This window comes from Chaetodon trifascialis, chromosome 9 (genome assembly GCF_039877785.1).
Source record: "Chaetodon trifascialis isolate fChaTrf1 chromosome 9, fChaTrf1.hap1, whole genome shotgun sequence".
Classification (NCBI taxonomy): Eukaryota; Metazoa; Chordata; class Actinopteri; order Chaetodontiformes; family Chaetodontidae; genus Chaetodon; species Chaetodon trifascialis.
In genome coordinates, this window is record NC_092064.1 from 13,273,832 (window position 1) to 13,418,010 (window position 144,179).

The 144,179-nt window shown below is 41.0% G+C and overlaps 2 protein-coding genes across 2 annotated transcripts; both read right to left on the minus strand.

Annotated features, from left to right (window-relative positions):
• Nucleotides 1–14,321: 14,321 nt before the first annotated feature.
• Nucleotides 14,322–76,867, minus strand: si (sucrase-isomaltase). The gene is made up of 47 exons (XM_070970687.1): nucleotides 76,765–76,867; nucleotides 75,465–75,553; nucleotides 75,113–75,233; nucleotides 73,848–73,957; nucleotides 73,475–73,626; nucleotides 70,684–70,855; nucleotides 69,287–69,386; nucleotides 68,640–68,752; nucleotides 68,384–68,509; nucleotides 65,471–65,602; nucleotides 64,988–65,107; nucleotides 61,924–62,037; nucleotides 61,340–61,424; nucleotides 60,605–60,722; nucleotides 57,517–57,688; nucleotides 55,842–55,958; nucleotides 53,347–53,501; nucleotides 52,943–53,027; nucleotides 48,944–49,000; nucleotides 46,089–46,213; nucleotides 45,363–45,451; nucleotides 44,763–44,812; nucleotides 44,014–44,190; nucleotides 41,496–41,651; nucleotides 41,169–41,378; nucleotides 40,893–41,047; nucleotides 40,052–40,220; nucleotides 37,098–37,194; nucleotides 36,558–36,670; nucleotides 36,135–36,260; nucleotides 34,593–34,721; nucleotides 34,280–34,396; nucleotides 33,687–33,749; nucleotides 33,450–33,566; nucleotides 33,273–33,363; nucleotides 33,010–33,148; nucleotides 32,114–32,247; nucleotides 31,909–31,943; nucleotides 31,222–31,338; nucleotides 25,088–25,236; nucleotides 24,318–24,402; nucleotides 24,113–24,169; nucleotides 23,098–23,222; nucleotides 22,687–22,775; nucleotides 19,704–19,753; nucleotides 17,352–17,519; nucleotides 14,322–14,387 (listed from the first exon to the last, which is right to left on the minus strand). The coding sequence occupies exons 1-47, from the start codon at nucleotides 76,865–76,867 to the stop codon at nucleotides 14,322–14,324; spliced, it is 5,439 nt and encodes a 1,812-aa protein (XP_070826788.1).
• Nucleotides 76,868–101,200: 24,333 nt separating this feature from the next.
• Nucleotides 101,201–107,886, minus strand: slitrk3a (SLIT and NTRK-like family, member 3a). Its single transcript, XM_070970066.1, has 3 exons — nucleotides 106,772–107,886; nucleotides 105,984–106,071; nucleotides 101,201–104,121 (listed from the first exon to the last, which is right to left on the minus strand). Exon 3 carries the CDS (start codon nucleotides 104,061–104,063, stop codon nucleotides 101,349–101,351), a length of 2,715 nt encoding a protein of 904 aa, XP_070826167.1. The 5' UTR covers nucleotides 104,064–104,121; nucleotides 105,984–106,071; nucleotides 106,772–107,886; the 3' UTR covers nucleotides 101,201–101,348.
• Between the last annotated feature and the right edge of the window lie 36,293 nt (nucleotides 107,887–144,179).

The following is a 144,179-nucleotide window of genomic DNA, read 5'->3' on the forward strand; positions in this document are numbered from 1 at the left end:
CAGTGAATGCTCCATAAAGAAACAACACACCATTCACTCAGGCTAAATGATATGAACTGAGTTCACTGGATTCCCATGCTTCATTTGCACTTACAAACATCAAGAACGCTGGGCAGATGGTGAAAACATGATGAGTAATATTAACACCAGACTTGTAAACAAAGGAAAATAGGTTTTGATGTTTTAGATATGATAGATCTGCCAAACTGTGTACCAAAGACACAAATACCCGTTACACTTCCATTATAACACTGTGCCATGTTGTTTGCGCACACAAGGACATAAGAAGGTGACAGAGGAAAGGTGCCAAATTGCTTATGGTTGTCCAGTTTCTATTTTTTAGAAACAATTTTTGCGAAGTATTTTATTTGAAGTTGACTTTTTTTAAGCACTGCTTGCCGTTAGCATAGCAGCAGCCAATGTGGACCAAACCATGAGTAGTTTTCAGACTGCTTTGACCAGCCTGTCTGTCTGTCTGTCTGTCTGTCTGTCTGTCTGTCTGTCTGTCTGTCTGTCTGTCTGTCTGTCTGTCTGTCTGTCTGTCCATTTCCCCCTGTCCTTAACCGCCTAACTGGCTCCCGGCGTTAACACTGAAAAAACTGTTTTGTCATGAAGGCATGAATACTTGTTTGAATAGATTATCACCGGGACCCTTGGAGACAGAGTATTATTCTATAAAGAGCATGAGGAGGAGTTAAATGTGAGCAAGAATAAAAAGTACCATGTAATTTTCTTCTTAAGGTAATTGTCAGAGAATTATATGCTAAAGCTTTATTGTTTAGACAGGGGCTCTGAAGAAGGCTCATACGACTCTCATCCAAATTACTTTGTGTAATATGGTGAGATGTATAATCTCGTCCCCATATGGACAAGATTATATGTTTTGTACCAGTGCGTCTTGTGGACCTTTTAAATCAAAGTCTTCTTTTAATTCAGGATTGTTCCCTTCTCTTTCTCTGTTCCTTTTCACAGAAACTGTTTCTCGCTCCCTCTGTCCATCTCGCTCTGTTTCGTTCTCTCTGTTTCTCATGTCTTCTTTTGCCTCCTTTCTCCTCCTCCCTGGCTGTCTCCAGCATTATGCTAACACATTTAAAGACAGGTTCCTGCTGTGCAGAGTAATCCGTCAGTGAAGCTGCACTCCCTTAATGTATCTGCAGGGCCTGCGATTCCCCCCAAACCGATCTATCTCTGGGATGACACCAGCCCCAAGGTTAAACCATGGACACACACAGGCCGCACGCACACACTTACATTTACATCGAGGAGCACACACACACACACACACACAACTCAGAAATCAGTGTTCAACTCTGATTTCTGAGTTGTGTATTTTCCTACAAACACTAACATAGTGTTTAATTGTAAACTCAGTAAACAGTGACCACACGCACACACACACAACCACATATAGAAACTTAGCCATTTGCCACTTGTGTTACAAATCATGCATGAAATCACATAAACAGACAGAAGCAATCAGCCAACCGTTGATATATAAAAATGTCCTTTGTCAATAAGTCAAATCCACGCAACTCAATAAACTCCATGCAATGTTTGAGCAGTCTGTCACTCATCATCACTGGACTTGTGTTGTAGGATAATTCAGATACTTTGTGACTTTGTTTTTTCAGATTGTAATTAGCTTGGTCTTATAACTGTAATAATGATAAGAGCCTCCTAATAATAGCATATTGACGCTCAAGGTTAGTAATTTAAGGCCATCAGAATCAGTAATTTGATCTGATGAATGCATGATCACTTAAACAAGGTTCACAAAGTTTTTGCTCTAAATTCCCAACTAGCCACTTTGCTGTCCTGTGATGTCATGGCCGCATTTAGGTGGGATTTGCCCATCATCCCCACCATAGTTACTGCGGCTATTACTTTCATCAGGACTTGAGACAGAGGGCGTTTATGTGATGAGGATGTTATTAGACAGCCTGTTGGAGGGAGTGGAGGTGTAGGATAGCAGACCCTGCAGGGGTTCAATTCCAAGAATAGCACTGAAGGCAAAGCTGTCTTATGTAATGTACACACACAGGCCATAAAGAGTGGAAAGGCTACCACAAGCTTGCTAGCACTGATGATTGGTACGATGTGAGAGCCCTCTTGTCGCTGCTATTCTGCTGTTGCTAAGAGCAGCAGAGAGCCACATACTGTATTACTTCCATGACTCATGGCACGTCCCCATCCGCTTTGAGCCAGCAATGAGCTTCACAGGGAGGGCATGATGCAGAAGGTTCCAGTTCATTTTTTTTTACCCATGTTGCAACCCCCACTGTGTAAGTGCCCCTGCCAAGTCACTGTTATAATTACAAGGATGAAAACCCTTGATGGCTCTAACCCATGAACACGCCACATGGAACCCTGTGTTTCTGCCAGTGTTGGGAAAGTTCACTTTCTACATGAACTAGTTCAAAGTTCAGTTCACAAATTTTAGAATGAACTAGTTCATAATTCAAAATTTAGAACTAAGTTCACTGTTCCAAAAATGAACTAGTTCATAGTTCTTTTTCCCATTTGTTACTGCGAGCTATTATTTTTCTAAATTATTGCCACAGCCCATATAGAACCACAGACAGCAATTATTTTAGCAGTTTTAATACTGTAACTATGCAGCAGAACATACCTTGAAAGGCGAGCCGGGTGCTTCAGTCCAATGTGCCGTTTCAGGGTTGCTGTAGATGTGACTGAAGTGCAGATTTTCTTTTTGAAAGCCGGCGGGCAAAGTTTGCACAGAAATGTAAGATTTTTCCCGTCCTCACCGACCTTGTCATAAAACTCGTTAAAATGATCATACGACACCTTGCTGCTTTGTCGCCTCCATGCTGCTTTTTGTTTTGATGACGCATGCGGCGGTGCGACATGGGTGGCTGGTGTTGCCAGATTGGGTATTTTTTCCGCTACATATTAAGGCCTGTTTACGGTGTGTTTTAGCTGGGTTTTCGCCTGGATGGCTGTATAGAAATCTGGCACCCTATTGAACAAAGTTAAAGAAGAAGAAGAAGAAGAAGAAGAAGAAGAAGAAGAAGAAATTCTTTATTAGTCACAATTACATACACAACATGCAGAGTTAGGGGGGGAAACTGCACACGCCATGCATTTGTGAAATTCTTTCTCCGCTTTAACCCATCCTGGTCGTCCTTTCTCTGCGGCAGACCAGGAGCGGTGGGCTGCCAGCCGACCAGCGCCCGGGGACCAGCTCCTTCGTTGTCACCAGTGAGTTCACAGTTACGGTCATCAGGCAGTAATAGAGTACGTTCAGTTCATGTTCACCCAAAATATGAATGAGTTCATGAACTATCGTTCAATGAACACATTCAGGCACAACACTGGTTTCTGCAGTGGTGGAGGAAAACTTTACCACCCTTTTCCTTATATGTTTTTATCTATCAGGCTGCAGTTGGTACACCAGACTGTTTATTAAGTGTCAAATTCACACTGCATGTTGTGGATTGTCTGAAAATGAACTGGCAAATCTGTTAACCATTGTTTCCTTTGAGAGAAGTCTGTTTTTAAAGGACCAGTGTGTAGGATTTAGTGGCATCTGGCTGTGAAATTGCACATAGCAACCACCTAAATACCCCTCGCCTCACCCCTCCCTTTCCAAGTATGTAGGAGAACCTAGGGCACCCACGAAACTTGTGAAAAACACTAATGTGCTCTCTAGAGCCACTGCTTATTTTATCTGTTCCGGGCTACTTATAGAATCATGTTGGTGCAACATAGCAGACCCCATAGAGGAGGACGCACTCCCTTTGTAGATATAAAAAAGCTCATTGTGAGGTTGTGAAAACACAACAATTCATATTTTCAGATGATTATATACTAATGAAAACATACTTGTGAATATTATATTCCATTTACACACATGACTATATTCTATATTTTTCTTACTGGCAACAAATGGCATGAAAAGACCACAACCAATGATGAGTTGATCTTTCTAACATACATTATATATGCAGCCAAAGTCCTGATAAAGCTTATTCCTCTGTTGCACACACCTCTGTTGTTGTCCAAAATGTATTAAAAACACATTAAAGAGCCACACTATTGCACTCTGTGACATGTCCCTTTATTGTAATGAGCACTGGGCACTGTTATACATTTAGAGGCAATCCCTCATAGACCATTCTTCTGCTGTAAGTATTCACGAGCACACTTTGCAGCATTTTGCTTAAAGATACAGTGTGAGAGTGAGTGAGATATATATACTCAATATATAGGTTAGGGTAGTCATGCAGTACTGACAGTCAGACTCAGGCATTTTTAGCTTTGGTATTTGGAATTTGGAGGCAAAAAAAATAAAAAAATCCACCAGCCTTATCCTTTAACTTTCAATCAGTCAGATTCATATAGTTTCAAGTAAAGTGTGTTCCGAAGCCATTGGGGGTTAGTGCGTGTAGCACTGTTTATGAGATTTTAGGTAAACTGAAGGATGAGGGACTTATTGACCTCTCTTGTTGTCAATGGGTTTTCCCTCCCTCGACTTTAAGAGGCCTTGAGAGGCTTTTCAGGAGCATGGAATAATCACCCTCTTCAGTGCAAAGGAACCCTGATTCCAAACCAGCAGTGTGCAGGGGGAATGGCTGCATCCAGCAGAGCTTTTCCATCCATCCATCCATCCATCCATCCATCCATCCATCCATCCATCCATCCATCCATCCATTTTCTACACCGACTATCCCTTTCAGGGTTGCGGGGGGGCTGGAGCCTATCCCAGCTTAGGACTGATTGTGTTAGAGAGACTTCTGTAATTTTGAACACTGAAAATTTCCTCAATTTTGACTCCTTCACAGTGCTTTAGACGGTCAGGGCAGAATGTCTTAAAAAAATCAAGTCATTGGTTTCAAGTTACTCAGTGTTCGTTTGATACAAATAAATGATCTTTCTTGGAGTTTTTGTCCTCCTCCTGCAGACTGAACAGTATTTTATATTTGTTTGTGCTTGCTCAGTCCTTTTTATACAGTGTATACTCATTCACACACAATCATGTGTGTAATTGTGTTTGTGTGATTGAACAATTCTGTTTTGCGCTTTTTATGTTGACATGTGAGATTGAGCATATGTGTGCACAGTGCCTGTGCTCTTTTCATTCGCCATGTGTGCCTCCTGTTAAAGCTCAGTGTGCAATTTTTGAATCAAAGGTAAGCAGGTGTCACTCTGGCTACAGACAGATGGGAGACCTCATGCTGAAACCAGAATCCTATCTTCTCATCTATGTCTCTCTGATCTCTCTCTGTTTGCCACTGTCTCCATTTTTATCCTTGCATCAGTACGGCCTAGCTTTTCTCTCAGGGGGCTTTTACATTGACAATTTCATATCAGTCCAGTGGGGTTTCCTTAAATGCACAAAATTTTAGTATAATAGTATGAATGCTTTTCATCCATGCAAAAGCAATCGAGAAGTTGGTTGCAGTCACACTGTAGGGCAGTTTATGCACATTAAAAACACAATTTGTGTTTCCACTTACAGTAAGTACCATAGCATAGCCTTACAATGCAATAGTCCTGAGGCTGAGTACATGAAGAGGAGACATAAAATGTACATGTATATAAACATTTTAGCGAAACAGACTTAATCCACTCTACATGAATATAAGTACATGTTGCTTTGCTCACATGGCAGAAGTAATACAATATTTTTTTCAGATTCTCGTCCTAAAAAAAGTAAGGTGTACCACACTGTAAAAAAAAAGTCCATTATTTTTGAGCAGCCAGCTCCATCCAAGTTGGAGCTGTGAAGCTAAAAAACAGAGCTGAAAGATTCTCAAATGCCACCTACATGGACCTGCAGTTAACTGTTAGTGGTCTAATCTATAAAACTTGATTAGCTGATCATACATTTGGTATGGAAATGTAGTGGAGACAAAGGTGTAGGTATAAGGTAGTATAAAATACAAGTATCTCAACCTGGCAGGGTAAGGGAGATAGCAGACTGCTGAACTTCCCTCTCTTAGCCTCTTTCTCTTAATCATCTTTCTCTTGGATATGCAAACTTTGAATCTTTACCTTCAACTGTTTCCGTTCATCACTGCTTTTCTTGCCTTTTATAATATTGAATATGTCTTTGTCAGTTATTTAAAAACATTTTCCTCTCTCTTTCAACTGTTTTATAATCTGTGCACCGCTTCTTTTCTCTGTCGTGGTCCAACATTGTATCACATGCAGCATGTGAATATTTCTTTTCCCTTGCAGTCTCACACTTTGTCCTTCGCTTTCCATTTCTTGCATTGAAGATCTGCCTCCCCTGCTCACTTATTCAGCGCATCCCACTCACATTTTGTATGTGTCTGTATGTGTAATTTTTCTTTCTCTCCTCGATATTTCTCTCTCTCTCTCGCTCTCCAAGCACTGTCTCTCCTCTCTCCCTGATGAGGCCAGCCCCTCCATGGTGATGAGACCGACAGAGGGTGATTAAAGTGGAGTCTCATCTGGTGGGAAAACTGACCTCAATCAGAACTATTCTACCAAGAGGACGCTCCCCTCCTCTCTGTTTCCCTCCATCCATCCCTCCTACTCAGTATATTCCTGACTCTCATCCACCATCCTTTATTCTCCCTGACCTGCTCCCTCACCATGTCAGTGCTCCCCATCTCTCATCTTTCCTCTCGTGCTTTCTGCTCTCATTTCTCATCTTCCCCCATCAACTCTCAGTGATCACTCTCAATTTGTCATCATCGACTGTATTGTTCTGTGATGATAATCTGTTCTTCTGGGGAACTCTCAAATTTGCTATCATCAGCTTTGTGCTAGAAATCTTATATTTACAAAAAAAAGTCAACTTTTTAGGAAATGTTTGTTCAAAGTTCTGGATTGTCTTCCACTTGTTTAAGAGAATCAAACTGATATTTTGAAAAAAATGCATTAACTGACAAAGTACACGATGAGGGTCAAACAGTGTACAAGAAAGTGTGCTCTGGTTCTGTTTAATGTGATGGAGTTACAGGTGTGTGGTGCCATCTATATAGATAATTCAGTGTCATTTAAGTCTGGCATGATATGGTGGATGGATACCAAACAATACTGGAATCCACAACAAATTGTTGTCTGTTGCTAAAATGCCATACTACTCCAACAATTCAAAGCTGCTCCAGGAGCAGTTCAGGGAATCAGACAACAGTGTTGTTGCAGCTACAATAATAACATTACTCCCTGTGGACGAGCAGGGCTTAACATAATGCTTTAAAAACATTGTGCTTCCATCAATGTTGTAAGATAACCTTTATACTTTTTTACAGTTAATGGTCAAAAGATGCTGCACGACACTGGAAATCCTGACTTGTTGTCCATTTGCTCCTCAACTTAGCTAACTGACGTGATTGGTTGTGCTTTGTGTTGATCCAAGATGACCCTGCACGAGTGGCAGCTAGTGAGAGCAGCTCCGGCCATTTTTCTTTGTCTTTGTCTGCTTTTTCAATGTCTCCTCGGGGATCAATAAAGAAATTCTGATTCTGATTTCCGTCACTCGTCTCGGTCGATCGTGTGCACTTTTGGATGTACAACTTGTAAGACCAGTGATTTGCTTTTTGCTCTTTTCTGGATTACTTAAAGTTTTTTGCTTTTTTCTGGATTACTTAAAGTTTTTATTCTATATCCTGTATACTTTTTGTATTGAGTGGGATCAATAAAGTTTTATCTTGTCTTATCTTATCTTACTTCAGGGTTAGAAGGCCTGCTGCAAGCTCACCTTTGTCCACCTCCATTTTGCCAGTCAGTGTGCTGTTGTCTTCTAGCAATTGAATTGTGTTTGAAATAGTAGCAGGCAGTGATGTATAGCAGAAGCCATAGGCAGCAATTAGCTCTTTTAGGTAGCCTTACTTTTCTTTTCTTTTTTTGCCACAGGTAATTATAGGTTGGTTATTTTGCTGTAACCTACCATGACCCAACAAATCTGAATTATACTGAATTTGAGGCTGGTTCGCTTGGTCTTGGGAGCTGGTAAGAGATACATTAACACTGTAGTACATTGTCACAGGTGCACATATCAGGTGCTTAACTTTGACTTCCTCAATTTCATTTGTTTTCTTAAATATCAAAGAGTCGTTAAACTTGCTTATGTTGTTGTGTGTGGTTCCTGATCAGTGCCCACACTTACACACTGAGCCTGTCACTGCACTATGCACAAATGGTATTTATATGTTTGTGTACATTGTATGTGTGGACTGAGAAGAACAATCCCAGAGAGTCTTTTTAAAATGCCAGTCAGGCGCAATGTGTGTTGTCATGGCAATGTTTATGCACAAACTAAATAAAACAGTTTCCAGTTTTAGCTCTTCAATTACTACCATACATCATGGCTGTCAGCCTTTGCTGCGTTCTTCGACTTGTGCTGAAAATGTAACATGTATTTTCCACAAACATTCATTAGCCTGAGTCCACACAAGCGTGTGAACGAATCATGTGTGTATCATTTTCTGCCTGTGGCTGTAATCTATCGTGAAACTGGACCCATGTGCGTCAGTCGCACTATGAAAGAAAAAAGAGAGGAGGTAAACCCAAATCTCACCTCCCTCTGTGTGTGCAGAATGAGCGGGGATTATTCATCCATTTATTGGTCGTCTTCTTTTTTCGCCCCCTTTTTATCAGCTGACAGCTACAGGGAGCAGCTGTCACATGTTCTCTCTCATATTCAGATGAGGCAAGCTTAGTCGCAAATTGTAATTCAGGAGTTAAGGGCAGTAAGTTTGACCATTGATACATTTCCTCTGTAATTAGGGTGATGATTATCCTGTTTTAACACTGAAGGGCAGAATGTATTTAGTATAACTGCACATACTCTCAACGAAACTACTGGGAAAGCATGATTTGAATCTTCAATTTGCTGATGATCCCGCATGTGCAGGGTGATTTGTGCCATTATGCATACGATTCGGAGTACTGAATTACTTGGCCACCAGAGGCATTTGACTAGCTCTGCTGAACCGGAAGTGATGCAATCACACTGGCCCCATTTCCAGTGATATTTAAATCCTTTTCTGCGTGGATGGTCTGGCCAATTGGCAAATCGCTTTTCCTCCGTGCGTGCCCTGTTTTTGATTTGATTTGTAAGGAATGTTTGTGTGAGTGTGTAAGTGCGTGGGTGTGCAGTTGTGCCATTTGATGTGATTTGTGGAGATGTGTGCGTGTGGCCATCCTTTGGTGCTTAATCCACAATCTGCCGTCTGCCAGAAAGAAATGTCTTTTTTTCCCTAGAAAAAAATAATCTATCTCACTTTGCACTGACTCATAAGTAGCCTTGCATTTTCAACCGTCTTTGCAGCAGGGCCTAACATGGAAATGTCTGATCCATCATTTTGGTCATTTGACTTCACCTACGGCAGGGGGAGGGAACCTCCGGCCTCTGGGCCGGAAACAGCCCATTTGATCTGATCTGTGAGGTCACTCATAAATACAAGCAATAAAGAAAATAACATAGTATATAGTAGTATTTTAGGAATTTATTTTTTATTTTAGGAATTAGGAAAGAAGTTGTCAGCTTTGTGCGTAACTGGTTGCAAAGTAATTTTAAAGCAAACAGTCAGTCTCTTGTTCAGGTACCAGCCAGAATTGCAAGGTGAACAATAAACGTGAACTTTCTTCTTTTAAATAATTAACTTTCAGCAGGTCAGTCAGGAAAAAAGTATGTTTTTCATAGACTGCTGGATAGAACAAGGTAAAGTCACAGGAAATGCAATGTACTGATGTTAATGTGTCAGTTTCAGACCAGTTTTTCATCCCCAGTGCTGATCAAAATGTACAGCTTTTGTTCTTTTTCCTTTGGTTTGTGAGTCATTTCAGGGAATTTTTGTTTCCAATCCGAATGGGACATTTTAAGAGTGATGACAGTGATGATCATGATGATGATGATTGTCGCAGTTATGATTGCCACGCCACCTGAAGGGGTAGCGTGAGTGCCGACAGATGTGTTTTAATGGCATTTATTAATTACAGTCATTCAGACTAAAATAAAATGGCTGGCTGGTGCTCTCTGCACATTTATGTCCCCCCCCCCCCCCTTTTTTTGCCTTTGAATGAAAAGCAGTTGTCATCGGTATTACTGTCGCACCTTTACACTTTTGTCTTAAAAGATCCTCTCAGATGATTCACTGTCATGTTTTTAATTAACAAAATCTGATGCACATTTCCTCTGCTTGGTTCATCTTTGTTGCTCTTTGTGCAGTCAGTCATGCTGTCAGTTTTGCAATGGTGGAAAGTGACAAAGTACAGTCTCTCAAATAATTTACTTCAGTGCAAATTTGAGGTACTTGTACCTTATGTTAGTGTTTTTCATTGTACATTACTCATCACTGAGAAATATTGTACATTAGTCTGATAGCTGCAGTTACTTTCCAGATTAAGATTTCACAAATAAAACAAGTGTCAATTAATGTAATATGATAGTTGCAGATTAAACTACTTAATATGTCCACAACGATGGCATATAAAATAATTGCAATTTGCTCCACCAGCTGTAACATTAAAATGCTGCCTGTGGGTTAATGCTGAAATTATTCACTATATATGATCTTATACCACTCTGAAAGATGCCATTATGGCCAACTGTTACTTTTGATGATACTTTTAATGCTTTGAGTGCATTTTGTGGAGCATACTGAATGTAAGACTCTTACTTAGTGGTATTGCTACTTCAAGTAAAATATGTGAGTGCTTCTTCTGCCACTGCAGTGTTGTGTTGGGTTGTTAATGTCAGTAATTTATGGATAATAATCCCATCACAACCTGCTAGTGGCATGCCCATGTCTAATATCATTAATCTCAATGTGATTTAACTAGCTTTAAATCACAAAGTGGGGTGAAAAGAGTGCAAAAAAAACAACTAAAAAAACAAAAACAAAAAACTAACATTTCTGTCCAAGTGTAAAACTTTTAGCAAAGAAATATGGCATTTCAACCAGATACTTTTGTGTAATTTTGAAGGAAATGTAGGCAAAAAAGAAAAAAAACATCCTGTTTACTTCAAGGGCACACTGACAAATAAAAGTATGGGATGATAATACCAAGAAATGGCAGATGTGAGTCCGCCAAATGGATGCACAATACAAAAGAAGTTAACAATTTCATACAAGATTTCTGAGAATAGATTTTAATTTTATTTTTTAAATTTTTTTTGCCTAGTGCTCCTTTTACACCTTCAGCTAGTGAAGGAGAGAGAATCTCTTTGTGAATTTCCTCTCCTGAGGTTTCTACTTTTTTTTTTTTTTTCTTTTATCATCACCAAGATTTTCATTTAGTTGTTGGTCAAGGTCGGGAACAACGGATATTCCTTCATTGCTCAGCGGAAACACTAATTAGCATAGTAGGCCCTCAGTGGGCAGAAATGCATGACTTGCCGGTGTACATGACTGCCCTAAATGAGTGGCAGATTAGTGAAGGTGAAGGGAAAATTGCATGGCTGAAGCACCATGTCAAACACGTGAAATCAGTCATGACAAACAGTCGGGATTTTTATACTGTGTGTATGTGTTACTGATAGTGTGGGTGTGCGTCAAATGGTGAAAGTGGCTGTGGGGATCTGGTCAGGTAGGGTGCTATTGGGCTGTCGACAGAGAAGCTGTGCTCACGAAATGACAGGATGACAGAAAAAGGGTGTGCGTGTGTGTGTTAGAGAGAGTATTCGCAAAGAAATGGAGAAGAGTGTGACAAGGACACTTTTATATTCTGTATATGCATGATTTAATTCTCACCTGTATATATGAGAGTGAAATGGAGCTGTTAGGAATACATGAGTGAAGAAAGCTGCCTGATTTAGAAGATTTCTTTTTTTGTCTCTCGTATGATTGATATTGGCAGTACAAGAATCTTGGATTGTGGGATTTATGCAAGTGGCAGCTTCTGCACAATAGATGTTTTTACTATACGGCCGTTACATAAGCCTGCACACAGATGCACTGAACCAATAATCACCCGATGCTTTTAGTATATTTGTTAATATTTGTAACCGATGCACAAGGATGCAACAGTACATCAACAACGGATTAAGTAACACACACATACACACACACACCCGTCACATCTGACAGTCTTTGAAGTTGTCAAAGTGTTTTCCCGCTCTCTCATGATGTTTTATCTTTTTGTTTCCCCCTTCATCTGTGACACACTTGTGTCTGTCAGTCACCACAGCAACAAAGACACATTGTTACTGCAGCTCATTTAAAAGCATGTTGTCTGGTAAGACGGGTTCCCTTTCAGAAAATCAGAGAAAAACACATTGATCTGTGGACAATGAGATAGAAATGAGAGTCTCTGTCAAAACTTCTGGGCCACATTATTTCACTGTGTGCAAAGAACATCTTTTTTTAAAAACATATTAGAACTCTGAAATTGTGTGAAGATCATGCTTGGAGGAAGGCTGTACGCCAACTCTTTGGACACTGTGGATGTCAGCTGTAGCCTGACCCAGACTGAATTCTCAAGTGATCCCCCTCCTCACTCCCATCACGTATGCATAATAAGCCTCTCAGGTGTTCCAAAGTCGCCAGCTTTGTTTTGGAAGTCAAAACTGAGAACTTTTCTCTTCAAAATCACATATTACCTGAAGACAGGGCCTGAAATGAAGCATCATAAATCTAAAATCTAAACACAATAACAGAAACACACAGAGACACGTACCTTCATCCACCATTCAGCAGTAAACCCCCTTTTACACTGCTACCCGTGGTGTGGCGATTTCAGTGGAAATCAATTTGAGGTGCCCATAGCTAAATTGATATCATTACGTTTACTGCAGGTTGAATAATGGATGACTGCATCATTATATGGGGAAGTAATGGGATGAGACGAAGCACAGGTAGACAGCTTGCTGCAGGTAAGAGCTATAATTAGTTGCTAGCTCTTGGCACACCTCCACACGCACCCATACACATACTGATGCGTGCATATGTGCAACTGTGGCATTACAAAGGTGCCCACTCATACTGAAGCATGGTAATGACACAAAATGTGCTTAAAAATGTTAGCTTAATAATTCCACTTCAGTCGTTGTTCCTCTGTTGGTGACGAGTGCTGCAGGGCATTAATCACAGCATCATGCATCTCTTGAATCAGAGCATTTCCAATTATCAAAAGCAGACTTCTTGAGATGTTGCATGTGTTTCCTCCTCTGGTCATTAGTTCTTGCTGTTTATTTTTTTTATTATAAACACCTGTTAACTCATTTTACACAGCAAATGTTTGTCTACTGATGCTCCTGTGTGGTGAAATAAGGGCCAGAACAGTTTCACAAAATTGCTCACTCTGCAGGTAATATGTTGTGCACAGAAATTAGGTAAACACTTCTTTCCTCCATTGTCAAGTGGATAATGTGACAATAACTGAAACTGGGAACAATGAACTCTGTTCATCATTAAAAAAAATATGAGAATGTATTCAAATCTGTTAAGTGCAACATGCAAGCTGTGTACCCAGCCCGTCCTTGCCATGAAAAAGGCCACATAGGTTTTCTGTGCAACTAAGATATTACATGTATTGTCAGGTGGCGACGTGGCCATAGTAATTATGACTGGAGCAAAGGAGGAGTTCAGGTGATTTAGTATCAGGAGCAAGAAAGATGAGGTGGATGGATGGGTTAAACAGACAAGTCAAACTTTCGGTGTCGTATTTATTCATTCATTAAAAAAATATTTTTCCGAAACTGTAATTATTTCAGATAACTGAGTTAATGACAACAGTTAGCCACAGTTAGCAGCGTTTAGCGGTTCGTAAAGCTGTCTGTTCATACATTAATTAGTGCCTGCATTTATTTATTAATATTTGAATTATTTTACTATGTTGAATATTTTAAAGAAAAATAAGGTCAGTCCTATTCACTCCTTTAGGTATGTGTACCATGTCATCTACATCCACGTTCATGGAGTCCTCATGTGCATGCATGAGACAAATAACACAAGGACCCACCCATAAATAAAGGCCCAAACTGTAAACATGGTTTTTATGGAGCACTTTAATGATTTGTTGTTCTGTATTAAAGGTATTGAAACACAATAGTTACCATCCAAAGTCATTTATTGTGAATACATTGTTATGTTAATTGTTAGAAAATTATTTCTGCCTACACTCAATGTGATGTAATGTTGCTGCAGGTTTAATAGTATAGCAATACAGGAAAAAACAAAACAAAAAACAGTTTCAATGATAAATACATTAATAGGTAGGCTCATTGATGAGTGTAGGAGTACATTCACGTGATTTCATGTTGAAAAAACATTGCTTTTATTTTACATTATAATTCATGGCAATGGTCCATTATGTACAGGTGCTGTAGATTAATTATTAACCAGAAAAACACACAAACTGTGCTGTGTTGATCAGATGAAGGTTCACCATGCTATAGTAAAATGCTGATTCACATCAATGGACGCAGAAGTAGCATCTATGATCAGCTCCTGTAGACACAAGAGAGAAATATTTGTTTCTGTAAGTGTGCACCTTGCTTGTGGTAAAACCAGACATATATTTCTTTAAATATTGTAGAGTACAGACATGGAATTCCACCCGAAACATTACACAGAGCTTCCTATAATTTCTTTGAAATCATCATTACAATTAATGCATGATGTCTAATAAATTCTTTGTAATGTCTAATTGCTTCTTTCTTTTCTTCTTCTTATATATATTTTCCCTTTAGTTAACCACAGTTAATCAGCATTTAGTTAATCATATTAGTATGATTATTGTTATCTGATGCGTTCCCGGATTCCTTTGTTCATTTTGTATGTCTTTAATTATCCTTTATTTTCCATGTTTTATAGTTTTCTACTTTATGTTTTATATATTAGCTTATACATATTTTAAGTTACGGCTTGTTGATCTCTGATAATGTCTGTAAAAAATGTAAATGTCCAAGAGATGGAGGTTAACATAAAGAGTTTAGGTAATTTGCGTTTCTGGTTTGATGTGTCTACTGTGGCATGTCCATTGTACTCAGCCGAACCCACACGCTGTGTAACTTTTTAACCTTCAGACATTATGTGAGAAATGTCTGAAAATGTATAGTCCATTCCTCCTGGCCTTATACATATGTTGAGATATTGCATGTGGCAGTATGGAGAGGCCTGTATAGGTTGAGAATAAAGAGACAGAAGTAGCTCGTCCCACCACACTGTATTTAAATGACACAGTGCCAGCTGCTTACGGCCTCTTTCAAGTTGTTACCCTATCAGACAATACTTAAGGAGATGAATGGATTGTCTTGAACTGAAAAACCACTTATTACCATGCGCATACTGTGTCATTCTCATTCCCTCTCTCTCCTTCCTCTCTGCCCTTCTTCCTTCCATCCCATCTTTCACTCTCCCAGTTTTATCTCTTTCACCTCTCTTTTCTTCTCTCCATCTGTTTTCTGTGATGCATGCTCTCTCTCCTCCACGCTCTGTCCTTCCCTCCCTTCCAAAGATGGACTGTCTTTCTGTCTTTTCATTATTCTCTACCCATCCTTGCATCCTCAACACACACACACACACACACACACACACACACACACACACATGCACTTTCAAAAAATCCCTCTGTCATTCTGACTTTCTTCATCTGCAATTCTTGCTGCCTCTTCTTGCTTTTCCCTGTCCGTCTTCTCCAAGAACAGTATAAATCAAAGCCTTCTGGGCTTTTTCACCTCCGATTATTTATGGAGCTGCTGTAGCTATCATTTTCATGCTCCCGATAAGTGCACTGAGTACAGTACACAACCTCGACAGGAATATTTTATCACAGGCTAAATGAGGAGAGGGGATCAACACATGCACTCTTAAACTTGGCCTCGTCTTTACTTTTTCCTCTGCTTCTCACTCTTGTAGTTGTAAGCCTCTGTATCACCAACCTCCACCACAAACGTATATGTTTCATTGTAAGATAGCTGTATACCCTCCCTACCCTCGTCTGCCACGTGATCTATATCCCTCTCTTTTTCAGTTTCTCCTTACATGACCTGAACTCTGCATCCTTACTCCCATTTGCATTTTTACATGTCTCTCTGATCTCTCTTAGTGATGAAAGAAGCTGGATGACCTTAGCTCAAGGCTAAATTCAAAACAGATACAGATACAATAAAATTTGCAAACCATGTCCATCTAGTAATATCCTTAGCCTCGCTCCATCCTCGCTTGTGAGTGACTGAGCCTTTCCAGAAGCCCCTTTCACACCCAATCATGATACTATCACCTGTTACCAATGAACCTGTTTAACTGTGGAATGTTCCAAACAGGTGTTTTTGGAGTCTTTTATTGCTTCTGGCCCAACTTGTTTGAAACATGATGCTGGCATCAAATTCACGATAGGGATATATTTACAAATAGCAATGAAGCTGAAACTTGTATGTACTCTGTTTTACACAGCATCCCAGCTTTTTTGCCATTACAGTTGAGCTTGACCCTCTCCAGAAGACTACAGAGGAGATTCACTCACACATACTGTTGGACTTTCCAAGTGACAGTTTGCCAGTGTTCAGATTTTACAGTGGCCACTGCAAATGAGAGTAACTGTGGTACTGCAAAGGCACTTTGGACAAATGAACAACCACGTACCAAATGCTGCAACAGGCCGTATCTTTTGGCTATGTGTACACAATTCCTCCTGATTCTCCATCACATTTCTGCTCAACCACTGGAGCAGATGATGGAGGGAGGGAGAGGAAGAAGTGACAATCATTTTATATCAGCGGCTTTAAAATTGCTGCCCTGAGTCAAGTCTTCAGCTCTGTGTTCATTACAAAAGAACAGTGTCAGGGGGGGGATGCAGAGGTGATTACACCTATTAGATGACAAAGTGTGGCACAGCAGGGGCTGAGATGTGAACCTGTGTTTTTTGTTATTGTTGTTGTAGCTGTAGTGACAGTTTTTGACTGGCAGGGAATTGCTCAGTCAACTTGAAAGCTGGGGTGTGTGGGGTGGGTATGATATGAATGCACAAAGTGAACTATTAAATGCAGTGACACTGATTGTATGCATGTTAGACAGTGATTAATAAGTTTATTTTGAGGGTATTAGAGCAGAAATTTTGCTGTCTTTGCGGGATGCAGTGAACTATGTGCGCTTGTGTACACTTTAGCTAATATTGTTCCATTACCACTGAAGTTTCCCATCCCTGCAAGCAGATGCCTCCTTCTGTATTTATGATCTTATGAGAATGATACAGTTACAGCCTACCTCGCAGTCTTTCATGAATAGCATTGGCAGGGATGTAAACTCTGTTGTTGGATTGTCATTGTTTTCCTGTTGGCTGAGTTATTTTAAGATAAAGAACTTGCATAATGTTGCTGTCATATAGATGCGTATTTAGGCAACTGCATTTATTATATCAGCACTAAAATTTCTATGGTAACTGAATAGAGAACATCCAAAAAATTGTCTGACCTGAGTCTGATTGTTGTGCTCCAGGGTCAGGTGATGCACTGTTCCAGCCTCGTCCGTCAGGGTCGCATTTGTGGTAGTAACAATGCCTGCACCCCAAACCTTCACCACACCCAGGGTCAAGTCAGCAGGGTCCAGGCCATTGTGGTCAACCTTGTTGGACAGTTTGTTCTGGAAGTGAAAGGGTTGGAGATGAGAGGGTGAAACAAAGAAATGAAGAAGGTTATTAGAATTAATTTTGTATCCACCGTAGAATAATTTTGCTTTGCTTTTAGTGCTTTTAGCAGCCCCTAAAAAACTGAGGAAGACTAAAATGTCCTCACTTTGAAGTAACGGTTTCACTCATATGGAGGTACAAGAACAAACACACACACACACACACACACACACACACACACACACACACACACACACACACACACACACACACACACACACACACGCACACACACACCTATCTACATTTGGATAGCTATCCAAAATGGCATACGATCTGCTAATCTGCCAGGCAGCACTGGCCTCATTGCTGAACTTATCCTCATCTTCTCACATCTGCCCGTTCACACACGCATCCGCACACAGACCCACACACACAAGTACATTCAAATGCAAAAAAACACACACACACTTGCGCTCTCTTTCTTGCTCTCTCTCCCCTTGGCTGTCAGACAGTGTGCCTGTTTTATCGCTGTGTGAAATTGCTTTGGAATGAGCCTGATGGTAGGCAGAGGACAGCCACAGATGTTTGGCCATGGTCGCTTTATGTGTGTATGTGTGTACTGTAGATGTGTGCATATATGAATGTGTATGTGTGTATGTTTGCGATTAAACGTGTGTCTGTGTGTGATTGTGTGCCTTTGCTTGGCTAAGAAGCAAATAGGGCTCGGTTAGTCCCATTAGTCCCAGTGATTAGGGAGTGTCTGTCATGTCGGACTCGAAATGTGATCAAGCTGTGGCCTGGTAAACACTCACTTCTCACTGAACTTGGCCAGAAGACTTTAGCACATGCAACACAAACTCTTAGGGGACTATTTTTGCACAACCATAATGTCAGCAGAGGTGCAAACGAAGGCACAATTATATATCTGCTGTCCTTTATATATTCATTCTTTTTAACAGATTGGCAATGTCACGGCTCCACATAAAAGCACATGTGCCCAGGTCGGTGGGGTGATGCAGCTGTGGTTGTGTTGATGCGGGTCAACAGCACAATTTTGCTACCCATTTTGGCATTAAATTGCACCCTAATTTCTGCTGCTCAGACAAATGCAAGCACACAGAACATTTGTGGCTTTATTTGGCAGACCTTTTAAAGTACAACAGTATGTATTTATTTTGTTGGACATCTTGCAATGTCCTTGTATCAATTAATTAAATGTTATTGAATTAAGGTAAGGTGTTTTAAACTTAGGGTATTCATTAAATTCGAGATATAGATGGAGCGCATATCATTGATGCTTTCTGGATAAATCTTCAGTGTACTGTGAAGAGGAGATGTCTGTGGATTACATTACTGGTGATCAGTAAGTTGTATTTTGATTCACGTTCAAATCTGTATGAGGTGAAGTGCAACATACATTGTTTTTTCTTTTGCCATTCTGGAATCAGTGTATGTGCTTTTTGCCCACAAAATTGCTCTTTGTGCTTGTGTTTGTGATAAGAGGTTGTCTGAGCAGGCAGAAATATAAGTGCAATTCCGGGCCAAAAGTAGTCTCGTAAATGCACTGTAATCTGCATAAACACAACCACAGCTGCTCCACATTCTTTTGGAGATGTGAAAATACTAAACAGGTGTGTGCACAACAAAAGCCTTGCACCTGATGAAAATGACATTGTGACTTCATTAGTGCTGTTGGCATCAAACTAAAGGCTATTGACTCTCGCTGTTACTCTTGGAGCATCTGATATAGGTCTACACATGGACTCGGTTACATCTATCCGACAGTATCTACGTACATCCTTATTCCACCTTCTTAAAAATGTAAAAAACATGTAACCATGACATGCACAAGACTGGTATCTACTGTTAGATTATTCTAATAGTGCTATTATTAAGTGACTCAGAAATGGAAGCATTTGTATGTCATTACTTTGATACCAGTGTCAAAAGAAGAGTTTTTAAAGCGAGAACTTCAAACAAGCAAAAAGGAGTAAAAGCTACATTCAAATCACCACCCCAGTGTCAGACATGAACTCTGTGCTAATGCTTTCCAACAGTTAGCCTTTGACACGCGCCTTCCATAGCCCCATTGCATGTCAAAGTATGGGCTTATTCTCCAGTCCTGCTGCATTAATAACAATAATGACGATAAAGTAAAAAAAGAGATGTGACATGTAGTTGGCTTTTGAACTCACCGGTTCTGCTGTAAAGGAGGTCAGCAGATATTTTTCACTCCCAACTGTGTCTGAGGAGAGAAAATAAGAGTGAATTTCATGCAGAGCGAGACATGGATACAGTGGACAGACAGAGAAAATAAGTGTGTGACCAGCTGAATGAATGACAGAGAGAAGTAAATAAATGAGGGTCCACATGGATAAGTGAGTATTCAAAAATGATCACGGGAGTTCATATTCATGTGATGGACTGGATGAACAATTGAATGAACACCTGATGAAGTGGGTAAATGAGTCATGAAGTGGAGGGTTGCTTCAATGAGTGAATGAAACATTGATGAATAGATTAAAAACTGACAAGCTGAGTGACTTGTTAATATCAGTGGTGGAGGAAGTGTTCAGATCCTTATATAACCTAAAATACTAATACAGCACTGTAAAAATACTCTACAAGTTAAAGTCCTGCATTGAAAGTATTATGTTATAAAACTATTAAATGTCAGAGCACTCGTTGAAGACAATGTCCCCTGCGACTGCGATACTATTATCATTAGATCATTATTACTCATGAATCTGTGTAAAAGCAGGGTTTTATTGTTGTAGCTGGTTGAGGTGGAGCTCATTTTGAACTATGTTTCATATTGTACTACAAACAATGATTATTTTCATTATGGATTAATCTGCTGATTAAATTCATTGTTAGTTTGGTTTGTAAAAATTCTAGTGAGAAATGCTCATCACGATTGCCCAGAGCCCAAAGCAACACCTTCACAGTGCTTGTTTTGTCCAACAAGCAGTCTGAACCTCAAAATTATTAAAAATAAGTGGAAATTATTAAAGTAATTAGAAGGAAAAACTGTCACATTTGTGAAGCTCAAGACATTAAAATTTTTTAATGAAAAATCACTTTCAGTTTTTTAGTTGACTAATCATTTCAGCTGTACTTGTACATCTTCATATATTTTGTGTGCAGAAATATTGATTTGCAAAATAACTAGCAACTAAAGTTGTCCAAATAAATATAGTTGGGTAAAAATGTACAATATTTTCCAAGTAAGTACAAGTAAGTAAAGTACAAAAAACTTAAATTTGTACTTGAGTATATGTACCAGTGGCATTCCACCACAGGTTAGTATAGTACATTACTGATTGATTGATTGATTGATTGATTGATTGATTGATTGATTGATTGATTGATTGATTGATTGATTGATTGATTGATCAACACATTGACACATCACACACTATTACCTCAACTTTTCACTGCTTGATTAAAGCAGAAAATAATAGAGCTGAACATCGGACTGGTTGAATGAATGAGGCAATGACTGATGAGTAACAAATGCACCAATGAGTCAGTCTGACTGACAGCGGAGTGAACAGCTAAACTCTCTGAAGTGAAACTCAAACATGCAGAACTCGAGAAAAGCAGATAGTACAGGTAAGCAGGCGCCATAGCGAGAGGCAAAGCAAACAAGAAAGACACAGGGAGGCTACGCTGCAGACAGACGGGGAGACGCAGAAGAGAGGAGCGAGCGAGCAGATAAAAGAGGAGTGATGGAGAGCATATCTCCAGGCAGCGACACGGGGAATTACTGTAATAGTTTCTGTCACTCCCCTTCTCTGTCATCCCTCGTTCTCTCTTTATCTCCCCCTCTCTTCTTTGTCCCAACACAAACATGCCTTTCACAGAGGAGTGCATCTTCTCACAAAAGCACTTCAGAGATTGATTCTGTTCGTGTGTGTGTGTGTGTGTGTGTGCGTGTGTGTGTGTGCGTGAATGAGTGAGAAAGTGTAGAGAAACCATACTGTAGTTGTGTGCGTCTCTCTGATAAAATCTCAAAGAAATTCATATTCAGTAAAAATAACTCCATATGCTTTCTCCTACTGTACATGAATTTCAGACATACTGGGGTGAAGGCGCTCCTGTGGATCGGCATTTCCTCACTTTAAAAATTCTGCCTGATGCCATTTAAGCCTCAGTGCTGGAATTTTCATCACTAAATCACCTCATGTGACATCTTTTTTGTCCGCTGGAGCTAAACGCCAACATAAGCATGCTTACATGCTCACAATGACAACGCTATCATGCTCATATTAAGCAGGTATGCTAACGTTTGCTGATTAGCAATAAACACAAAGCACGTACAGTTGGGGGTTATCAGGATGTCAACTACTTACCTATTAACACACAAATTAATAGCATATTGGCTTTTTATCAGTCATTATAAAGCATTTATTAATGCCTCATGCTGCATGACCATAATATATACTCGACCATTAAGGGAGTTTTCGCTTAATAACCTCCTAATTACTGCTTATTGATAGTAAATAAAGAAGCTGTTGTACATGAATTATGATCTTAATAACTAACCCTAAACCTTAATAACCCTGAGCCCCAGAATAAGGCATTAATAATGAGAACCAATATGCTACTAATATGCATGTTAATAAGCAACTATTTAATGGTGAATATGTGCACCTTAATATAAAGTGCGACTAAATGTTGACCTGATGATGGCACTACATGAAGGTTAACAAAGTCATTAGAATTCATTAATTGAGGGTGAGCACTAAATGCCAGGGCAATCCATCCAATAGTTTTCCAGATAATCCAGTTTGGACTAAAGTCCCAAGACAGACGGACATCCTCCATAGAGATATGCTGCTAGCGTGGCTGATAAACAAATATGCATTGAAATTGGTGCCCATGACATTCTGTCTGCCATCTATGATTTTTACCCATCTATCCTCCCTAATAGTTTAATGTCTTATCATTAATATATGACCTTTTAGCAGCTAAAGGAAATTACCTGCACTAACTGACAGAAGAATCAGTCCATAAAAACAAATGTAAAAACATTAAAACATTAAATGATGTGCTATTCTGTGTCTCTGTGTGTGTGTGTGTGTGTGTGTGTGTGTGTGTGTGTGTGTATGTGTATGTGTGTGTGTGTGTGTGTGTGTGTGTGTGTGTGTGTTCAAGGGTGACCCTTTGACTTACCTATTCCTTCTCCATCGTCCCAGAAGAGCGATCCTTGAGCCGTGCCCGTGTCGCTAAGGGCAACGATCAGTCCTAAAGGATTCTTCCGACTGAAACAAAAAGTGTAGAGAGGGTTATAGCATATTGCTAAAGGACAACATCTATTTATACCTGCTGCTGAGGACAAACATTAACATTCCTGCTGGGGGCATCCACCTGATCTCACTGCTGGTGGAACACATATCACCCTCCAAGAGTCTCTTTCCTTATTGCTGCCTCTTTCTTGAACACACCAACGATCATAGATGCTATTCCTTTTTTGAGTGTTGCTCATACATGGCAGATACTTTGAAACACTCAAACACTTCACTCTGAACACACACAGTGCTGTGAGCTGCCATGGTGTGTAAGTCATAATGTGTGTGCACTTACCTGTACATTGTGTTATTCTCTGGTTTCTGCCAGGGTAAGATATATCCCCCTCTGACATGAAGGTTGATGTGGTCCAGGGGTGTGTCCATCTCATGATATTGGCCACGCACTCCAATATCTTTAGCCTGATGAAAGCAGCAATGATAACATACTATTAAAGAACTGGAAATACTATGGGTAGTTAAACTTTGATTCATTTTCTCCAATAATTCCTTTGTGGGAAATTGGTATTTGTGCACCATTAAATCACAAAGCATGCAGTAAAATATGTGACATCTATAAAGGTTTCATCTGAACGTATTCAGTAATTTATTACAAGCCAAAAAAAAAAATCATTTTTTTTTTCCACTTTGTCCTTAGTCCATTCTCTAACAGCTTGCCACTCTCTGGTTGTTGAGAGGACAAGTTTAATGAAGGTAACCACTCCTCTTCACCATCTCATGCCCAAATTTATGCTGTTAGTTCTCATATTTTATTTGGCTTTATGATGCTGTCTAACAGATGGGGAGTCCCCTAGCCAGAAAGAGACAGAGCGATAGGATGTTTGTTTTTGTCATCAAGGCGCCTTCTGCAGTTGTTGAGCTGCAACTCCTTAATGATGTTGTCAAAGATGTCTGTTGTTAATACTGTCATTTGGGTTTCTTTTGTAGTTGCGGTTTCAGTCTCTCTTTTTGTCTGTGTCTGACTACATGTTTGCTTTTGTGAAAACCAATTTGCATCTCATAGAGGCAGTACTTTGCGTCTTCAACATAAGATATGATGCACAGATATGAGGAATATTATCAAAATGCTTCCACATCATGCATTCACTAATCAGCCAGTCAGATGTGGTTACCTCTTTCAATAATAGACACTGTAATTATGTTTTGGCATTATGCGCTCCGTTGTTGCACCAGAGGTGTGCTTGACTGTGTAGGTACATTTTCATTGGCAGTATTTCTGCGACGCATTAGACAAAATAGGGGAGGCTTTGGATTCAGTCTTTTTAATTGTTTTCTGATTGTTACAGACTCACCGTGTGGTAGTTGTACCAGCGTGCATCAGGGAAATAGCCCCGCACATGTGTGACTCCCTGTCAATTACAAAGTCAGTTAATTAAAGTACAACCAAATCATACAGAAATAATGGCAAAGGACACAAGTATACCTGAGATGACTGAAAAGCTGAATCTGTGATGTGCTTATTATTGCATAATGACATGAATTAAAACAAAAACATACTGGGTCAAGAGCTGGGGTGATGAGTAGAGCAGGTCCCCAGAGGAATTGCTTGTCGATGCTCCATGTTGTGTTGTCTTTCACAAACCTGGGACACACCAGCACAGATATCATTAAACCTGACTCAAAAATATAAAAAAAAAAACACTTTCCCAACACTCCCTGCCAGCTCCTTAAATACCATCTGTGATATTAGAAGAGTCTCTTAAAATGAATAAATATGTTTTCTTTTTTTCATACAGTTCCACACATCCACATATGGGCGTGGCCAGGTATGGACACGGTCATCTACGGCTGGCCTCAAAACAGTCTCGCTGGAATCAAAGCAGAACGTGCCTAAAGGCATTCTGAATGGCCGCTGTTGTGGCAGGTAAGACACTTGTAATTTTTCTCAGCCTGTCAAGTTATTCAAATGAGCAATAGCTAATAAGGGAGGCTTTTGAGGTGTTTTTGTTTGTTTGTTTGTTTGTTTTTTGACAACTGGTTGAAAATTAGTTGGGCACTGAAACAGACCAAGGATAAAAATGTGGAGGAGCACTTAAATAAAAGCTCTACCTAAATTGTTTTTTAGTCTAGCGACCACCACAGGCGCTATTCTGCATACCAATGACAAACAATGTAGTAGAGAATCAGGGTATATTGGCAACAAATGAGGAGAAATGATCCATCTTAGTACCAACTAAATGATTTGATTATGTGATTGCATGTAATGCTTGAGCCATGACATTGGCAGAAAAGATAAGACCCGTGTGTCTTCTGTGGTCTGTGCTTACTCGTGCAAGAGGGGTCTGATGACTGTGCTTCCTTTGGTGTGAGCCTCATACATCAGTGTGTATAGGTAGGGCAGTAGGGTGTAACGAATGTTCAGGACATCCCGGGATGCGTTAGCGAAGGTGGAATTCCAAGAAACAGGATCTTGTCTCTGATGGAAAAAGAATGTAAAAGTAATAATTAATGACAAGTTAATGAAAAAATAAGAGGAATGAAAAATTCTGATAAATATGTGTTGAAAGAGAGTTTTTGGTTTTTGGCATCGGGAACTCATTGCTTGCATTTTTGCTCATGATTGACCATTTGCAGAGCTCCACCCTCTGGTTACTCTTGCTACAGCTGTCGAGCTTCCTGTTCTCGCACATAACAGTGACAGCGACCGTCAATTTTTCTGTCCAGAATGACACTTGTTGCTGCCAGATTTGATCAGCTTTGCCTCGCAAGCTAATTAAGCGAATGTTAGCTCCTGCTAGCTGGTTAAAAGCTGTAACATGCTTTATCCATCCACAGTTTTGCTCTTTGGTTTAAAACTCTTTAAATACCCCATACACACTGCTGAAAATGAATAGCTGCATGAAGAGTGCCTGACTGCAATACTAGCTAGTTTATAGTATAGTTAGCTAGAATTACTCAAATGGCCTGTGTGCATTCATGCTGATAAATTGTGCCCAAACTATTCTGTCCCACACTGGACTGACATTTACTTCATTGTAATTGGTAACAAATGTCCCCTTAAAAGACAAGGACAGAAAAACAGGACACACTGTACTGTCATTCTGTAAATATGGGCCAATCTAAATGTATTAGCTCATTTTCTGGAATTGTATTGAGGGCAATAATCAGCCTGGACAGGCACACACACACACACACACACACACACGCTCACACACACCCTCACATACTGAGGATCATGAAGATTTTCATCTGAAGCGTGTCATCACCATATGCTCTTCCCTATGATCCCTTGTGTGTGTCTTGGGGTGTGCTACATTAGCAAATGATTGTGTGTGTGTGTGTGTGTGTGTGTGTGTGTGTGTGTGTGTGTGTGTGTGTGTGTGTGTGTGGGTGCATGTGTTTGGGCCCTTTGTTTACTGTGTTACACAGTGAAATGTGAATCTGTGTGTACTGTATGTCTCCTATCTTTCAATTTAAGAAAGGAAAATCACAAGATAGTATCATAGAATTCACCACAGAGACCAATAAAATGACAGACGTTTTCTTCAGCTGCAATTTAGCTGGGTCAGATTTGATAATAGTTATTAACTGTAGCCCAGTGGTTACTAAGTATAGGCCTAACAGCACATGATTGAATACAGAATATTTCCATTAGCTTATGACCTAAGGAGTTTACCAGATTATCATTTAATTTTCTGAGGAAATTTACAAGATTGTAATTATCTGGACCCAGGACTTCTACCTGCCTCCCTTTTTGGTAACTGTCCTTTTGCACCCTAATGCATTACAATCCGATGTGTTCACCGGAAAGTAATTACCGTGGTAAGTTGTGAGAAGGTGTGCATAAGAAAGAGATAGAAAGAGAGAGACTGATCAAATGGATCTGAATTAGGGAGCATAAGATGGCTTTGCTTTCACAAAGACAGAGAAGGTTCTACTGCCCAGCCTGAACCAGATGAGTCCATGTAAAGGATCAGGTTTTGGGTGCAAGTTTCTGGCGGTTTTGTTGCATAAAGCTCAAGGTTTTTTTTAAATGTAATTTATGAAGATATCTATTTTCTTTTCCTCATCTCAATTCCAATTATGTGTGTCATTTCTTGCAAGTACATACGCTATGCCTGGTGGGAAGTAGGACAAGAGACAGAATGTAGCATTGAATTAGCCTGGCCAGCTAGTAATCAGTGCTTCATGGGAAAAAAAAAAAAAAAAGAAACTTGCTCACTGGGAGTTTCTTAGAATCCCAAATTATTTGGTGAAAGACAATGCATTATGGATACATTCTGACCTTGTGAAAACTCAGAAATATGCAGTATAGAGGTTGCAGTGCTATTCTGACATGGCAAGAAAAAACACATTATCTCTACAGAGACCGGGTTGTTTTTGATCAGAAGCAGGTGACCACAGATAAACAAGTGTTGGCAAGCTAGCATCCTGACAGCTACTATGGTAGCTATGGTAAAATTGCAACTGTTGAACAAGTGTATGGATTTCTGTTTGTGATTAACAGGTTTCATTTTCAGTATCCGGCACAGTCTGACTAAGGCTAGCGATGTGGCTATTCTTTCCCATTATGTCACACTAAATCAAGATAATGCTGTACAATCCCAATTCCAGAAAAGCTTGGATGCTGTGTAAAATTCAAATAAAAACAGAACACAATCATTTGCAAATGAACTGTATTCACTGACAGCAGTTTTACAAGGTGCTCTTGAGCCCATGTAGCAATACCCTTTATACAATCATGTGTTCACAAAGTGGTGAACCTTGCTCTTAGAGACCTCTTGCGCCTGGTCTGCAACAACCAGATCTACATATAATACATGCCAGGCGTGCCTGAGATACCACTGAGCTAAAAAACTGTAGCCAATGTTTTAGAACCTTTGTTTGCAGCGAGTTCACAAGCAAAACATATGAATATGTTTTGGCAGCTGACGAAGTCCAACAAAGAACTTACGCTCAGTTTAGCACTGTGTTCCTCACCTGGCATTCAATCAAGGCAGTCTACTCAATTTTGTGAAAACCTGGACAGTCACCAACAGGATAATGTCCCAAAAAACTTGCTTCATACTTTTTAACATTTAGTCTCACAAATCTTGCCTGACTTGACAGTTATACCACTGTCTGTTGGGCCCTCAAGGTAGACTTTTCATCTGCAGAAATCCTGAAGAGGGATTGACGAAGAGATGAGAGCAGGGAGTGCTGAAGACTGAGAAGCAGACAAAGAATCCATCTTATGAATTCACCTAATTTATGGCCACATTTATAGGTGGCAAAAGGCCTTGTGACACACACTGATTGTAGACAGATATGTATGTGCGTGCATGCGCGTGCATACTCACGTGCCTGAAGGAAAAATGAGGTTATCTGGCTGTGTCAGCCCTTCTCATCTTTCCTCTCCTCTACTTGGTCTTTCTCTTCATTTATCTGTCTGGAATCTACTCCCTCACCCCATCTCATAAACCTTTTGAGTTTCTGTTTTGCATTGCAGAGCTCACTTCATAAAAAGAAAATATATTTAGACAAAGAATACGTCCCTTTGGGGTGAATAACAATATACATGACTCGAATATGACTACGCTGCTGAAACAACTATTTGGCGGAGAATATATTTTGTTTAATTAATTTTGCATTGTTCTGATATGTGTGTGGACACTGCAGTGTATTGCTGGTGCAGTGAAAATATCTCAAGGTCAACACTGAAAGTTGTTTGAGGGCAAAGAGACACTAGGCGTGACAGAGCTCTGGGAATGACTCTGCAAAAACTCTCCTCTCTCTTTCTCTCTCCACTGTCTCTGACCTTGTGTACCCTGCGGCCTGGTGTGTGCTGTTAATACTTTGTTGTCAAACGCCTTGTTAAGCAGACTGGAGGTTACAGTCACTAACTGTCTGATGATTGGGGATTTTATATGGCTGACTGGAAAAATAACACAGTTTTTACAGTAGACTACATAAATAGCTGACCTTGATTCCCTTTTTTCCCCGTCTCCAAGACCTGGTGTGTGTATTTTTTTTTTCTCCTCCCACCGAGCACCCCTCCTCTCTCACATCCTTTTTCTGACTTGATCGCAGGTGTTTCAAAATTGGCAAATTGTTTATTCAGCATCATCCCAGTTATCACATCCTTATCACTACCCCGTGTCACCACCATTTAACTTGCTAAATTGCCATCTTGTTTTATTCTCTGCCAATTTGATCCTTCATCATTTCTTCCTCTTTCTCTGTCTCATAGCCTATGAACTTCTCTTGCCCTCCTTGTTCCTTTATCTGTATTTGCTTGTCAATATTTCACTTCCCGATCCCTCTGTTCTTTTTCCTCCTATCTGGGTAGATGCATTTACTGTTCTCCCCCTAATTCTCTCTCTATCCCTCATACCCTTTTCTCTCAGACTGTCACTCTGTGCCACCTATTCTCCTGCCGTGTGTGTTTTTTCTGTCAATTTTCTCCATGTTTAAACACCCATTTGCAAGCCATTATTAAATGATTGGAATCATAGGGTGTGTGTATGTGTGGAGTGGAGGTTAGGTGGTGTGCAGTGGTGCCCAGATCACCTTGAGAATTCAATTATATCCCCATTCCATGCCGTTAAAAAGCACCGACACTGACACACACAACGCCCACAAGCACACACACATCTGTGTCCTGTCTAGTATTGCAGACTCCAGTGCAGGGAAAGTTCGCCCGGTGGGATCGATCTCCGGACGGGTGTTATTGGATTTCTCAGATGTGTTCCAACGCTCTTAAAGGTCACCGCTAGAATGAATGCCACTGACACTACACCACCAAACAGGTCTATCTTTTTGTGTGTTTGTGTATGTCAGCCGCAGATTAAGAGAGAGCCGGGGGAGAGAAAGCAGCATTTTCTTGCAAACAAAAGAAGTGCTGTTAAACCTTTATATATATATATATATATATATTTTTTTTTTTTTTTGTGTGTGTGTGTGTGTATATATATTTTTTTTCTTCCCCATTTTCAGAGCACAAGAACCTGCTAGCTAAAAACAGGTTGTTGGGCACCACCTTGGTATCATTTATGAACATACGAACAGTGAAATCAGCTCTCATACTGTCCTTCCGCAGAGTTATAAAGCAGAGAACTTTAGGTGGCACGGTGGAACGGTGGTAACACTGTCGCCTCACAGCTAGAACGTTCCGGGTTTGAATCCTGCTGTGGGCGCCAGGGGTGTGTCCTCCACCATGCCTTCAGTGCCTGCTGCTCGAGGAAAGGGGCCTTTCTGTGTGGAGTTTGCATGTTCTCCCCGTGTTCAGCTGGGGTATCCTCCGTAACCCCCCCCCCCACTAAGAACATGCAAGAAGATCACCACCTTACCAACGGTGACAGCAGGCAGCACACCGCTCCTGGTCTGCTCAATGATTTTAATCATTCTTAATGCTGAACTATTGTCTTTTTCTGGCTTCTGTTTTTAATTTTCCTTTAAATGTATTTTATTTTATTTTTATTTTTTCTATTCTCTTCTAATTTCTCCCTTTCCTTCCTTCCTTTTTATGCTTCTGTAAAGCACTTTTAATTGCCTGGTGTATGAATTGTGCTATACAAATAAATTTGCCTTGCCTTGTCACAGAGGAAGGACTGACCAGGATGGGTTAAATGCGGAGGAAGCAATTTCACCGAAGCATGGCATGTGCATGTAATGTTCATGTATGCTGCATGCATGTTGTGTTGAGTTATTAATAAAGGAAGGATCTTAATCTTAATCTTACATTTAGAATGCAACAATTCAATTGTGTTGCCTAATTTGATTCTAAAAATGCTTTAACTGAGAATGTAATGTGTCACACTTTTCATGTAAATTTAGTTAAATTGTAAATACAGAATTGTGAATGATTATTGGAAAAACACTTTTCATTCACGTACCATCATCTGGTGATATCCTTTCCAGTTCATTAGATTATTAATAGAACGATTCCACTATCTTGCAACAATATACAGTCATCCATAACCATATCATCTCATCCTCTGTTTTTCAGTAGATTATTCTCACATCATTACTTCCTTTAATATGTCTGAGTAGTTATGTAAAGGGGGAGAATGGCTATTTTGATTTTGACCTGAGGTTATGCGGTGGTGTGGCTCTAAACATCTGAGCATGCAGCCATTTCAGTATGTTGTTTCTGTAGTTTGAGGAACTTCTCGGTGCAACTGCAGATATTTCATCCATGAAATGTGAATAAATTCCCTAAAGATATCACCTCAATTTGCGGCATCGCATTAAACCCTATCCAACATTGGTGGTTGCACAGATTTGACATAATTTTGATGATTTCTTTGAGTTCAAGTCAAGTTAGTTTGAATGCAGATGTAACAGTGGTTGAGTTATGGCTCCCAGTTGGCCATCAGCATGAAACAAAGAACCACAAATAAGAGCAAAAATGAGCAAGAGGCTACATTTGAGTGAGTTTGCAGCCCAGTGCATGTCTATTCGAGTGCTTTTCTCCACTCACCTTATTACCCTTGCCGTTGTGGTTGCGTGAGTATGGATAGAAGGCACCCAGATGCATCCAGCGAAGACACATCTCATACTCAGCATCATTAAAGAACCCACATATGTCTGCCCCGGTCTGAAAAAGACACAAACAGTGACAGCAGTGTCAGTGTAAATGTCTGTGTGTGTGTGAGGGGACAGGAGATGGACAGAGAGATGGGCACTACAGGACCAGGGCTCACGCTACTTTTGTTGCAAGCATCATGTTTTCGAGGTGCCCTTGAGCAAGACACTGCACAGGTGAGGGACGTTCTGTATCTGACCCTGTGGCTCGGCTGGGGGCATGCGAATGATTTACCATACAGGCATTAATAATGTGTCCAATTATAATTATTGTTAGACGCACTGAGGAGGTGAGAGACCACAGAAGGACAGCATGTAAGACAAAGAGACAAGAGACAGAAAGACAAAGATGTGATGGAAAAATTAAGTTTTAACAGTAAGTTTCCATAGGATATGATGGACTAGCACTGGGTCTCTAGGCTTGTAACTTCATGCTTCACATTGTATCTCAAGATGCCCTTTGATCAAATGGTCTAGCAAACAAAATAACATCACTCAGGCTGCTGTAATCTACTTAGAGACGACAAGGTCACATCAATAAGATTACGTCTTGTCAAAACTGAGATCAGATGATGATACTTACGTAAGAGATGCCAAACAGACTGAACTCCATCATGCCTGCAGAACAAAAGGAAATGGCCTGTTATGCCAAATAAAATATCCCTTTTTCTTTAATATGTTGCACCATTGACAAACACGTGTGCAAGACCCTATTATTGTCAGACTAAATATGAGAACCAAGTTTTATCCCAAAGAGAATATTTACAACATACAGTATGTCTATGTACCTATAATGGATTTGTGTAGTTGGTCCCACTGGGCAGAGTTGTCTCCGAGCCAGTGTCCAGCCCATTTTCCACTGGAGGGGTAAGTGGACCTGGTCACCACTATGCCTCTTTTACCAGTCACATTCAGCAGGGCGCTGCACAGAGAAGAGAGAGTTAGAGATTTGTTTGACATGTGAATATAAGACAAAGACATACATAAATTACCAACAAGTAGAATGCAAAAGTGTCTACTCCCCCTTAAAGCACATTCATTTTAGAAGAGAATTAGAAAGTTAATTGTGATTGTTAAATTCAGCTAAGTGCTAAAATACAACAATTCCTGAGCTAAAGCACTTGGGCTTGAGGCCCACTGGTGCCGAGCATCCCTGGGCTTCTCTGTAGCTAATGCTGCAATCTGGCCTTCCTGTGGTGAGAGGAAAATGTCACCACAAGGACCACTATAGTTTCAAATTGGTGATTATTATCATAAAGATTTGATGAGATTGTATTTCTGTGGATAGCTGGAAGCTATCAGTTATGCATCTCCTGCGGCTGCATTTTCTTCCTAAATGTGTTTGCAATGATAGTTCCTGCTCTTCCTGTTCTCTCTTCTCTCTTCTCTCTTTTCTCTTCACCCAAGTAATTTTCCTGTGTTATGTAGGATTTAGATTATTATGATAATTTGTTTACTTCCAAATGTAGTCTGGTCCGGTGAGCAATCACAAATCACAAACAGATTTCTTTGGAATCATTCACATCTGGGAGACAGTGTGTCCTGTTTGCTGTGTTTAAAATAGCACTAAAATACATTAAAACCCGTCATCTTTGCACAACAATAATCTAGAAGTTGACATGCAAAAAGACATGCGTGCACAAAAACATGTAAAACACACAAATATATGGCCATATTCACTTACTCGTAGGTGGGCTTGGTGTGGGACCAGCCATAGAGGCTGTGCACATCGTAGTGTCTGACTCTCTTTCCATCACTGAGTATCTGCTCGCTGTTCATGCACAGAGTCTTATGGTTTAAGCCAAGTTCTTTCGAATCCAGTTCTTTTGGAAGGGTACACACACACACACATAGAATCCTTTGAAGGCATACTCCTGATGTTAACATCATAATTTAATAATCCAATTACAACACGAGGAGAGCAGAATATAGGATTGTGTTTCTTACTTGGCATATAGGGAGGGTACTCTAGATTTTGGTCACCTAAACATTTCCCTCCAACTGTTCCATGGACAAAACTAGCGGGCTCATTCATGTCCTACAGATGAAGACATGAAAAAGAAAGTCAGGCAGAATGAGATAATAACATCACTCTATAAATTGTATTTCTTTCAGGTTACTCACAATCCAGATGCCATCAAACTTTGTGGTGTTCTCATAGAATTCCTTGATTTCTTGTTTCCACCACGATGCTGTTGTATTGCGGAAGAAGTCGGGGAATGCTGCGTACGCCCTGTAGTGCTGGAAATGGGACAGTCAAATGAACAAGAAATGAAAGCAATTTCAGATCCGGTCTGTTGGATGGTATGCTAGAAGATAGGAAGTGGTCTGTCAGTGTGGTGAATTCAGAAAATATTGTACCTCTACTTGGTAATCCCAGTCCATGGAGTCATTTACTGTGACATTGGGGTAATCTGGCCAGACCTGAAAAAAAAAAAAAAAAAAAAAGGAAAGAGAAAGATTAATAATCATACCAACACACGATGCAAAATCCATTATTCTGTCTGTTGGTTTTGATCGCTCTGTGTTATGGATCTCAACCAAAAACCATTAATTTGTTAACCACTGAGAATATTTTTAACCAGTTACACATGTGCTAGTGTGCTAAATGAAGCTAAGTGTGGGAACATTTCCTCCAGAAAGGCAATAAGATCAAATGTAAATTGTGTGATGGTGCTCTTCTGTTTGGTAGCAGCACTAGTACTACGCTGTACCACAGACTGTGGATCAGCTCTCACAAGCAAAAGTTGCGTCACAGTGACCTGTCACTAAATCAGTGCGGACTAGGAGATGCAGTCCAGTGTGCTCCTCAGCACAAAATCAACCAGTTAGTTACCGATTAATGGGTGCCGGGCTATCAAAAGCAAAATGAACTGAAACTGACATCGTCATTCTGTATGAATAAATGCTTGTGTATTTTCCCTCTTTTTGTTTTGCCATTCATTCCCTCTTACCTTCCCCCACACAATTTCATTACTGAGGTTTTTGGGCCATTTGATGAAGACATCCGCTTCCATTCCTCTGTCAAAGGCAGGGTAATAATCTGTCTCATTGCCTGAGATGGCTGGATCCTGCAATTATAACGCACAGCATTCTTAGTATTTAGTAGTAGAAAGTGGATAGTGATTGAGTAATTTAACTTTCAGCTTTCACGTATATAAGGTTTAGACATATTTAATGTCTCTACATAATAATTACAACTGCTCTATGATTGCTGATCTTTGATTGCCCAATCATATGACTGAGTTTAAGACATAAAGGCATTACCAGAATAAAGATGAACCTCATGCCCTCTGCCCTCATGATTGTAACCAGATCAGGCAGTCCTTCAAACTCCGGGTCCAGGACAAAGTCAAGCTGGCGATCCATGTAGTCAATGTCTGCATACTGCACATCCTGCAGAGGACACCAGTCAAGGCTCAAATTAACTGAAGTCAAACAAACTTTGTTTAATTACAAATGTCACAGCCAGACAGGAATAAAGACAACATAGGGCAGCAGTTTAAACAGCAATATCCTCCTGCATTCAATTCAGGTCTCCTATTTTGTGCTACAGGCATGAAGAATTCATCGTAAGAGACTTTAGTCTTTGGGTAACTGTTTGCTGCATATACAGCTGCCAGAACTGTATAGCTGGTAAAAAGAGCTGGTTCACTATGTGAATTTAATTAGTCTGAATTAATGAATGACTGCTGTAAAAAAAAAAAAAAAAAGAACTGCATATTTTGCAACAAATGTTGGGATTCCAACTAATAGATATGAAAAATTCCAAAGCTTGTCTTGACCTATGGTGAGGTATGCTGAGATATGGGAGAAGTGAGGCTTTCGTTTTGTCTCTGGCTGTTATTTCTTACAGTGAGAACACAACTTCCTCTGCTTTGGCTATCTGGCATGTCTCTGGCAGTTTAAGGCTGGTTAGTCTTTAGAGCTAGCTGATGTGTAGCCTTTGTAAGTAGCTGCATTTTCTTTCATTCCAGTTAATGATGCAGGATTCTTTTTGGCTGACATCAGCTCCTTGCAGGTTAGGGCTCTGTGAGAGCATTATCTGGGGATCACTTGATTATCAATGGAAATTTTTATGTTCTGCTCTGCATAGTGAAGAGGATGGGATTCTGGCCTGTTTCCACATGGAGCATCTTGCCGTGGTCAAATACAAAGCTCTCGCAGATTACTTTCACTTTTTTGTTCTGGAGCAAACTTGGTTCCTAACACTGTTTGTCGAAACCGTTATTCAAATGTGAACCTCTGATGTGACTGTCAGAGAGATTTACTGGTTCTGATATTAGCTGGAAATGTCTAGAGGCTGTGAAACCTATAATGCAATGGATCTCAAATGAAATGAGAGGTCATATTGCATTAAGTTGAAGTGGACATGCCCAATGTAATCCACAAAGTCAATGTCTCCGTCCTCCTTCATCCCAATAACTTCTTTTATCTAATTTACTTTTATGCAGTTGTTGTCTGCATACAGTGAATCATATCATAACCTACAGCGGACAAGAAGAAGCTATCAGATCACATTTCTTCAGATGTGGGCAGTAAAATGATTCCTTGTGTTGAGATCAGTTTTTTGGCAAAGGCCAACATGTCTAATGTAATTGAATACGATGTGTGTAGGTCATACACGCATCGCGTTCTGTAATACTCTGTTAATTTAATCACATTTATGAAGTTGTGATGCCTGATTTCTTTTAATACCCGTGTCTTAAACAAATGTTTTTTTTTTTTTATATATATTATTTTTCACCCATGTTGCTGTTCTCATCACGAATCAAGACATCTTAAAAAAAAGAAAGTCTGGGAACTTACATAGGGTATACCCGCTTTCTTCATGCCTACGTATAGATCTTCTATCTCCTTGTTATTGGCGTAACCATAGCGACAGAGCTGGAACCCAAGGGACCAATAAGCAGGTAGAACAGGTCGTCCAATGAGCTGTTAAGAATAAAAACAAACAAGGAAGTCAAAACAGTTCAGCACAGAAAAAGTTTTTTTGCAGGAAATAAGGACAGCGTCCATAAAGTGTTTGTTTGATTGTTTGTGTGTGCGTGTGTTTGTGTGTTTAGATAGGCTAAATGAGAGAGCGCAATGAAGCGAGGAACTCCCAGCTGCTGCAGTCCATCAACAGCGGCCCAGGGCCAGACACACAACACACACACACATAGGTGCATAAGTACACACAAATGCACACAGTTACACACACAAACAGACCAGAAGTCCAAGAAGACTTACTGAAGTGTACGTTTGCACCACGTTTTCAGGCGTAGGTCCCAGGAACATGTAGAAATCCAGGATGCCTCCCACAGTTCGGTAGGTTAAAGATGGAGCAGGCTGGAAAGTCACATCTGGACACAAAGCAAATGAGAAATGTATGTCCTTTTAACATTTTATGTCGAGCGGTGTATATGTACGTGTGTGTATGTGTCTGTGTTCACTTACTATGTGTGGCACATGCATGTTTTAGTACTTTTAGTAGTAAGAGTAAGCAAGCAGTGCAGGAAGGGAGGAAACAAGTAAAGCATTTTATTCTACATCAGTATACATTATGCCTCTTACAAAATTGCTACTTTCTGAAAATATCAAATCTAAAAGTGCTAAGAATACGTAAAGAAAAGTAATATTTCTGTCACTTCTTAATGAAGACACCTGAGTTAGACCAGACCGCTACATGACACACTGTAGGTTGCATCTGGGAATGGCTTACAGCATGTGCAAGCATGCGTGTGCCTTTATGCGCGCGTGTGTGTGTGTGTGTGTGTGTGTGTTTCTCACCCATGGCATTGCTGTTTAGGAGTAGCACACCATGAGCATCAGCGGTGTCCTCAACAGCCATATAGAAGGGATGCACTCCATAGCAATTCTTCTTGTACTGCAGCAGAGAATGAGAATGAAAGAAAAGTATGAGATGGGTGAACGCTGGTTAAAAAATCGGTTTGCTCTGTGGTTTGTACTAATGTTTGCTTGTGCGCCACTTTGATTTTCCTTAAGCATTTTTCTTTATACCTGACAAGGCATTTCTCATTGTATTTATGGGTGTGACAAAAATTCTGCTACACTGGGCTTGCTTCCAGTGCTGTCAACATTCAACAGATTCCCCCAAAAACAGGGCGAAATATTCCCCCAGCTATTCCCCATGCACTTAATGGGCTCTGACGAAAGCACAAATTCAAACATATACTTTCTGTGTTAGTGATAACAGCCATTCCTCTCTGGCCTGAGCTGGAAGACATCAACTGGGATATTATTTTGGGATTTGATTTGCTACTGGGTGCCATAACAAAATGAGGAAGTCCGAAACGTAGCATACAGAAGATTAAAATTAATGACAAGGTTGCAGCTTGGTGGTTAAATAAAGTCAGCTTGGCAAATTATCAAAAAAAGAGCATTCTGTGCTTTTCTTGGAAATAGTTGACAGCACCAACCCCATCTTAAATCAGCTTGTGTGGCTGAAGGCAGCCATTTATCATTGTTTTCCTTAATATCTACCGTTTGCAGATTATCTGGTGCACATGCTGTAGTAGTGTGCTTCAGTAGTTATGCATATGTAACAATATATTGTTGTAGTGGGAATGACTTGAGCTTCAGAGTGGACTTTATGATTCCTTCTGTAACCACTGTGAGGGTCCCACTCTTGTCTTCAGTGTTTAGATGAGGATGGAACAAGACAGTATGTGCTAAGAGGAACAGATAGAAAGGTGGCAAGGGACGGGAGATCTGCCACTTTCAGATGTCACGGTCCTGCAACGAAAACTCATGGGCACGTCACACTCCATCAGTCTCTTGCACTTCTGGTACATAAGAAGTTGTTAAACAGTAATATAACGGCTCTAAGGACTGGCTCTGTGTCAGATTTGCAGGGATGTGTGCATTCTTGCGGTGTGTGTGTGTGTCCTTGTGGCCCTGCTACATGTTGTGATGGCCTGACTGAAGAAGGAGAAAGGTCATTAGCTCATCCACTAACAAAGAATGACAGCCAGGGACAGTTTTCTCTCTGCGTCTCTCTGTCTGCTTTTCTTCGCTTATTCTTGGTACGTTTACATGGGCAAAATATGGACACTGTCAAAATACAACAGGATTTGAATAAAGCAACTTACTTGGGGCTTTGTGAAGCTCCATGTCTGTATTCTCCTGGATGTTCTTATGGCACACAACCCGGTTAATGGCTGGAGATATCTCCTCCACAGTTGACGACAACATCTGAGTTTCCCTCAATTAGCAAGCATTAAGCCTCAAACTACATCTTTCTTTCGTGTTGCTGCAGTTATGTATCCTTGTGGCTACAGTATGTCCAATCAATGTTGTCTGATTTGCATACCGTATGTTAGGTTCACTTTGTGTATTTTTCTGTTCTGTTTGTATCTGTTCTTTTGGAATTATCTCTGTTTCCTGTGTAATTTTTGGTGACTCTGTAAAGCGGTAACCTCAGCCAATGTAACATTTTAGATAAAGGTTAAGATGGTTCTACAGCAAAGCCACACCTTTAAGAAATTGTCCACTCATCATTTTTAAAGAGCAATTTAACACCCTGGTTTTGCTTGAACATGCCCCCTTCACAGATTAAAAAAAACAAAAAAATCAAACCTCTACTCTCCCACTGACACGTTTCAGCTGTTTTTAGCGGTTTTCAGCTGTGTTATGGCCCATAATGAAAGCACTGACAGTGATTTCAATTGCTTGAGTCTCCATGACCACTGACAGAGTCTTAGTGAATAGTGGATATGAATGGGTGCTACAGGAAAACTAATTACCACTGCACTAGGTTAACCTATTAGCAGTAGCTATAGTAGAAGTTGTGATAGTATTACTCAAAGAGATATTCTATATTCCATATCTAACACTCTCAGTTGCACTCTCAATCTCACCGTGTCTTTACAAATTACAAGTCCAGACTGTTCCCATAGTGTGGCGTAGATTTTAAAAATATTTTTTGGGGCCTCTAGAGAAAATTACTGGACTTTCTCTGGACAAAGGGAAATAACTTCTTTAATAACATTATAAAATACTATAAGATCAATTAATAGTGCAATAAAGGGGACTTTACATGTCATTTCCTAACTCAAAAACTCTCTATTATGTAACTAAAATCAGTGCTGTATGTGTTAATTTGACTATGACTCAAATTGAAGTGAATCAAAAAATGTGTTTATGTGGCATATATATATATATATATATATATGTGTGTGTGTGTGTGTGTGTGTGTGTGTGTGTGCAAATTTTCATCCTCTTCCCCTTTTTATTCTTTTTTTTTTATCTAACTCTAATTCCCTTGCTCTCCGAGGGGCCCCATAACATTAGCCTGAACCCTGTGGAGCTGTCTTGACAGCTCAGCAATTAGGCTTGATAATGCTGATGCAGGTGGAAACCTCATCCTGTCTGGCCTTGACACCGGTTGGGAAAACATGATGACACTCTATAACGGCCGTTCTTATCAGCAGCATCACATCAAAGTGACACAAATGTGAGAGAGACAAGTTTACATACTGTGCAGGAAGGTTGTTTACAAGTCACCTCTGTAGTCTCTAGAGGGTGTGATGTTAGTCATGCAGTGCAGGGTGCTCTGTTACATACATGGATTAGTACCAATTCAAAAATTCCTTTAAACAGATGATATGCTAGTAAACTATGCATCAACAGCTGTATGAAATAAAAATGAAACCTGACAAGCACAAGTGCTGTGTGTGAGCTTCTGTGTGAACTAACTGCATGTGCTGTAGTGTGATACTTACACCAGGTGGCTGGTCCTTGGCGAACATACCCCAGGTGTGGTAGTTGAAGTTATGTTTATAGGTGGGATGCTCTGTCTCTCCAAAGCCGTAGACATACTCAGTCGACAGTCGAGTACTTATTTGGATGAACATGTCTGAGAATGTAAAACCTGGCATAGAGGAGTCCCAACTGAGAAAAGTGACAGAGGATTAAATCAGTGTGAGATGGAGGGAGAGAGGGAGAGGGAATTATTGTCAAAGGGAGTTATTCACAATATGTTTGACACAAATAAGCATAAAAATCAGTAGGAGCTGCAGGCAGCCCTTCAACATACTTCATAAATTTTAATTAGCAAAATTTCGGCTGACACTTCTAAAAAACACAGAAGGCTTAACTACAAAATCATGTCACCGTTACTTAAAGATATACTTTGAAAAGACTCTTGGCTGGTTCATGTGACATCATCTCGACTGCCAAACAAAAGGAAACTGCATTACGTGCTGAAACACAGGGCAACTTTCCTGAGCATATCTGATTTTTATAACGGTAGCACACGAGTTGACTCAGCATTGTTAATCTTGTGTGTGTGTGTGTGTGTGTGTGTGTGTGTGTGTGTGTGTGTGTTTGTGTGTGGGGGGGTTCCTTTTTTGAATGCATATTCATTTACCTTATGATGAGGACAGTATGTCATTTATTTAATTATTTAATTGTTGTTGAACCAGAAAATACTCTTGTTCAAGAGTGAATGCAAGTTTGTATTGAACTAATGAAAGATAACCCAAAACATCAGCAATAAACCCAAATCTCATGGAATACAACAACCTCAGGTCACCTGAACAGCTCATACTATCAAACACTCACATTATTCCTCCTGTGCTTTTCCTTCGGACCATGATTCCGAATGGCTCCTTTGTAACTGTGACACTGTAAAGCCTTTTGCTCTCATCAGTCTCAGGAGAAGTCGGAGCTGACAGCGGCACTGGAACCTCATAGCGATCACTGGCTGGGTCCCAGATCTGGACAGGGATGGATGAATGCATTGAAATAAAGAAAAAAACAGTCATAGAAGGACACTTGAAATAGAAGAAATGTGATAGGCAAGAAAATGCATCAGTACTACCATAAACAAACACACACCTTGAACTGCAGCATGTCACTGCTGAGATAACGAATCTCAACTCTGAGATTGGCGATGTTTGGTGACCCTGGAAGACTAAAGCTCCCGTACTTCTCATTCTGAGTGATATTTACTGATATGCCTGTATTCTCATACAAAATATTATCCGGAGCAATGTATCCATAGTCTCTTGGATAGAAGCACCATGGAACACCGTTTGTATGCACTGGCTAAATGGGGGACAGAAAGAAAAGCATATCAGAATTTCGCAGCTGTTTGAAAACAAAAGTTTTATATAATAAAAAATATATGTGCACATTTCAATCCTCATCTGTGTCACCCCTCACCTGCCAGAGGCAGCCCTTGGCCGTGCAGTTAGCCTCATTTGCACCCTCCTCTGGATGGCAGTCAGTGCGCTGGTACAGGATCTCGTTTGTGACCGTTTTCCACTCCACCACATAGGTCTCCCCCAGAGTCAGGGAAAGGCCTTGAAGGGTTAGAACCTGTGTGGGTATGCGGTGAAATGAAAGGGAGGAGAAAAGGTGGGAGAAAGTAGGGAATATTAAATCCAAGGATGCTAGTGTGAGAGCATCCTGCCCAAGTTGTCTCTGAGTGAAGTAAGCCCAGACATGCTTCCTTGAGACAAAATGTGAGCTTGACGTTGCGTGTGTGATCAATTATGACACAGCTGTTAATTTCCTTCGCTGTTTCAACAGCCTCTATCGGGAATTATGAGTCATGCTCACAACAAATCTTAGGGAGGCCCTTTCACTCTAGTCACTGCAGTCATCATGTGATATATCCTCAGCTGGTGAGTAGACTTCCAGGATCTTCATCAGTCTTTTCTGATTGTGTCACTTAATGTTGGAACCATGCGTCAGCAATTCTATTGTGTGAAATGTATTGTGGATCTGTTGTATCTACTGGGCATCAGTAATGGATAGATAGGGACAGCGACTGTAAGGGAAGCGTTTTACACATACACTGAAATATAGCAGGCAGTAGGGCTAAAGTTTGCAGGAAATGGTTTTTAAAAAAGCCTAAGTCAAAAAGCAAGATAAAAACAGGCAGGCGATGTGATTGTACTGTGCTATTTAAGTGTATATGGAACTAATGATGTTTGGCGGCTGTGAGCTATATTCAAGGCCCAGTACGACTAGGCATACAAAGAGGGATGGACGTGACAAGCAGGAGTTTAGGTTTAACAGCACATTTACCCTTCACCTCCAGGAAATGATTACTGCTGAGAGTCATTTGATAAATGCATGCTTGTCTGTGTGACCAGAGAGACCTTGACAATCTACACAAGTATAGCACACAACCGCACACACACGAACACACATGCACACGCAAATGGACAAAGCAGTGGACAAAGCAGAACTTAAAAGTATTACTTAACTGAACCTCTTGACACTTAAACTCATAACTCTGTGGGATCATTGCTCTTAGTCATCTCACTCTTTCGTTGTCTTCCTCACACAGTCAAACACACACATATACACACACATAAAGCTTTTATGATCCTCACGTAGCGTAAATTGTTATCATTTCTTACACTTAGAGGCTAACCTTGAAATGTACAGTAACGGTTTCAATCCTCGGAATATTGAAACAAATGGCAGATACTACACCACTGTAGAACTCATCCACCCTACATCTGTCCTGCATCTGTACGCCTGACAAAGTGGAAATATATGAAAAAATTGTGAAATCTGGCATTCTCAAATGTGATTAACGATGCATATTAAATGCCAGAAATGTAATGAACTACAACTACAAAGAATAAATCAACTGTGGCATTTTTTAAAGCAGGACTAAATGATTCTCCACTTGGAGGCAGCAGAATAAGCTGTAAACACAGCAATGACATATTATCACATTTTAACAGGGCAGTTTTCCACATTGCCTCAGTTCATGTTCAGTTTTCAGCTTGCATTTGTGGATACACAGGCAATAGTTTTTGGAAGTGTTCCTGAGCCCATGCATTGATGTCCACTACAGACTCATGTCTGTTTCCTCTTTTTATACCCACTCATGTTGCTAACCTGTTGCCAGTTAACCTCATTATCTGACATGTTCCACCAGCTGGTTTCTTTTGGCATTTCAACTTTTCCAGTCTTTTGTTGCCACTGTCCCAACGTTTTTGAAACATGTTGCTGGTGTCAAATTCTAAATGAAGATATAATTTTCAAAAAACTATGACATTTCTCAGTTTCCATATTTGACGTCTTGTCTATGTGATATTTTCAATTAAATATGGGATTTCAATGTTCAGTTCGATCCCCGGGCGGGGCCCTTTCTGTGCAAAGTTTGCATGTTCTTCCCGTGCAAGTGTGGGTTCTCTCCGGGTACTCCGGCTTCCTCCCACAGACCAAAAACATGCTCATTAGGTTAATTGATGACTCTGAAATTGCCCCTAGGTGTGAGTGTGAGCGTGAATGGTTGTTTGTGTATATATGTTGCCCTGCGATCGGCTGGCGACCGGTCCAGGGTGTACCCCGCCTCCCGCCCATTGACAGCTGAGATGGGCTCCAGCCCCCCCACGACCCCAAAAGGGATAAGCGTCATCGAAAATGGATGGATGGATGGATGGATGGATGGATGGATGGATGGATGGATGGATTTCAATGTTTGGCACATCATCACATTTTGTTTCCATTTACGTTTCACATAGCGTTCCAACTTTTTTTTGACACTGGCTTATAATAAAGTAATGATTAGTGCAGTCAAATGCCTTCACATATCCACATAGTGTACGAAGACATTTTACATTGCTGTCGTTATCTGTGTTTTCTGTAATTTCCCCTTGCATGGAACAAATAATTTCTTTCTTTATTCTTTTGCATTTGCAACATGTGTGTTTACCTGCTTGTCTATATCGTACTGCATGTTTGCCTCAGGCACAGTTGTGGTGTCTGAATTCGTTCCCCTGACAGAGACAGAGAAGGGTCTAAAAGGGACGCCGAGGATAGTAATGCTGTCAAACGTCGCATTGTTTGGGTCCTTGTAGCCAGTATGGTTCACTTGCATTGTCAGTTTTCCCTAGGGAAAAAAGGCAAAGGACACATAATTATAATGTATGCCTAATTTGAACCCACTGAAGTTACTGCATGCTGTCAAACTTAAAAATTATTGAGAAATTTACTTTCTGCAGCACGTAACATTTTTGGTCTTTTTGACTGTTTTGAATAGACAAAATAGGTCCATAGAATCTATTACAATGTACAGAAGTCACAGCTTATATTACTTCCTGTTCTCATAAACAGCCAGTTTATAAACTCTCAAAACTCAGATCCTTCAGTCAAACAGATTTTCCAATAGATTCCCTGGCTGTAAATCCCAGTCTCAGTGCAATGCTAATGTACAGGAAGAACATCACAATCATACATTAAACATGCAAGGCAGTCCTCAGTGCTCTGCGAAGTACTTGATCCAACAATGCTTCAGCCATGTAACATGGATCAATCATGCTTACTTTTCTGGAATGAGAAAGTCTAAAATCTCTGGCTTTTTTTAATGTTCAACTTGAATTCATATCAGAGGGAATATGTGGATTTAAAAGATGGTGTGTGTGTGTGTGTGTGTGTGTGTGTGTGTGCGTGAGAGAAACTCACAGGGACAGCGGAGAAACTGTAGTGGATGTAGTTGCCATTCTCAACTGTGTCTGCGGACAGAAAAATGAGGACACGTTGTCACAGCAGTTTGACACAACTGAAGCACAATTACACAGTAAAGTAGAACTGAGCTGACAGTGTTTGAACATTCACACAAATTTGGTTTCCATCCAAACAACAAATTCTAATTGAATTTTGAGAAAATCAGCAAAATCCATCAAGTACATGAGTGTCAGTTAAAGAACTCAAACAGTGAGCAAAGCAGTGCAGAAAACAGGATGGAAACATGGCATTTATATTTTCATCTGCTGTCTTCAGTGGACGTTTCAGTCACATGTTTCATATAAGTCATGATTTTTTTTAGGTAAATCTGTCTGTATGGAACATTGTCACGTTTTGATTCTAAGGATACACCAACTTTTCCACCTCAGCCAGTTACAAAAACAGGTGGGTGGAGACCCATCCACTGACTGGTGTGATGCTTTGTACTTGTAAAGAGATAGGAGCTTCAATTTGATGCTCATAAAACAACATAATGAGTGAGAATAACAACACACAGATGATCCTGTCTCACACACACCAGCACATTGCACACTATACCTCTGGACTCTCCATCATCCCAAAATAGCTCCCCAGCTGCCTCTTGGTCGTCATCAAGAGCAATAATCAGACCCATGGGGTTACGACGACTGGAGACATGCACAAAAACACACGATGTAGTACAAACACTATACACACATTCAGGTACAATTAAATGAATCAAACCACGACCAAATACATCTGTGCACATGCAGCAAATATAATAGGATACATATTTTGATATATTTCTGATTATGTGCAACAAGCACTTGTTGATCTATGTACATGCTTCTTTGAATGTGTGCATGATGATGATAATAATAATAAAAATAATAGTAATAATAAACTGAAAATGCTTTATAAGATAGAACTCACATGCACCAAGTGAGTGCTTTACATAGAAAAGACAGAATGGACATAAAAACAGATAAAAAATAATGTTAAGAAAAGATGGAGAGTAAAACCCATGTGATGATAATAATAAGGATGAAAATAAAATGCAATGCATAAAGACAATGCATAAAAATAATAATAATAAAGTATTCAAATCTTGGTCAAAAATAGAGTAGAATAAGGATGAAAATAAAAATAAGGATAAAGCATCAAATCACAAAAAACTATTAAATTTAGGTTGAAATAGATGACACAGAATATGTAAATAACATGTAATTACTGATCGCTTGTGGAAATCTTTTAACATATTTTGAGGTGGTGTGGTACTGAATGTGTGTGTTTGTGTGTGTGTACCTGTAAGTGGTAGTGACGTTAGGTTTCTGCGTAGGGAGGATCGCCCCACCTCTGATGTGTAAACCGAGCTTGTCAGCTGGCAGATGCATATCATAATGCTGTCTGCGGACTTGGAGTCGTTCCATCTGAATGGTACAGTAGGACAACAGAATCTATTAACTCAATTACATTCCCTCATGTGATGCTCTTGGTGCAACACAATCCCCATGCCGTCTATTTCAAGGTTAGGACAGTGTCCACACTTTTGCATAAGCTTAGGCTGGAAAATACTGCTGTTGGGCTTTCATGAAATTGTTGTCTCAGCAATGCAGCTTGACTTTTTCTAAGCATAACATACTGACTTGAGTTACAGCAGCCTAGTTAACCTAAAGATACTGATGATGACTTTTGGCCCCTCAGCTACAAATTCCACTCTTAGAAATAACAGATTCTTGAACCTGATTGCATCAGTTGTTGCGTGAAGATTCCAGGTTTAGTCAAAAAGTAATCAAAAAATACTTTGAAAGATTGGTTTACAAGACAGCTTTTCGAGCCATGCAGATAGTTTTTAGTTATTTGTTTACTCTGGATACTCCATGGACCTCACTGTGGACAGTTTTCATTGGGGGTATTTCTCCTGAAAAAGCTGTCTCTATGATCACAGTGACTTAATTAAGGAGAGTCTTGGAGATTTCTAAATCTAAGTAAATAAAGTCAGACCCATTGACACAGCCATAGCACTGTAAGTGAGCAAATATATTTTTGTGGCTGACCCTTCAAATATAAACCATCAGTTTAATAGGAAAACACTGCATGACCTTGTACAAAATTCTGGGCAATGAGCTTGATGACATGGAAGTTTAGAAAACGCAGTGAACACAATGCCACATGTATTATTTTTGGCATGGTAGTGATAAAATGTGAAATTCAAAGAAGCACTTCTTCAAGATGAGAAGACAATTTCTCTCTCTCTCTCTCTCTCTCTCTCCCCCCCCCCTCTCTCTCCCTCTCTCTCTCTCTCTCTCTGCCTCTCCATTCATTTCTCTGAGGGCCCAGATAGAGCACAGTTAATTTCTGATCCCCTGAGGACCGAATCCTCAGACCAGCCTAAAACAGTTTAAAAGTCTCCTCTCTCCATCTCCTCTCATTCTCCTTTTACCTACATCCTTCTCCACGTCCTTTTATTCTCTCTTGTGTTGCTCTAATTCTTTTTTTATCCCATTTTCCTCTATTCTCATGGAGGTATGCGATTTTGCATGTGTGTATTACTCACACGCAGGCCCCCTCAGTTGCATTGTGGGGCCTTTCTTATTGGACAAAATGCAAGACCCCATAATTTAAACCATTGCATTTTAGGGCAAAGACATGGGTTAGTGTTAGTGTCAGGGTTATGGATTACGTCTCAAGAAAGTCCAAGTCCTGTAAGTCAATGTAATGTCCCCAAAAGTGATGGAAACACAACGATGTGTGTGTGAGTACCATTTTATGCAGTACAGTAGAGTATGGGCGAGTGTGTGGGCTGGAGTTAGTGGAGCGTCTACAAGCAATTTCAGATCTTATCACCCCCTCATTGTCTGCCTTAAGGAGGTCTTCTCTACCCTTGTCCTCTCCTTTCCTCATTGGCCAGTCCTCCCATCATCCCACTCCTCTACAAACTGTAATTGTCACCCCCCCTTTCTTCTTCTCCTCTTCTCTCTCATCTCTGCGTTACCTGACTCTCTCCATGTCATGTTCTGTCCTTCTTTTCCCCACTTTCTCTTTGTTCGACTCTCATTCCGTTTGTTTTCACTCCATCCCTCTGTGTTTCCATTATTTCTTTCTATAACTTGTTTTTCATGGTCATTTTCACTACATCAGCACCCCCACCCTTCCATCCTCCTACCCAGATAATCACAGGGGACCAACCAGAACAAGGGGCCGGCGGCAAGACAGCCAATCTAATCGTTCATCTGATCAGTGGGCGCTTTACATCGCCACAGTGACGCCCAAATAAGGTCCCAGAGGAGCTCAACACCTCTTTTATCTCTCTGTCAGGGAGATAGTCTCTCTCCTCTCTTCCCTGTCCCCTCTTTCACTCTATCTTTGTCCTCACTCTTGCTCTGTTATCACTGGTGTCTCAAACAAAGAACTCGAGGCAAAGACTTTGATGTGATACATGTTTTTTGTGTATTTCCACTAACATAATACTGATGTGGCCCCCATTTGCACCACATGTTTATGTTGCCAATTAATTAGGTCTACCTGCGCAATCCATTGCATTCTAATACAATAACCCTGCATTTAATCCTGTTTAGCCTATTTGTCATCCCATTTTTACTGTTTATCATATTCATGAAACTTGTGATGTTCAGTTTCTTATGACTGTCAGAGAGATGTTGATTCAACTCTGTGGTAATTTTCATGCCTCGCGGTTTGGAATCGGATTGAACTATTTTGGAAGGTGTTTTTAATATTCCTTCTTCTTCATGTATGTAAATTGGTTGGGGGAAAAAACAAAAGAAACACCCACACTGTGCTGTCTAATTCAAACATAAATTGAGTTTTCTCACATTGCCTATTAGGAAGAAATTTATGGCTATCATAACATTGACAAGAATACTATTGATGTTACGTGTGTTTCACCTGGAGAACCATCGCTTTGTTGCAAGTACAGTTCCTTTTTAATCTCTAAAAGAATATATTTAAGCAACAATTTGAAGTGGAAGAGCTGAAGTGTCTTGAATGTCAGCTGTAAGTATATGAAGTATTGTAAAGGTATAACAGCAACAACAACAACAACAGCAACATTATCATAATTACAATTATCGCACTATTTATAATGTCTGTTGTGACAGATCTGAAAAGGAAGCTATTTACAGAGAGCAGAATAGTCTTACCGTCTCATAGTCATACCACACAGCATCTGGGATATATGCAGACACTGTGTCCACACCCTGCAGAAAACACAAACAAAAATTGTTTCTTCATACATGTACATATTAAAATAATGATCAAAATGTTTTAGTGTTTGCATTTAACACATTTTATGCCTCTGATTTGTGCAGAAGGTATCAAAAGATATCAACTCTTTTGTGTGAAAGCATGCCCGTGTTTGATTTGTGTTTGTAGCCAGTAACACCTGCTTTAGCTCACTGCACCAATCGTGACACTTTAATCTTACAAGGCTAAACATGAAGAGAGAAGCTACAATACACCACAAAGGAAGCATGGATATGTCTTGCTGCTATAAATCACTGTGACTTAATAATAAATAAGAAGCAGATAAAACATTTTCATCAAGGAGAGTTATTTTAAAACTGCCTATCATCTGATATAAAGTTTCCACAAAGCCCTTATGACATTTCAGACTACAGTGCTGTGGTGCAACAGATGATGGAAAAGACAGCATCAAGCGACGACAGATAGGTGACACCCTTTGATGGCTTAAGGTGGTGGACAGACAGGAGCAATCAATAGAAAAGCGCCAAGCCTTTGATAGCGTTGTCACTTCCTTGCTCTTTCTGACAGGGCAGAACAGAGGGAGAGAGAAAGATAAACACAGGGAGTGAAAGAGCGAACCACAGGTCCTTCTCAAAACAGACCCAATTGTGAAACACACTATGTCAGCTGTGTAGGGCAGAGCCCTTTGTCAAAGGCACCGATGGCAACAACATTGCACTTCCTTTCTCTCTCTCTCTGTCCCTTCAGCAGCATGTCCTATTTTGTGGCCCTCTGGGGCCCTTTATTAGGAACACTAAAGAGGGGTGACAGGAAGCCAAGACCAAATGAACAAGCAAGAGAGGACAAAAGATAATTAAATAGAAGAGAGCAAAAACATCTAAAAAGTGCATTTGAAAGAAAGAAAGAGTAAAATATGACAGACACATACTGCTACAATGGCCTGCTAACTAAATTAGATACACACATTTGCAGTCTGAAGCAGATCACCTGTCACAACTGCTGCACAGCCTGCGGGATGACAGCCTGGGGAAATTGATGCTCTCCCTATTCCTCGTTTTCTGGTGTCTGATTTGCTCGCGGTGCCTATCACTCACTCCGCTGACAAATGGGAAGGGACTGCAGGACTTAGCATGGCTGCTAACGGTGACTGAGAGGGACAAAGCGTGAGGCCTATATCCTCATTTGGAGTACTGAAGCTCAGTTAGCCATAAGGTAAGATTTGATCAGGTGGGCCAAGGATTCATACTGGCAGAATGATCAGATGGTAGCTGAGGCAGATGAGAGAGGCAGAGAGAGACAGAGAGAGATGGAGGGGCTGGGGGTGGTGTGGGGGGGCGGTGGATGGGATGAAATGAAATGGGATCACAAGTTTGAGTTGACAGCAGCTGATTAAGAGAATGCAGATGAGATAAGGGAGCCAACGTTTGATGAAAGGATGAGCTAAAAAGAAAAGGGAGTAATGGGCAAGAGGAGGGATAGTGGAAGCATGGATCAAGACCAGAGGGGATGACAGAGAGAGAGTGCAGGAGATCTCCCCAGTTTATCACAGAGATCAAGGTTAACGCATTGACTGATCTGAATGTTAGAGCAAGAGCATCATTAGAGAAAGGGAGAAGCAGGCGGACAGCAATAAATAGAAAGAGGCAGAGAGAGAGAGAGATGAGAATAATGAAAAAGGAAAGTGAAGGTAGGATGTGAGGGGTTGTTAAAGATCAGCCTGTGACCTTACACAAGTGGCTGACACTATCTCTTCATGTGGCCCTTCACAGCCTGATGCTTCTGTAACAGATCTGTGTTTTTAATGCCTGCCCTTACCCTGGCTTAAACCACAGCACCACAGCTCAGCAGCACCCTGTCACCACAAAAGATGAATATTCAGCCACATCGGATCTGTCATTTGGAAAGAATCCTTTTCAAGAGGCAGAGCAGAGGTCCGAAATGCTTCTAAAGCCTGCGTCAGTGTGCTACAGCGCGCTGCTATGTTACTTTTGTACGGCAGATTAAGGCTTTCGCATCAAAATGTAACAGGCTATGTGTCGTAGTGTGAAGTTATTTACAGACATCCCGGGAGGAAAAACATAATATGTGAGAGAAGAGGTGAAAATCGCAAATTACAGTTAGTCTCGGTTAGACATGAAGACACAACTTGAAAAAATAATCCTTTCATAAAGTCTTACACACATAGATGGAGGTTATATTATCACCCTGAGGTGTGCAGTACTCGATGTAAATGATTCACATTGCTCAAAACCATCTTGACACTAGTTGTCAGTGGTAAGTTGTCAATTTCTTTTCTTGCTAACTGGTACTTTTTTGGTATTTCTCTGCCCATCATGAACCTCAGTCTGCAGAAGTGGGAGGGGAGGTTCAGTATGGGGTCTTGTCAGCATTGATCAATCAGCATGGTGCATCTTTGGTGTTTTGCTCGGGTTTGGTTTGACCCAAATTCTGGGCACATGAGCAAATGTTTCTCAAAAGCTTACAAACGCTCTTTGCGGGTAATATGTTGGCCAGATTGATTTTAAATTTGAACTCCCTCAAGCAGAGAAAAAAAAAAATTGTGTTTATCATGCCAGTGGTATACTGTACATGTGGCTGTTTTGTGAATGACTGGTTTAAACATAGGGCTGTCAGACTGTGCCACGATGCATAAAGTGAGAGTTGTAGGGCTGAATACATCCTCTGTACATGTCAGGGGTTGGCTTTTAGATGGCCAACTATGACCAAGCTGTCCCTTGCTCTCAGTAGCACTCGAAGAATTCCCATGTGGGGGCAACATGGCAAGCACACATCTGATCGAACTCCTAAATAAGTTTATTGAACGTGCTGTCAGTTCATTCATGGCACTTGCATGCAAGGCCATATTTCTTCTTCTTCATAATTTCTATTGCAGACATTTTTCTCTCTTCAATCATCAGGGCACTTTGATGCAAAGCACATTGCTTTTAAAGGCTGATCATAATTGACTCTGAACACACCCACTGATAATGGATTTCTTTTTATCCTATCCTGTTTCCAATTGCTCTACAGTTGAGCTGTGCCTCTGGCCTTGAAAGGACCCAAATGAGGTGCACTTTTGACAGCTATTTGTTTATTGTGTTTGTCTTTCGGATTCACAAAAATAACAACCTGCATAGTCACCTTATGGCCCTTCATTTTCCCTACCCTGAGGGCCGCTCGAACCCTGAGGCACTGCAAGCATAAACCCTCCACTTCTTCTATTGGAAACTTTTCACACTCATTGAAGTTACTTTATCCCCAGCCCCACTATGAATCCAATTCGCTTTCCACTATTCTGTAATTCACAAGAGGCCATGCTAAATTGCTTATTAATCAGGCCACTTTGACATGACCGCAATCGCTGTATATACACACATACACATGCACGTACAGGCGTGCACATTTACGTGTACACACAGGGGCACACATACACACACACACACACACACACTGAGACAAACATGCACAAACACACACATACACACTTGTATCTACACTTCTAATCTGCTAGTAATGAGGTCAGTGCTCTCATTAGAGCTGAGAGAAAAGAGGGAGGATATGAAAGAGAGAAGAAAGAGGGATGAGAAGAGGGGAGGGCAACAAAGAAAATCCCATGTCATGTTTTCCCAGTGGAGGTCAGAGTGTGTGTGTGTGTGTGTGTGTGTGTGTGTGTGTGTGTGTGTGTGTGTGTGTGTGTGTGTGTGTGTGTGTGTGTGTGTGTGTGTATTTGAGGAACTGATCTACATCATCTGCAAGACACATTTCTCTGTGTACTTCATGTGCATTTCGATACAGTATGTACTGTACGATACTTTCTGTGTCCAGATATGACAACGCAGTACATGCAAGTACATTTTGAATGACCACATGTATTTGAAGGACCAAAGCATGTTCATATATGTATGTGTTGTTTGTTTGTTTGTGTGTTAACTGACCGGGTCGAGTACAGGTGTGATGAGCAGGTGTTTTCCCCAGAGGAACTGACGGTCCACTGTCCAGCTGGTGTTATCAGAGTAGAACCTGAGGAGTGAAGAGTATCATAGATTTTTCATGAAGTGCCTTGCCAGCATTCAGTGGAAATTGCAGCAACCATTTTGCATAGATTCAGGATGGTGGATCACAGTGGCTCTGTAGTAATGGAGATTTAATGCACTTTCACCTAAAACTTATTCAGTGGGAAACAATCATTCTGTTTTGGGGGGGTTGGCTCACAAAGCCTCGAGGAAGCAGCCCTTTCCTCAAATGTAACTGCATAAGCGGTTGTTATAAAGGGTTGATTCCTCGATGCAAGTTTCTCTGACTGAACTGGTATTACTTACAATAATTTTGAATGACTTACTCGTGCATGACAGGACGCATAACAGTCTCCCCAGCGGTGTGGGCTTTGTAGAAGAGTGTGTAAAGGTAAGGCAGAAGTGTATAACGTATGTTCAGGTAGTGTTTAGAGCTCTTCACCACCAATGAGTCCTTGCCGTAAAAAGCTGGATCCTGGGGCTGGAGACAGAGAGATGGATTAAATGGGTGGGGTTGATGAACAAGAGAGAAAAAGGATGGAGAGAAAATCAAGATTTGTCTTTTATCCACAGGGAAAGAAAAGAGGAAAAGATGAGAGGATGACAGAGAGAACTTGGGAGAATGAGGGCAATAGAGAGAGGTGAGAGGAAAGAAAGGTGTGAAGAGGACAGAGAGGAGGGAAGAAAGACAAAGACCATTTTTTTTAAACATTGCTAATTTATTCATGTTTTATAAGTGCACATTAACCTTTTTTTATAATGATTAAAATGGAAATTGACTTTACATAGGACTAATCTAAGACTTGAGTTTGCAAAGAGAGCAAAAAAAAGAACGTGAGAGAAAGAAATAAAGGGGGAAAAAGTGTGTGAGAAAGAAACCAAAGTATGATTTAATTTCTATGATAGTGGAGAGTGAGAGGGTGATTAGCTGCTAACAGGCCATGCTCCTCTCATCTGGCTAATCATTTATGCCCTCAGCACCTCTGAGAGTGTGATGAGAAGTGTGTGTGTGTCTCTGTGTGTGTGTGTGTGTGTGTGTGTGTCTGTGTGTGTGTGTGGTGTGTGTGTTTGGACTGGCCTGCATGGCCATGTGATGAGAGCTATGATTAGGGCAAAGCAAAGGTCACACATTAGCTGTCTCGTTTAGTGGAAATCGTACTTCAAATTCATCATCATCATGTCCCTGTCCTCCAGCAAATACGCCCCCCCCCCAACTTCCTCCTTCCAACACACAGCATTTCTTCCTCAACCCCCTTCATTCCATACCTCAATGCTGTGCTATTTTTGCAGCAGTGATGAGCATGGAAATGTCACACGGAGGATGTTGGGAGAGCAACAATTTTCACGCTATTCAACACTCAAGACTGACTTTTCTCCCAGTATTTGTGTTCATCTACAATAATACTGTAGCTCAGTATGTAACATCAATATAAACACTGTTGTAGGCTCAGCGGGTGCTTTTCCTTTGTATTGCTGTGACATTTGCTCTGATCTGACATGTGACATTTAATTATATAGTGTGCTTGTTACGGATAAACATGAATATCACTCTATCTTTATTATAGTGCAAATTATCGTTATTTGGGTTCAGACTTTGAAGGGGCAAAACCCCATTGTGTTTATGCTGGTTTAACATTATTATTATTTTTCTGCCACTGCAGCTCAAATTGCCATGAACTGCAATGAGCTAGAAACACACAACTCAGGCCAGTAACTGGATATCATGTGCAAGCTTCCCAAGAAATATGAGCCCAATCGGCCAGATGGTGGTGCTGTAATAAAGGCCCAAAATTTAAATTCTGGAAAGGCCACACCCTTCACAGTTCAAGTCCAACTGACTTTAAATTTGACACAGACTCAGCTCAGTGAGCTCTACAAAAAATGCCTAGAACTTTTTGGATTTGACTGTATCAGCACCAAAATGGGTTCTATGGCATTGTAGAACTGAGATTCACATTTGTATTAAAAATGAGCTAGATCGGTTGAAAAACATGGCCACCATTAACTAAAAATTTTGCAAGAGGCGGGACTAAACAGGCAAATGGCCGTAACTCATCAACGACTGGTCCAGTCATCTTGGTACATATCTTCAGGCCATTGACGCATTTGGAGCCAATCTAACAGGTGTAGAAAGGGTATATTTTTCTAATGTTGACTCATCATCACACATTTTGTCGCCCAAAGTAAACACTGGGGAACACATCAAATGCTGGACATACAACCAGACAACACAGCTGGAGTGGAAGAGGTGGTGTAGTGAGTAATGAGCGGAGGTACATAACACTCCCCATTCAAAGGTTAGTTGTGGGTCTGATGCCTGTGGGGCCACTGAAGCTGAAATTGCCTCAATATTTAAAGTTAGCCATGTATCCACCATATGGCACACAATATTATAGTAATTTAACATGATTTAACATTAACGTTATCTTTTAGTAAAATGTAAAATCTCAACCTGTTTGATGAGCATCAGTCTGGCACTAAGCTCCTGTGCTGCGTTTTACTTCAGGCTCAGATGTTCCAGTTCCCAGTGCAGCTATAATGATTTGCAACAGCTTACATCCCCAGTGCTAAACCTAAAATCAGAGGTCCCACTGCTCCTGTTTGATAACACAGATGTACTGCTGCTGGTATGATGACAATCTCCATGGATACTGAAAGACGTTTCTATTTTTAACCACTTGCAGTTCATAACACCTATGCAATGTTATGAAACGAAGGGTATACCCTGCAGCACTTTAGACCAAACAATGGCTGTGTGATACATAAATTTAAAACTGACAGGCTAATATAAGAATTGTGGAACAAAGTGCCTTTACAGTACCCTGTAGCCTTGAGCGTTGTGGTTCCGGCTGAAGGGGTAGAAAGCTCCCACCTGCATCCAGCGACTACATAACTCTTCAGTGGAGTTATCAAAGAATCCACAGATGTCGGCTCCGATCTGGAACGCACAAGGGCACGACAGCTTGACATTTAGCAAGAACCTACAGTATATTTCTCTTATCTTAAATGTTAAATTCAGTGTATCGGAATCCCACAGTTACAATCTCAGAGAGGATGCTGTGGATTCCAATTGAAAATAGTAACGTAGCTCGATGTACAGTGTATTATAAATGTCAGTCCAGGCACCCCCAGAACAAAAACAGATGACTCTGAGGTCCACAAATCTCCTTCAGTGGTAAAAGAAAAGTGGCACTGATGTGATCGCTGGCCTCATATTTGTCTTTTAAAATGTCTTGATGTGGGTTCAATTCAGTCAAGATTTACTGGCAAACAGTAGATGTGGGCAGTGATCTGTATTTACATTAATTGTACAATGGAGTCCAAGAAAGAGACTTCAGTCAAAGGCCAGTCCATGGAGACTGCTTGCTCTCTATTGTTTACCACTGGCCACATTTTACAACAGTCTCAATGGGGGGGATAGATCCGAATCCCATTTCTCCTGCTGTCTCTCTTTCTGTCTGTCTGTCTTTGTTTGTGTGAGCATACGTGAATGTGTGTGTGTGTGTATGTGTTTGTATACTGAATAACCTAAAATCTGCTTCACACAGTCCCACCAGGATGTAGTTGGCATCTATACCACCACCTGACGTGCACAGCTGGAGGAGCGTGTGTGCGTGTGTGTGTGTGTGTGTGTGTGTGTGTTTGCTTGCGTGTGCATTCGACTCCCTGTTGTTTTCTTAGCCTGTTTGGACTCAGTGCACTGCACATGCATGCAAGTACAGAGTGCACTTGGGTACTGACTAGCAGCAGTGTTTTTTCAAGCTTATGTTTTTTGAGTAGCGTTCCTGCAAAGAGAACCAGTGTTCTTCCAGACATTTTAATGGATCTCATTCCAGACACACTTTTTCTTGCCTGCCCCTCTGTCTCTATGCCTACGCCTGAACATAGATCTCAATTAGCAGCTGAATCCTCTTTTAAAAAGGCAAGAGAGAAACTTCTGAGTGCCAGAACTTCATGTTAACTAAACGGAAGCACATAATAAGTGCTGTGACTGCTAACTTTCTGATGTTTTTTTTTTTTTTTTTTTGTATGATACAAGCATTTCACATAACTAATAGCATTTTTGTTTCTTCATTAATGCTATCTGAGTGGAGTCTGAGCCTCAAGTGAGATGTGCCTGTGTTGAAAAAATTAAGCAGGCTGCATGGAGCTCTTGAGTGCCTGGATTTTTTCTTTTTCCCGAATGCATAGGAAAATGAAATGATGAAACAACACGGAGCTTTTTCTTCTGCAAGTGTGCTATGACAGTATGAAAACTGCCAATAACACTTGTCTACATAGGTAAAGAGCCATGAAATGAGGTCCAAATTAAAATGTTAACACTGAATTTTCTGATGTGTGAATCTGCATTCAAGTGAAAAAACTGAGACGATTACTCCTCACAGTCATGTTAAGCCCAGTCATGGCAACCAGGTAGAGCATTTTTCCTGTCAAACACACTTACATTAAGCATTGAGTGAACAGTATTTGCCCTTCTGTGAAGCTTTGCTACTCACATAGGGGACCCCAAAGAGTCCAAACTCTAGCATGCCAGGGATGGCCCATTTTATGTCATTCCAGTTGGCAGCATTGTCTCCCAGCCAGTGACCCGAATATTTTCCCACACCTGGGAAGGAGGAGCGGGTCAACATCAGGGTACGTTTTTTATCAAACACCTGCTTCAGGGCTCTGTGGGATGGATAGGAAGCAGAGGGAAGGAGAAAGAGGTCATTAAGATAAAAAGGACATAGGGACAGAGAGAGAGAAACAGATATCACACACAAATACGCAAATGCATGCAAGCTCACAGGGAAGAGTGAGATAGAGAGATATTAGAAGGGGACAAAGAACTGGTCGTACTTTCTCTTCCCCGTGTACATTATTATTTTGTTTGATGAGGGAAATCGAAGCAGCATTGATTTTCATGACAATACAAAACCCTGATGATGTTTACAGAATGTGTCTCCTGCCAATAATACATTTTAATTAGTGGACAGAGTGGGGGGTGGCTCTAAAACCAAAGGAGTGAGTCAGCAAGTTGACTTATCAGAGCGGCTGTATTTCCTGGTCTCCAGTAAATGTATGTATGTGTCCATGTGTGCATTTTTGTATGTATTATGTTTTCCTTTGTGCATAGACTTCATTTGTATTCTGTGATGTTGTGATATTGTATCAAGGGAGCTACTCTCAGTTTCACTGGTTATCAGTGTGGATGATGGAGGTGCTGGTATTTTGGTGTGTAACCATTGGAGTCCAGCTATTGAGGCCTCCAAATACTGGCCGTTTTCATCTGTCGGTTTGATCATCCATTATTTCAAGTTTACAGTCAGTAAAATTGACTTCTTATTCTTCAACTGCTTTTTATTTGCTTCTGTCATTTCTTTTCAAAACAAACTAAATGCTGGCCCTTTATATGCAAACCAGGCAATCGGAGGTGTGTTTGTAGCCGTTTATAGTAAATTGTGGGGATCGTCAGAGGGCTCATGCACGTGCACACAATTTCAGGATGAGATATATGAGAAAAAAAGCCAGGTAACAGACATATGTGGGGTTTTGTAAAACTTATGAACAGACTGCATGCTTCCTGTTTTGTGCGTCCACAGATTTCTACACCTAGATAAATAATAAAATTTATCTAGGAGTTTCATACAGTTGGCCCCGTGTTGATTCTATCATGGCAGAGATTGTTTCATAATTGTTGGGTTTTAGTGTACTTCTCCATGCATCCCCCATATGCTTCAATAGAGCTGGTACCAAAGTCTGGCACCAAGCAGAGCATTAGAAAGTTGGTAGTATGATGTAATGACCCTTCTTTGTTTTGTAGTTTCCTTGTAGTGAACCAGGCAATGGTATAAGGGAAACAAGCTGCCTTTGTTCTCAGTAGGTTTTCTGCAATTACTAGATGGGCCTCAGTGACAGATCCACCTGGGGAACTTTTAAACTGTTATTTTATTGCTAGTATAGGAGGAACAGAAAGTCCCAACAATGTAAAGTCTGATTCTCGAGACTGCACACATTTTCTGTCGTGCCGATGTGAAATGGCTGTGTATATATCTGACAGCCAAATATGAACATGAAAAGCCTTTCTGCAGGTATACATCCAAGTTGATCAGTAGGATGTCTTGCAGCCAAATGTCATTGCAGCCTTTAAAATGTCACTTAACTATAAAAACAGTGAAAGTGGGACTGCCGTGCCGTCGGAACATTGTGAATGAATCTCTTTGCCTCTGCAGACAATGTGCTAAGCAATGCTGAGGCGATATATATAACCCTTTATAGAAAGCTGAATCCTATCAATACTTTGACAGTTCAGGCACAATCTTTGCCACTTTCTGACATATTATCTCTACATCGAGGGGTGTGCATTGCATGTCTTTAGTTTTATGGAGTGCTACTTTCCATCAGCCAAAAATCCATTAGTGCAGGTGTGTGCCGCTTTCTAATTGATGCAGTTTCCCATACCATCACCATTAGTGCATATTAAAATTCTGCAACTGATGCCAACTTTAGACTTGTGTGAAATGACTCACTGAGGGCTTTGAGACTATAGACATTCCTACCCTAAGATAAATGTGACAGCGGCTGTTATATCTCTGCCACATTTAAGTGGCTTGTGTTTTTGCGCAGCACTTGCTCATGTGCCAGGCTTCCATGAATTTACTCATCTGACTATCATGACTATGCTAGTTTGATAGTCTTCGAAGGGTGAATCTGATGTGCTCTGGTGAGCCTCCTCTGCTACCCTCTTTTCAAATTGCTCTATGCTTGTTTGCAATTTCATGATGGAAACAGAGATTAGCTGCATGGATTTTAGACCCACCACATTCATCACAATATCATTGTTTGTATCACTAGTGCAGTACCCCAACACAGTCGCAGAGGCAAGGCTAACTTTATGTAGCATATTTTATGTCAAGTTTAAGGACTTTTACAACCATTAGCATAACTTGAATATGGGATATACATACACCAGTGTGCATCTGCATGCCCAATGCACATGGCATTATGAACAGACTGACAGGGTTTATGGGTATAATAGGTCAAATGTTTGTACTGAGGCATGTTTGTGTGCAGTCCACTATATCTCACCTAATTATCAAAAAATAAAGCATAGAGCAGGTTAAATAAACTTTATTCTGCTTTATACTTCATTAGTTTCCATGACTCAATGATTATATCCCATGCAGTGCCTCTCTGTATGTCTATGTTTGGGCCCTTAAAATGTTTCAGTGCCAGACCCAGATGAGGAATTCATTCAATCACCCTGGGAGCTGCGCTCATTAAAACATTTCTTGACTCATCACATGGGACCCAGCTAGCAAATGGTCTGCAAGAGTCGCAGGCTATGATTTAGCGGAGGGCAAAATCAGTCACTGCACTGAACTGACAGATTTCTCTGTTGCACTTTTGCATGTCACAGTCCAGGGCCATTTCTCATCTGATTCTACAACACTTGATTTTAAAGAATTTGTGTATTGCACTATTTTGACAATACTGCGCTTTGAGTCTGCCATTGCGTCATTGCTCTGAAAGGGTAGCAGCAAGTTGGCCTCCTTCGCACAAGCTGGCCGAACTCCTTATAATACTGATGATGAATGCACTCACATTTCAGTCGCCAGCACCATAGAGTAGCCATACAGACTGTGGACATCATAGTGGCTCCCCCAGGACTGCTGTGCGTCCATACACAGCGTCTTACTGTACATCAACTTGTCCAGAATGTCTGGGGAGAGAGAAAAGATGAAGGAGGTAAAGAGACTGGGTGGGTAACGTGGAATTCATACAAAATGCAGTGGGGGGGGGGCAGAAAGAACAAGAGACATTGATATATACTGCAATAGGAAGTGGGAACATTGAGGAAATGAGAGAGAGAGAAAGCAATGGAGGAGGAGGATGACTAAGGAGAGGTTGCAATAAAAAGGTGGCATCAGGGGAGCATGCCTTTTCCAGTTATGATCATCCTGTCTGGGACACAGTTGGAATAAAAGACATGGCAGGAGAGTCATTTTCAAAATTCCTCACCGGGGACCCACTTTTCTAGATGAGTTTTTCCTCTGGACCTGAACTTACTTTATGAGCTATTGTGGCAAATTTATCAACTTGTGCACAGCATTTGGGCTAGAAGCTGCAAGCCCATGACATCCTGTATTTCTTTGTAGTACTGCAAACTCAGAGTACTCCGTTCTCATAAACTGTGGATTTCTGTTTTGTAAGCAACGCTGCAGTGACAGTGCTCCACCATGTTTCTTAAGGGACACAGATATTGTGGATATTAAAACTGCATAGGAACTGCGTATTCACGATGAGTTTGAGTCAGAACTGAAAAAAAACATGTCTTACTTGGAGTGTAGGGAGGGTAGTTGAGTGAGTTTTTAGCACAGCCATCTACTGAGCCTTGCTTGAAATTAGCCACCTCATTCATGTCCTGCAAGTACGACAGAGAGCATTGTTAGATAAAGCACTGTCATATGTTTAAACTGATAATTCCAATTATGACAACATGCCAGTGTTATTAATCCAGGATCGTCCCACTCAAGTGATGATAGATTTATTCACATCTAACATTTTTTCCCTGATTAATATCCATAAAGTGACCTGGGTTGAAGGTGTTTGAAATGAAATGTGGACCTGTGTGTTCTGCAGCAAACAGCCTGAGTAATGAGTGAGCCGAATCCAAATTTACAGCCGAGGAATCATTAACAGTATGATATAAATGTAATCTTGTCTTTTTCGTCAGCCTGTGTTTGGCTTCAGTGTTCAACCCACAGTGAAGTAATTGCAATGCAAAATAAAAAAAAAATAAGGCTTACTGCCCCTGTGCACTTGTAATTGGCTGCAGAATAATGACACTTTCAGAATTTTCAGGAAGCATCAGCTAATCAGTGAATGAACACCTTCATTTTGTGTGTTGAAAATTGACTTACAATCCAGAGGGCATCGTGTTTGATTTCCTTATAGAAGGCATCGTACTCATCAGCCCACCACTGGATGCATCCTTCCTTGGTGTAGTCTGGGAATACAGTCTCTCCTGGCCACACCTGAGAGTGAGAGAATGTGAGCTGATATGTGTTTACAAGCACTTTTTGGGATAAAACTCTGAGAGCATTCGTTTGCCATGAGCTTCCCTGCTCGCAGAATCCGCATCATGCCATGTTCTACTTTTTTTGACAGGACTTCATTAAAAACTCTTTTGTTTTAATCCTTGTGTTATTTCAGTTTTAAAGCATCAGGGACATGTCTGTAACTCCTGCACAATAACACGTGCAAACAACATGATGGGCCATGATCAGCTAAGATGGCATAGACGTAGTGCGCTCCACAGAGGCCAAAAAAGCGAGGCCTATAGAAATGTCAGAGGAACAGCTTAGAGATGTGGAAATGACTAAAGAGAAGAAGAGAAAAGAAGTGTGTGTGTGTGTGTGTGTGATGAGGGAGAGAGAGAGATGGCAAAGGAGAGAAGGATAGAGAGACAGACAAGTTGAGGAAGGGAACAGAGGAGAGGAGAAATCGATAATGCAATAGAAATCTCTAGACGTGACTGTGTGTTAGAAGTCGTCCTTAATGACATGTATTGAGAAAAATGATTAATCCACAGAGAAAAGAGAAGATTTTGTGTGTGTGTGTGTGTGTGTGTGTGTGTGTATGTGTGTGTGTTTCTGTGTGTGAATCCTTCTGTAGAGCACAGTAGATATTAAATCTCAACGTTACTCTGCGCTCGCTATCTTTTACCTTTTTACTTCCACTGCCAAGAACTTTACAACCCAGTTTGCAGCAAAGACATGAATCATTCTTATGTCCGCTCACGTGCACACACACACACACACACACACACACACACACACACACACACACACACACACACACACACACACACACACACACATATAGATTTATAGGCAGATGTTTTTGGCAGGTGGTCAGAACTCCAAGGTCAGAGCTTATTGATAGTCCGTCGCAGTCGCCATCTTTCCTTTTAGTCATTTCTTCCAACCTTTAACTCTAGATTTTGTCTTTCTGACGTCTCCAGCTGCTTGCTAATACCGCCACGCCAGTACACACTCTTAACAAATCTGCTGGCATTTGTACGTCTCACTCTATCTTTATGTCTATTTGTCTGTTTTTATGCTCTCCGGTTTGTCAGCTATCTGTCATTACCCGTCTATCTTTTCTTCTACCCGTCTCTCTTTGTCACTCGCTTGCCTCTGTTCCAAAGTGTCTTTCTACTTTCTGTCTTGTCTGTCCTTTTTTGTGTTTACCTGATAATCTGTCTTTTTGTCTCTTGTCTCTCACTGTGGCTGACTTTCTGTGTACATCGCTGTCACTCTACCGCTCAGAAAGACAACCAGTCTGTCTCCCTGTACATTACTCTCTAATCTATTATTTGTGACTGTCTGTCTGCCTGCACCTGCCTTTTTCTCTGCCCATGTTTCTGTCTGTCATCCTTTAAACCCACATATACTCCCTTTTCTCCCCTGCTTTGTTTACTCCCATCCTTTTTTTTTTTTTGCCTCTGCACTCTGAACAGCAATGTTCATCTGTTTGACTGAGGTCATGCTATGATTTTACCCGTGCACTGAAACATATGGGCCACCAGGAAAAGCTTTTATCCTTATCTTTGTGAGCAATTAGCTGTTTTAAAAGCAAAATAAATACCAGCCTGTCGCTGTATCTCCTTTATCACTTCAACAGCTACTGCAAAGGTCATTTGCACAGAACCCACTGTTTTTATATCCAGGACACACACATTCATATGGAAATAAACTGGAATCAATTATAATCACACACATGCGTGCAAAGACATGAAGCACAAACAACCAAGAATAGCCTCTCATTTAGAGAAATGGATACACATAGATGCACACATAGTCTGCTTCTCTCTCTCTCTCTCTCTTCCACATAAACACACACATGCACACCAAATCTGTGATGCGGTGATGCAGAACATTTTAAGATTAAACACTAATGTGGAATCAATGCATATGTTTGACCTGTTATAAACAGCATGAAAAAGCGATTAGCGGAGGGACTGGGCCTAATCGTGTGCGTAATCAAAAGCAACACTATAAAAGCATGGGAGCAACAGACTTTTACCCCCCACCTTCAGCCCTCTCTGCAGGGGAGAGCTTTTTAAACACATGCTCTGTGGGTAAAAGGATCAAAAAATGACGCACTGAAGGCTTGAACCTCCATTAGGGAATATTATGGTTTGATGGAGACTGCGGAAAGCATTTCACACATACACATGCATGCTCACAACAGATGCATGTATTTCTGCTTATGTTGCAAGAGATATCATGTAATGCAAAGGCTCAAACACCTTCAGCAGCTGGATTTCAAGGAGTCATGGAATCATCAGGGTCCTAAATACATTCAAGAGCTATCTGAACATTACAATGTTACTCAGTTCATGCTGATTCCTTGATGGCTTATCCATGCTCCAAACCTCCTCGATTCATCTGGAGTAACTACTTGACACAACCTGGACTTTGAACATTGTACAATACACGCTTAGGACCAAACATGTGACATGAAGCACTTCCTCTAGAGTGTCTGCATACTACTATCACTAACATTTTCATACAAGGACAGTAATAATAAAATTTCCTCTGGCCTTAACCATCCTAACCTTCATCATATTAGATTAGCCAGCTGCCATATACATATGTTGTAGGGAGTACTTCCTGGGAGGATGTTACTGACGACACATGTTTTGCTAAGCACATTATTCCAAGTAAAGTCCATATGCTGTAGAGTATAGAATTGTAAAGAACACTTCTTATTACACTTGACCGGCGCTTTCACAAAATTAACTCTGACCCATGTCAGACATCTTCAACACGTGATGACCTGAATATCACTGTGATGAGCAATTTACACAAGATGTAGACATACATTGGACGGAGGCTTGGTGTTAAAGAGGCATTACTGTCGAGAGGAGGGAAATGTTTGCTTGAATGATACCTAATTATGGGGCCACAAGCCGCTCACCTCTCCTAACAGAGCAGTTTTCCCATCTGATACAGTTACCCAGGCATCCTTCGCAGTCCCACGGTCATAGGAGGCATATGAAGCAGTCTCGTTTCCCTCAACTCTAGCTATTGCAGGATCCTGGGGAGAAAGGAATATACTCATTAGATTGTGAAAGAAGTGTTGGTGCATGTACTACAAACTGCATGGTTGTTTATATTATACAAGTCTTTAAATTGCTGCATTTGAAATTTTCACAGCTTGTTTGCTTGGTGTAGCTGCTTCAAGAAAAATAATAAATAATTAATTAAATAATTAAACAATTTCCGAAATTGGCATCAAACAAGAAATCGTCTAAGTCTAAGAATACTACCACAGAATAAAATAGGATCCCAAAATGCAAGGTAAATTGTTGTTTTTGGTTGCACAGGGATGTGTAATGGTTAGTTTTTTTCTGTTAATGTGTCAAAACCCCACTTCATTCACAATAAAGTACCATCTTACCAGGATGAGGATGTATTTCTGTCCCGCCTTATGAAGGTAGTCAGCAAAGTTAGGCAGGTCCTTGAATTTGACTTTGTCATAAGTGAAATCTCTCTTGTTCTCCATGTAGTCAATGTCAGTATACTGAACATCCTGTATGGGAAGAAGAAAAATGCTTACTGTATGAGTACTTTATTTACATACAATACCTGCAATGCAAAAAAAATAAATAAAAAAACTTCAAATCAAAACTTTTTTTTGTTTCCTTGTTTTGCTTTGAGGTAATCTTTTGTAAGACATCATATGTTATATGAATAACTTGATGAGTTCACTTCAAATAGATGACATGCTATTCGATGTTCAAAGTTTAATTTGAAAGACTAAGATGCTGACTTAGCTTAACAATCATACAGTGTTTGCATCTTACAATGAATGCAATACATTGAAACTGACTGAACTCATACTTCCTCTGTGCATAACGTTCAGTAAGAGACTAATACCACCAAAACTGAGGACTGAACGATACAGGAAATCATTCCTGCCTGTGGCCATTAACCTGTACAACTCCTCCCTCTGAATGGCCCTTGGACTTCACTGTCACTGTCTGGTCTGTTCTGTTGTATATTTTACAATTTCACTTTGCACATCTGATTCCATTTTGCACATTTTTTTGCACATCCAATATACTCAGTATATTACTTATTTTTATTACTGTACATTTCGTTGTGTTGCATATTTTGTGTGTATTTCTTAATTTGTGTTGTATATTTCTTATTTACATATATCTTTAGTATTAATATTCTTTTTCTTAATATTGCCCTTATATATATATTTATTCCTTCTTGTTCTTTCTCTCTTTTTTATTCTAATCTGTAATTCTGTTTTGTGTGGAGCACTGTACAAAAAACAATTTCCCCTTGGGGATCAATAAAGGAATGCTGATTCTGATTCTGATTCTGATTCTGATTCTGATAAAAGCACAGATACTCAAAATTCAGTGACTTCATGATGCATCCTAACACAGTATATTCCCATCTCAGCATGGCTAGTAAACACACTGTTAAGCATTTGCACTGTGAGTCTTGCTGAAAAAAAAAAACACACACACACACACATACACCAACCCCCCCCCCCCCCCCCCCCCCCCCCCAAAAAAAAAAACACACAAAAAAAACCCCAAAACAACCAACAACCAACTTGTTGACCCGCCTTTGCTGGACTTTTGGAGACCTGATGCGAGAACAAACAACTTGCCTAATATGCTGCTAAACCTTGGAAGGACAATGTGAATGTTAACACATTCTTTGTTTTTTTTGTCAGGGTGTGACTTTCTGCTCGCTCTCTGTCTGTCTGTTGTCTGCCAAAATCTACTTCATATCGATAGAGCAGATGGTTTGGAAGGCTCTGCCAGATCCTTCCTCTAATGGTAATCAGCTCCAGACATATTAGGGAGAATGTGATAATGCCCTCTGTGGTCTATCTAATGGTTATCAAATATGTCCCTGAGTACAGCAGGAGAGGAAGCAGCTGCATCCAAATTCTTTGAATAGGAAAGAGATTAAAGATTATCAGAGTGAAATATTGAGATGGGTTAGAAATTTATTTGTTTGATCTTAAAATAAGACAAATTCAAACCACATCTTTGATTGGTGCAGCCATTGCTGAGCTTCATCTGAAGTGTTTTATGGGGGACATGTAAAGATTAGGATTCACAGTTTACATTCATAATTAAGGAACAGAAAGTACGTCAAACATCAGTGCTCTCTGTGAAAGGGATTTCTTATGGTTACTAGTCGCAGGCCCAGACCAAGATAAGCAGCGAGGCATTCCCCAGAAAATGTCAACCAGAACTGGTATTTATCAAGTGTCTCAGAAGGGAAGAGGTGCTGGAGTAGTTTTAACATTCACATCAGGATGAATGAGATAATGCAAGGAACTCGGTCGATTGATCTTTGATCAGCGTTAACATTCAGTGATGCTTGAAAAATAGTTGTCCTGGGATTGAACCTATAGAGCCCAGCAGACTCTCCATTATTTGACAGAAAGCTGGATTACCCCATCCAAGCTAAAGGCCATCGCTATCACTCTGACTGTCCGTCCAGCTCCTGCCTCAACCCTCACATCACGTCTTGCGCACACACACGCGTCCACTACACAGATTGTGTAGTGGTTTTGGTAGGCTTTTGCCTTTGGAGCAGTAGTGCATGAGTGGTTCAGATTTAACAAGGGGTGCACAAGGTGAAGTATTGATACGCCCCCCCCCGCCAAAAGCCATACAGTAGTAGCAGCACATATTATGCATGGTCACAACATAGTTTCAGACAACTGATATTTGAAATAAATATTTTGTCATAAGAGGAGAATCCTGCAACCTCCTTAAAATGTCTCTCACTATTTGGCATCTGATGTCAATTTCAAACACCTGCTTTTGTTTTATCCCCAGTTTGCATTTCTTGCTTAAAGAAAACCAAAGTCTAAAATACACAAAGCAGACCAGTACCAAGAAAGCCACATTGCATGCTTTCATTTCCCAGACTATAGACGATTGATAGTGATCTCAAGCCTCTGATACTTGGGCAGGTTGTTGTTGCTGCTAGTCCTGTTTGTCACAGCGTCAGAGCCGTATGAGTAGAGCAGAAAACGTGCAGCCCCACCTTACACCTCGTCTGATATGAGTTTATTGTCAATTTTTATTGTGATAATAACCCTGTGCACACAAAATGTGACCATGATTTTGCTGCTTGAGCTTTACAACCTAGAGCCTGATATATTGAGTGTGGAGGTGCCAAACATGTGAGGACATTTATGCACCTGAGATCCACTATATGTCATGGATGGTGATACATTTGTGAAATTTGCAAAAACAGTGATTTCACATTTTTGTCACAAGAATATGAATAAAAATTCACAGACTGCAGGGATCCTTAATCTTACATAGGGGAGGTCCACAGCACGGTTCCTCTCCACTGTTTCCTTGACCTCAGCCAGGCTGCCATAGTCCCACCGAGAAAGCTGGAAACCCAGGGACCAGTAGGGAGGAATGACGGGCATGCCAACGAGCTGGACAACACAATTGGACACACTGTTAATGCAATTACTCTGCCAAGGCAACTCACGAACCACTTCTGCACCACAGACTTGCCCAGAAAACCTTCCCCGTATACTGCTATATACAGCATTTGTGCCTCACCACTTGGAACTCGTGCACCACTTGCTCTGGTGTGTCTCCAAAGAGAATGTAGAAGTCAAGGACTCCTCCAATTGTCCTGAAGGTCACAGCAGGAGCGGGCTGCAAAACCACCTCTGAAAAAGAGACACCAGCAATGAAAACACTGCAAACTTAAAACACCATTCTGTATTACAGGTCATACCCCTAAAATGCCCCCTTAAACAACTATGAACAAGCAATACCTCTATTTTCATTCCCTCATCTTTTTTCATGATTCACACTTAAACAAACATCCCTGTTTCAGTAAAGCTCATGCATGAGAGGTGGAAAAAAGCTTTTTACATAAGGAGACCATAGACATGATGAGCAAGAGGAACATGTCAGCGTGCACTCCCACTCCTTTCAGTCATCTCCTTTATGGAATAAAAAGAGCATGCAGTATTCTCTTTGATTTGTCAGTACCATTTCTTAATTGAGGCAACAGTGCAGTACATGCATTTGTGTTAGGAGGATGAGGCATAATTGATGGTTCATGTGCCCTTGAACCATCTTGATATTTTTTTTTTTTTCAGAATGTTTTGAATGCATACATGTACTGTACACGTATTCATGTGCGTCTGTGTGCCAGCATTTGTCTTTGCACGTGTGTGTGTTTTCTTTATCTTCACCCATAGCATTGCTGTTCATGAGAAAGACTCCGAATGACTTTCCACTCTCGTCTTCCAGACAGAGGAAAAAGGGGTAGTGTCCATAGAGGTTATGCTCGCCCTGCAGGGAGAGAAGACACAGAGGGATGAAAGGACATAAAGGGAAGAGGTGTGAGGAAGCAGGAGGAATGTGGGAGACTTATTGGAGCTGAGGGGGTGACTTCAACATTTAATCAGCTTACAAGGTATTCAATTATAAGCCCTTTGGGAAGAGAATACACATGTTGGGAACACATGTAAACATGCCACTCAAACACACGTGTGCGCACACACACACACACACACACACACACACACACACACACACACACACACCCTCGGTAGACATGTCAAGTGTAAGCCTTCGAGGCTTACGATATGATATGTTTGGTACCACAGTAACCCCCCAAAAAAAGGAAAAATACATATAGAGACTGACATATGAATAGAAGCAAATACACTGTATTTATCTCTGAATAGACTCAAGTATGCCTTAAACCACGTGCACAGTCAAGCGTCAGTGCCATTACCATGTCTTGCCGTTTAAGATGTTATACCACTGTGTGTGAGTGAGTGTGAGACCATGTACCACTCACACATGGATAATATGCTGCATATGGACATAATTCCTTCTTCAAAGTAAGTCTGCTGATTTTGTTGAAAAAAAAAAAAGGCTCTATGTTTTAGGCATGTTGAGAAAAGTTTTCCATATTTAAAATTCCCCTCAGCATTTCAATATGCTTTGTTGTGAAGGGTGTACCACTGGCGTTTCAGAGCGTCATTTTCCTCAGAAACTAATGTGTTTTTCTGGTCTAAAGGCTGATTTCTCCTCTGATAAACGGCATGGCATTTAAAGTTCAACCAAATCCAGCAAAGGGTTCACAGGCTCCCTATTAACTAACTGTAAATGCCTACTGTAAATCATCATGGAACTGTATGATCTGTCCATTAAATGTTTCTGAAATTATGAACGGGCTTGATGCACAAAACAACAGGATTTAACTGCCATTTGCTTTTAGTCATGTCTATTTTTCCAGGCAATCAATCAATGAAACTAGGATAATAATAGGCTTATTAATATTTATAGGCGAATAATGTTAGTGTATTATTGCTCATTTTCTGTTTTAGAAGTATTGTCATTCATGTTAGGACAGCTGAAGCCTGACTATTAAGAGTCATGCACACAATCATGTTGTTGTTCTAACTACACACAGACGCACATACATGCACGTGTGGCATTTTTGTAAGTAATCACATGAGTGTATGTATGTACGTGTGTCTTGTCCTTCATGACTTTTTCCAGCCCCGTACCGCATCTGTGTGTGTGTGTGTGTGTGTGTGTGTGTGTGTGTGTGTGTGTGTGTGTGCGTGCTCCTCACCCCGTTAGGGAAGGCATCCCTGGTGAAGATGGGCCAGGTTTTCCAGTTTGTGTCATGGCGATAATGTTTATGCACATGCTCTCCCAGGCCATAAATATTATGGGATGGAAGCTTAGCAGACAGCTGTAGGAACTGGTTTGCAAACACCAGTGGACCCACTGTGGTGTTAAACCTGAATGTGAAGAAAAAAAAAAGGAGACAAAAAAAACAAAACATGGGTCACCACTGGGATGTGAGAGGACAGACTGATGTGGGGAAAAAAGGAGAGTGCAGGTGAGAGAGAAAATGTGAGAGAAGAAGTAAAAAAGAAAGTGTGAGTGAGATGCAGCAAGATGAGGGAGTGGGAGTGAGACAAGGACGAGTGGAGGAGTTGAGTTGTAGAAAGAAAAAACAGGGAGAAGACAGACCATCCCATCAAGCTCTAATAAGCCTTCTGGGTAGCATGTCAAAGAAGACATTCTGCTGGTTGAAATACTAAGCCTGCTATAGCTGTACACATCTGTAAAAATAAAGCTGCAGTATGAAGACAACATGTGCAAGTAAATGCGATATATATGCATTGATACTGAATAGCTTTTGTTATGAAAAGAGCCCACACACCAGCCAGACAGGCCAAAGAGCAGAGCGATTATTCTCCATGTGCACGCAATCACTGGCTCTCCTTATCTATCAATTAAACTTTGGATATTGTTGGAAATGATACCTCCATGAACATTTGATGATGACCAATTTTTATGGTAGGCAAAGTCAGTAGATAAAGCTTTTTATCACTGTATGCACTTTTTAGTGCTCATATACTGCTCATATTAAATGATTATAAAAACATTCATCAGTGAATGCAATATTGCTTTTGATAATAACCCTTGCAAACTCAAAGTCTGACCTATTACTTAAATACACCATACACACATTACATTAAGTGGCCTCATAAAGACATTTAAGAGATCAAAAGTTCAAGCAATATGACTGGTAATTTGCTGCTAATCTTCAGAGCAATCTCACTGCTTCTGGTTGAAGGTCAGGTCACTGTTGAGAAAGACAACAGTGCTACTCTATGTACCAGTAAGTGTTGTAAGTCGGTGACAGAGGTTGTTGTGTTATCTTAGAATATTTCACAATGAAAAAGTATTTCAGTGTGAAATCTCAAGATAGTGTAGATATTTGTCTCTGCAGTAGAGGCGAACCCTGAACTCATAGAATTCCAGTGCATTGAAAGGAAGTAAGTATTGTTGCTGCTAAATGTTTGGTCATGTCTGGACATCTCAGGTATTTTAAAAGAGAAGCTTTGACTTGGCCTTCTCATCTGAGTCATCAAGATTAAAGATAAACATTTGCCTTGCAGGAAAATTTGTCATGCGCAACAAATGGCAGTCAGCTCTGATTCACAACAACAGACCACAGTGATGTGCAAAAGGCCACTTGTGTGTAAAGCTGTGGAATGTACATAAATAATAATGATAACATTTTTTTTTATATATAGCACTTGCATACAAAGTGCTTCACATACAACCCTGATTCCAAAAAGCTGGGACTCAATGTAAAACGTAAATAAAAAGAGATTTGATTTATGAAGTGTTCCCGAGCCCATGAAGTAATATCATTTACTACAAGGGCTTGAGAATCCAAACAAGTTTTGTCGAAGCATTCCATAACTTAGTCTTTTGTTGACCCTGAACCCTGCCCCCGATTCACATAAACGCCTGTTTAAATGCTTGTTTTTTAACGGGCTTTAAAAGATGAAGCTGATTTTGCTAGCCCCAGGCAGAGCGTTCTTGTACACGGGTCCTAATGGAGACAGCACAGTCACACAGTCTTGAGCCTGGACTGAAGGGGCTTGTCTGAGGATCTAAGGCTGTTCCGGCTCATTAAGTGTTAAAAGGTCTGCAGTATAGCCAGTGACTAGACCTTTCTGTACTTAAACATAATTAATACATTCTTAATATCAATTCCAAATCTTACTGGTAGCCAATGCAGATGTAATGCTATCTCTAGTGCCAGTGCCAGTTAAACGTCTAGCTGCAGCATTTTGAGCAAGCTGGAGACATGAGGTTAATTTTTGACTGAGGCAGCGTCCAGTGGTCCCGACAAGATGAAATAACAGCATGAATTACTTTCTTATAATCAGCGCGAGATGAAAGTTAGGAGTTTTGCATCCATGCCAACCCTGTTTGTCACAAAGTGCCATATTCTATATCGCATCGCTGTTAATAATGGTTTAATGCCTTTTGGTGCTTAGATGGAAGTGTGTGAGCTGTGTGGGTACACAGCTCTGAGAGGTAATTGATCACTGCGATGTCACTGAGGGCTCGCCAAGTGGCCTGGATTGACAAGAACATAACTATGTGTTGCTGCGGGAAGCAAACATAAAATGGTTAGGTGTTATATGTCATCATATAGAATGAATGCATAGTAATGAGATTATGTAGCACACACACCACCAGAGTGGATTTCTGACATAATTGCATCAAATTAGCTACAAAGAATCAATGTTGATCTATTGACAATTGTTAATTCTCAATTCTATAGGGTGATTGCGAGAAGACTGTAAAAAAAGAAGTAAGAGATGAGGCTTACAGGTGTACTGATACCTATATGTATAGGTATAGACTTGTAAGTATAAAGCGGTCTTTATTTCTGAATGCACATAATGCTACTTTGTTGAATACACATGGTGTGCATCTGCTGTGTGTCGACATGGCAGTATAACGTGTTATTGTAGTTCTTATAAACAGCCACCTTCCAGTCCAACACACACAACTACACAATGATCATACACATAGTGAGTACTCACAGGGCTTTGGTGCTGCCCTGCCTGTGCACAACGAGGCCAAAGGGTTCGCTCGTGATCTGTAGTATGTCACGGATGGGGCTGGATGAGTCACTTGTGAGGCTTCTGACATGTTCATGGGGGACCTGAAACCTCTCGTTGGAGACATCAGAGATCTGAGGAGAGGAAACAACCACACAGGCCAAGTGAGTGAGGCCTCATATCTCACAGTTGTGTGTTGTGTGTATCACTATTTTTATCCCCTTTTGTTGCGTACAGCATTGGTGTTAAACATGCTTTAATTAAATACTGCTTTTGAAATGAATTTGACTGGACTCTCGCTGAATTTTGTGTGCAAGCAAGAAAAGGTGTTTAATAGAGAGACAACGGTGTGCACCTTAAACCGGAGTCGATTCGCTGACTGCCTTTCCGCGTGAAATGACAGCTCTTGTAATTCTCCCCCAAATAAAGAAGGAGAATCCATTCTCCTCAGATGAGCTTTGATTTCTGCAGAATTAAACACGTGACAATAGAAAGGTGAAGTTATAATACAGAAAAAAAAAAAATTCTTTTAAGAAATATATCCTCCTGAGACCCAGCCTATTCATTTATGTCCTCTGTAGTTGACATTTGGTTTTGGTTGATATCTTTTGACTTATTTGAGCTACCCAACTAAGTCCTGTTGTGCTCTGTAGAGGACATCCTGGCCTTTCCAATGATATCTCATGTGTTTGGGTGGGATGAGGGGAACTTTGTTTTAATGCTGAGACAAAATGGAGACTGCAGCAAAACGCAAATGCCAGGAAAAGAGAAAAGATAAGTCAAATATTGTTAAGATATTGTTTTTTTTTAACTATGGTAATCACATATTTTTTTGTTTATGAACATGTCCTTCAATGATGAATGAATGAACTGCAACAATACAAACAAACTGCAAGAGTCCTCATATTGAGTACTCCACATGACATGCATCAGGTGAAGTAGGACAGGAATCTGTTCACATGAGTATTCCCAGGTTATTCATTTACCAGTGTGATCAAAGGGTGCAATATGCTTACAGAGCACACAGAGTCCTCAGTTGCCTCTGAGGTACATGTGGGTAATTTGCATAGCAGCCTTAAATGATTCCATGGTCGAATGCATGTAAAAATATTTGAAGACTGTTAAACTTATAAAAGAGGGAGTGCTTACATTTGTGTGTGTATAGGTTAAAGTTGCTGCTGAATAACAAGAAAAATTATTGTCTAAGCATTTGCCACTTTTCAATTTAATCACCTTTGTCACACAAAAGAAGCCCGCAAATACATTTTTTATGTTATTTGAACAATGTGAAAATGTTGTAGTTCAGACTTCAAACGTCCAATGTTTCTTCTTTGTGAATAACTGAGTTCACATAAGGCAGTGAAATCAAGCAGAAAATGGAAAAACCTGCATGCTGCAAAGTCAATCATGTTTTCTGATATGCCATCCATGTCATATTTCACAGAAAACCATGCCTCAGGCAAAATAAGTGAAAAAAAAAAAACATCTGAGGAAAACAGATAGACAGATGGAAGGAACGTGGTGCAGTTAGAATTAGAAAATAAGCTAAATAGAAAGCCAAATATTTTGATCAGTCACTGAGCGCAGAGAGAGTTGGAGGGAGGGGGAAAAGGGATTTACCATTATCATTCGCGCGCGTCTCTGATTGCACTGTGTACCCACGGTTAGTTGAGAAGAAACACCAGGGAACATTTGCCTCATTCACTGGGTTCCAGCAGCATCCACGCTGCTCACATAGTTGCTGTTCAAATAAGAGGGTGATGCTGTTATCATCATCTCCATCGTTTTGATAATCATTGCAACAAGGGTGGCAAAAATCATCATCAACAACACTCTTTCAACTGTGACATTACTAAGACTAATAATGGAGTTGTATGAGTTCTAAGGAAAAAAAAAACAGTAGTTATAGAATCTTTTACTCCTTCTTAATGCCCATTTTGTTCAAGGCCTTGGAGGTGATAGTGACTCATACCATTGAGGCTCCAGCATCAGGGAAACAGTCTACTCTTTCATTCTGAGGAATGATGGGACACTGAGGAACGAATACATCGGGAGATGGTTCTTCTTCTTCAGGAAGATGACTTGAAGAATCTCAAAGACAAATTAGATTAGATTCAACTTTATTGTTATCGTCAGAGTGCAACACAGAGACAATGAAATGCAGTTTAGCATCTAACCAGAAGTAGTCATAATATCCCCAAAAAATATACATACATGGAAATAGTGCAAGTGGCATGAGGTATAAACAGTTGAGGTAGGTGCAGGTAGTGCAAGTAATTTCCACCACGAGGTGGTAAGAGGGGGTGTCAGTGTCAATGGGAGGGTGGTGGGAGTTGGAGGGAGGGCTGCCGGATGACAGAGTTCAGCAGGGTAACAGCTCTGGGAAAGAAGCTGTTCCTGTGCCTGCTGGTGCGGGAACAGAGGCTCCTACCAGATGGGAGGGGGGCAAACAATCCCAGTATCTTGAAAATTTATGATAAATTAGTCTGCAGTATATTCATAACTATGCACATGTGAGCATTGAACTGATAGCCCTCACTAACTGAGAAACCTGATAGAATCAGTCTCTTAAGGAAAGCCCTTGTGTTTGACACATTCAAAGTGATACAAAGTTACCCCCCTGTTTTGTTATCTCTGTTCGTACAATATTGTAACATCCATCAGTATGAAGGCTACAAAGCATTAGCTGGTGTCGCTTTGTGTGACAACTTGGAAAAGTCAGTAACTGTAGTAAACTGTCCTTTTTGTCTTGACTGACCTTTTACTATCTCTTAACACAGTGGCACACGTAACAGTTAAAGGCTAACATATTGCCCATTACATTATATGAGTTGTCTGTTGATGATTACCCACAATGTGTAGCAATATGTGTTGTTGCAGTCTTTGTGATGATTGATTGCTATAATCTGAAACCACAGACTGGCCTCCAGTAAAAACAAGTTTAGGTAGCCGTGCTAGAAGGTATGATCAGTCCAAGTTTTCTGGAAAATGTGATCAATTACTGTTGGCTTTGAACTGATGGAAACATGCAATAATTATTACAGTTCTGACACTAAACATAACCAAAGTGTTCCAGGATATATTGGTGGCTAGCTAGCCTACAGAAGATAACTTTGGAATTGCCAGAAGGCACATTTCTCCCCTTTTTGCAGACGCTAGCGAGCCTTAACAGTTTCACAAATAAATACATGGTGAAGGTTTAGGGCTCATGTATTTTAGGTGTGGTTAAGTTTATACATGCATACATGTGTATGTTTAAGTGTTTCACCTACCATTTGTGAAATACAGGACTATGATTGTGATGGCCACTGCAGACATCAATGCAAACAGGACCATCAGGGTCACCTCCAACCCTGTGAACCGCCTTTTCCCCATCTAACACACACAAATACACGTGCACACACACGTACACAGAGAGTGATTACGGCCAACATCATTAATACCCAATAATGACACCAAGTTTACTAAAGGCAAGGTCTTGAAGGTCTCAAAAAACTTCCTTGCTTAATGAGGCCCATTGGCAGGACACACACACAAACACACACACTAAGAAACACACACAAAACAACTGAAATATAGTAAACACAGATCTGACATGCACATTTTTCCTTGCATTAACCTTGGACTCTGTGAAGTTGGGAAATGGCACTAAACTGAAAAAAAAATGTAGCATAAAGAGAAGGAGAACAAAACTTTGAAAAAGAGAAACAAGGGGTTGACAAAACTGTCAGACAGGCTGAGTTTAGTCTTTGCAAAGGAACCCATGACATCACTCAAGCAATTAGGCTTCACTCCAATGTACTCTTGGAGACAAAAACAAGGTGAATGACTGTGTGTGTGTGGGTATGTGTCTATTTGGTTGAATGAGAGGCTTATAGCCATCCTGTTTAATGTGCTGTGAAGAACAGGCGAGGGCACAGAGAGAGACAGAGAGCCAAATGTGTGCATGCCCCCCTCACATCATACAGAAGCACTGAAAACCTCCTAAAAACATGCAATGCATCACAGAGACAGACAGACACACACACGAAAAAGATACATTAACATTCATACAGTACAGACCTTGTAACCTCTTCCACCTCCCAGTTAGCTAAGTGCCTAAAAATAGCTTTCACCCATAACGGCATATCATTTTACCTCTCCCAACACAGACATGCTCTGATACGTGTAGATGCACACACACTTAAAAACAAACAGGGGCACTTTATGGCTGCACTATTGAGGTCCCCATGAGTACAGGCAATTTAAGATAATATCTGATACTTCATTTGAACTTTTACTTAATAGCTTTAGACCACTGGTTACTTTGAGACATATTCTTAAAAGATAATGTCAGCCCAAGTGGAGGTTTGTCACCTGTAATTATATTCAAGACTAGCATTAAAAATATCTGGATCAGTGTTGTGTACATCTGAACAAAATGATCCGTCTGCACATCAGTATTCAAAGCCTTCCATAGACATCTGCTAATCAGGGCTGCACTGCAATTTACAGCGGATTATTTACTCTACTGGCAAAGAGCTACACATAACCAACATTATCATTAACAAACTTGATCACAGTCTGTCCACAGTCATGTGGAGAGGACTGCACAATAGAAACGTGCAAGCTACAAAGAGCAAAAAAAAACAAAAACAAAACCCAAAAAACAGCAATGAGTTGAACAGTAATCTGTTTCATGCAGGTCTGTGTCTATAACAAGGAGGATTTTTGAATGTAATCAGTTGTATTTATTCATTATCATACATTGATGTTGTAGTTATTAAAAATTGATCCCACTTGCATCACAGTAATAATCATCCAACATCAAATTGTAATTGCATGCTTTATCATCAACAAATGCTATAGTCTATATCACGGAGAATGTTTAGCTGCTGTAGAGTATAACAGCTGTAATATAAAATAGAATTAGTTTTTAAGATGAACAGCTAGACAGTCTGCAGCTACAATCTTACCTCAGCTCAGTTCAGTGTTCAGGAGAAAATGCTTCTTAGTTCAGGTGAGATACCTGAGCACCTTATAATACACAGGATGTGTTGTGGTCACAGGGGATCACCACGCCTTTTCTGCCTCCAGTGCATGTGTTTAAGTGTGGATGTGTGTGTCTTTTACAGTCTCAACATGCGGAACCCATAGCCATAAAATGTCAGATAACCATTTACGGTCTGAGAAACAACTGCAGCCTAAAATTCCCATATCAGCTCATAAATAACTCTATCATGTAGATTCCACACTGCACGAATGTGTGTGTGTGTGTGTGTGTGTGTGTGTGTGTGTGTGTGTGTGTGTGTGTGTGTGTGTGTGTGTGTGTGTGTGTATGTGTTTGTGTAGGCGCGTGCTTGTATGTGTAGAATTCACCCAGAGATAACTGTGTATTTGTGTTGTTTTATGTAAGCTGTGACTCAGCACGAGTAATCTTTACCCAACTGTGACCACATCACCACTTCTCTCAGACAGTGACCCACACGTACACACTTGCCAGTATTTAGTTGAGTGGTTGCGGTAGATATAAACAACTTTGAACTCTGATTGTAAAATATTGTATTGTAAAATATCCATCATTTCAATCCGTGCTGTTATATATGGCCATCAGGCATGGTTATATCACATGTTTGATCATATGCAGATGACATGACACCACTAGGCAGCAACAAGATCAACCCCCCCCCCCAAAAAAAAACAAAACAAAACAAAACAAAAACAAAAACAAAAACAAAAAACCCAGCAGTCCGACAAGCATGCCCACTTGAACAGTGGCTGGCCAGTCTGCACTGTTATCCTCATATTTTAGTGAATATTGCAGCTCACTTTAAAGAGTTTTTCGAGCATTTCCAAGTGGTGTTATTGTTGGCACCACCATCACAAACACAAGAAGATTCAGTTTTCCTCAGAGTCCATCAACTACCAACAACACAGGACACAGGCGTTTGTTTGCAGACATCCAAGAAGAAACGATCAGTACCGCTTTGGAAATAAGGCTGTCATAATTTTCTATGGAGTATTTCTTTGAACAAACAAGTAATACAGCATGGATTGGCGTCTGGGTGGAGGGGGAGGCAGAGGAAAACGTGTGTTCGTTCATTTTGTCTATAATGGAGGCATGAAAGGGGCTGCACGGTGGCGCAGCAGGTAGTGCGCGTGCCTCACAGCAAAAAGGTCGCCGGTTCGATTCCCAGGTCGGGCCTTTCTGTGTGAAGTTTGCATGTTCTTCCCGTGCATGCGTGGGTTCTCTCCGGGTACTCCGGCTTCCTCCCAAAAAACATGCTAATTAGGTTGATTGGTGACTGTGAGTGTGAGTGTTAATGGTTGTGTGTTTGTGCCCTGCGATCGGCTGGCGACCGGTCCAGGGTGTACCCCGCCTCCCGCCCGTCGACAGCCGAGATAGGCTCCGGAAAGGGATAAGTCTTAATCCAAAAGGGATAAGCGGCATAGAAAATGGATGGATAGATGGAGGCATGGAAGCAGATAGATACTCTTAAGTTTGTGTGTTCTTGACAAAGAAAGGAACTCAGGACAAAGAACATAGATCTAAAAAAAATCTCACTTGAGTACAAGATTTGGTTTGAATCCAAATACTGGTTTCCCACTGGAGACCCAGCAGGACTCAGGAGAGCCTGTGAAGCTGTGATTTAAATTGTATACAGTTTCTATGGCCAGACATTCTTCCATGCCAATACGCTCAGTAGTTTGGTGATGGCTCAAGTCCATGTCATCCCAATAAACAGAATGGAGAGGATCCACTGAATGAGCTATTCCCTATCTAGAGAGACAATCATCTGCTCTTCCAACACAGAGCTTGATTGCCATGGACTATACAATCGAAGAAGCCAAAATGAGCTCTGGGTGAGTGCGTGTGAGTGGCTCCATGTAGGTGAAAGGGGAGAGCGGGTGGGGGAGTGAGGTTGTAGAAGCTCTTTCATAACCGTCTCCATAATTTGGCTGAGATACCACGTGTGCAGCAAGGACATGTGTATGTGTATGTGTGCATGTGCATGGAGATTTAGGCAGCCAAGTCCTTCTCCGATCATTCTGCTCACTCTTTTCTCTCCTTACAAATCCAATTCCACTCTGCCACTGCCAATTTCAGGTGCTCTCCCTCTGGAATGTAGCGCCAGCCGATTTCAATAGAACAAACTGAAATTGGCAATTCACTCCCCTGTATCGATCCAGTCACTTTAAAACTAGGCACTCAACGGTGAGAGCTGCCAACCAGCCAAGTTTATATATGTGTGTTCATGCGTGAGTGTTTTCTGCTTGTGTGCATGTGGGTATGACAAGGAACCGTGACTAGTACCCGAGAGAGCCACTCCCTCGATTATCTACCTGATACCAGATATGCATATACCAGGAAGTTACTGCAGCTACTTTGGGATGCCTTACCATTATCTGCATAAATATTTCTTTAGTGGTAGCTTTTGGAGTTGGAGCGCATTTGCTGCTTGGGATCTTTTTTCTTCATTTTAAGACTTTAGCAGTGTTTTATCATCTACGTTCTCATTTTGTAACTCATCTCTATAAGCACAATAAAACTCTCAAGGTCTGCAATAAATGCGTTAATACAGATTTATATCTTGGCTCAGCTCTTTGACTGATGTGCCCTCACAATCAATTATTCTCGCCAGTGATAAATGTCAGGTCTATTAAGAATTGATATATGAAGGTACAGTGAATGTTTACTCAGGAAGAGTTCTAATTCACACTCAGTTTCTCGTTTGAGATATCAGACTTTTGCATGCTGTGACTTATTTACATTTTTCTTGTCACACAATTGGTCATGTCTTTCCCACTTTGTACATTTACATTTAAGCTCTCTACATATTATGACAAAATAATCACTGTGCTGTTGTCGTAATTTAAAAACGCTCTCTGTGTCTGTCATGTATAAGTAAATTCTGTAGTAATTTGTTTGCAGAAATCTGTAATTTTTACCCCTGAACTGCTATATAAAGCTGCAGGAATCACTTAATTCTTTCCCTCAAATGAAGGCTGTCAAACTGTCTCAGCAGAAAGTGAAGTTAAAGGTCGGCTGGTAGCATCTTGCTAACAGTTATGTTTTAATGCAGAGGTCCCCTAAACTTCCTGATTTCATATCCATAATCTAACATTTCCATTATTGCATTCAATCAGTTTGTCCTTTTCCCCTCTGCACTCTCTTTCTTGTACATTTTTAAATGGACATTGTATCTACAGTCATTGCAGGCTAGCTTTTTTGTTCAGTGCAGGTAGCAGCTTCACAGTGAAAAATGTCGTCATGGACGATGTTGAGATATGTTGCAGTTTTGGCTGTTAACCCTTTGACGACCCTCGATTTATGGTGTAACAGATGGGCACAAATTTTAACCCTGATGTTACCTGATGGGGTCTGGAGTGCTCAGTTGTTATCTCGGTGCTGCTCCTTACAGTATGTGCTCCATCACCACACCAGCCTGTTTTGCAGATCCACCTCATCTCAAGGGGGTTCCACTTCAAACAAGTCCATCTGGAGAGTGTAGTGCATGAAAAGCTGTTCTACACACCAGCATGTTTTCGTTAGCATTCTTAGCAATGACTGTTTCCCGTACATACAGTTTCTCTTACATACAGTGTGTGAATAGCATCATTACTCAGACATTTTGTTGATTGCAGGTATCAAAACAGCTGAGGTCATGGTGGTCTCTCCGACAACCTTACATGAGTCTGCTACTTAACCATTAAGACTTCTGATCTTCTGAGTAAGACAAAATGTCAGTGGAACATTAATCACATCTTTCTGTTTTCAATAAGCTCCCTTGTGATACAGTACATTCACATCTTCTGTGACCTGACCCCAGTGATGAAGAGAGTTGCATCATTAGCATAATCGTCATTACAGTCAATGAAAACATGCTATGCAACACTCAGAAGACACCATCATGAATTAACCTGGAGTCCTGGGCTTTTGTATGTGAAAATGAAAGCCTGTTAGCATTGCATAAGGCTGCTAGAAGAGTGTGTGGTCGAAATCGATATATCCATACAGCAGGATTTTTTGAATAAGTGAGGTGAATAGGGGTGCTAATTTGTGCTTTTATTGGCATTTGATTTGCATTAAAGGGTATTGGGTCTCCCACTGCATCAGCATTTACCCACACTATTTTGTAATAGGGCCTGTAATGGCATAGGGATCACCCCTCCCTGGCAGTGTTAAACTGTTGCCACAAGATAAAGTTCAGTGCTGGAAAGATTATCTTTGCCTTCTGCCTCGCAGAAATCAAGGCCATCATGGAAATGGCAACATAACAATGAACTGTCCATGTTGATGTAGTCACTCAACCTCCTAGGAGACAAAGTCATGAAGCAATTATTCTGTGGTGTTGCAGTTGTTCTGTGTGTGTGAGCGGATGTGATCACCAATGGCTACACAAGCCATAATATGCAGGTGGCCTATCTAAGTGTTCCCATTATGCAGTTTTCCCCATAAGCATGGCACAGATGTTAGACCCCTATGGGGGACAGACAGCATAGTGAATGAAGAGCAAAATGCATTTGCACGACACACACACACACACACACACACACACACACACACACACACACACACAGACACTCATAAGCTTCTGCTGCGTCATTTCTAAGGGAAATGTCTTCCATCCCTGCTGTTCCCTCATGTTTGAACAGGAATAGACTTTCACGCACTCACAAGGGCACATGCATGCACACTCTCATAAAATAATGAGTATGTTAACAACTGTCAGCGTTAAGCCCTGATAGCTGCTTTAAGTGCACTATTTGCTGCATCCAATATATTCATTATCCACTATTATCTGTCTGCTGTCTTATATCAGCCATGTTGTGAAACCCGACAGCGACCTTGTGAACTCCAGAAGGCCTGTTCGGTGCAGTTGCATAATATGACACAGGAAGCAGAAAAGTAGCATTGAAAGGAAAACTTCTCGCTCTCCTTTCATGTGTTGAGGTCTCAAATTTACTACTGGTGCCGAGCTACTCACAGTCTGCGGGGTATCAATATTTTATAATTTCATATCTGTTTGCTGAGCAAAAGAGGAAAGTGTGCTCTGTGTGTGTGTGTGTGTGTGTGTGTGTGTGTGTGTGTGTGTGTGTGTGTGTGTGTGTGTGTGTGTGTGCGTGTGTGTGTGCGTGTGCTTCTTACCCTTCCTGTGTGCATGTGCACATAAAAGATTCCTAGTTCTTGGACGATCCCCTACTTTACCCCTGCTGCTCTTTCTGATTGCATAGCAGATTTAAAAGCTAATATAATCTGACAGCTAATTATCTTAAATTGAATGTGCTGATGATAGCAAAATAGGCCTTCCATTAAAGCATAAACACTGCACAAACAAAACTCACTGTCATCCATACATAATTATTTCATTATTGTTATATTCACATGATTTTCTCCCGTATCCTCGCTGAAACACTCAGTCAGATAGATTTTTAAAAGAAGCATAAATCAACTGCGCAACAATATTCCTGGTCTGTTATGGCAGACACTGACATTTCCAGTAAAGGTTACATAACTTTGGTTCGCAAAGATATTGAAAGTATTATTAATCATGACTGATGGTGCAGTAGGCATAATTATTACATGCTTACTAAATGATGTACATACATTTAGCAGGGCGGCAGGTCGGCAGTCACCAAGTGAACCTGGGTTCACTTCCTGCACTTACAAACATCTTCTTTCCCTCCAGAGGTTCTGTTGTGCAGCTGTTATGACTTTGCAGGCCTTTATGTGTAACCCAACCTTTTGTCTTCTTGCATGTTTCTTCTATTTGAGTATTTCTGCATGTAATGTTTCACATGTGTGATCTTTTCCAGTATTTGACAGGTCTGTTGTGTTGTTATATTTTGCAGCTGCAGCCCTACAGAACGTCCACAGCAGCTGTAGTCCTTCATGTCTCTCTGCCTGTCAAGCAAACTCAAAGAAGTAAAGATAAAAGAAAAACAAGGTGAACCCTTTTAGACAAGTTGCAGAGACACAATTTTTGGGTTCTGTGTTTTCTAGGAGTTGCGTCTGTAATCCTTTTCACAGATTACAATCTACACATGGAAATTGGGACTATGACATTGATATTTTAAATTATTCATCAACTTTAACTTCATTCTTGGTCTACAGGGATGTCTCATGGTCATCATCAATAACACAGTATATGTTATTATTAAGTTATCAGCAAAAAAAATTCAGTTTCTATTATTGTGCAGATCATTAAACCTAGAAATGAATCTGATTTCGGGCTGATGTAGAGGATATGTGTTATATGTTTTAACATAACACATTTTAACATCTCTAAGTCATTATCTCATAAGACAAAGATCCAGTTTATTGATATATACAGCACAACAATTCTAAATGCATCAATGCAAACAAAACTGCTGAGACAAATTAAACATTTTGCATCCCTTTTTGTGTCAGAATTAGATCAATGGAACTTAACTGTGCTACTATTGTTTCACGTTTTAAGGCTCATAGACAGTGACTGGATTGCAATGTTATGATCTCTGATTGCTGTCAACCACAACACGGTCCAATAAATAATGTTTCCCAAAAAATCCCAAAACAAACAAACAAATAAATAAATAAAAATCTACAACTGCATTGTATTTGATGCTGTAAAATAACATGTTGGTCAACCGTCAATTAAAAACCACTTAACAAATAAATATGGATTTTCTGTAGCATGAGATTCCAATTTTCTCAGTTTTCTAATCAAATTAACATCCTCGTTTAAAGTTCAATTAGCTGCTTTATCTCTCTTTTTTCCTCTCCGCTCTCTCTCTCTCTCTCTCTCTCTCTCTCTCTCTCTCTCTCTCTCTCACTCGCTCCCTCGTCAGGCTGGGACTCGGGCTGTACGGGTAGCAACAACGAATCTCTTCGTTGCCATGGCAACTCTGAGCGGGTGAACTTTTGTCAGGTGCCAAGAGCTTGCTGCAACAGAATAGTGCTGGTTATGTGTGCATGAGTGTTGGTGTATGTGTGTGTGTGTGTGTGTGTGTGTGTGTGTGTGTGCGTGCGTGTGCGCGCACTCTTGCACGTGGTGCCACTGTGAGTGTGAGGGTTAGCAGGATAGAAAGAAAACAGTGTGCTTATCTTCGAGAAAGACTGCAAATCCCCCTTCGGTCTGTCACTCTCACTCCTCCAGCAGCTTGACTCTCTTTCTGTTCCCTTCTCAGCTCCTCTCTGTGTATCTTCCATTATCTTTCATTCAAAAACGCCATTGTTGCATACTTTACCCTATCACTGAAAATGACTTAGACCCTCCTCATCTGTGCCACCTCTCCTGCCTCTGCTCTCACCTGCTCCAAACATCTCTCTTTCCCTCTTTTCCTCCTGAACACAAGGCAAGAAAACGTGAAAACTTACTGTGTGTACTTTTCTGTTTTTCTACACCTACTTTCCTCCCTCGCCCTGTTCCATGATGTGCCGATTCTTAGCTCTCACAGTACAGACTGTATTGATCTTTTCCATCCTCCCTCTCACTCTCTGTCTCTGTGCTCCCTCTATCCATTATTCTCTCTTCATTTTGCTCTTTTCTCCATCTTCCTCCCTCCATCTCTAATGACCTCTTTGCTGATTCAGAGGCCATGAAGAGTTATGGCATATCGCTATTTCTATATGACTGTAACGATAATTAGAAAAACCTATTAGTCCCCAGTGAAAGTTAAACAGCGTACAGCACTGTAGCTGAAGACAAAAATGTTGTTGTGGCACTGCTTCTGCAGCCAGAGTTATCGGAAAGATTTTCGAGTGAAATATATCTGTATGTGTGTGTGTGTGGTGTGTGTGTATGCGCGCATGCGTGCATGCATGCACGTGTGTGTGCTTGGGTGTGTGTGTCCTAAATTAGGTGAATGACTTGTTGTTGCTGTGTGGCTCTGCCTGCCAACACAGAGGCCCTCTCTTCGAATTCACTTAATCAGTATGCAGCTCCTCTCTGCATCACTGTCCTTGTGTTATAAATACTTACACACACGCACACACACACACACACAGGCAAATAAACACACACTTCATCGAAATTCTGTCCCTGACTTCATCGCTGTCCTTGTGGTATAAATATAATGTATAAAAAGAGAAGGAGAAAACACAGAATTTGGACCCAGTCCAGAGTCCCAAACACATGTGTGCATGTTCTCTCTCTCTCTCTCTCTCTCTCTCTCTCTCTCTCTCTCTCTCTCTCTCTCTCTCTCTCTCTCTCTCTCTCTCTCTCTCTCTCACACACACACACGAAAGCACACACTCAAACGCAGACACCCTTGTGAGAGGCCCAAATATGTGAACACACATACACACAAAGGCACTCACTTCGGGGTGATAAATAAAGCAGTGCGAGCTCAGCAGTAGCCCTTTGCCACGTCAGGCTTTACTTATGTCTAGTTCAACCCAGGGGAGTGGTTCAATCAGGTCCCACCAGACCAATCTAATCTGAGTCCCACAACATGTGTCTACACACGCTTACACACACAGACACTCACACATGTAGCTATTAGAGATAATTTTTGTCTTCCATGCAGAGACTCTGTTGTTTCTTTAGTTGTGGCAGCTATCAAAAAATTTAATGACATTTATTCTATCAAATCATCCAAATAATGCTGTCACTGCCACCTTTGGATTACTCAAAAAGACAAGGAAGTATCAAAACATGAGGCCAGAGATGAAACTTGAGAATCAGCACAATCAATTAAAAAAATGCAGTGACTATTGGAGCAGTCTTTGAACTGAATATAAACTTGAAACTTGCAAGATAATAATACTGGAATATGAAAGGTGCTGTCTGTAAATTTGATGTTTTTTCAATGGAGATGATGGGAAAGGTAAAAGATTAGAAATGAAAACCGAGCTTCTTCAATTTCATACTTCCTCTTAGAACACAGGGATGAATTAAGCTTGCTGACTTGTGTGCTGTCATACTGACAAGTAAAACCAGAAGCTGCAAGCAGATCCAGAATCAGTTCTTTGCTGAAACCTGAGCAACAGCCATATCCAGTCACCAAGGACATGAGTCTTTCATGACTGAGAGACTCAGGCAGTCCCTTTACAGTTTGAACTTATTAGCGCCACACAATAGGACTGAGAATCAACTCACACACACGTAATGCCAGTCATCAGGCATGCAGGCCAACAGAAAAGATACCATGTTAAACATACTGTATACGTTTCCATATTTGGAATATGTATGCACTCTCCTCTCTCAAGCTTTGGAAATATTGTGTAATAATGACAATGAACTGAATTTCATTGAGAGACTTTTAGATACAGAAAATACAGATACAGAAAAAATAAAGATACAAAATAAATGTGTGTTTTTCTAAAGAGCCTGTGTTCCATCCTGTGACACACATGGTTTGTACTGTTTCCCTGGGACTGCGATAGATAGCCTATAGCTTTTGGCCACAGCCTCAGTGTCAGTCTTTTCCAAACTCTTAAAGACCCTTTGTTTACTCATGCACGCTTGAGTGTTTATTCATCCAGTTAACAGTCAAAAATGCAGAAAATATGGAGGGACTTTGTTTGCCCCCCCGCCCCTCACTCCACCAAGATGATCACTGTGTAAACACTCCGGATGATTTTGCTCTTGTGTGATAACATGGGCTCAGATATGCTGGAGCAAAACTGATCATAAAAGCTTGGATATAGCTGTTCTGTGAAGTTAAAGATTTATTTTATCTTTCAGGTACAAAATTCAGGTTTATATTAAGCATCCCTGGAGGTAATCAATAATTTTCTGCTTCTGCTTTGACTCGCCAAAGATCACTGCAACATAATTTGCACTATCAAAGCTCTTCAGATCGCCTGTAAGATTGTGCACTGTTGAGACCACTACACTTACATCTAATAGATCAGGTTATATTGGATGTGTCAAAGAGTTAATTGTGTGAAGTTTTAGCTTCAGGGTTAAATTAAAGGTTGAATACATTCATTGAAAGTTAGGCACTATATTCTGATACCTATCTGGCATTTAAATTAATGAGAGAGGTATCAGATGGTTACAGTCAAAAAAAGGGCACTGCATGTTGTAAATGGCAATATACGTATAATGGTGACACTATAGCGTCAGCTACTCAAACTACATGAGAAAATGGGACAACAACGTAGAAATCTATCTATAAATACAGTATCTTTATAACAGTTTTCTTTCATGTACACCTTTGATCACTTTAAGGAAATAGTTTGCCATTTTGGAAAATATGCCTATTTGCTCTGTTGCCAATAGTTAGCCTAAAGGGGCCTTCACATGATAAGAAATTTGCTCTTTGCTCACCGCCAGGTAGGGCGCAGAGGCGCTGAGCGGAGGCGGCGAAGCTCAGGTATACGTCATCAACAAGTGCGAGCGATTCACCGTTGCTAGGCAACGCAAGTACTTCCTCTCACTCCGGAAAGCTAATCGTTGTTTGTAAATTATTACACACAATGTATCTGAGGGCAAAAGAAGGCCCTTGCAGTAGCGTAGTAGTAGTAGTAGTAGTAGTCGCTATTCCAGGCAGACGCAGTAGTCACTGCCTGGAATAGCGAACGTACACAAACAGCTAAGCTAACGTTAGCATTGTATTTAACTTAACAGTAGTTCATAAACGCTGCCTGGAGCTGTTATTTCATTGGTTGCGCTTTGAAAGGTCAGCGGCAAACAAGGTCAAAGTTCAAGTAATTTGAACTTTGAGCGCAGCGGTAAGTAGCAGAAAATCCGAGCGGTGCGCCACGCCGAGGGTAGCGGTGCCGCTTAGTCGGGCGCCAGCGCTCTCTCCATAGGAAAACAATGGGACAGCCGGTGCAAAGCCTTTTTACCGCTGATCATGTGTAGGGGCCTTAATGTAGATGAGATGATTGGGACCACTCATACAACCTGCAGACAGTTAGCTTAGGTTAGCATGAGGACTGGAAGCAAGGGAAGCAGCTAGCCTGTCACATGTTCATTTATGGGCTTCAGGAAAGGATTTTTATTTTTAATTTTTTACCTTTCCATAGAGCCACACATGCACTTTTACTCCAGTCTTTGTGCTAAGCTAGGCTAGCCATGTCCTAGATGTAGCATTGTATTTAACATTTGGGTACAGATTTGAGAGTGTTATCAATCCTCGCACCTAACTCTGCAAGAAAGCCAATAATGGTATTTCCCAAAAACTGGCCTTTTAAAAACAAAATGTGTTACCTATCAGTGAGAGAATGTTGTGTTTCTCATTCACATTCCCCACCCACGCTTGCCCCAACTGGCCAGACATTTGTGTCAACGATCTCCTGGTCACAGACCTGCTTCTCGAGCTTCTAGTCTACTGCCAAACCGTCTGGTAAAACCATGACATGACACAGAAAGAGGGAGAGGGATGAGAAAAATAGATGGGGTCAAAGTATTGGAAGATGGTTTTCGAAGTGCAAGGGATGGGGGCACGGAGGAAAGAGAGAGGGGGAAAAAAAAAGCAAGAGAAGGCGAAGGAGAGTGGCTGTCCCTCTTTCTTTCTTTCTGCCCCCACACACATGCATGCCATGTCTTTCCGTCCCTGTCTCTTACATCAACCTGCCTGTCAACCCTGCCGACCTGAATGATCCATCAACTGCTGCTGCTGCTCCAAGAAATGCAGTTAGGGATGAGAATGTGAGTCGAAAGGAGGAAAAGAGGAAAGAGACTGGTTAGAAAGAGGGACACCACCTTTGCTGCTGCTTCTAAGATGCAGCTAAACAGTGGTCGGGCTGAGTGAACGGAGGGGTTAGCTTTACCTCTGAAACCCTGGAGCTCCACCTGCTACATGTGCATCTCTCTCATTCTCCAAGTACTGTTCTGCTCATGTCATTCTCACTATTACCAATCCTTCTCCTCCCATTTCCCCAGTGGCTTGTCTCTCTCCATTTCTTTTCACACCCAGAAAAGAGAACTGATGCTAGCAAAAATGCTAAATGCTCCAATTACATGAAGCAGCAATCTTTCTGTGCAAATCCTCTGTGACTTTTTTTTTTTTTTTTTTTTTTTTTTTTAAGTACAAAATAATTTGGTGTAATGACCAGCAAAAAACTTATGATAATTCACCCTGGCTCCTGCCTTAAGTGTCAGGCTAAATTACTGCCCGAGTCCACACTGATAGAAGGTACAGTAATACAGCTTTACATTTTACATTTCATCCTCCTCACCCGCCTGTCCATCACCTGCTCTGCTCTTCTCTTCACCGCTCAGTCATTCTCGAAAACCAAATTATTCATGGAGCCCAGAAAATTACTCAGTTGCAGCAGTTAAGCATGCTCATACATCAGACATTTAAAAATAGTTCCTACCCTTTACCTCACCGTCTCCCCTTCTCCCCATGTCATTTTCTAGTTATCTCTTTAGGTGTCCATAATTTCACTTCACGTCTGCAGTGTCTACACTGTTTATCTCCCCATCCTCTCTTCTCTTCACCTCTCCATGTCATCTTTCTCCCCTCTTCTCCCCCCGGTTTCTTATCACACCCTGCCCTCTCCTCTCTAGGCAAGATGGAGAGAAGGAGAGAGAGAGAGGGGAAAAAAACAGGGTGGAAGAGGAGATAGCAGAGAGAAGAGTGACAGCAGCTTATGGGGAAGTGGATGGGGGCTTTTTTTCCCTTTCAGTCTCACTATCCAACTCTCTGTCTGTCTGTCTCTCTCTCTCTCTCTCTCTCTCTCTCTCTCTCTCTCTCTCTCTCTCTCTCTCTCTCTCTCTCTCTCACTCACTCACACACACACACACACACACACACACACACACACACACACACACACACACACACACACACTGCAGGTATCTCTGTTCTTCTCTGTCTAGTTGTGTTTCCTTAAGGGTTCTCAACTTCGCTCATACACAGCTGAGATCTGCCTGGCGCTGCCCTCACTGCCTGACAACGGCTATATGTGCACGCACACACACACACACACACACACACATGCAGGGATGACTACATTGCATGCACGCTTGTCTACACACTATTACTCAGATAAACCTGCAGGGAAACACAGGAATATCCTCCGACAGCAAATACCTTCAAAAATACACTGTGCACCTGCGAGCAAAGCAGACATGTACGACACACATACTGATTTGCACAACCAGCGCCATACACCCATGCAGTGTGCTACTGTCGAGCAAACATACTGCTTTTGTCCTGCCCGTGACCGTGAATCAGCATTCTGCCTGAATTATAGGGCTGCATTATGGATTCTCTCCACAACCCACATACTCTCTAGACATTGTTCAGAGAAACAAACACAAGCACACACAGCAACAGCTAGTAGACCAACAGACATCAGTGAAACCCTTTTCAATAACAAAAAACAAGTGCTTAACGTCAATTTTACCCCGTTGGTGAGACTGTTTTTTCCACCACCACAGAAATTATACAATGTCTTAGCCGTGACAAGGAGAAACACATGCTCCTCCTACGTTCACACTTGCAGGCAGAGCTCTGTAAATTCCACATGAAACATGATAATAACCTTTTCCTTTGCAAAAATTAGCACATCTGCAATTTTGGTTTCCTCTCTGCTTAATGTTCTGTGCTTTGCGTGGTGCTACAGCTTACGTCATGGTCTTATCATTTTTTGGGGGCGGGCTGTAGAGAATAGTACAAGGGAATGAAGGATATTTATGAATATTCAAATCCATGGCAGGGTGCTTGATATAGATGGTAGGAAGAGGGGAAGGCAGTGGAGATGTAGATTGATCTACATCTATCTATATCTACACTGTATATACGACATAGTCAAACGGCTATTACAAATGCATTCCTCATCTCATAAATGCTTGGCTAAACTGTTTTAGCTATAAAAATCCTCTGGTAGCTGTGGATTTGTTAAAATACTCATTACCTATAGGATTGTATAGGCATCTGTCTTTGTGTGGGTGAGTGCTGATCCTCTAAAAGCAGTCAGGCCTTAATTGAGCTAACTCCTGTATTGTTGAGCTAACGCTAACAGTGCAAGTGATCCCTGCTCATTAGGCAAAAATCTCCACAAATCTCTCCCCCTCTCTGCTGTAGTAGTAGTTACAGAACACTTTAACCAGCACAACAACAGATCCACATCATTACACACACTCTACAAACACAGACACAAAGCCACGGCCATACACACATACAGTGTAGAGACACATTACGCATCATTAAGCTCACTAACAGAGCAGAAATGTTTGGCTAACATCAGGTCAGTGGCCGAGGACATACCAGTGGTCTGTCTTGGTGGGCTGAAAGGCAGTGATTGCCTTCAGACACACACATACACACGCACATACAGACACACATGCACACAAAATGTATTTCTCAAAGGTACAATCAAGTATGTTGGCCAAAGTGTTGTCTGACACACCAACCCAACCCAATTTAAAACACAACCCTGTTCTCTGCCAGCTCTTAAAAGTACCCCTCATTTGTAAATAAAACAAGGAAAAAGTCACATATTTTCAATTATGAACAACTAAGAAACTCACAAAAGGCAAATTAAAGACCTATCTTACACTGAATTTATCTGTAATGACATAAACAACAAATAAATTAGGACCTTTAGCATTAAAGACAGATCTGTTGAATAATCACTATTGCAGTCACGACATGAAGACGTTCCTAAATTCTAAAACAGCTTTCCACCTGTTCAACTAAAAATGTCTCTAAAACAAAACAAAACCTCAACTAAAACACATAAATAAGGAACTTGAAAAACATCGAATGAAATTCCAAGCAGTAGACAGGGTTATTATTTCATGATCGATCATCTTCATCATCATTTATCCTCTTGACCGCAGCCCTGTTAAGTGTGTTGCTGTCCTCTCTGTTTTTTCGCCACATGTCCTAAATCAATCCTCCCTGGTTTTTTCTTCTCAGCTGCTTCCTCCTGCTCCATTTGCCCTCCCTTCGTGCTACCACCATAGCCTGGAAGTCAGGAAACAGCCAGAGCCAGCAACACACACACAGAGCTGAAACGTACTGTTAGCAATACAACTACAATTCCACATAAAGTGTAAGTCAGCTTTACTCAGTCTAGAAAACATGTCTTTCTTCTGGAAAAATGTGTCTGTGTGCTTGTGTGTGTGCGAGCGAGCAAATAGCCATGTATTTAATTCATTTGCTTAGCCATGTATAAAAACAGTATTCATATAGCTGAAGGTACGATATGACATTACACTTCACTTGACCTCATAAATTCAGCTTTGCATCATGATGACCCCGCTAAAAACATGAATCATTTATTTCACATGCAAATGTACTTTGCTGTAGTCTGTGCTGCGTTTTTGAAGCATTAGTGAGGGTTGTTCCTTCCACAGACACACAAACGGCCCAACAAGTGCACCACAAAGATCGACTAGTCTGCACTGACAAAGAGCAGAATGAGAGAGACCCAGCACTCTCCCTTCATCCCCACTTCCCCTCTCTTCCTCTCTTTATCGTGTCTTCTCCAGTCATCACTTCTGCTTCCCGCTGATTTCTTTTCCTCCTCACAATTCCTCTGTCACTCAAATGTGTAGAGCGTGCTGGCGCAGCACTCTGCATTACACTATTCAGGGCTGTTTTTATTGGCGTAAATTTAACACTCGCTTTGATTCTTTTATTTCTGCATCAGCAGCTAGATCTTGCTTTCACTAAATCTCTGAATACCAAGCATTCCTGAATCTGCAGCATCATGGAACCCCCTGAAGCTGCTTTTACAGTATGTAAGAGGCATTATACACTTAAACAACCAGGCACATCAGCTACACCAGTCACCAGCAGGTGGCCTTGGCCAACTAAACCATTCACAATCTGAGTAGAACAGCTGAATGTCAAACCACTACACACAGGCACAAAAGAGACACCAGTCTCCATTATCTACAACTTAATTTTATGTTACATAAAACCTCAAAGAATTCAGGCTAATTTCAGAGGCCTAAAGAACGCATCTTTGTAAAGCAGTTTCAAAATAAAAGGAGGAACTCAAAATGTGCAAAAGGAGTTTAAATGTTTAAGCCTGTCTCTAGAGGCTTGTGAAGCAATCAGTCTAACTAGTCAATCTGCTGATCTTCAGAATGATTTTTTTGTATTATTTTCTTTGCTGGCAACACAAAACATAGCAACCTCTTAACAGCAGAGACTCTCAATACCTCAGATGTAAAAAAGAAACACAGAAAGTTGGTTTATTCTGTTCCCCTGTTATCAGATTCTTATTTCAACCAGTTTGGCCCATTCTCACGGGTCACTTGTAGAAGTGATGAAGCTCTGTAAAAGCCAATACACCTGGCTAACACACACAGACAGATGGACACACACACACACACACACACACACACACACACACACACACACACACACACACACACACACTCAACTAAGGAAAGCACAGGATACATGACTAAACTAAACTAGTGTCAGTGGAATATTACCAAGCCGAGCACAACATACAGACTGGCAGCAAGGTCAGCAGGTCAACAGTTGGCTGTTTGTCCGTGTACTAAATAAGAGATACAGGGATGTGGAGATGTGGAGATGGAGCGCAGAATATTGGAAAGAAGAGTGTAAAGAGAGGGAGGCTTACAAAAGAAAAGGAGAAAAAAACAAAAGTGCAGTAGAGGAAAAAAACTAAGAAACCACAGGAAGCTAGGAGTCAGGGGAGGATGCTGATGATTGACTTTGTGCAAATGTCACCTCGTTTGAATTGGCTACATTAAAAATAATAAGTGACCAAACTCAGTGCTGTTGAATGCAGAAATCTAGTCAAAGAAGAAGAAAGAGTCTTTAAGAAATTCACTACAGGCCATCCTAAAGCACAAAGTAGGCCCCACACTGCGGAACAAAGACGGAGACGGGCTATTCAGAACAGCAGCCAGGGACACTATGCTCCATATTTTATTTTTGCGAAATCATGCCTCTCCTTCTCCCCTCCCCCTCCCTGAAATAAGTGATAAGGACACAGATTGCTAATCTTTCTTACACTCTGAAGCTAAGACTGTAGCACACTGCTGAGCAGCACAAATGACTGCAACTTTTTCCAAACTTGCAGCGTTTTTTATTTTTTTTTAAGACAGGAGAGAGGGCCACAATCTCCAGGGACCCAAAACTCACTAGGCAAACAATACGTATGCAGAGTTTTACAGCACAGGCGGCAGCAGAAGTAGCTGAGGGTTGAGGATCACCCCCTTTCTCTCTCTCGCACACATGCACACACACTCACTCTAGCTCTCCTTCTGCACCGATCCCCCCCCCCTTTCAACATACTGGGTCAGTCAAGCTCCTGCACTGCAGCACAGTCGTGTGATGTGTTAAAGGCTTTTCATGATCTCAGGCCTTAGGAAACTGTACCAAATGGAGTGGCTCTCTTTTCTTGTTTGGGGATTTTCTTACTTTAATTTCTTTGTTGTTGTGTAATGTACCATTTGTTCCTATTAGAAATGTTAAATGTAACCGCTAGGCTGTCAAATGGTAGTCCTCTGAGGATTATCCCAGTCAACACACTTGGTCCTGTATACAGTATTACATCAATATTAAATGCATGTGTATACAGAATAAAACAGCACTCTGCTTTAAAATAAGTGCAGCTATGGTCAGACTCTGTCTTTTGCACTAACAGACACACAGCACAAAGAAAACCAGAAGTAAGTTGAGCCATCAGCATAATCGCACAAAAGTCAAGTAAGCTCCTAGACACATGCACACCCACAGACAAGAAAGCCTTTCCCACATTTCCTATCGCACACAAACAAACACGCATGCACAAAAAGTGGAACGTGCCTTTCTGTATGCCGCACCTGCAGCATACTGCAACTTCAGCACTTGGTCAGAGACAGATTGGCTTTTTCAGCAAACTGGAGATAATTCCCTGTTTCCCAAATGGAGAAAGCATATCACACCACACACACAAACGCATGCACACACACATACACACATAATGCAAAATGTAAGTGGTCACAACCCTCTCTCAGTCCCTTCATAACATACTCTCTCTGCTTAGGACTCTGTTTGGTTAATTGGACAATTAAAGCTTCTTTCAGTGACAAAAGAGCAAAAAGAATCCCTACTTTCTCTAAGTGGCACATCCTTCACAATCCTCTACTGACAACTTCATGTTCTTTCACCCTTCCCTAAGCCGCTTGTCTGTGCTCTCCCTCCCATCAATACTGCTCTCAAACTGATCCCTCCCTACCATTTTTTTTATTACTCCCGCTATTCATTCTGTGCTGCCATTCAAAATCATGTCTGGGCTAATTAAGGCTCGCAAATACCCTTCAACAAACACACGCTAATAGAGCAGAGGAAAACAAGAGACCAGAAACACACTGCAAGCGTGTAGCCACACACAATGACAGATGAGCCTATGCATGCATCTGTCTGTGAATCTTGCATTCCTTCCCTCTCACTCATTGCACAAACACACACATACACATGAACGCGCACACACAGACGCACATAGGTGCACCCACAACTGACAGCAGCCTTCTTCAGCTATGCAGTGCAGGCAGAAACCAGCCAGAGGCCCAAAAATATCCTGAGCCAAAATGCCAGAGGAGAGGAGAGGAGGAAAATATAACACCACAGCACACATGAAACCACATCCCTGGGGACCACCTAAAATGTGTACCTGTAAATCCACACACTCACATCCAGATGACTGCCTCCACTCAACAGGAAAAATACCCACTTATATTTACTGACAGCAAATGGCTAGGGTGAATTCAGAGCTGGTGTGAGAGCCTACAGAAGCTTTTCTAATAGGCTTACAGTATCTCATATCTCTTAAATGAGCTCATTTGAAACAACTGCGTCATGGTTAAGGTTTAAATCAGTCATTATGTGTGTGTGTTAATAAGCATGCATTAAATTCATCATTATGTTCTAATAAGTCTTGTAGATAAATGCCTAAAGGAAAGTATGCCAAGCATTCTTACAATTTAACTTAACTACAAAGAGAGCAAAAGCAACTCATGAGACAAGCCTTCCAGCCTTTACAGCATAGAGATGTATGTGTGTTGTTGTAATTTTGCATTACTTGAGCAGTGCAACTGTGCTGGCAAACAATCAACTACCTTCAAACCAGCACAAAACATATCATAATAAAGTAAGTAGAGCTTAAAGCCAAGGTGCAGGAGAAGCATGACACAGCTATTCAGAGTCTGCAGGTTTCATTCGATTAATGCAAGTAGGACAGAACAGAACAGAAGGACAGTCTGAGGCATTTAAAACCTTCCTTAGTCCAAAGACAGGCAACATCTACAAAAAACTCTGGTTAAAATGATTGAAACCAAGACTTCAGAAACTTAACTGGCCCCAGATAAGTATACAGGGAAACTGTAACACCAGCCAAATCCAAGTTCAAGAATGCGTAAACAAAATAGATGACAATGCAAACTCAGCACTAGGACAAAGAAAGAAAGACATACGTAGACAGAAGAAGTTGTAAGGAACAGACACAGAGAATGCCAAGGACCAAAAGAAAGGCACACACTGCATTTACCATGCTGAAGTCTTGCCAACGTACAAACCTCAAGAGAGATGTTGCAGGAAAGGTTAACTCCCCTGCGGAATTCAAATATCACCGACTTGATAGAGAAAGATTCACACGAGCAATGCATGTTTACATTTCACACGCACAAAAAGAAACATTTAGCCAACCTTCAATCCCACTGGATGCCCCTATCTAACATTCCACCAAAGTATGAAATCACTTGGAGATAATAGTGCAGGATAACAAGAGGATTTATTGGGATAAAACCACTCAGCATGGTATAAAGGGACAAAGCCCAGCACTCATTTGTGAAATATTGTGGAGGGTGGGTGACAGGGGTGGAGGATAAAAGGTTACCAAGATATGGGACGATAGCAAAATCATCAATGATCCCAAAACTTTATTTATTCATTTGGGGTTGGGGTGATGGTGAGGGTTAGGTTAACAGAGTAATGCATTATGGTTTTAATCAAACTGAGTGCACACTGAAAATGCTGACCATATAGTCTAACCTCTTGGTCAGGGAAAGCAAGGATGTGTGTGTGTGTGTGTGTGTGTGTGTGTGTGTGTGTGTGTGTGTGTGTGTGTGTGTGTGTGTGTGTGTGTGTAAGAGAGAGAGAAAGACTATAAGTTATAAAGTAAAAAAGGAGCAGACAAATGAGGTGGAGCAGTGGAACATGGGAATAATACAGCATTGTGAAACTTTCTGCAAGAAGAAAAAAAAAAGCCTTGAAGTAATACGACCATGCTTACAAAGGCTTTATATGAAGGTGACCTCCACTCATTTGAGCAACAGTAATTGAAATTGAAATGAAACAATGAATACAACACAAGGTAAAATGTTCCATATACGTACGCTTATAGACTGGATCATTGATGATCAGCACTGGAGATGACTAGACTAGACTAGCTAAGGGCCTTCCCATTCAACAAGGAAGTATGTGGTTTGCTACATATTTTCCACTTAGTGTAAATTGACACGTATGAGAAACTATAACACCCAATTGCAACTGAGGATCACCACTCCTAGTAAACCTATTGAAATCAAAGCAAATTGCATATCATGCCCATTTCAAAACAAAACAAGAGATGCACCCTCCTTTCCATAGATATTCACAAATTTATAGACATCAAGATTGCATTATATTTTTCCCAAATTAAAATTTCACTTTAGGAAAGAGAAACAGAAATAGCGCCATGATGATCTGTACTTGATCATATTGACTCCACAGCTGCATCAACCTTGGTTTTTGTCTGCTTGTTCTATTTGGTCCCAAAAATGAATCAGGCTAGGACAGGGAAATACAAAATTTCAAAAATGTCACAGCTAAAAAAGTACTGACTAATGTTTGCTCTTGAGGATTAATTTACCACCACCATTTCCAATGCGAAAAAAATAAGAATAAAAAAAAATGCTAGTGCTAGTAATCATCAGTCAAAAAAAAAAATTAAATACCATCATGTAAAAGCATTGATCAGCTCTTTCAAGATTTTCTTTTTTGAAAATAATTTGTTGATACATCTAGAGTGACCTCCTTTATTCTGCAGTTTTCAAGACAATTGGTTGAAATAATGCAAGAAAAAAAGAGAAGAAAAAAGCATTGAACAGATGAAACTGCCCTGAAATGAACAAAATTGTCTTATGCCACTTGTATGTTTTATATCTAGGTATTTTGACCGCAATACATACTGAGTGCGAGGCTCGGTGACCTCTTAGGATAAGCATTTTGTGCAATTGCATCCAATCTGCTAAATGCCCAATGGATCTGAACGCCTTTTTATCGCCCTCCAGTGGACTGAATCCACACTGCTACTTTGGGGAGAGTCAGAAATTACATGCACAAATTCAAAGAGTGACTTCCAATGATGTTTTCACTCCCTCTCAATTACTGTTTATTAGCCTACATCAGCAATACCCGTTTAGATAATTGAAATTGCAGTGTGGCTCAGTGATTTGGTATATCATGTCACATCATCCACTTCAAAAGCAGCAGCATTCACCAGTTCTGGCATTGCATTTTCTGTGTATTTTAACCTTCACATTACATCCAACTAGGACCAGTAATGTAGTGGCAAATGAAAACTGTGCACTATCATGTCCAGCAGGTGAAGATCATAGGACAAAATATCTATAGAGAGAAAAGGCAAAAAATTATATTTTACTTAAATGAATTTGGAACTAATTTGAAAATAATACGGAGCTGAACTGAGTTAAAATGTTATTGCCCTCCACTACATTCCTGTCTAGCACTCTATTGGTTCAGTAGCTATTCCTCCATCTCCAGCAGCATTAATGATGGCTGGCCACAGCTTCAACATGCCACTTTAACAAGACACCATATACACGGCCTGTCAATAGTGCTCCACACACAGGTTCCCGTGGCATCAACCCTTTCATCATTTGATTGAAGAGTTTGTTTTTATTAAGAAGGCTATACCAGACGCATAATCACTATACATTGATTTAACATTACCTTTACAATTAAATTCTTCACTGAAATTACAGAATAAATATATGCACATTTTTCTTCAAATCTTTGTGAGAGAGAAAACATTAAAAGTGCTTCCTACAAAGCCGTTAGTGGGTGACAATGGGGAATCCAGAAGCAATGGAAGGGGTCAGGGAGGGTGGTGGTGGGGGGGGGTTTCAACAAAGTGCGTGGAAATATCCAGAAAACCTTGAGCGTTGTCTTATAATAATATTCACAAATGTTTTACCATCCGTACGTCAGCGCGTCCTTTTTACGAGAAGCACCCTGATATAGACAGAAGTCCTCAGTGATAGTAATAACCATATTAATAAGATATAAAAATTAAATAGAACACTGAACTGTAAATGCGTTGCAGTATCTCTGTTCATAATGTGACGTGATAGTTCTGAGTAAATCTCCTCGCTTCCTGCACTGAAGCGAGTGCATGCAGCAAACTGCAGTTCATTTTGATATATGTATTTTTTTCTCTCTTTCAATCATTTCCTACAAACTTTATGTGCACGGCCTCCGGGTGTTTGTACATCCTAGTCAAGGGTAAAAGAGACAGAAAGAAAACCCCCAAGTCAGGGAGACGTCCAGCTCCCGTGCGTCTTGCACATCATGGTAACTCCATAAAAAGGGGTTTTAGTGACAGATGTATTCAGGATGTTTTGTATGTTTTATTCCCCGGTGCGCCTCTCATTCCTCTTTTGCTCTGTCTTGGGCATATAGAGATATTTATATATTATAAAAATAACGGCTGTTGACATTGCTGGCTACTCTGAAAAAAAGGCACTTCATTGAAATATCTGAGAATGGCCTCTCCTCCAAAGTGATTTGGGGGGGGGAACTTTGTTGTAATTGTAATATAATATTTTATTTTATATCATGCTGCTTTTTCAAGTTTATTTTTTTTTAAATTGGTTTTGGGTGGTTTTGTTCTGAGGGTGGCAAAGTGAATGTGTTGATTTTGTGTTTTATTTTGTTTTTTCTCCATGGGCTAGAGATGTTAAAACCGATAAGATTTTTCCAAGACTTCGAGGTAATCCGGCTTGGTTTGAAGTTTGGCCCTTAACTCGAGGTAATCGCTTTGGGACGGGTCGGGGTAGCAGCCTTTCCCCGCCGTGAAAAGCAATGTCTCCTTCAGCCGTGCATCCTGCTGCAAATCGGGGTACTGCATGCCTGGTGGGTGCGCATGCGCCACATGCATGTCCTTTAGTTTGGGCACTGTCCCATACAAACAGTCTACAAAGCCCACTGTAGGCGTGGGCCTCTGACTGTCAATCACTGTAGGGCAGAGCCCTCCATTCTCATGAAATCCTGCCATGTCAGCCGTTGAGTGGTTGACTGTGACGATGGTGTTGAGTTGAGAGTTGGAGACGGCCAGGGTCCACTCTCTCTCTTTCTCTAACAAGGTTCTGTAGTTACTGTTGCTACTGCTGCCATTGTCTTTCTTCTCTGAAAACTGGGCTCTGTCCTCCTCTGCAATCTCCCCCTCTCTAGGCTTATAGATGGGGTTGTTACACATCTGAGTCACAGGGTGGGGGATGTAATCATAAACGTGACCATGGGCATGTGTGTGACTAGTGTGAGTGTGTGTGTGCATACTGGGAGTCGGTTTCTCTGGTGTGCCAGCGTTAGCAGCACTACTCTGCCTCGGTGGGTCCTCGAAAATCCTGCATTGCATTTGGATCCCCGTCAGATCGACCTCAGATCGTTTCCTGAAGGGCAGCTTCTTCCTGCGACGAAGAACAAAGGCGAAAAGCCCGGCAGCCACAAACACAGCAGAGATGAAGAGGATGAGTAGGCTGAGAATGAGGACAGACAGTGGGACAGCCCCCCTCCCACCTGCCTCCCCCATTTCAGAGCTCCCAGTGGTGAGGTCTTCCCCTCCAGGCAGGGCTGGTGAAGGGCCTGAAGAGTATTTGAGCTCAGGACAGATGACCTCAACCTCCAGGGAACGCAGGTCCTTCCCAAAAGCAAATTCGGGTGTCTTGCAGATGACATCTCCAACCACAATGACAGAGGAGAGTTTTTCCAGCCACTGTTTGAGGGGGATGATATCGCAGGAGCAGTCCCAGGGGTTCTGATGGAGATCAATCTGGACAATGGAGGTCAGATGCTCCAGAACGCCATGCACAGGCAGGGAAAGGAAGTAATTGTTGCGGAGGTTGAGGCGTGCAAGGTTGGTGCCAGCAAAGGCGTCAGTGGGGAGGGAGCGTAGCAGATTGTCATTGAGGAAAACCAGCTGGAGATTTGGCATTAGGGAGAAGGAGTTAGGTTGTATCTCACGTATGACATTATACTCAAAGTAAAGATAACTCAACATCTGAAGCCCCCTAAACATCCCAGGGGTGAGTCGCTCAATATCATTCCCATTAAGGTATAAACTTTTCAAGTTTGGAAGGTTAATAAAAGCGCCCTCCTGGACATAGGATATCCGATTATTCCCTAAATGCAATAAATCCAAACTTGAGAAGTTCCAGAAATCAGAACGGTAGATTTTCTGTATTAGGTTCCCACTGAGATACAATTTCTTGGCATTGAGGGGCCGAGGCAGGAGCTCAGAGATGTTGTGAAAGCCTTTCTCTTTACAGTTCACTGTTAGCCCCAGGTCATTGATGTGAAGGTTGCAAGTACATCCAGCTGGACAAATTATTGGGATGGGAGGTCTTGTTTGGTAGCCAGCAATGGGGGGCTGGTTCATGCCTGGGTAGATACTACGAGGGGTTGGGGGGTTCTTTGTGGGCCGAGGTCGTTTGGTTGGCTTGACAGCTCTTTCCTTGTATTCCACAGAAGAGGCGGTGTTGTGAAAGGAAGAGAGCATGGAGGAAGGTTTTGTGGGCCATGTGTTCTCATTGCTGAAAGGGACCCGGGGAATTCCCAGCTTGGCCTCAATCTCTGCATCTGAGAGCAGTGGACAGAGCTCACTGCGCTTGATTTCCCGTAAGTCTTTCCCATGCAAGTGGAATGGGTACTCACATGTAATCTCACCAACCAGAGCTGTATAAGGGATTCTCTCCAGCCACGTTTTTAACTGGACAATCTCACACACACAGTTCCAGGGGTTCTCCTCCAGCTGGATTTCCATTAAGCTCCTCCCAACGTATTCCAGCGTGCCCTTATACGGCAGAGTCTTTAGTCTGTTTCCCCTCAGGTCCAGGTGTGTGAGTGACACAGACCGGAAAAGATAATTTGGGAGCACGGGAATCAGATTGTCATTTAGTATGAGCACTCTCAATTTGTGAAGGTGCCTGAATGCACCACTTTCAATCCGTTTGATAACATTGTAGTCCGCCTGGAGATACTCTAAACTCTCCAACCCCAAAAAAGTGTCATTCCGGAAAACTTCTAGTTTATTTTCATGTAGGAACAGCCGTTTGAGTATTCCTAAGCCATTGAATGCTCCAGCGTGGATATCTTGCAAGGCATTGTTACCCAGATTAATGGATATGGCATTGTTGAGATGGAGGAAGCTGTTGAAGTAAAGCTTCCGCATGGAGTTCCTCTGCAGATTGAGCTTGAAGGGCCGACTCCATATCTGGGAGATCTGGCTGACATTTGTAAATCCTTTACTGTCACAGTGGACGTGGAAGATGCCCTCTTTGACCTCGCAGTAGCAGGGCTCGAAGCAGGGCTCGTCGATCTCCTCTGAGTCCTCTAGTAGTGGGATCGGGGTGGTCCATCCTAAGGCTATGGTGCTCAGCAAGGTAACCCACAGCATCCTCGCTGACACCAAGGGGATGAAGTCTCAGCTCCAGGGACAGAGCCACTTCACAGCACTGCAACACAGAACACAGGGAGGGAGAATGGGAGGGAATGGAGATTGGCAATACACACACACAAGTACACACACACACACCCTCACAAAGTGAAGTTTGAGGTGAGAGACAGACGCAGGGGAGAGAGAGGAAGGGTGCGTTAGTTTCATTAGAATGGGAGTTTTAAAATGAATACCAATGGATAATAGAATGACACCGTAGATGTTGCAAAATTTCTGGATATCTCACATTAAATATAAAGCCAGCACTCTTGGATTTGGTCATATGATACCCAGCAACACAGACAAGTTAACGTCAGTATATAGGGGGAATTGCGATTTATTATACTGCAGATATGCCGGTAAGGTCGCAATAAATCACTTCAGAGATGCTTATCGCCATGAATAAACGAAGGCAACAGCAGGTGGGTGAGGATAGTGGTGAGGAGACACCGTCCCCCGGCTGTGTTTATTACATAACAGGGACCTCAGTCCCTCGTTCAGTAAATGAGAGTCCACAAAAGCACGGTGGAAATTAGAGTTGGTGCATTGAAGGTCTAACGCAGGAAAAGGACGGGGAAATAGGTGTCAGCCCTGGTGGCCATTAGTGGGACGAGATGAGGACGTGCTGAATACCCATCTCGTTAAAATTCATCCTTTATCTTTGTCTATAGCCCACAGAAAGCTGATTAAAAGAGGTTTAACAAAATATGAACCGTGTCACAGAGGTTGCAGAAAATCAAGCTGAATTTACCAGTGTAAAGATGTTAAAAACATGTCAAAAATAAGGAAGAAAAAAGGGAAAATAGTCCAATAGGTCCAATGATTCCCACGTGCAGAAAAAAGCAGAGCCCCATCTTTTTGCCCTCTGTGTTTTCAAGGGTTAAATGTCCCACATAGAAACCAAATGAATACGGAAAACCGTCAGCTTATTCATTGTAACTGAAACTCTCATTTGACAGAAATACAGTCACCACAACTTCCTCTGGCTTTCCCAATCGGTGGTGTCGTTGGAATTTTAGTGGAGCAATGGCACAGGTGAAAAGCGCAGTGGACAGAGCTGCTGCTCCGAGAAACTCAGTTATGAGTCTGTGTTTTAGCAGATCCAGCCAGCCTGGAAATAAATGATATCATATATAAAGACAGGACGAATGGAAATAATAATAATAATAATAATAATAATAATAATAATAATAATAATAATAATAATAATAATAATAATAATAAAGGTCTCTAAAATTTCGTTTTGATTAAAATAAATGGCTGATCGAAGATTCCGTTCAGTATTTCCATGGTGTTACTGTAAGTGGAAAAAAGTCACGCACACACACACACACACACACACACACACACACACACACACACACACACACACACACACACACACACACACACACGCACGCACGCACGCACGCACGGCTCTGAATATCTTTTCTGTAGGCTGTGACTTCTCTTACACGCGCACACGCACGCATAGCTCTGTCCGCTCAAGCGAGGGTGCTGAAAATCCAGAGGAGATGCGCTGGGACCGTCTGCCGGAGCAGAGCCGCTGTCCATGGTGTTGAAACCAAAAGCCCAGCCACATGAGACGAGAAAATGAGGGAAAAAAGGGAAAAGAGATTGTAATCTCCCCCCCAAAAACGTGACAATAAAGCAGGGGAGGAGAAGGGCTTCTTGAATATGATCTCCTTAATGCAAAATTCACGGTTTTCATTTCCCTCTCCGTGCGTAATCCTTCAGGATTTACTGATTCCGCTTCCACGATAGCGATCAAAAAGCGCGGATGCGATGTCAAAAAAACCCTAATGACATTTAAAGCAATTAAAAATAATAAGTGCCATGATACAGTCCCTTGGGGTGTATCGGATCGGGTGCTATACGTACTTAGTTTAGTGGGATTCCAACTTCACATATCCTCCCGTGGTGTGTTCTGTTGTTGCCCGGTGCGTCCTGCTCACCGTCCGATGCCGGGCTGTGAGGAAGAGAACAAGAAATGGGGGTGATCGAGCCGTTAGAGGAACGGGGGGGACAGAGAGATGGAAAGAGAGAGAGAGAGAGAGAGAGAGAGAGAGAGAGAGAGAGAGAGAGAGAGGGCATTGAGGAGGGAAAGAGGAAGAGATGCGCATGTGAATGAGCCACAGATTCAAAACCACCAAGCTGGGGAGATTCTCCACAGCCTTGTACGTACATGAATTAAAAGTGCTGCTCGTCGCGAGTGGCAATTTCAATACGACCTATTGTCAACCTGGACATTTATATCAAACTAAGTTAACAAGAAACGATGACATCTTACAAGCGCCAGTCTAACCAAAACCGGTCAACAAATCCCCCTCTCGTTTACTAATATTTCCCCCATAATAACCTTGCTGTCAACGGAGCAGTGACAGCAGAGCACTTACTGAAATACATGCCAAGCATAATGCAGTGGCCTTTCGTCGTGATATTGGCAGCAAAACGGCCAATAAAGAACAAACGGCTATTGATCAGCCCACTGGATCGCTACGATTCGTTATCCTCGATGTATGGAGAGCCCTTGTAGACCTGCTTTTTGAAGTCCGTGGCTATGCAGACACCAATAGGCGTATGAACACACAAGCATGCACACACATATCTGCATAAGATCCCCCTCATGAGACTCCCCAGCACAGGCAAACATAGCTGAAAGCACTCACCTTAGATTCGCACTGCAATTGGAAAGCATTGGGAAAAATGACCACTAGTGTGATTCTTGTTAGATCTCTCTCTCTCTCGCTCGTTCTCTCTCTCTCTCTCTCTCTCTCTCTCTCTCTCTCTCTCTCTCTCTCTCTCTCTCCTTCTTCTCGCACCCTCTCTCAGTCAGAGGCTGAAGCAAAAGAGAGGAGAGAGGAGAAATAAAGACGTGATGGGAATGCAATCTTCCCCACTCTTGCTCTCCGGTGTCTCTGACTCTCTCCCCTTCTTTCTCGTCTCCTTTTTTCCCCCTAAGCAGTTTGCTTAAAATGCAAGCCCTCGACTTGTGCCCGTCCGCTTCCTCTTCCTCCCCTCTCCTCCTCCTCCTCCTTCTCCGCCGCCGCCGTCGCCGCCCCCCGGGCGAGCGCTCAAGAGCAGTGTAGCCGGGTGAGAGTGTTCTCCTCTCGGTTTCAGGACCTTGTCTCTGTCCGGCGCAGCAATAGCACGAGTCTGTGTATCATATTGACAGTTTGGTAGGCTGCTTTTTTTTTTTTTTTTCCTCCTAGTCTTTCTTTCTTTCCTCGGGTCCGTTTCCCTGTCGTGCGTCAGAGGAGTGAAGGACTGAGCCGGGGAGGTGGAAGGGTGGGGGGAGCGAAGGGGTGAGAGACGCAGTGGAGAGAGATCTGGCGGTGGGAGAAAGAGGAGGAGGGGAGGAAAAGAGTGATGGGGACGGTTGCGCTATAGTTCTGGATGCTGTCGAGAGGAGGAGAGGAAACAAACTGAAGAGAGGAGAGAGTGAGGAGCGCTCTGGCTTTCGCGGCGGGGACACGCGTTAGGAAAAAAAAAAACTGAGGGAGCGCGCCTTGCGGGCTGGGTGAGACTGGCAGACCTGTGGATGACGGTCAGGACGCAAGACTACTCCCTCTCAACGCGATCCTCGTTTTTTTTTTTTAATTATTGAGATATATCTAATAATGATCACAGCAGTGCTAAGTTCTTCTACCGAGCGTCATTTTCTCAGCTGCAGCTCCGCGAGCAAAACGTGGAGTTGGCAGCCGTCGCTCTGCCCGTGCCTCTCCTCTCTGCTGTGGAGACAGAGAGGGTGGCCGCGGCTATCTACAGCAAGCGGGGGAGAGGCAGGGAAATACGGAGCGCTTCGTCGTTTCTCTCCGTTTGCGTGCCTTCCCCCGCCTCGCCTCCAGCGGGCAACACAAGCCCGTGTTGTGAGCGGCAAGCCAGCGAACGACTTAGACACCATCACGATTCCCAGCTATTGGAGCTCTGCGCGGAGGGGGCTGATTGCAGTGGAAAGTTGACATCCCCCTACAGTGTCTCTGGTTAAAACTGAGAACCTGAAATTTAGCTGTTATTATTGCATTTTACAGTGAAGCAATGATATCAGGCTGCAGTTGTAGGAGAGGTGCTGTTTATGCACTGTAGCACCGTTATTTCATGGGGCATATATATAATTTGCGTACACAGCCTGCTGTGTTTTGGCAGGAAAGAGCAATTGAAGTTGCTGAATTTAAGATAGAGTGTTATTTGTGTAGTTTTACATAGCTTTAAATGAGATTTGGCAGGTGAAGAAAACTGTGGCCTTTTGCAGTATGTTCCCTCTCTGTGACATAAATCATTCTGCAGGGGTAACCATGAAAGCTCAAGGCCCCTGGAGATCCCCCAACCCCACGTACAGTATCCACTGACCTTCAGGGCTATTTCCAAAATGATCCTGTTGTAGGATTAGAGATGTAAACCTTTATCCCATTTGTAACCCCTGCTGAGATTTATATGTCACTATATTATATATATGTCATGGTGGATTAGAAAAGGTTGAATGATTGAGCTCTTGAGAGATCCTCATCATCGGAACATATTAGAGATGAATGAATCAGCACTGTTGTCGTCATAAATGTCATTTTGTGGAAGCCAGGAGACCTTTATTCTGATATTTTACAGTTATTTACCAGTTGCTGTGTAGTTCAAAGTCGGTGACAATGCAGTGTCCCAGATAAAGCCCTACATCAAAATAGCTCTTCACACACCAGGGTTAATACAAACCAAAAATGTAAATCAATGGCTAAATATATTTAGAAACAAATAGCTTGGGACTTCATTATTACAAATGTGTGTTAGCATGTCACAATGCAAATCATTTGTTTTGTCAGTTTATTTGAACCGGTCGTTGCCTTATACGAGTAAAGCAAGTACACACAAACCAGTTCTGGGCCTGTACATGCAAGCAAACCATACACACACACCCATACACAAGCAGTGGATGGGACATTAGAGACGAGTGTTTGGGAGCAGCTGGTGGTCTGTAAAACTGCCATTCTTCTTTATGAAAAGCCATCATTCACTCCTTCAGCCTGTCAGCTAATGTCAGACGGACTGACATAAGGCCAACGCAAACCCTTCTTTCAGCTCGCAGGACATGGATTGGTCAGAGTTTGTCACAATGACGCAGTGGTGACCTTAAGATTACAGATCGGAGCTAATGAGATCACCAGTTACAATTTCCCCTTTGGGTGACACAGCAAAAATTGGACATTGATCGGCTTGAGTTTGACAAGTATCATGTCAAAGCAAGAGCTCTTGCTCAAACATGAAACTCTTGGGAGTGAGTGACTCGAAAGGTGTTGGCGTAACATAAAAAGATCAAGTCATGAGGAGTTTATTTGCATAGTTGATAAATTTACTGTTTCAGAGGGCTTTGCAGCACCAACATTATTTAACATTATATTGACTTTCCTCACCAGCAATACAACAGCATTGGCTGACGTACAATGACACGGCAATGACAAAGGCAAGCTACCTCTTGTGGCAGGGTGAATAATGAATGTGAAGTGTTGTTGGACTGCCGTGAGGGAGGAGGTGGTTGTACCTGACAAATGTGCGACATTGATACCAGAGTCTGTTGTTTGCATCCCCGCTACTGCAGTACCAATAATAAAAAGTAGTTTCTCTTAACCAAGACCACAATCTTTCTATAACCTTAACCAAGGAGTTTCTAAACCCTAACTATTTGTGATATGCTTTTGTAGCTGGCCTGTCGGTCATTTTTGACCGCACTGAAAAACAAAGTCAGGTGGTGCAAGATCGCACTGGCCAAATGAGACCTTCTGCGAGAACGTTGATGAAAAAAAAAAAGGATTCAGAGGATGAAAATTAGTTAAATCCCCTTCCCACCATTCAGCAGACAGAGCAATGAGCGCAAAGACTGAAATATGTTTAAATCATTATAATGTTTAAACAAAAAAGAAAATAAAAGGCCAAATTTAAAAAAAAAATACACATAAAAATGTTTGACTGATACATCTGGACATCGTAATGGGCATTAAAGTCAACTCAGTCATCACTGACCTTTTAAAGTCATCTCTGCGTAATGAAGGGACATCAGTGACGATTCTGTCATCGCAGGCTGCAAGTCGCACTGCAACCAGTGGGGAAGAAAATGTCTGCCAGTGCTGCTCAAGCATATCGTGAAATGAAAAGAGACAGTACTTACGACGGGAGAGGGATGCTGCTCAGGCTTACAGTGCATGGTTCATCTGCCAGTCTGGTGACCGTTCAAAAACTGTGCGAGCGAGAGATCGAGCGGATAAACTGTTGTGGATGATGTGCATAATGTGCAGAATTGCTGGTAGCAGCAACACTTAAACTATAACAGAAAGTGGCTAATAAACAGGAATATTACTCCAGTGTTAAAGGCCCAGTTATTACTTGTTATCAAGGAACAACCACGACCTGTAAACTATGACCTTCTACCCATTGAAAAAGTTAAAGAGGGGGGAGAAAAGTTGGGTCTTGGTTAGAAAACTTTATTAGCTGTCACCTTTCGAAACTTTCCATTACCCCGTCTCTGCTTGTCATCACGGGTTTCAGTGACATACCTCATGCCACCTGCCAAAGTCCTTTGTGGACCACAAGGGACGGTGGGAGGCACAGTCAAATAATTCCCTATCTATCGGTCCGTCCATCTTTGTGTCTCTCCTCCTGTCAGTCTGCCTGACTGCTTGGGAGTCAATACGTCTGAATGCTGGTCTGTCTTTCCTGCTGTCCACTTACATCCCCGCCTGGCTGCCTGCCAACTGGACCAACCTGCCTGCCAGTCTCTCCACCTGATGGCCTTCCTGTTTGCCAGACTGGCTGCCTGCTTTCATGTCTGTCTGTCTCTGTACCATTGTACCTACCTGCCTTTATGTCTGTCAGCACGACTGCCTGTCTCCTTTATGCGACCATAAGGATGTGCCTTGGTCTTCTTCATCTCCTATGCAACACAGACAAACAAGGACAGATTCCGTCATACAGGGGAAAACTTTGGGAAGAGAGTTGTCTGATATGAATGGATCATTGCTTACTGTCTGTTCAAAAGCTCAAAGATCTTGTACCTTTGTCTGGTTGAATGGAAATGTTTTGTACTCTAATAAGCGTACTCAATCACAGCAGGAAATTCTTCTAGCTTCTAGAAATCTAGCTGTGTATCTCATCTGTTGTAGTAGATCCGTCCACTTACCCGGAGCAAGAAACACGAAATGACTGTCATGTTTTTTTAATTAATTACACTGTAGTTCGGTCCGTACTTTGAGGAATGCTGCATGCTTTGTTGACATTTGAGATCAAGAGATTGTGTGGAAACCCCAGAGTATGTATGCAGAACCCACTGGACGGGAAAACTACAAATATCAAAACAAAATCTGAAGTTGTTGTTCATCAATGCTGGAGGAACAAAACAGAAAAAAAGGCATAATTTAATGATGCTTATGGTTTTAATCAAAGCAACAACACTGAAATAAATATCTAATTAGACTTTTTTTCACTATATTCAGTGGCTTGTGCATGCCAGTTTAATTAAGAGACGGCAAGTGTTGCTGATTGAAAGCCGCTTGAAGCTGTCAAGTATACGTATTGTATAAGGCAATAAAGGGCATTGTGTTGAAAATAAGGAAGCAGCTGTGTTTCACTTTAAAAGTTTTCTTCGTAGTTCAGGGCCTGGCCTTGAAATTTCAATGTGTTTGCTGAGTGAGTGTCTAGTCTGGCCTGGGCTGTAAGGAACAGTGGCTAGGGAAAACTCTGACTTGGAAAACAGAACAGAAAAGAGTCTTAGAGAAGATCAATTTATGTTTGTATTCAATTTGAACAATGCTCTCATTTTCCCCCCAATGAAGCCTGAAAAGAAAACCTTAGTAGAAATTAAGCTAAACCCCATGTGTTCCTTTTTAATATCAACCCAAGTACTATAAGTTTCTATTGTAGGGGCAGACTCTCACAGGATTTGTCACTACAAATATACAGGGCCACAGAATAAGTCAAATGTAATTCTTGGTGTTGCTTTGGTGAACTTTGGTGAGGTTTAGGAACTCTCTCTCTCTCTCTCTCTCTCTCTCTCTCTCTCTCTCTCTCTCTCTCTCTCTCTCTCTCTCTCTCTCTCTCTCTCTCTGTGTTGGCTGCTGAGTAGAACTTTAATGTGGTCACGTCTGAGTGATTGGCCCAACAGTGCGAATGAAGTTCAGGACAAAAGAGCATCCAAATATAAAACACAGACACATGCTCGCTCTCTCTCTCTCTCATTCTCTCTCTCTCTCTCTCTCTCTCTCTCTCTCTCTCTCTCTCTCTCTCTCTCTCTCTCTCTCACACACACACACACACACTATCTGACATTGAGACGGACAAAGTCAGTGTAGGAGTCATTGTCTCATGAGAACATCACATTGTAAGGCCTCATGGGCCTCAGTGACCAGCACAGAGCTTCTCATCATAATAGTCAGGGGCAGTATTGTCACTGTTACTGACGTCTCTGACACCGTTACAGTGTACAACAAGAGACCAGGAGAAGAGTGCCTATGGTAATGCAATGTTTTTCATTAGCCGCTTGCATAATTAGAGAATTAAATACAGTGATTTAATGGGGTACACTCTGTCCTGCCTGCCCCTGTCCCTGCATTCCATCTGTCTCTGCCTCTGCATCTTCTGTGTTCCTAGATACAATGAATGTACAAGCCTTTGCCTCTGTACACACACACACACAACACACACACACACACACACACACACACACACACACACACACACACACACACACACACACACACACACACACACACACCTAAAACCTGTTTAAAAAGCTCTTTTGCACAGATTGCACTCAGTTCAAATGAGGACTAGCAATTAGGACCTAGATAAGGGAATTCAAAAGCAGATCACTGAGGTTCTGTGTTAACACCTTTTTTTGTTTGTTTGATATTTGTATCAGAGCACAAGTCTAGGAAACACTGCCCCAAGTGTGAATGTATTAAAAAGGCGTAGCAGAAGCCTACACACAAGACAGCATATGTCTCAAATTGGCTTATCTAAAAAAATAAAATAAAAGAAAGAAACACCTTTCCTTATCTGTGTGCATTAAGGGTTGCAGACACATGAAAAAACAATGCACATAAAGTAAATTTTGTGGGATTTCAAACCACTTGAGGGAAACATCAGGAACTGACAACACTACACATTTCCAAGACCGTTCTAGCGGTTGCCTCCACAGGAGCATGTATGAAATGAAAGGTGTACATCTCTGAATGTTTTGTTGTATGCTAACAACCCCAAATCAGCCTACTGACTATTGGCTATTGTGAATGCATGAGAACCCAGGTTTGGGTGTGAATGTGCTTGTATTCAAATGTGTAACAAATATTTGGAAAGGTTGAGCTGAATTAATGGATCTCATAATTTATTGATTTTCTTTTATGACTAATTCCAGCGTTTAGAGACAGAATCTTGAGGCTATGGTGAATAAACCATGGTTATGATATGGTTAGGATTAAGCACGTAAAACATTGGTTACAGTTAGGGGAAGAAAGTAGCTATGATTTAGAAACACCTGGATGTTAATCACAGATCTGAGACGTGACGCAAACTCTGGTCTCTTATGAAAGTTGAAGTCGCTGCATGCCGATTCGCCACCATGACCTTCACACTCTGATTTCCTCCTTGATATGAAAAAGGCCCATTCTTTGGTGCATTATCACTGAATGTCAGCACAAATTTCATGAGTCATGAAATCATCCAATATGGATATAATCTCTGGGGATATTGGGCATTTGTTCTAGAAGTCTAAACATTACAAGTGTACCTTACATTGTGCCTTCCCACTTTTCCTCAAATTATCAAGGACCTATTCCACCACCTGCCGCAGCGTACTGTGAGTTTTGTGTTGCAGACACTTCAATTAAATAATACTTGACTGCGTAACAATAAAAGACTCTACAAAAAGTCATTTCACACCAGAACATCTTGCACAAACATTTTATGACCCCAATCAGATCATTGACCTCAAGAGACAATTACCACTGATTATTGCATTTGTGTTCGTCCGTGCATGTGTGTGTCTGGGTATGCACCTTCCATGCACGCATGTTTTGTTTATCTTCCAGCAGTCATGCTGGATGAGTTTTTGAGCCCGTGGCCAGATGGTGTCCTCGCCAAAAGCCTGTGTGGTGTGGCACACACACAAACACACACAAACACACACACACACACACACACACACACACACACACACACACACACACACACACACACACACACGTAGAGTCTGCAAGCCTACCATCCCATCCACTATCTCTCTCTGCTTGCTGTAGCCCCAAACTGTCGGAGCAAAAATACAACACGTCTGCTGAGAGACCTAATTCTCACACACTGCTCTCCCTGGAGAGCTAAAGAGAGAATGTGTGTGTGTGTGTGTGTGTGTGTGTGTGTGTGTGTGTGTGTGTGTGTGTGTGTGTGTGTGTGTGTGTGTGTGTGTGTGTGTGTGTGTGTGTGTGTTAGAGGGAGAGAGAACATTAGTTGCTGCCTCAATGCATTTTTTGGGCAAAATTATAATGGCAAAAGGAGAATGAGAATGATGGGGAGAGGTCTAGTGAGGATGAGGTGAAATCAGAAAAAAAAAAAGCACACACACACATGCACACACACGGCAAGGGAAGAATAGACTAATGGTTTAGAATTTAGCCTTGTAAGCGTAAATGCCAAACACCTCATCAATGTTGGATTCCAAGTCTGCTTTTCTCTGTGAAAAGAAAGCAGAGGGAAATGAGACAATCGGGAAAAAATGTGGGGAGAGGGCGAAAACTTGTTTGAGCCTCACGGGAGCCAGCATTGGAATTCATAAGAGCTACTATTTCGACTTTATCTCTCTCTTGTCTTTCTTCTTTCATTCATTTTCATTAGCCTTGAACGTCTTTCCCTAGAGTTCTGCATAGCAGATAGAAGGCAAGGCAAGACGAAGCAGGAAGCACTGAAAGGCTGCAGTCTCAAAGATTCCAAACTATATGTGCGTTAAAGCCAAAATCATTCAGCTGGTTGTGGCCAAGCTGCCTGCAGAGTCTGTCCCATAACCAAAGAGACAGGTTCGATGCTCCAGCAATGTGTTATGAAAAGACAATGATGAGTGTCAGATTAATTCCTGCAACTTAAATGTAAATCTAAAGGCAGCTGTGCATCAAGATGGTATGAATGTAATATCATGTGATGCTCGCAGGAGAAGGGATATTGCAGGCTGGCAGCGAGGCAGCCTTTAAGCTGTGGATTGCAAGTACTCTGGTGGTCCCTGTATGAATATGGATTAAACTGGCCTAAATCCAGATGAATCAGAGCTACAGCAGCCATTGTGGGGTGTCATGAAATCAAAGAACAAGATGGTAATTCTCTTTTGTACTTTCTTTTGGTGACACATTTACTCACAATGATCAGATTGTTGGAGTCAGAGGACAATGTAAGGCAGTGAAATGGCTCGTTGTTTTTCTCCCTGCAAGCGCCTCTCTGACACATTTTTCCCCTGCATCCCAGTTTTTGACAGAGGGATTGAACCCAGAAACAAGAAGAACTGGGTCATCTGTCTGACATCTCCGTGACAAGATTAGCTCTGGGTTTTGGACAGTGTTTTTGTCAGTTTGACCGAGATAGAGAGGTTACACTGATATAGATGTAAGCTATGACAGCTAGATAATCATAAACCAAATAAGTGTGTGAGGTACCAGTTTGAAGTTCACAACAGACAGCAGTTCTTCAGTTCAGTTCAAATTTAATTGAAACATGCACCACGATAGTGCCTGGAGTTCCATCTCATTTAGCATGAGTGCTGCCTGGTTGTTAAAGTATAAAAATTCTCTCAGGAGCTTTGTGGTCAAAAAGCTGATATTTTTAGTTCACTTTCACTTTGTTTGTCAGACTTAGGAGCATTAACAGAGTCGCATGCATCACCCTACATAGCTTTGCCAGAACACTCTGCTTGGTCATTGTGCTGCAGGCATAAACTCTAACTGCCATTATTAAAGTTGCAAGGTGATGAAGTGAGTCATACATTAAATTTAGCCCAATGTTTTCTCCACCATAGGCATAATATGTAAAAAATTTGAATAAGTAATTATTTCTGTACAATTCATTTGCAATATATTACTTTGATGAATGTAGTATTGATTTTAATCATCTGTTAGTTTTAAGTGGGTAAAACCTTGGTATTTATTCATTGAAAACATGGTACAGGAAGCAAGAAATAACAAGTGCAGCTTGCAGCTAGTGTCTATGCTGCATTTATTGTCCAGGTTCTGCCATTTTGCCTTCCAAGTTGCAGGTGTAATGCAATAAATGTAATTGTAAGACCACAGGGGAGAGAAGTTAGATATACAGACCTGCACAACACAAGAAATAAAGTGTCCATCTTTACAAAACTTACCACTGACAATAAATTGATGGCACTGCATTAGTATTATGGCCAGGACCTCTACTCTCCACAGTAATACACCAATATTTGGTATAATGTGCACTGTGTCCTTAGTTGTGCATTTGTAGCTATTCAATGGAAAATGTTATAAATTATGTTTTACACATGTGTTTTCATTGACAAGCTATTATGTCCACCATGGAAATAAGTACTATATAACTATTATATTGGGACTGATTTATAATTATTCTTTATGACTGCAGTATCTTTATGTCGCCACAAAATCCTGTCTTTCTTACTTTCTGGGGGACACATTTACCCCCGATAACAGAGGAAGATGTAAGGGGCAGAGGGAAGGCAATGGCATTGTTTTTCTCCCTTTCATCCCCTCCCCGACATGTTTTCCCCTGCATACCAGTTTTTGACAGAGGGAATGAACCCAGATAGAGGAAGAACTGGGTCAACTCTGTGACCTCTATGTGGTGAGAGTAGCTCTGGGCTTTGGCCAGTTTTTGAATGTTTGACCGAGATAAAGAGGATATGCTGAAAGAGGAAGCCATAAACATGGGTGTAAGGGCTACCAGCACCATTCACAATGGACAAACAAGACGCAGTAGAACAGTAACAAACAAACTTACAGCTAATTTGAGATGTTTTTTCTGTCTTAGAGGTCTAATGAGGTGGCATTGAGACTGTAATTTCCTTCATGCATTGAAATGCTCCCGATTGAATGAGTGAATAAATGAAATGGGCTCTGATGTTAGCCTTCATTGTACTGTTAAGGATAACCTGCCTCTTCTATCACCCTTTATCATGTTACACTCAACTGTTACATTAATGAAGGACTTACAAGCAACTGACAAGACAACTCAAGTTATGGAGTAATCTAACAGAAAATAAATACTGGAAAACACTGCCCACCATGCATCATTTATCTTTTATATTCAGTAAACTATACTAAAGCTAACTCTTGAATAATTAAGAAAACTAGACTCTTGGTAAAGTAGGTCTTTAATTTGTAGGGCTGTCACATCCCCTTAGGTGTCACAAGTGTCTCCTATCATGAACAGGGGTGGAACACAATTGGATACCAAAGCACTTTTCTTAGCAATATAACAACTGCAATAATATAACAATAATACTGTAATATAACAATACAACAATATAACAACAATAACAAATAAAATGAGATAAGGCAGATAAAATGAGAAAAGGGCCAAGAACATGAACACAGACAAAGTAAAGACAATAAAACCAAAAAAGATAAAATGCATCGGAATAAAAACTGTATAAATAAAATATTATAAGTAGAAAATATATCAAACATTTCCAATTTCACTATAGGAAGCATTTTAAGAAGAGAATTAAAAGAAGCCCGAGACTTAATGTGTCTGTGTTCAGCAGGCGGAGGGTTCCACAGTGTGGGGGCTCTAATAGCAAAAGCCCAATCCCCCTTAGTCACAAACCGTGACCTGGGAGTAAACAGCAGGGCTCCATCTGTGGATCTTAATGGTCGAGAGGGCACATATCAGGTCAACAGATCAAAAATGTATGTAGGAGCACGGCCATTTAAGGCCTCATGAGTAAGCAATAAAATCTTTAAATCAATTCTTAATCTGATAGGGAATCATTGTAGGGAGGAAAGCACAGGGGTCATGTGGTGCTTTTTCGTTCCAATGAGATGAGCAGTGACATTTTGTACCAACTGGAGACAGTATAGGGAGTCCTGGCTGATTCCTGAGTAAAGTGCATTAAATATTACATTTAGATTCCTAGCATATTATTATTATATTATTATTCATGTTATTTGAGAGACCACTAACATTAGCACAATATAGCAAGAGGTATTTCAATTTAGGAGACCAAAGAGAAGAAGACTTCAGATTTACCATCATGAAGGAAATCTGGGATTCAGGATTTGATATGACAGAGGCAGGTTGTGAGATTAACTATGCTATCATTCGTGGGTCTTAAAGGTATGTATAATTGAGTGCTGTCTGCATAAAAATGGTAAAACACGTGATGATTTTGAATAACCTGGCCAAAAGGTAGTATGTGTATAGAAACCAGAAGGGGACAAGAAATAAGCCTTGAGGAACACCACAGTTCAACTGAGCCATTAAGGACAGATGCTAGCAGTACATGTGCTTTGTCCATCCACACATCCATTATAAATCAGCAACTCCACTATACCCAGTGATACACTCAGTGGCCTGTTTATTGTATTTATAATTTGTAAAGACTAAACAACAGAAATTCCTTACAGTATAACGCAAGGCAAACTACAACAGCACCAATTACATGCATTAAAATGCTCATTAAGTTGAATCTACACCTTTCTAAAAATATTACAATCTTCATTAAGGGAGAATTTATAGCAGCACTGGTGTATTAAAATGTTTTAGCTCAGTCACTAATAACCTGGCAACTGAGTGTATTCTATTAGAAGATTCGAGGCCAGGTGCAGGGCAGAGGCTGCAAAAGCTCTCGTAACCATCTCTGGCCTTTGCTGCTGCCAATCTGTCCCACCATCTGGCAAATGAGTGCTGAAGTTGAAAAGGCTACCATGCGCATCATCCATTTGGTGCCAATGAAGCATCGGTGGCCTTGCTTCCACCTTGTGGAAATGTGGAGCCAGCGGAAGCACAAGAAAGTGTCAACTGACAGATGTCTCTTTGTCATTCTGTGGACTGGTAGAATGGTCTGAGGAGGATCAGCAGCATATCCATGTGGATGCACTCCCACCTTACCATGGATGAGGCTGGTGAGGTGAGACAGGAGGCTAGTCTGTATCAGAATGGTGGGATTCACTCTACCCTGAGCTGGCAATCATGAACCACATATGGTGTGGAAGCACTGATTGAAAAGGTGTCAGTCGCCACTGACTATGTTACATGCACACTAATTTTCCATTATTTTTCTGAATATGACAATATTCCAAAGTTTCAAGAAGGTGGTTGAATGAATGAAAGAGAGAGGCTGTGTTCGTTAATAGGAGTATGTATGACTGCACGAAAATGGGAATTTTTTAATTTGCCATGTAAACAGCTTAGTAGGGGTCTTTTTTGCAAAAAGAGGAAAAACTGGAATATTTGTGCATGTAAATATATCCATTTTTTGAGATGTGGAATGAGACAAGAGAGCTTGTGGAAAACAGATCTAAGTCAAACACATTTAGCCTTTTGATGATTAAAAGGCCAAATAGTATTTTTGACAGTAGAAATTACATTTATGTATGTTGACATTGAAGTTGAATTGCTTGACTAGTCTAAATTGAATGAATAAAAATCTGGGAGTGATAGCTGGCCACATTTTCAATGCTCACAGATTACTCTATATTTGAATCACAGACTGGGCCTGTAAGGTTAAAGAAGGACACAAAACAATCATTTGCCTGCGAAAGAAATGAAATGCAAAAGGTCAAACATGAAGAATCAATGACATCAGCTGTTGCTGGAATCTTCATTGTGATGTCTACACTGTCACTCTGTTGTAGCATATCGAATTACAAAGACTTTCTGCTGTTATACACTGAAGAGATTAAGCGCTTCAAGAGACATACAAGGGCAGAGTATGTCAGTGTTTGTGCTGTAATGTAACATGCGTCTGTGTAGAAATGCGTGTGTGTGTGTGTGTGTGTGTGTGTGGGGGGGGGGGGGGGGTGTTTGTATGCACTTACAGAGCACGTTTGTGCCAACAAATCTACAGGCAGCAATGCATACTGCATGAATGGGTTTTTGGACGCATGTTTGTCTGTGCCTGTGCAAGTGGAGCATTTGCTTGTGCACATTTGGGTGTGCATTGCCCTCTACATTACAAAGCCGATGAAAACATTACACCGCAATCACAACAACTTGCCACAGTGCTACTCTGCCGGAATGTAAATAGATTTGGCAGAAAACATAAGGCTTGTTTGCACCCTTTCAGTGATCTTCTTATTCTAATGAACATTTGAAACATACATTGGACATGTATTTTTAGAAATTTGCCATACATATAAAAGGCCCACCATTAAAAATTCTTGTTTTAAGTCGGAAATATCAAGCCAGTTTCTCTGAAGATGTATTGGTCTACTCTATGTTTATTGGCCAGGGCTTCCTCAAGGGCATCAGTGATTTTATACAGCTCATCCCAATGCATGTGTGCTAATCTACAAATAAGAGTTGATTCATAAAAATTAAGCACGGGAACAAGTTAAAGATTTTAAATAGGTCCCTGGTTACAATAAGAGTTGGCGATGCAGTCAATAGTCGTTGGAAAGCCATGCATTATGGAAACTATTGACGTGGCTGGAATGAGTTTTGTACCTGTAAGATATTGCTTGGCTTTAAGACCCATCTGAGTAATAGATGTTTTGCAGCAGTTCAAAACATTTTGCAACCAAAGGTCTGTGATGTGGTCGAATCAATTCACTGTGCTGCATGCATAAGGAAGAGTAAACAAAGTAAACTTTTAAAAGTAGTTGCAGAGAAGTATGTGTGCACCTTTAATCAAAACAAGTTGTGGATGCCCTCCTCATCCACTATTCATATTAGACAAGTTATACTGGTGACAAACAACAAATGTAGTAGTGGGCACCTTTTTTCATTAAATTTGGCTAAATGATTGTTAAATCAGTAAAGAAAAAAAAATCCATAGTTTTTTCACTATTAGCTAATCTTTGTAGTCATTTTTAGATGGATACACACACACACACACACACACACACACACACACAGAGAGAGAGAGAGAGTACAGTCATGCATTTGACTGATTTAATCAAACTAAAGTGTTACTATGAGGCCACCAGAAACAAGCCGCACTGAAACGATTAAGTTTTAGGCCAACATATCCTTTAATCTTCATAGCCTACACACAGAGAGTGCACACAGACACACATATACTCATACACACATAAAAACTGCTGCATATAGCGTAAGCCGCTTCCCTCGCTGAATGACGTCATTGCCCTGAGCAACACTGAGTCCTGGCAGGAAGTGCATTCTCTCATCCAATGAGAAATATGAGTACAGACCCCAGCCCACCTACGGCCCACCCTCAGGACCAGCCCTAAGCTCACGTCTCCCACACACATTGAGTGTCTGGGCAATGCCCAGAATCTCAAATTCACACATCTGGTGCCAAGTCTTCTCCCCCCCGTGTTTTTTTATTATATCATTTTGTCTTCTATATGACTCTGACACAAATGACCAGTCTGTTTTTATTTGTCATAGACATGGCACATTTTCAAAATGCATGGTTTTTGCCTCGAACTCTACATTCCTATACTGTACATTACAGTCTTGGCTGTATTAATAATTCACACTCAAGGGTTTAAGTCAGTATGAGGAGGTGTTTACCAAATTACATTAATAACCATTTTCCAGTTAACTTCTAAAACACACTGTAAGAACCAAATCTGATTATGGAATTCTTATATTCTTCTCAATATACATTAATGATATGATAATGATATGATGAGAATTTCACCTGCAAAACTTCATAGAATTTCTACAAAATTAATGTGGATGGTGGATTTCTGTGTTTTGTTTTGTTTTTTAACTTTTCAATCATTCATCTTTGCCATTGGATTTTAACAAAGTTTTATACTTTCAAAATTAGTAAATAGCAGAAACCGTAAAACGTGCATGTTTGGGTTAATGCAATTAAAATGTTGAAGCAGTAATCCTGTGGAAATGGCAGGTGGAATGACAGAATGCACAGCTCTGAACTTCTTGTGCATTTGTTTCTAGATGCAGTTTCATTTTGATTTGACACCTGAAGCCAAAAGAAATCAGCTGTCCCGTTACCTTGATTCAGCCTGGCCTCTGAACTGCTGTCTGGGGTGTTCCAAGCTAGAAGTGCCAGAATGTCTCATTATGAATACCAAGTTTAGAAATCGAGAGATCTACAGTATACTTCGGCATAGTAGCCTGCAGGGAACTTTGACTGATATATGGTGATATAAAGTGTCCAGGGTTAGGGTAACCCTAACTCTGACCCAGATTTTGATGGAGTTGCATCCCAACACTGCGTCAGTAATACTGACTGGGGAAGGTGAAACTTGGCTAGGAATGGCTCAAACAAACATCAGCACATACAGTCTATAGTGAAGTTACACCGATCAGTGCCTTAAATCAATATGCAGAGAACCTTTGTGAATTTGGCCTGAGGAATCCATTGCAGCATTTGGTTCCCTGTCAGTATTATACTTACTACAGTCATGAGAGCCAGTAATTGCTTTTCCATTCCAAGCACTCTTCCAGCTCTTGCACTCTTGAACACAAGGCTAAAAACCCAATCTCTGGGGACTACGAAAGTAAATGGCAATTTGAGCCCCAGCACTTTGCCAGTAGATTGTGTGGATTATAGTGTTCTTTCTGCTATGTTGCAGTTCTGTGTGAGCCAAATAGACAGAAAGATGGACAGAAATATAGACAAACTGACAAGATGACAGACTGACATACTCACCGTCAGGCTGGCCATGATGTGGATGTAACTCTGGCCAGCTGGTTGCATGAATGGATGGCTGAGCAAAGAGGCCTTGCTGACTTGTAAGAGAAAGAAGAAGCACAACAGAGATACACTAGCATATAGACAGGATGACTACTCCACTCAATAGCAGCAGAAATTACTGTAAATTAGTATCTTCTTTGCCAGTCAACTTGCTGATTTGAGTAACTAGGCAACTGACTGACAAGAGAGAGCGCTAAAAGTGACAGAAAGAAAGAGAGAAGAAATGAGAGCACAAACTCGTCATGTCTCCAGCTCTGATCCACAGAGCAGCTTCAAGCTCTTCACGATGTCATGTACTTCTTCAACATATTTATGCTCCTCTCTCTTTGCCGCACACTCACACATAACAACACACACATTTCCAATAGATGACAATGAAAATTAGGGACGTGTATTTTAGGAAGCAAAGCAGAGAACATCAGCACTTTTGTTTCAGCATAATTGCCCCAATTGAGTCAATCTTTTTTCCCCCTTAAACACTTTACAGTACATTCCTCCTTTCCAACTAATCCACGACTTGCCCAAACCATCATTTTTCATCCCTTACTGATCTTCTCTCATGCATATATACACACATTCATATCGTCATACTTCCAGTTGTTCTATTTGGGCAAGCACATTGAGAGAATACACCGCTGTTCTTCGATGTCCTTCAGCATTTTCATACGAATGAGTGAAGGGACTCCACTGCTTTCTCTTGATGCCCTTTGCTTTTTATTCTGTCTCATTGTTACATCCCCTGAACTTTTCTTTTTCTTTCCTTGGCCTTTTCTATGCTGCCTGCTGTTGTCTCTGTACCTCAGCCTTGCACCATATTGTATCTCTGTCTGTTCTCACCTCAAACATGCATGATTTTTGTCTCTCTCTCACTATTATCACTGTTCGTTTCTTTCTCTTTATGCATAATTTTTACTGGCTGTCAGCCAACTCCAAATCCTTTTTATTTTCTTTTAAACCTGCAAAGCCCCTCCCCTTCTAGTGAAGAAAACATGGTGCAGGGCCCTGAAGGATGCCCTTCTTGTGGAGAAAACATGATGAAATGCCATCTAAGGTGTCATACTAGTGGAGAAAACACATTGCAGTACCATATAGCCCCCCCCTCCCCCCCCCCCATCATGCCAGGAAGTCAGTAGTACTAAAAAGCTGTCAACCTGTTTTCCATGATTTTTTTTTAAGCTTGGTTTTTGTTTGCATGTACAGCACCTGAACATAATATCATAAGTTAAAAAAAAAGAAAAAAAAAGAGAGAGATTGATTGAAATGATAAACTTGGGTGCATTGGAGTGTATCCAAGCACATGCAGTGTTTTTACATCAACTTTGAGTTTTTGTGCATGACTGGGGTGAGCAGCAAACTGCTGATTTTATTTTAATTTCAGACACATGCAGGCAGCTAAAGGCTAATATTTCTACAGTTGTTGGAGAAACCAAGTCATTTTCATTGACAGCATAAGAAAAAGTGAACACTTGAAATATTTATCATTTTGCCTCGTTGTGCTTTGCGTGTTAAGAATGGTGGATTAACTGTTTCCTCCTCACATGAATCTATCTTTTATAACAATGCTCGTACATGCTGTATCCCATTTAGATGTCAGCTGCTGTATGAGCACAGCTGACACATGTTGATTGCAATACTTTCATGTGCTGCGGGAATCTCCAACTTCTGAGACTTCCAAGTCAGTGACTTCTTGCTTATCTTCTGGGTATGATTGTTAACCTGCTGTAAATCCAATGCTATCAAGCAGCTGACATGAAAGTGTTTAATGTCAGATGCTTCATGCTGGCATCTGAAGGCATCATACATACAGACACAGCCAGGCCCATTGATTTCATCTCTCTTCTTTTTTTTTTTCCCCTCAAAATCTGATCCTGTTCATAGAATCTACCCATTCCTACATTTTATTTATTTTATTTTTTCCCCCTGAGTGAGTTGAGATGATTTCTAAGAAGACACAGGAATTAATTTGAGCCAGACATTCTAAAGTGCAACCTTTGCCGCATGCACACACTCACTCACTCACTCACTCACTCACTCACACACACACACACACACACACACACACACACACACACACACACACACACACACACAAAACCACACTGCTGGGACCGAAATAGCAAGAACAATATGACTCATACATTAATATGAGAGGCTGAGTATGTGGGTGTCATCTTATATTAGCAGAAAGAGCTAGCATAATCTCCCTGGACACAATTGCACAGAACACACTAATGAACATAACTATCCAGGTTTAGTATTAACACCATAAAACAGTATGTATTACACACTGATTATATGCTAAATATTTAATAACTGTTTACCGCTCTTCAGCTAGCCTTTGTCATTGGTTTTGATGTTGATTTTAATTAACACTGCATGTTAGAAAACAGAAACCTTCATGAAACATTATGAACATCATTAGAGGAGCATGGTGGTAGGTGTTTTGATTCATGGCTGGAAAAAAAATCGAGGTAAAGATCTAACTCAGTGTGCACGTGGATGGTGAATGGCTGAGGTGTCTGAGAAGTCTAATCAGATACTTTGATATTATAGTGTGGTGTTCATTTTTGTATTTATCTTCATTTATTAACATATCATGGAAAACAGCACAGAAATTGTGGAAATCAGTACTTGCCACCTTTGGGTCACATAATGGTCCCGCATCACAACATGAGTACAAATGACTGTGACTGATGAGAGGCAGCCTCTGTTTGAGAGTCATGCCATGCCAAAAAGCAGTCACACATGGCACAGTCACTATTATGCACCATTGGCAATGCTGCTAAGTTTGTATTCTTGACATAGAATACGTATTTGATGACAGCAAGACCTGCAGTGTTTACTGGCGGTACGTGTGTTGCCTATTGTTTCTGCAAAATTGTCGGGAAAGCAGAAACACTAGAGTTTACTAAGCAGACATAAGGAGCTTAGGCTAACAGTCAGTCATACACGCCCACTCCCAAAGCTGGGCTGGTCTGAGTGTTCACTGTTGACAGCCACCCACACAATGCATACTGATGCATGCAAGCACCGGGACAGGTTCTCTGTCACTGTGAATGACACCAAAGTGGTTGTAGTTCGAATAGACTGGTTTCTGTAATTAGCAGTCCATGTAATTACTGGTGTAATGTTTCTTTGTATAATTGAGACTTTCATATTTAAAGGGCTAGTACATCACAAGTTTTTTTTTGTTTTGTTTTTCAATTAAACAACTGGAGGTGCTGCATAGGCAATTGCTGTTTTGTCACATTCCAAGTTAAGTGTTTTGGGCTTCTTTTGAAAGACTATATTGTTTGCTTCTCTCCCAGATCAACCTGCTCTGTTCCACAGTCAAAAATAAAATTGCAAGGAGAAGCTTTTTCCTCACTGTGCACCTTTCTTTAGCTGTGATTACAGAAGCATATTTCACCAAAAACTCTGACAGTGGGCTCGAAACCTCCTGTTTTATTATCACCTTTATAGAAAGTAAGATAAACAAATTAAATGTATCTTAATTTAGATTATGGAATTAGATTAGTTCACTGGGAGTCAGTCTCTTCATGAGCTGACTATCGTTGATTATTAGTAACTCTCGTCCCTGCAGATGGAATATTAACTCGTGTTTGCTGTTGTGTATCAGTCTGCTAGAAAAGTGCTGGAGAAGAACGAGTACAAGCAAGACAGTGAAAGAAATGGAGGGAGACAGAGTGAATGGGGAGATGAGGGGTGTGTGGTGTGGGGAGATTGGAGGCCAAAGAAGAGTAAGTTCACTTATGCAGGTCGAATACCTATCAATCAATTCATCCGCCCGGTTTTTCCTCTACTTAAATCCCTCCATCTGTTCCCATTTGTGATTCAATTCGATCTCATTTTCTCTGTCAGGACGGTTTGACTGTGTGTGTGTGCGCGTGGGTGTGCACATGCATGTCTGTGCATGTGCATGATTATGTGATTGCTGATGTATCACTGTGGCAACCCTTTTGAAAATTAAGTCTTTATGGTAGACCAACCTGAGCATGAGGACTCAAAGCAAGTAGCCCAGGATGGAATGAGCCTGTGAGAGAGGGAGTGAGAGATAAAGAAAGTGATTGTGAGACAGGTCACAACTCATTTAACCACACAATGGTCTGTTGCACTTGCAATCAAGTTACATTCAGTGTAGGTCATGAAATAAGTGACAAAGCAGTTTTTGGCAGAGAACAGTGTTTATATACAAAAAAACAAAGACAGAAAATTGCTCACTAAATGTGTGTAACACACTCTCTCTGCATGAATGCTCATAATATATGTAGCAGCAAGCACTGGCACTGCATGGTAGCTCGAGACATGAATAAATGCACCAATGTAAGACATCAGTGGGGCAGCCTCACTTGTACCTGAGCTGGTGTAGAGCTGAATTCTATTGTAAAGGTGGTTCCTGTGGTCTCCTCCCAGGAGAAGTGACCCAGGATGAAAGGTAAGAGTCATTTACATGATTATCCTCCGGCGAGCAGTCAAAAACAAGAAAGAGAGACAAGAGGGAGGCAGAGGATCAGTGAACAACTGAGGTCACTGTGAAATGGTACTATTGTTAGACATGAAAAAAAAAAAAAGGTTGTTGTACAAAGGAATCAACAGCCTGACTCATGCTGTTAGGCTCTGCCTACAGCAAGGATTTTATTTTATTTTATTTTACAGTTGTTGGGGAACTGTTTTCCACTTCCGAGCATTAAAATAAGAACTAATATATTACTGTACTACTTCAGGGTTTTTCCTGTAAAACCAAAAGCAGACAGAAAACCCCTCAAATTTTGAACATTACACATGAGGGACCCGAAATGTGTGTTTCCATTGTTGCTAATTGGACAAACACAGATATTTTGCGATCATAATTGATGTAGTACTTCCTTGACAGATAATTTTGTTGTATATGTGTAACTACCATTATACAGGGTACTGTGAAAATTGAAACTACTCCACGTTTAGGGTTGGAGGGTATTATACTTTCTCATTTTGCATGGATCCTGGTGTCATACCATGAAGCAAATATGGAAATGTTACTTCTCTACAGCTCATCTCCCACACTGTGATGGTACAAAGGTCCATATCTGGTCATTTTCAAGGAATGGTTTTATGACTCGTGTGTGTGATGTGTGTTCGTGTGTGTGTTTGAACTATGTTTGCATTACTCTCTGAGAGAGACAGAGGGAGAAGAAAGTTTGGCAATGCAATAAACAGTGATAATCAGCCGCTGGGCTTACATGAATATGCATGAGCACAGTGACAACAAGCAGGGGGTGGCATGAGAGAAGGGATGCCATTGCATGTGTGAACAAGAGAGATGGAGAAGGTTCTCGTAGAAGAATTAGTCTTTGTCTGGCTGGAAACTGAAGACCGCAGTTGATGTTTCAGTGAGCGAGTGACAGAGTGACATAAATTCATTGAGGAAGTGATGCAAGCAGAAGAAAGAGAGAATGAAAGCAAACAATCAGGGTGTGAAATCATTCTGCAGGAGATTAAATTGGTGAATGTGTGTACAAGCATGGGAAGGGAGAGTGTGAGTGTGTGTCTACACAACAAGGGTGTGACAGAATTAATCTGAGTGGCTCGGAGGTCGTACGTTTGTGAGGATACTGAAGAAAATGACCTTAACATAGCGCATGTTCCCATACAATTCATTCTTACTTGTTCACACTCTGAACCTTTTTCAACCTGATTAATTATTGCTGCTAAAATGTCCTTACCAGGCACATGGTCTAAACTAATTACAACAGCAGTACGATAACAGCAGAAAAATTGTCAACTATATCAAATACTATTACGTTCTAATCACATCAATAGAAAGCTGCACTGCTCTAGTGCCCATGTTGCATCAACAAAGCTTCACAGCGCCAAAGCGACTGTGCAGCACAGACTGTCTCCCCTCTGGCAATCAAGGAGGGCATCACAGGCTTTCAGGCCCAGTGGTACATTGATTCTCTGTTTAGGCCTGTGTGAGAAAGCAGATGCTATTTCTGCAGTCATGCACATACAAGTGGGCACATACATACACTCAGCTGGCAGGTTATGAGGTACAAATAGCTAAATCTAATGCAGTCTATGTGTCAAAATCTCCACTCACTAGCATTTTCAAATTTTTTCAAAAGCATCTCATTATCCTCATGGTCTTCAGGGTGGCAACAGCCACCTTGATCTCTCCTGGTTGATGACTTTAAAGTTTCTCTTTCTACTCCAAGTATTGGAGAAGTTGCGATATCATCACACTATTTTACTTCTCCATGCACCATAGAAGTAGGAGTTGTACCACCTATCACTACTCTGTGGTCTCAACAACTCCTCCTCATCCTCCCCCTCATGTTCTGCTCTGTGTGGGTGGGTCATCACCACTGATATGTTATGTATATCTACTCGATTTACATATATCAATGATAAGATATTATAAAACACCCCTCAGCCTAAAACAATTCAACAGTACCACTTAAGTAACCATTTAGTTGAATCAACACCTCTCTAAAGCAGTTTAAAACCTGACCATTATGACACTATAAATTTAACACCATTCCTTTAGTATTAGCTTAAAATGCCTTCCCAAGGAATACCTCAACTAAATTAAAAGCTGTACTTGAACCAACACTATGATGTTTTATCCCCATCCCCATCATTGCAGCACATAGATTCCTTCAGATGACTATATGTGTTCCTTATTAGCTGGAAAAAACTGTGGGACCACAGCATGGAGCCTTACTCAAGTTCAGTTGATTTGGCTGTAAATTACCTCCTGAAGCCGCATTTCCTTGTTTTCAGAATTTCATCGGCTTTAAAAAGCGCCAGTCACCTGCTCAATCGGTTGTAATGGCTGATCTTACACGAAGGAAGAGGAGCAGGCACTTCCTTTCAACACGGACTCTCATTGGCTATTTTATGTCGTGGAGAGAACATGGAAGATCCTAACTGGTCAAGTGAGGTGTCAATTGAAAGGTCACAGTGCAGCGCCCATTCTGAAATCAACATATTGCCCACACGTGCATACTGGAGTTATAATGAAGACAATGTGGAAGAGTAGGACACCTGTTGGCTAATTTGAAATAACAAAAGTTTTCTGTTAATTATTATAGTGTTTGGGACTAAATATTTTTACTGGATTGGATCGTTTGGACTTTTGCAAATGTAACAAGACCGTTTTTATTACTATGAGACTTCATCGGTGAGCAGCTTCAAATGTTTTGCATCAATCTAATCACAAGAATCATTTTAGATTTCCAACCGTGTTTAGCATGAGCACAGACTTAAACATAGCATTTATGTGCATAGGCTGGCAGAGTACTTAACATTTGAAAATTATAACCTCTTAGTGCCCAGACAGTGAGAAGAGTTTATGATTTTCAAGAAAAATGTATTGCATGACATTTGCACTTGACTGCATTAGTATTAGTTAGGTGTACCTAATAACCTGGCAACACACAAGCATATGCATGTACACAAGCACACAGGCCCAGACACCCTCTCCACACACTGCACACAACAAATAGCAAACTACATCAGTGTCCATCACCAACACATACAAACATTTCCAGCAGACCATGTTGTGCTTCCATCGCACCAACCCACTCTTTGCCTGCCCTCAGCTCTATTAGCACTGGTAGGAGTATAATTGGACACTGGGGTGACCAGAGTAGGAAGCCCATAACAGCTCCAGGCTGGATTTAGACATGAGCAACCAGTCAAATCTGATTTCAACACCCATCGTGACACAGAAGTGGTTTTCACATCATCAGCTCAACATGGCAAAACACCGCCAAATTTGAGGTCAAACAGGGTTGAAATCAGATTTTAGAGGTAAATCCAGCTTCAGAATCCCAGATTTAGCCTTGTGTTCGTAACCACACATCCGCAACAACATTCAACTTTAATAGCCGAGAGACTCACAATCCATTTGTCGATATTTGGCGCAGGATGCTGGGATTGTTGGGTGTGGGAGGGATTGATATGGATCAATCTCACAGGGTGAAGTAAACCAAGATACGGGCTTATAGTCACAGTTACACATCACTGATCTAATCGTCTTTTCATGTGATTACACAAACAAGAGGAAAGAGTCTTTTTTTTTTTTCCACCAAAAGCTTGTTGGTTTATCTGTGAAATATGTCATTAAAGTAAAGGAGGTCACAATATACTCTCTTTACAGCCTGGTAAACTACTGTAATTCTTCTGGTTCAATCACAGGATACATTCTTGAATCAATGTGAGGGCACACACATACAGAAATGCTCATACAAAGAAAAAGGAATGCAAAAAGACAAAAACGAGTACAAGAGGTGTTTGTGAAGGACGTCAGCTGCTATAAATATGTTGCAACTGTTTTTTTTTTTATGGCAGAGGAAATGTAGGACATGTATTTAGGGCTTACTACAGCATCCCTTAATCCTTTTGTTGATGTTGACGTCACACTGTTGGGATGATGGAAACCTAGATGTACAAGAATGCTACATTCATGTATCACAGAACATGTGTTTGAGATTATAAGACATGTAAGGTCAGGTTTGCCAGATAACCTTGCAAATGGTGTGCCAACATTGAAATGCAAGCGGTGTATGTGTGTGTCATACTAACACAGGGGTTTGAAAGTGCAGGAAATTTTCTGGCATCCCGCCCTGGGCTGATCCATCACCCTTAACACTGTGCACATACCCTGTACAGACAGACAGATAGACAAGAGTACACCCAGTGAATCCTAAAATATCCATTTGGCAACCACTTGCTTTAAAATATCAGAGCAACAAGGATTGAGTTAACTAGTTTCTACATTCAGTAGATACAAATGCAGATACATGGTTAAAGTGAATGAACAGTAAGTGAACATCCCTGTACTGCACACATGAATACCTAACAGGACATAGAAATTTAGCACATTTATGGATGTGTTACGTGTGTCTGTGTGTGTGTGTGTGTGTGCGTGTGTGTGTGCGCGTGTGTGTGTGTCTGGAAGAACACATCATAGATTTAACTAGTTAAAATGTCTTCACAACATTTCACCTGTGATAGGTTTTGTTCATTTTTAGGTGTGTTGATGAAACTAAAACTTGCCAGCAACAATGACAGACCATAGTTGCTAAATGAGATGTGACCTGTCGTATCACAATGTTCACCTTGTCTTTATCTTACTCCTGTTGTGTTTTGTGGTTGTTATTGAATTTTTAAGGGTACTGATTTTTAACCTTTCCATAAAGATGTTAAAAAAAAAATATTGATTTATTTAATAATTTACGGTGCATTAAGAGTCTGTGGGCAGCTAAAATGTGAGACTTGTTGCTATGGGCACTAAGCTTATGTCACTGATGGCCTGTAATCCCTTTTTGGCATTTTATCTCCGGCTGCTTTGAGGGACATTTCAGGATTTAACGAGATTCGGTGTACAGTATGTGATTGTGTTGCAAGCTGGATCGGCATTACTCCACAAACAACACCGATAACTGCTACTCCAAAATGTTTGCATGCAGGTGAGTGTGTGCATGTATTTCTGTGTGAATATATTTAGGTGTCTGTGTGTATACAACATGACTATGTATGAGCCCTGCAAATATCCCTGAGATCAAATGCCTATCTAACTCCAGATGGAGACCTGACAAATACAACCAAACCTCTGAAACTTTGTAGGAGTTTACACACTTCTGGCAAAAGAGATATATGCGTTGTACAATACAGGACATAGTATTCTGCATATTCTGTCTTGGCATGTGTGCACAGAAGGCAATTGTTTAACGTGACAGAATGCAATATATGTGTTTATGCCCAGTGTGTTTACAGGGTACCTTATTAGTCAGACAAGGTAGCATGTTCTCGACTGGAAACATGGCTTTGTTGTTATCGACATGATTGTTGACTATGGCGTGAAATGGTACAGAATGACTCGGAATGCTTGTCAGGCAGATCTGCCTTTCAACAAACAGGATGCTGAGACAAGTAAATCAATTGCAAGTTTACTCTGAAGCATCAAAGCAAACTGCTGTCTCTTTACGTTTGTGCTTCGTGTTCAGCTATAACACCACGGCATGACATGTCAAACACATGTGCGATTATCATGTTGACTTTCCTCTTAGACGGATTTCAACCTGTCATTCAACTTAATGCATTGTCTGTTTGTCATAGAGATCAGTTATCGTGCCATGTGCAGATATATATTGTCGCTGCTGCGTCCATATTTGTCAGAGTGAGGATTTTGTCGCACTACATGCACTACTGGAAATAAATTCCATTCAGATAGGATTTTTGTGCAGAGTGCATCAGCCAGCTTGGGTGGCTATAATTAGTAGTGAAAGACTGACACTGATGGGGAGAAGGGATTAGGGCTGAGCAACATTTGGTAGGAGTACTACATCTTAATGAGCATTTACCCCAGGTTGTGAATGAAGGCTGGGGTCAAGGTCAAGTTGTAAACTTTTTCCGTGTCAGGTTTCTAATAGAAAGCTACTTAAGTTGCTTTTAAATACAGTGGTGTCACTTTTCAGGTGCAGGCTTTGGAGAGGCTGGCTTACAGAAATGGCAGAATGGGAGAAAGGCTTCTGGGCTCCTGGAATGTTTTCTCAAAAGCCCTGAATCTTTCAGGTTTTGGCAATGAATTAGACTTTGTGTCAGCAAGACAATGGAACCAAAGTTCTATTACTGGAGAAATGCTGGCATCTATTGCTAATATTGTGACTGTCTTGTTGCCTTGAGTGTGTTGTGTTTCATTTAGTCGTGTCACCTCAGCGAGCAATAGCTAACTATCTTACTTGGTTATGGACCACAGCTATAACAATGTTCTTCATGAGGAGTCAACATCAGCCGCCATCCACAGAAAGTGTTTCAGGAGCATCAGCATCAGCCGGTGAACCGCGAATACAGGAATGAAAGAGAGAGTGAGGAAAGGATAGGAGATGAGATGTAAAACTGTGTGAAGAGGAAGAGGGGCAAGAGATGAAAACGTGTTGAAAAAAAGGAGTGAGGAGTAGAGGAGTAAAAGAAGAGCAAATGTGCCAGGAGCAGATGTAAGAGAATAAGATATACATATAATCGTTTCTGCATCTTCTTAGGAGTGGAGCTAAGAGAGTGAGAGACGTTAAGAAGAAAAGAGGAGAAAAGGAGAACCAAAGGAGTTACTAGGAGTAGATCAAACAAAGTACGCTGAGATACTCGTATATGCCCCTGTTGTTTATCCTACTATGTTATCCCAAAAAAAATCCAATATAATTTGATTTAATGTTTTTCTGTTGTCCTAATATTCACTGCAGAGTATTGAAGACCACATTTACTTGGCATTGTTCTGGTTCTTGATTTGCAGTGAGAGCAGCCCGGATTATTATGGCATGGATTCAAATGGAACATAACGTCCGATCCGATCAAGTATCGGATAAATAATATATATATACATATGTATATTTATTGTTATTTTTAATCACATTTACAATATATGGGCTAGTGATTAAAAATAAATGAGAATAAAATAGTATTTATTAACTACCAGCGTTTACAGGCCGGCTCTGTGTCTGTGACAGACGCCACTGAACAGCGCATGCACGGAACGCGGCAGCATGCAGCAGTTTGTTTTGAAGCTCGGGATCTCGAGAGGTGGGAAGGACAAAGCTGCTTTTAACACCACAAACTTGATACGACACCTCAATACACTGCACTGCAGTTTACAATACACTGCACTGAGAATACGAGTTAGGAGTGCGTTTCCAAAACACACAATACTGGCTTTTAGGCTACTTGATAACAGTCACTTTTATTTGCTCATTTGTTTGCATTTGATATTTTGATGCCTATTTTAAGTTAAGCAGCTATGTGTTTTAATACTAGACTATTTAGTCTTTATACCATGTGAGTACTCGATTCTGATTGGCTGCAGGGTGTCCGTTAAAAAGTGTTGTGGACACCTATAAAAAAGTTCCGGTCAAATAGCCTGATTGTTCTAAATTATTGCGCTGGCTCAAACATTAGTTGGTAACCGTGGCAACAGAAACTCAGAACATACGTTAACATACGTTGTTTCACAGTTTATTTATCACAACGGCAAGACAGTAGAGGACACACACAAACGGTAAGAGGTGCACTTGCCCTCTGAAATGATACTTTGTATCATGTAACATAACATTAAGCAATCATCTCACTTCCCTCCACTGATTAGGCCTAATATAACAGCTGCGGCCGACCTCACAGAAGTTTATAGTACACTGCACTGCATGCATGCACAATTGTGCATAAGTATTACATGTTAATATAAGAGTTAAAAAAATAATAATAATAAGGGACATCCTGGATCTTATTCTTTGCTCTTAGTTCGTTTGATAATGTTTTATAGAAGTATTGAATCGGGACTAGGTGTCAGCAGATACTCAAAATCAAATAACTCGGACTCGGGGGCAAAAAATGTGATCGGGACATCCCTAATAAAATCAGATGTAGGCTCTACAGGATGGTATTTTTTTTCTTGGACAACTATCATGTTTTCCAAAATGATGTACAGATTCTTAGCTATTCTGCTTAAAAAGGCCTGAAAAATTGTGCTTATAGCTGCTGTGGATGTGCATAAAATCACCCCAGGGAGCATTGCCCCGGACTGCCCTAGGTTTGGGCTAAGTCCTGAATGTTTACATCTGGCTCCACCCCTGGCCTGCTGCACAGTGGGTTGTCAGTTGAATTTTAATTAAGAAAAGATTTATTGGCACAAGGCACTTACTGCCGAAGCAGCAGATACAAACACATATTAAACTGACAGCACTTACAGATTATTAACAAGATAGCCTGATGCCTAGCAATTCTGAATTAGGCATAAAAAATTGAATTCATATAACAATACAAAATGTTTATATCAGGGCTTTCAATGGCAGCACATTTGTCATTGTTCATTAACTGTGCAGTGCATTGGGCTTTAAATTGATGTAAAAGCTGTTTTCAGCATGCCACTAATAGTTTGTGGGTGGATGCAAAGTACAGTGTGTATGTAAGCACTATGCATGCAGGCTCATGGGACATGGTGGAGTCAGGGCTCGTCATATGGGTGTCAGTGCTTACTCAGGAATATACGTTTTGGTATCTACGTCTGTTTCTTTATTTACCCAGAGAACTGCTGACAGGAGGAAGTGCTTGGCTCTGAATGAGTCACACGCAAGGACATGACATGTGCCAGAGAAATGGAGCAAGGAAATGGAACAAGGAGAGTGGGAGAGGTAGAATGAGGTTAAAGAGAGAAAGACAACGGAAAAGAGAGAAAATAATATAAGAGGGGAGGTTAGAGGGGAAGGGGTGAAAATCATCTGAATCTGGTGAGAACAGCCAGAGGAATCCCACAGATAAAAAATCCCAAGTAACATGACGTGTAATGCTCATGTGCATCTTTCTCTGTTTTGCTAAAGTCAGACTCAGATTACAAGACACTGAATTCCAAAAGTAAGATACAGTTTCTGTGTTCATTTGATTTGTGAGGTTTTGTGACCTCCTAAACTGTTTCTTGACATGAGCTACCTCTAGACTTCAGCGTCACTTATTTGATATTTGTGAGAAACTGGACACGAAATAATTGATGTCTGAGTGGACCAGAATGAACCTGCAATAGACAATGAAAGACAAGTCAACAACAACTTGGGTGGTGCAATATTTCCCACTCCGGAACTCCCGGCAGCGCTGTAATATTATCCATCCATCCATCCATTGTCTTCCGCTTATCCGGGGCCGGGTTGCGGGGGGAGCAGTCTGAGCAGGGACGCCCAGACTTCCCTCTCCCCGGACACTTCCTCCAGCTCTTCCGGGGGGATCCCGAGGCGTTCCCAGGTCAGCCGAGTATTATTTCAGAGCTAAATCAGTTCATTTGAACTGAATCATCACAATTAGTAGATTTGCTTGTGGAGCAAAGTAAATCAAGTCAAGTCTTTCCTGTATTGAACTGGAGTATTAAAATTTGTCCAACTGACCAAGTCAATGTGCTGACCTTTGAGGGAGCAGAGAGCTGGAGAGTGTAAAATTGAGGGAGCTATCATAGCTCATTAGCTTTGTCGCACCACTCAGCTCAAATTAACCCTGCTGTGCCTGAGTATAATCCACAAAACCTCAATTCCACAAAAGAGACATAAGACATTTTAACCAATCATAAGACAACAGCAGATGAGACAAATGCGCAAATGAATAAACTGTGTTAGCAACCAAGCCAACAAGCCTGACAATTAGTGATCTCAACTAGCGCAGAGAGTCCTCTGAGAATCCTGAGAACAAAATGCCAGGATGGAGTAAACGCAGAGTAGAGAGAAAACAGAAACACACTTTCTAGAGCTAATATGTTTCTGGCTTGCTAACATGTACGCTGTTAGCTCACTGGCTAGAAAAAATCACCAGCTGTTACAAGCACAGCCCATATTGCAAAGAGACATGCATCAATTTCGCTGTGCCACCTTCTGTCAGCGTCACAGGGCTTAAATGCAATCTGCAGCCAATTAGAAAGGACCTAACGGATGCTGAATAAGAATAATAATTTGTTTGACACCTACTCTACAAAAATAACTGGAAATCTCTTTCTCCTCAGAGTTTTTGTGACTGCATGATTATACTTTTTAATCCTAATTACACATGACTCTTGCTCCAGACAAAAATGTATGTCATGTCTTGAAGCCCACCCCAACTCCTCTGCCCCACAATTGGCATTGGATTCAGCCTTCCTTCTTTTCCTCTCCCTTGTTCACTCTCTCCTTCAATCTGTCCCCTTAACACTGTGTTGGGACAGAAATAGTCAATAGTTGGATACTCGCTCTCTTTCTCTCAGTCTCTTTCATAAGTATGTATTAATGTAACCATGAATCTACTGAATCTGTCTGGCTGCCCTCTCTTTTCCTATAGTCACCATCAAAACGGCTGCTCCATCTGTACTCTGTAACACATTACATCCCCCCTCCCGCCTGCCATCTTCAGCCCTCTTTTTCTGGGAAGAAGCAAAGTGGTGCTCACAACGCATACCATTACTTAACAATTACCCTTTCAGATGGAACTGCATGACTATTTATGGTCTTCCTCATTTATTTCAGCCAGGCAGCAAAACGCTGATCGCTTCTAAAATTTCCATTTGTAGCTCTGCTGAAAGAGAATTTATTGTAAGTGTTGGACTGGAATGTGACTCCACACTGTTTATGCATCTTAGGGTGTGGCTGATGTGTGTCTTTGTGTACGTGTGTGTGTGTTCATTCATATGATGAAACCCTCCTAACGTTTATTTACTGTATGATTTTATGAATTTATTGAATGCACACACACACACAGGCACACACACACATCCACCCATCACTTCACATGCATTGTTAATATTATACTATACTGGGACTGTACTGGTCTGTGTCAGTGGTCATGAAATATGATTTACATCAATATACAGGAGTGGGAGCCACAAACTGATTTATGTTGCCAAAAAGATACTACATTTCTACATAAAGTGTAGTATCTCTACATAAAAACAAAGTACGAAAACTGCAGTTTTTCTTTGGTCAAGTAGTGGAAAGTTGTGCAAACTGATAATTATTTGTTTTTAGTACCTTAGTACCTCTAAGTTCTCACTATTTTGTTTTAGTTTCTTGAATTATTGTCTGACAAAGGAGTCAGTTAAAGTTAGGACTTTCCACCCATTATGTTTAGTCTCTTCTGACTTGGTCATTTAGGAGCAGCATTGAGCCACAAGATGTTTTATGAGTATAGACCCTGAGGACTAGTTGTGTGAACTTAAGCTTCTCTCCAAATGAGACAGTATAGCTCCATAGACACCAAGACTAATGATGCGTTCGAGCGGTCCCCGTCTACCTGTAAAGTTGGATTTACAAATGTAGCCTTTTTCAGCTGCAGTGAGAAAACAAACACTTGTAAGCACAATCATTGCTCCCCTGTGATTACTTTTGAGAAATTGCAAGTAAATATCTGAGTCAATCAATAGCAGACAGCATGAGTGTGTAAACTGTGTGTGTGCGTCTTTATCTGTTGTATTGTCCATACATTAAACCACCAAGTGCAATCAGCAGCAGGGATTTGCCAAGGTAAGACGTGTGGGCGCAAACTCATGTACACACGTGCATACAGTATTTACTAGAACTATATATGTTAAGCTAAAGATAAACCTGCACATCGTACATACACTGCAACACAACACACACACACGCACAAATGCAGACACACATGTACAAGGACAAAAGAGAGACCGCTGTGTCACATGATAATCAGCATCTCTCATGTTCTTCAAAAGAACCATATGTTTCCCTCGGGGGGCTGTAGATGTACGGAAGCACATCAGAGGGTTCAAGGACATACTGGCTTATTAGGGAATTCCTACTGTTAGATTTCTCTGTTAGAGCACCTCTCTCCATCGCATAAGCCTCAGTCTCTTGACGTAGGCAGTGATGGGAATCCTCGGTGTGACCCCGCACAGCAGTATTGTTATTTTTATCGGTGCCTGGGTGACTGCTAATTAGGTGGACGGGATGCATTATTTTTTGCTAACTTTGCACCTCCAATATTATCATGTTTCCACATTACTGCACCAAAAATGTTTTAAGATTCAGGTATATTGTAAATAATCAAACTCATTTTCAAATCTGTGATTAAGAGCTAATATTTCCTGAACAAAAGTTCTATGTGACGTATCAAAGGAGACATGACGATGTGTTCTATCATATAGCTATACACTTATCTGTCTGTTGCGATAATAGGAAAATCCAAATACTTTATGGATGCAATTGTGCTAAACATTAATACAGACACATGAGCAGAGTCTGCAACGCCATCAAAACAGTGAGACAGGAAGAAGGAAAGCTTCCAAATACATAAAGTCTGCGCACACAGTTTACAAATCTGTATTCGCGGATTATGAATCAGAGAGCAAGGTTTATATTTATAAACCTTGTGCACAGATTTGTGAACTGAGAGAACAGATTTACATGACACTTTTTTTTTTTCCCTCAGCTGACCCCAGGTGGCCTCAATAGTTTGTATTTCATCTGTTTTTAATAAAGGGCTATACAGAGCAATACCCAACACGCTGCCTTCAAGGTCCACACAAAGTAAAGCTGTAAAAAAAATAAAAAAATAAAAAAATAAAAATCGCAAAGATTCAAAATAGTGATTCATTTTGGGGCCTTACATATGCGTCATGGCAACGTCATCCACACACAAAAAAACAAGGTTTTATGGCAGATGAGGATGGACTGGAGAAGAGACAAACAAGAGGGAGATAGAAGCAGATTCAGCTTTACAGTGATTGACAGACACTCTGAGCACTGAGCCAGCGTGTTCTGGGCTACATATTGGCTGCAGTGTAATCAGGGTCTCTCTGCTCCTCTCTGCTGGCACACCCCATCTTCCTTTGCTTTAATTAATCCTCACGCTTGTTTTGCATCTCACAATACCTGCTCCCTCTCCCTTTACTCGTGTGCATCACACACACCAATGATTTAAGTGATTCCCACATCCTATACTGTGGATATTTAACTTTTTAACTTGACCTAATTTCATTGAATAAATTATCCTTTGTTAACTATGATGCTCTGCGTATCTCCCTTTTGTTGTGGCCGCTTGAGCCAGGTCATAGCAAGAGGGGGATGTGACAAGTAATGAGTCCACAAAAGGGATTTCACATAAAACAAGGGCAATTTATTAAGTTAAAGCCAAAACAATCCAAAAGAGAATGATGCAGGTATATGCCAACTATACAAGGGGAGAGATAGGTTGCTAAGACAGCCTCCAAGACGGTAGGCCTAGACATCTGAAACACAAAATGTAATAAACGAAAACAAAGTCTATACTACAAAGCTTATATGAGGAGAGAAAATTAACATTCCACATTGTCTTTACCAAGTGTTCCCATGATACTGCAATGACAATAACGCAGGCTTGCTCCCATGTGTCCAGTGACCTAAACCTCAAACCAACATGCCCCTTACCAGATTCAATCCCCACCCACCAATTTTGGATCCAGATCAATTTAAGGATGAGAAACGGCTAGCAAAGAGGCTGGTGAATTGCTAAGTAATCACATGACGAAAGTGTGTAAGGGATGAGATGTGAAAGTTCCTGAACATGTATGATGGGAGTCCAAAAGAGTTCAAAGTAGAACCCACCCATCCCTTTGCTGCATATCATCCCCACTCTCTTCCTTTTTTCCTATTTTTTTTCTTCAGCTCCACTGTCAAATAAACGCAAAAAGTTTAAAAAAAAAAAATAAAAAAATGAAGAAAAGAGCAGCAGAACAGTGAGGAGTACGATCTGCAGGAAATGAGGTTCAGACCACTGACCCAATGTACACATCAAAAGGTTGAGCTCAAAATGAAGTCATCACAAGTGTCTAACAAGGTGGCTTCCAGCTAAACAAAGCATAGTTCAAGATGCTCTGTTTAGATTACAAACCCAAACAATATTCCTGTGATCCTGCAAAATATGCAATTCTGAAATTGCAGAGCCCCCAGAGCCCAAGCTCCTCAGCCCTAACTTGTTCCACTTACCAACTGGTCTCAACCCAAGTCCTCACACAGATACTTGTGGGTACTTCTGCACCAATTCCACCAGAACCAAAAAGACAACCAGAAACTGATGATCCTCTGGGAACCAGGGAAATGCTCCAAGACATTGTCTTAATCCACATTTTCTGCTACATTTAGTGAAAAAAATAGTGGTCTGTCTTCAATTGAGAGTAACACTTTGGCCTTACCAACCTAGATAAGGACATGTCAACCAATAACGTGCCTTAAATTAACAAATGGGTTTGCAAACTAAACAGGGGACAAATACTGCTCTCTTCAAATATTCACCAAAAATATATTCCAGATGTACAACGAGTCTAAACAACAGAACAAAAAAAAATAAAAAAAAGAATACGTGCATAACACTATTCAAAAATCTTGCCCACAATATGGAATACCAAAGACGCTTTAATCTACACAGCCCAAAAGCACCTCAACTCATTTTAGCATTCACAAACCACAAGGGTCACAAACCGAACTGGTCACCAACATAATAATCAACAATTCCTCATTTGTCACTCGAAGGCAGGATTTAATCTTTACTGAATGGGTTTGTATTCCAGACGAGACCCTATTTGTCACAAACTGTCTCAGGAAATGTGACAAGTAGGGAGTCTATGCAAGAGATTTTACATAAAACATGAATAATTTATTAAATCTAAAGTCAAAACAAACTAAAAGACAAAGATGCCGAGTGTATGCCAGCTGTAGGAGGGGGAGAAAGGGAATGCGTAGGCCACTTTTTACATCCTAGGGTCCAGTGGATCACTCAATGACGACCCTCACATGTCAGCCAATTGCCTGCTGAGGTTGCCGGTTCAGCCTCCAAGGCAGAGGGACGGCCATCACAACAGGTACTGCTCCTCTTGTGGACTACAGTTACTGTTCTGATTCACTTATACCCATTCAGTCTAAATTTTCTAAAATCTGAGTACTTGTTGGCCCATTTACTTGACCCATTTTGATTTTTGATTCATTTTGTGATGGTCTGTGCAAATGTGCTGAGCTACCTGAATAACTATGTTATGGTGGCAGTAATTATTATTGTTTTTGAGCTCAACACCTCAGCTTGTTGGGCAAAAAGCCAACAAGATGAGTTGTTTCATTACACAAAAATAATGTCCTCCCACTTCTCCCATTGCTTTTGTTCAACCAGACACCTCATCCTGTATTAGCCTAAATATCTCATTATCTCACTCAATTAGGCTTTCATTTTGACAGATAAATGAGTTGCACTTCCTGTGTCTTTCTATCAAAGTATCTGCCCATTAAAAAAGCCAGGATAACTTTCCCTGCCACTCTATTTGGCTCCTCTAATCATTTCACCCATCGGCCTGCCTGCTTGTTGAGCAGGATATTGAGAATGACGGCAGAGTTTTATTGTGGATTTAATCCTTTTCAAAGAGGAAAGTGAGATGCACACCTTGATCAAGCCATTATCAGTAGAGACGGGGCTGCAATTAATAATGCAGCAGTTGAAGAATTGAAGATAGGCGTCTAAAAATGTGAAATGAATGCACAAGCAGCATACATACCTAAACAGAGTATGTTGTGTAATTACACTCACCTATTGTTAATGTTTTATTTTGAGTATTTTGTAATTTACCATCACTCAGAAAATATAAAGTAGTAACAGATAAACAAGTGGAAATTGTGTTCCTGAAAGTGCTCTTGTAATGAGACACGGGGAAGCTTCCACAAGAGTTCATTTTAATAATTTATTAAGTGAAACATTTGTTGTTGTGTTGGAATTGTATACATCTCCACAAAAAAGTCCAAGACAGTGATGCAAGATTGCAGCTTTAGAGTGAAAGACCACAAAGTTTTTTTTGAATTTATCCATTCAGCCACTGTTCATTTTCAGGCAAGTTTAACTCAAGCCTTCATACTTAAGGTACTCTTATTTTATAGCACAATCCATTTTTACTTTGCAGTGCTCTTCACCTGTTTGAGCCATAATAGGTTGATTCACTTATCCTATGACTAATTAACACCAAGGCTGCAAGTGTATTTAAGTGCAGCAGTGTATTTAATAGCACTGATAATGCAAATGACCGGCAGTTTAGTGCACCTGAATATCTATTTGATGTCTGCAAAGCAATAGTGTGCTAAGAGCGTATAAATTCATTGCTACTTTAATTTAAGAAAGGGCTGGAAAACCACTGAACATATTTTGTAATTGAAATCAGACACTGTCTCCACAAAGAGATGCTAATGCGGCTAATGCTGCTGACTTTGTGTCAGTAGTCTGACAAAATTACCTCAAAAAATAATATTTATAAAAACTGTAAGTGGATATTGGCTCATTCAGCCATGATGCATGGGATTCAACCAGATGTGAGCCAAAAGACAACTGACGGACACAGAAAAGGATTAAATGTGCAACACATGCTTTTCTAGCTTTTATCTTTATTTTTTTTAAATCCTCAATTAGAAGTTGACATGCGTAAACGTTTCTCCACACATGCTGTGCGTTTCTCCAATCTCGAATAAATGTGTTATAATAACATCTGCTCGGGGAGAAACAGGAACCAAATCTGGCTTTGTAATAGAATCTATCCATTCTTTCCTGTGTGATAGCGTCCACACAAACCTACCTATATTCTTTGTTCTCAGAATAGTTCACAAACAGCATAATTCTTCTTTATGGAGAGGAGAAAAACTTTACTCAGTCCAATGAACTCACAGACTCTAACTTAGTTTAAGGATCCTTTAAAAGCAAAAAGTCAAAAAAACATAGATATTTGGGAAAGTATA

Bases quoted from the DNA above. Each gene is read 5' to 3' on its own strand.
- si (XM_070970687.1), bottom strand. From the start codon at position 76,867: ATGGGGAAAAGGCGGTTCACAGGGTTGGAGGTGACCCTGATGGTCCTG. The intron at 69,387-70,683 runs GTGAGGAGCACG...CTCTCCCTGCAG, and splicing joins GGGATGCCTTCCCTAACGGG to GGCGAGCATAACCTCTATGG. The intron at 57,689-60,604 runs GTGAGTGCATTC...TCCATCCCACAG, and splicing joins ATGGTGCTGGCGACTGAAAT to AGCCCTGAAGCAGGTGTTTG.
- slitrk3a (XM_070970066.1), bottom strand. From the start codon at position 104,063: ATGCTGTGGGTTACCTTGCTGAGCACCATAGCCTTAGGATGGACCACC.